Consider the following 144,179-nt stretch of genomic DNA (forward strand, 5'->3'; position numbering starts at 1 on the left):
GAAATACATGCTCCAGGCTTGGGCTCTTGACCATCTGAGCCTCAGAAGTACTGGGTTCAGTGTCAGAGATCCCTGTTTTGCAGCTCTCCTTATCAATGGCCCAGGAGGTGGAGATACTCTGAGATGATGATGGACAGCTGGTTGGCTCTGAAAGGCTCAGTTTGCAGCAAAAGGCGGTAAGATTGCCCAGTGTGGAGCGACTGGCACAGAAACTGCATCGGCCTCTGATGCTTACCTGTGTGACCCGGAACACATCCCCCATGCAGAGTGAAGCCCGTGAACAAGGCTCAGTAAAATGGGGAGGAAGCGAGGGTCCCAGAGTTGGCCCCAGGTGGGCATTACTCTTCCCATCCCGCTCCCTCAGCTCCACAAACCCAGGACAAAATTAGGGCCTACTGGCTCAGGTCATGAAGACCACCCTTCTTGAAGACCAGCCTGTGCCTCTCTCCTCCTCGGAGGTGAGTGGGTCTTGGAGAAGCCCAGCCCTGGGTCTGCCTGCCCGGGAAGAGGGCAAAGGAAATGGGCTGGGAGAAACTGGTGGCTGTGATGATGAAATCAGCTGAATTCACCATGTGCTAGCCACTGCGCTAAGGATCCTACACAAATGTTCTCATCGTCTCCTGATGGGCACCTGTGCATTTGCAGATGGATCAGCGGCAGCTCCTGAGAGGCCTGGATCACACTGCTGGGTTGAGTCATGGCTACAGATTTTTTTTCTTTAACATTTACATTTAGACTTTATTTGGATGATTTTTATAGAGTTTTTTCCTTCTTGTGTAACGTGATTAGGAGACAGATTTGTTCAAATCCCAGCCCTACCACGCTCCCTGTTTTTGTAATTAAAAAATTTTTTGTTTGTTTTCATTGTACATGTTTATATTTGAACCTAGATCATCTGACTCCAAAATTCTCCCTTGATGGCTCTGGTCCACATCTTCACCATTCCCTCTGCTGGTGGGCAGGGCCCTGGGAAAACAGCTCTCCTGTGTGGTTTTGAAAACCTCAGACCTCAGAGGTGAAGACTGAAAAATAAAAAGATCTTCATAGTGACAGCAGCCACAACCCCACCCCCAGAGCTGCTGCAAGGAGAGCCGAGGAGTCTTGGGGCTCCATCCTGCACACGTGGTGGAAGAAGGCCCTGGCTGCAAGGATTCCTCCACGTTGGAGCTCACCACAGGAGTGGCCAGGGGCTCTGGGGAAGACCAGCCTCTTTGCACCGAGGGGTGTTCTTTCCAAAAATACCTGATGCCCCTGCAGCTCACATCATGTCTTCCAGACACGGTTCCGGGGCATCCCCATTGTGAGAACAGACTTCCCTGTCTCCAACCCTCTTATGCTTGGATGACCTTCTGAAGGGGATGGAAAACAGACCATGCCCCGGCCTGCTGCTGTGTGGTCACCAGGAGGGGGATGTCATATTTTAAAAAGATGTTAACTGTTTTTGTCCCTTGGTGATTTCTGCCGTTGCCTCCCCTACACCACCATGATTATCCTGCATCCTACAGCAGCAACGAATCACATCAAACTAACAAAAGCCATGAGCAGCAAAGCCTGCCTGGGCCCCTGCCTGTGGGGTCCTGGGGAAGGGCGAAAACTCCAGGTAGATAGTGTGTTTATGAAGACATCGGTACTAGAGCCTGGAACCGGGTTAGACAACAACTGCCCCAACCCAAGACCAGAAGAGCACAGTCAACCACCTTCCAGCAAGGCATGGCAGTGGGGGAGCGCCAGCCTGCAGAGGTGACAGTTGACATCCAGAACCAGATGGTCTCCCTCCCGCATGCACCAGGACTGCACACATCCTGGGGATTAGGGGCAGTAACTGGGAGGGAAGGGAATTCTTAATTGACTGAGTTAGACTTTCCTGTGGCCCAGGGGAGTGATAGCCCAAAATAGAAATAACACTTCAGTTACAGAAGGATGAGGCAAGTTTTATTATTTGCACACTGAACTGGGGACTATGATTCGTGTCTATGACACGCGTTACAAGATTTAAAGGCCCTTTCTTCAGGCAGCAGAACTCTGGGCTTGTTCGCAGATTGGATATTGGAAAAGGGGGAGGGGTGAGTTAAGGAGTTGGGGGTACAGACTTGTACGGGGCCGGGGCAGAGTGGGGATGGGGAGAGGGCCCATGGTAGGAGGATTTTGTTTAGCTTTTTGTCCCAGGGAATGAGGGAGGAGGGGGAAGAGAGGGGCCAATGTCTCAGCATAAAGTGAATTTTCTGGAACTTGGCTTCTGTAGTGAATTTTCTTTTAGATGCCAGAGATGGCTCTGAGACTGGGCAGCCAGGCCGTCTCCCTGGGGTGAGGCTCAGCTCAGTGCTGTGTCTCCTCCTTCATGTTGCTTCTTTACTTTTACAATCATGCCCCTGAAAGTCACCTACCTTGGCACTTGCTGGGTCAGCCACTGACAAATAGCCCCTCAATGGAGAATTTTGATGCATGTGCTCTGGGACTGGGGAACCTGAAATAAATTGTGCTAAACCTCATGCTGGGTGTCAAAGTGAAGATTGAGAAGGAACAGAAATAAAAATAAAAATAAAAAAAGAACCTTAATGATTTCCCAGCAAAGAAAGTCCATAATCCATTGGTTAATGGACACAAAAAATGATTACATTTTGTAATGATGAATATGCTAATTATCCTGATTGGATCACCACATATTGTACACAGGTATTGATGGTCACCTCTGTACCCCACAAATATGTATAATTAATTATGTTTCAATTAAAAAAACCCAAACTAAACAAAATGTCCATTATAACCTGTATAATCAGTTTGTGATGAAGTCTACAGAAATTCCTGAAGCTAAGAGCAAAATCCCAGATAGATGGGTAAAGACACAGGGAGCTCAAACACATGTTTACTGAGGGCTTTCTAGGTGCCTGGTGGTGCTGGTGTTGCAGAATCCATAAGAAGACATATCACTTAAACCGGTGCTATCTAATATTATAGCCTTTAACCACATATGGCTAGAGCATTTGAAATGTGACTAGTGTAAAGTAAGATGCACTGTAGATGAAAAATACACAGCAAATTTCAACGACTTACTAGAAAAATACCTTCAACCATATCATTAATAAGTTTTATATTGATTTCATGTTGAAAATGTTCATATTTTGGATATACTAGGTAGAATCAATTGTTAAAATTTTTTAAAAAAGAAATCCACATTTTATTCTTTTGCTTAGAATGAATCTGGAAAGCTAAATAACATCTTTTTAAAATTTCCTCATACTTTTCACCCCATCTTGAAAGCAGCAGAAGGCATATAACAGGAGCAACAACTTCCATGACCTCCTTCAAATCAAGCAATAAACAATGCACGATTGCTGTGCACACACCACGTGGCCTGCTACAAGAGGAAGGCCACTCCTGACCGAAGGGTTCCAGTGATACTTTCTCTTGGAAATGATTCAGGCGTGGGTTCCCTTGAACACCTTCTGTGACCACCTAAGATGGCAGAGTTTATTTAATGCATGCAATTATGAAAATGGCTCTTGTTAACAATAAGCCTGGTAACTTTCCATAATTCTGCTTCCTAGCAAGAAGCCAAGGAATAAGTATCCATGACTCCAAGTATGCCAGGACCCTTACAGATGGAATGTTTGAAAAACAGGTCTAAAACAGTGGGTTTCCGACAGGGATGCTTGGATCCCTGAAATTCCTTAGACTCTTCAGGGTTTGTCCTTAGGGGGAAAAGAAAGCCATCAGCCCCCATTCTCTCTTCATATGGAGGGATTCTTTTTGCTATTTTTATCTGGGGAAAAAAAGGTTACTGAAATAGGTTTAAAAACTGTAGGATTAAGACAACCAAAAATGATCTATAAGAAGCACAAAGCCTTTACTCTATAGGTAAAGATGGGCAACGTGGGGTTTTTGGTGAATTTCAGCCTGTGTCACTGCTGTCTCGATCTGAGTCACATTGTAAGGTGTTGAGGAAGCCAATGTGAAGATCATCATTTTAGGCTCAGTCCTGGTCCAGGTGGGAATGATGCCATTGAGGGTCTGTGCAGGCTCCTGCCCTCCGCTTTGAATAAGTCATGACTGGAGAGTACTTGCTTTTCTTGTCAGCCTCATTTGGGCTCACTAGCACTTCAAACAATAGGCTGGGCTGTCCCATCCAGGGACACAGCAGCTCAGATGTGGGTTTGGGGGCAGGAACACAGGAGGGTGCATCCTGGTCTGCCACTTCCTAACTCTGGGACTGTGGTAGCTCACTCTTTGAACTGCAGCTTGTTCATGTGTAATGTGGGAAAGGCAGTCCTACCTCACAGAGGGATTATAAGAGTGAAATCAGATAGTTCATGTACAATGTTTAGTGGTATGCCTGGAACGGAGCAGGGTCTCACCACATCACATCATCACCATCATCATTGTCATTAACTGGGGAGTGGATAGGGTGTAGTTGGGTGACTGAACGTAGCTGGTGCTGCACGTGGGCCCTTTGTGACATTCCAGTGAAACGTGTGATGTAAAGACACAGTGTGATCATTCAAGGATGCACTCCAAGTGCTGTCTAGCTGCATTCGGGAAGGGCAAGTTCTCCTGGCTGCTGGGTCTGCTGACTACAAGTGGTCCTTGGAGATTTAATGGAAGGGCATGAACTGATCTCCCACTCACAAGATGACTACGTTAGGCAATTTTCAAAAGAGCATCTTTTTGAATTCTCCCTCCCACCCCGGACTTTGGGTATTGAAGCAGGATCAGCTGTGCCTAGTGTTGTGAAGCTCTTGAACTCTGACCCATTATAGAAGCCAAAATGCTCTGTGTATTTCTAGGGGGAATGGCTTAAAATAACTTAACAGAGAGTGACTTGAAAGAAGGAAAAAAGGCATTTTGTTCTTTCAAGGAGACTGCTGAATACTTATCCAAACACCCCCGTAACTAATTCATTACTTTACTCCAAGCAGACATCTTTTAAATTAGGCAGAATACAAATGAGTCTTGTTTTGTGCCATTAATTTCAATGGTTTCACACAATATTTGAATCACTGGCTTTTCTTTTCCTTTGGAGGTGGACCAAATCAGGCTGAATCTACTTGCATTAAAAGCCATTCATGGGACCCAGCCAGCTCCATCTTGCAGATGGAACACCATATGTTTTGGCTCGCCCCCCATATGGAACAGTAATATGTGATCCAGGAATAGAATACACTATTTCTTTACATCTGCACTTGCGGTCACCTCTAACCTGCAAGCACTTTCCATTCTAGAAAGAGGTAGGCAAGTTCATCAGAAAAAAATTCAGAAAGATACTGAGAGTCTGGAGGGATGGTTTTTGTTTTCTCTGGCCCCTTCTAGATGCAAGACCTTGTATGCAAGCAGTTCCAAGAGTTTAGTGCATCTATGATATGGTACTTGGAAGTATTCCATTGTCACTTTTCCAGGAATATGTTAGGCCTTTTCACTTGAAAGCATAACATTTGACTGTTTGCTAAGGTCAGGAGGCTCTAGAAATAGTGAGTTAAGTGGTCTGCTCTATGCAAAAGTATTTGAACTTAACTTGATGCTTCCTGGAAAGATCTCAGTGTGGAAGAGCAGAAGTATTGTGGCTCAGGAGAGACTCTGGTAAATATGGCATCTGCGCCACATCTACAACTAGAGTTAGGCTTCAGTTTTTGGAGAGACTTGATGGGAGGTTTGGACCAAAGGTAAATAAGAGGAAAGGGCTCCTCTTCGGTTTATCCAGGATGGAGTGGTTGAATGACCACTGAACTGGGAGTCTGGTCTCTGTTGTTGACTAGTTATGTGACCTTGAACAAATGACAGGATGATGCTCCCCACCTATAAAATAAGGGAATTAGGTAGAACTGCTGATGGCAAGAAGATTGTATCTCTCATGCCATCTTGCACTGATGGGTACTGCTGAGGCTGGGCTCGTGGGCAGGGTGACAAGATGAATCAGATGTTTGCCATGAAGATGGCATCTGAGAGTCACTTATTTGATTTGATTTAGACAATAATGTCTCCAAGCTTACCACTTATTTGATTCAGGCAATAATGTCTCCAATGTCCCTTCTAGCAACGACATTTTGTAAATATGATTCAGTTTGTTTAAGAATTAACGTTAAGAATGCTGGCACTATTTGAAAACCTCTTAATGATCGAAAAAAGATACTTTAGCTTCCACACCATTCTTTAACACCAGGAGAACCTTTGTATAAACTCCTATATCCATCTACCCATTGCTGTGAAGTTTTGCTTCCTGACTAGGGAACAGTTCTAGCAACAGGCCATTTGATGTCGTGGAAACACGGATGCTGCTAATCTGGAATTCTGATTTGAAGGCGATTGTAAACCAGAGACGAGAGGCAGATAATGGAATTTCATCTTGTCTCAGATCAGATGTGGCCCACATCTTTTTGCAGTTCTTTAAGTTTCAATCAGCCATAATCCTGGCCCTCAAGTTACCAAAAGTCTATTTTCTGAGACCTTGAAGGTTGATCTCTAAGAAATCTATGTCTCTGAGATTGCCTGACCCTTGTAGGATGAGCTTTCAAGCAAGCCGCCTGAACTGTTGTTACTCATAAGAGAGTATTAAAATGGGACTCTCTGCCTCTCTTTTAGCCAAGATGCCAAAGGCGAAGAATAAAACAACAGCAGCCAAGCACCCTCATATTCCAAACATCTATGCAGAACTTGCCAAAGGGAGTGACCTAAAACTAGTGTCCTGACCCTTAGCCCATCAGCTGTCTATGATATAGAATCATTGAAACTGGCAATTGGAAAGAGAGAATATTTGAGGAGAGAGTTGTTGGTATGCAATGTGATCTGTCCCATACACCCAAAAGAAGTGAGACAAGCCATCTGAAGGACCACCTGGAAAGCTAGAGAGTCTTCCCTGGAATTATGGGACACAGTGTACTGAGGCTGGACACATGTCTGAGGTTCTCAGGCTGAGGCACCAGGGCTGAGAGAACTGGGGCTACTGAGAGGCAAAGTTGTGAATGTCCCATGAGTCAAATGGACCTGAAGAGGCGATTTGGCCTGGAGATGCCTTGAAAGGGAGTTTTCCAAAGAGATACAATTGGAAAGATGATGACACTCTAACATAGAGAGTCTCTGAAAGGTGACTTTGGGGTTCCCAGGGTCTAACACTTGGAATTGTGAGTGGACGGGAAGAGGAGACACCTGCCATGGCTAGGGAGCTGGTGGGGAGAAGGTCGGGGAGGAGAGAGAAAAGTCGAGTCCACCCTTCCTTCTCCGCTCACTCACACTCAGGCTTAAAAGCAGTAGAGACTTGAAGGAAGAAAAAAAATCTATATTCATTCACCTATTAATAGTTTTCACTTTTTATTGTGGAGTAGTATTTCATTGTATTACTATCTCACAATTTGCTTATTCATTTTCCCATTGATCAAGATGTGGATTTTTTTCCAGTACTGGGCTATTAGGAATAAAGCTGCTGTGATTATTCATGTGCAAGTCATCGTGGGAACATATGTTTTCATTTTTCTTGATTAAATACCTAGGAAGAGAACTGATGGCTCATAGAGTAACTGTGTGTTTAACTGATTAGTACAAGGACCATGCTGGCTTTTTCTGTATTGTTCCATTTCAGGACATATGCTGACAAAGGAGCACTGCTCAGTTATTTTTGACTGTGTGCTGCTCACTTTCTGGAAAATTTAGTTATGGAAAATCTTTTTTGGACTAGGATGAAAGTATCTTCCTCTGGAGAATATTTATTTTGGCTTTGGCTGTGGGCCTAGGGGCACCTCCAGCCCTGGATCACTTTCAACTACATTCATGGCTTGAGCTTTATTTTGGACTATCCACGTGATGCACATCTGGGCTGGAAATCTACATAAAGTCCAGGTTTTGGTCATGACTGCTCAAAGATGGCTTTTAGATTTTTATCCCTTCTGCTCTGTTGAGTGCCGAAATACCTCCTTGCAGGCCCCTGGGTATGAGGGTAAGGTGAAATAGGTTTCCTTCTTGTTCCCCTTTATCCTAGTGGTATGATCTTTGTTGTCCCTTAAAAACCAAAGCACATTTTACTCGGTTTGGCAAATGTTTTCAGGGCAAAAGTGACCTTAGTGCTCAATTTACCTTCCAAGATTTCTGCTTTCACTTATGTTTTGGATGAGACATTCATTACTCTGTCATTAGTGTTTTATGTTTTTAAGATGTTTTTAATATTTTATCCAGCATTTTTACTTGTTTTCAGGAGGGTTGGTCCAAATAACTTCTTTTGCTATATTGCCAGATAGAAGGTATATGGATCTATTTTCATCCATTTTGCAGAACCCTTGGTGAGCTTGTTTCCTTCTTCTTCTTTCTTTCTTTTTTAGTTTAAAACTTTCTGTTCTAGAGAATTTTCTTGAGTTAGTTATTCGATAATTTTTCCCCCTTTAGTTTTATCCATTCTCTTTTGGAACTACAATTATCTGGATGATGAACCTCCTATAATGAGGCTCTTACTTTTAAATTTTGTCTCCCTTTTTCAAATCTTGGTCTTTTCCCCCTATTTTCTGGGAGAATTTCTCAATTTTCTTTTCAAATGTTTCTATTACATTTTAATTCTTTGCTCTATTTTTAACCCCAAGAGTTTTTTTTGTTTGTTTGTTTGTTTTTTTTTTTGGTTCTCTGAATGCAATTTTCCTCTTTATAGCATCTCTGGTCCTGTTTCAAATGATCTACCTTTTTTTACTTCATTGAGATATGCAGTGATAGCTTTCTTCTCTTGCTTAATCTTTATTCCTCCAAGCTACCATCTTCTATTTGTTGTAGCCTCCTTTTTTCATATTAGAATCTTTTTTCAGATGTCTGGTGTTCCTTTAGTGCTCATATTTTAGCATCATGCACCAAAATGGTGATGGTTTTGTGTTAGTCAGGAGAGACTAGACTTAAGTTTTGAAATAAACAATCACCAGTTCTCAGTGGCTTAACACAATAAAAGTTAATTTCTCACCCAACATATTCAGTGAGGGTTGTTATAGAACTCAGATCCACACTCAGTGACCCACATTTGTGGAGGCTTTATCATTTTGTAGTTGTTCCATCCAGATCATGTAGTCTCTTTGGGCACCTCACTATGGGATTAGACAGCCAAACAGTTGTGTGCTGGTTCTTATATGTTTTAGTCCAGAGCTTCCACACCACTTCTGCCTACAATCAATTGGCCAGGTCTAGTTACAATAGGTGCTACCTAGCTGCAGGTGGGTTGGGAAGTGTGGCATAGCAGATGGAATGCTTGTTGACTACTGCTGCCTTTGACACAGGCTTTTTAACTATGGACTTCAGTGTACAGTGATTTAGCTGGGCCCAGTGTCAGTATCTTTGTTTATTTATTTATTTATTTATTTAATCTTGAGCTGGTTCTATTCTCAAAAGAAGTCTTTTCTAATCTCTTACCTCGAGAGTGAGTCCTGGCACTAATGTTCTGGAAGCTGAGATAGCAAAAAAGGCCAGAGTTGGGGGCTTGTGTAGGGGTGGTGGCAGAGCTGTCTTAGCACTCAGTACATATACAGTCACTCGGTACCCCTGTTTTTGGGTGGTAGCCCTATCCTGTATCTACTCCTGGTGTCCACAGTTCTTTTGTTTTATCCTCTCCAGGGTTGGGTATGTGAGAAACCATCATCCAGTTTTCCAGATGGGAGAGTCAATCTGAGGGTCTAATTGCTTCTTTAAAGTCTTTTAACCAATTTTCCTATTTTTAGCTTCATCTTCATCCCCACATTCATGGGCACCTGGTGCCACCTTTCCTGCTGCCAGCTAACAACATAGCCAAGTCAGTTCCCATTTATCCGTCTGCTGTTCATCTTCCAAATGTCTCTTGTTGTTTTCTCTTCAATTCTTTATGTGCCAGTGGATTTGTATCCCTTTTTATCATTTTCATGGGGTTTCTGGAGGAAGTGGAGGTAAATGGGTGCTTTCCATTCCCATCTTTATACAGAGGACGGACCTATTCCCATAATTTTTAGGAAACTCCCTTTTTCATTGGATGACTCTGCCTGGATTCTTACATATATTTTATCATTCAAAGCTGTTTTCACTGAAATTTGGGATAGTTCTGTACCACTGCCATCAGGATGCAAAAAAGGCATTCTTACTTACCCTATATTCTTCTTCTTTGGCAAGAGCATTAAGTAGCTTTCTTAGCTTTGGATCATTTTTGTAGATGACAGACCATGGTTAACCTCAGGAAAATTGGTAGAGCAGGACAATTGAATGTGGAAAGGGAATTTTCTTTCTCACCATCTAGAACAAAAAATTATCCACTAATATTCCCTCAAGACCTGAAACTGCTGTGCTATGACTCCAGTACTATAAACCTTCAAGGTGTGAAAGTGTAATCTATTGTGGATTTATTGTGGACTTTCTCAACTCAGAAGAGTCATAGTGTCTCTTAATGTTTTAAAGGGTTTTTTAGGGTTTGTTTAAAGCTTGATGTGACCCCAGTTTGTCTTCTTTATAGGGAGTCAAAAAGACCTGAATTTCAGAAACACATAGTAACTTAGCTGTTATTTTGCTTGGAGAGTGTGGAAGCTGGAATAGGCTCTCATAGGCTTCATTTTGTCTCAAGCAGAAATGGGCCATTGTTTACACTCCCCAAAGGGAAGATAAACAAAATGCTTCGTGCTTGGTATTGGCTTCAGAACCCTGGTACAATGTTTAGAAGAAGATTATTGGGACTCAGGTAACCAATGGTGTTTTTAAGTCTACTTTGGGTATATATTAGGCATCTACTCCCTATATACACATCTATGTGCAAGTATTTAACATTATCCAATCCCCTGGTGTAGAGCTAAAGCTGTTTTCAGTTAAGCCCTGGTGGCAACTGCCTAGTATCATATACAGTAACCAATTATAGATCCAGAACAATCCTCTCCGTGCCATCTAGATCAGTTTTCTGCCTCTAGTACATCCAGGAGGAAATGTTTGGTTTGAGTCTAGCCTATGATTTAGTGTTTCCCTGGGAAACCTCATAGCAATTCCAGAATGAAAGTCACATTGTTCTCAACATTGTCTCTCAGGATTGTCAAGGAAAATTCCTGAGTCAAAAGCAGGCAGGGCTCCTCTTTGTGCCCCATCTCAAAGGCTAGACCCTCACATGATGCATTTTGTTTTTAAGTAGGCTGAGTTCAAAGTCAACATCTGGTATATACAGAAATGTAGCTAGTGTCTCCCAGGGGGAAATGAACCCAGGGATGAGCTCTGTTGTTGGGTGTGGGATTATAAGCACCAATAAAGCACCACTGCTTAATTATGTGTCATTATGTCTTAATTTTAGCTTGCTTCCTCTAACATCTTTCCATCAGTCAATTGTCATGCCAACTTATTATCTGAAATGTTTTTGAAAAGGCATTGCTTTGTAGCATGTGCTTCTCTGCTATCCTCTACCCCCATCTCCAAATATGATTCTGGGTTAATCCTCCTGTTAGTGTTTATCCCCTTTTCTTTTTGACTGAAGAAGCAAATTGTGAGGCGCCCCACTGTTTACCAGATTGCACTTTTTCCTGTCATTCCTCTCTTCCTCTGCTTATATCAGGGGGCTCTGACGCAGGGACTTGCTGCACATCATTCATGCCCTTGTTCAGGTAGGGAAACCAAGTTTCCTGGAGATCATAATAACTTTGGAGGGATCCTGACTGATGACATCATGAGGGATTGAGACCCTTCTCCACATGCTGAAGAAAGGTCTTTTTCTCCCTAGGCCAGAAGAAAAAATGCAGCGTCCTGCTGTCCCAGCTCAGTGATCTGTGGAGCTGCCACTGCTTTCCTCCTTACGTCCTCTTCTCTCTCTGGTTTGGCTCCCTTGAGATGGTGGCAAGAGAACTCCATAGGCCCTGAGAAAGACCAGGAGAAAGCTGGTCTGCACTTCAGTGGCCTATGCAGTTGACAATAATACTGAGAAACTCGGTAGTGTAGACTGGACTGGTGACTAGTAGACCCTCAGTCTCCATCCACTAACCTTCTGAACAGGCACTTGGCATATCAGAATAGAGTCTCGTCAGAACTCCTGTCCTGCGTTCCAGCTTGAAAATTAACAATGTCAAGTGAGAGTGGGCAAAAAAAAAAAAAAAAAAAAGTTCTCTCAGGGTGCTCCAGACAACTGGGGATCACTTGAAGCTGTTGGAGGAGACATGGGCTGCCAGCATTAGGACCATCTGGGGAAGAATACCCTAGGCAGGGGGAGACTCAGCTACACAGAAATGCTACAAAGGATGCCCAAACTGGCTGCCCCTGGATTGGGACAAACTTGTCCCTGGCAAATTTCTAGAGATGCACTGCAGGAAGAACATGATAGGTTATAAAAGTTTATGTCCTAAGCTATCGTAGGAAGCAGGAGAGTGTTGTGGGAAGAGCATGAGCTTGGAAACCAGATCAGTGATCACCGGTTGGTTGTATGTCCTTGGACAAATTACCTAATAAGCCTGAGCGCCATTTACTCATGTGGAAACTGGATAATATATAAAGCTGTTAACATAGTGCTTGAAGAATTGTGGATCCTCAGTGTGCTGGATTTAGGAAACTAACATTCACCCCCACTCCCTTTGAAGCTTTTTGTTATATTTGTGTGATTGGAATTCTGGGAACTATCTCTTGTCAGCAGGATTCTGATTTAGGGTCTACGAATAGGAGGCACTCCCACAGGATTTAGAAAGAAGAAGAAAAATAGAAGTCATCAGTGCTCTTGGCACATGGTAGACAGTCACGTGGGCTTTAGGAGACAGTAGACATGAGGTTTTGCCAGTGGCTTATGGGCCCTCCTGCTACAAGTTATTTCTTTGGGGCAATCAGAGACATAGGAGCAGTTTCACCAGGAGGTTTCTGTATTTTCTAATTTCCTGAAAGTTAGTGGTAGCTTTCTCTGACTTTTATTCTCTCAGTTCATCTAACAGTGCTGTAAGCCTCTAATTCCCTGCATTAAATTCCTTCCTATTTGAAATACCTAGAGTGGTTTCTGTTTTCCTGGCTGAATCTTATTATCATACCTGAGTTTTAAAAATACAGAAAAAAAATTGGTGAGAATGAATAGTCATATTTTCTTAGTAAAGAAGAGGAACATTTGAAAATCAGAAAGATAAACTCTGGGGGCTTCAGCTAGAACACTGGGGTTGATTTGAGTATTGGGAAAACTTGGCTCAGGCTTAGTCAGTAGAGCTTGAGGAAGAGAGGATGAGAAATCATAGGCATCTGTTTAAGAAGAAAAGTTTCAAAATTATTTATCTTTCCCTGCCACAGGACAGGGAATTCTTGACAGCAGAATGATCTCAAGCAGAATAAATTGAACAAAGAAAAATGAACCTGAACGGAAACATAATCTTCCTAATACTGATGAACATGAGCCTGTAGGTGGAGAAGAGATGATTGAAATAAAGAGATTTAATCCATACTAGACTGAGGTACACCCATATAACCTGTGGGGAGAAAAAGAAGCATATAATCTCAATGAAATAATAGCTCTTTTAATATTTTACTGGACAAACATCCTGACATCTTTTAAATGAATGTTATCTGTATGCATTCAAATAGGCTTTTTGGAGTTTGCAAAATTATGTAATTTGTCTTCCTCTTATCTTCAAGGAAGCATGAAGCCTCTTCTCCTGAGCAGACTACAAGGCATATCTAAGAGAGGGCCTCAAGTTGCACCTGGTATAACAGAAAGGCTGCTGAGCAGTGGGGGTGTGGTTGACAATTCACTTCTGCTCCTGAATGCTCCTTTTGCCTCCTACCGTGTAGGCTTTAGGTAAAAGACAAAGCCTTATTTCAAACTGTGAGTCTGTTATCTTATTTTCTGCAACAAATCAATTCAGATAAGGGAGCAAGTATGAAGAGAGACTTCATCAGGTAACAGGGAGGTGCCTCTTTCTTTATCTGTTGATGGTGACTCAGTTTTGGGTTGTGAGAAGCAATTTCAATGTTTTGAGATTATTCCTCCTGTCTGAGATTTTATCTTCCTCTGAAGCTTGAATGCAGTTCCCTGCTGTGCTAACACCAGTCAAGAGTAGAGTGACTGTGTGTTTTGGGGGTGGGGGTGGGGGTTGGCCAGGGAATTCCTGTCTTTGCCCACCTGGGCTGCCCAAGGAGAGAATTTTTTTTGGAGAAACCATCTGATGAGCCAGAGATCAGTCACTCGGGTACATTCATTGTGCTGGGTCAGGTGGAAGAGAGGAGAACATGGCAGGTTGAGCCCAAGAGGAGCAGGCAAATGGAGATACTATATCTGAAGATTGGGCTTAGTGAAGCCATGGCTGAGGAATCGAGAGGGAGAGGACTCAGAGCCCAGAAAGATGGGAGAGCCATCTTGGACATAGTCAGAGGATCTATGGTTGGCAGGTTGGGTCCTGACTTTTGTGTGTCTTTTATTTGTGACCTTGAGTTTCCATGCCAGACTATGTGTGGACATAATTCTGTCTGTTATGTTAGTAGAATTAAGTGTTAAGTAAATCAAGAGAATGGGTCCCTTTCAGTAAGGACTGGGAGAAAGTGATGAGATGAGGAGGAGGGAGACACAGAGCATGGCCACAGCTGAGGCAACCCAAGAGCACAGGTGTGTGTTGATCAAGTGGGGCAGAGGGTGTATCCAAGAACTCACTGAGTAGCCCCCCACCCTACCCCCAAGTTATATGGTTAGAGGGTCTTCTATAAGAAGTGCAGGGTCCTGCTCACCCAGCTCAGTGATCTATGAAACCACCACTACTTCTATCCTCAGCTCCTTCTTTCTGTCCGGTTTGACTCCCATTGGAGGCTGGCTAGAAACTCCCAGTCTTCCCAAGAACCACTAGGAGAAAGCTGATCTGCTCCTCAATGGCCTGTGCAGTTGACAGCAATCCTGGGAAACTGTAGCGTTTCCTCAAAGACTGGTTTGGTGACTGGTATAACAACGAGAAGAGCCATAAAAAACCAAGGAAACTATGATTAGAAGTGGAACACTGAGGTCTCACTAGCCACACCCTGACGGAAGGTGCAGAGGAAAGAGGGACAGACATGGACTGGAAGAAAAGGAGCTGAGACTGCAGGCCTCAGCACATACTGGGTGAGCACCTGCCTGTTTTCCGTCCCTGTGGCATGGCTGAGACCGTTATCCCCAAGTCAGGGGTCTCATGAATCCGGGTGGCCTCACCTGGGACAGCATTGAAACCTACAGGGAAGCTGGACAGTTCATGGCAGGGCTTATTCCTTTGGTGGCTTTTGTAAACTGGTGGAGGTTGGCAGCAGTGTGGTAGCCAGCTGCTTGAGCATTTCTCCTGTCTTTTGCTGCCACAGAGGAGGGTGGAGCCTTCCCAGAGGGGGTAGTTGAGAAGGTTAACATCCAATATAGAAATCCTGTGCTGTCTTCACGGCCCAGCTTATCTATCATGCTCTCTGTGAATCCTGCTTTGAATCCCCCCAGTGCTTGGACTGGCATTTCCCCTTTATTTCATTCTGCCATGGGTAGTGCACAATTGTTCCTGCCATTAAACTTGAGCTTCCAGAGGCAGGGACTGTGAGTCCCACAATGCCCAGGGCAAGACCTCATTCATTGCAGGCTCTCAGTGGTACACAAACCTGGAGTCCTCTCTTGTCCTGTTCTTGTGGGTGAGACCTATTCGGCGGCTCACTGGTGTAGGCTGTGTATCGTACACGTGGACTCTGTCCCATGGCCCCAGAGCTAGAGGGCTGCCAAGTTTTGGGGGTGGGGATATGGGGGTATTCCAGCCCTCACTCTTCCTTTGTGGTCCATTTGTAGAGAAAAAGAGAGCTGTATTCACAGGCACATGAACTCACCCCTAAGGCTTGTTTCGAAGTTCTGCTTCCTTGCAGTAGTAAAGAGTGTTTTAGAGAGAATGGACAAGTTGAGGAGGAAGGAAGGAGCTGACGAAGATGACTTGGAGAGCTGGCAGCAAGGGGAATACCCATCTGCTGTCACAATTCAAGTGCCTCTTCCTTTGTGAAGCTTCCCCCCAGGGTCCTCTCTAGTGTACCTTCCTGCAAGCAGAGCATGTACACGCATGCTCTCTCTCTCTCTCAACAGCAGTTTGCTCATTCCTCTATAGCAGCCCTTCCAGTTCTGAACCATATGTCTGCCCTCCATCCTTCACTTCCACCACTGGATTGTGAGTTCCATAGGAGTAAGGACAGGGTGCCCACATGCCATGACAAGTAAGAGGCACTCCCCGATGTTTCTTAAATGAATGGGATTGCTATGGACTGAATGTTTGTGTACCCCCCAAATTCATGTATTGAAATTCTAATGCCCAAAATGATGATATTAGGAGGTGGGGTCTTTGGGAGGTAATAGCGTGTGGTGGTAGAGCCCTGATGAATAGAATTAGTGTTTTTATAAGAATTGATGTGAGAGCTTACCCCTCTCTCTGCTCTCTGGCATGTGAGGATACAATGAGAAGGCACCATCTGCAAACCAGAAGCGGGCCCTCACCAGACACTGGATTTGCTGGCACTTTGATCTTGGACTTTCCAGCCTCTAAAACTGTGAAAAGTAAATGTTTGTTGTTTGAGCCACCCAATCTCTGGTATATTTGGTATGGCAGCCTGAACTAAGATGGAGATGAATGAATTAATAATGAATGGTCTTCAATTGCTGTGTAGATTAGGGAGGCTGAGATTTATAGAAGGATTTCTTAACCTGGGTTTGATCCCAGCTCTAGCCATGTGACAAGCCATGGGCCTGTCCCTCATCATAAAACAGGGATAATAATATCAGAGGACTGGTGTAGGAATGGTCTTGACAAAGGGCCCAGTGCAGAGGCTGGCACATGGTAGACACTCAGCAGATGGAAGGTGCTATGACCATTGTACTCAGTTAGGGTGTTGCAGGGACACAAAGCCCTTTGGAAACAAGTTCCTCTTCTGATATGCAATGGGGAGGGAATTTAAAGGTGCTGACATTAAATTAAAGGTGTATCTGTTACATTACTATGATCCTAACTGTAGCTCTCACGGAGACAGAGGCAGAGAAGTATACTATTTTATCCAAGCATAGAAACCAAGGCCTGGGGAGCCTACTTATTGAGTAGCCAGAGAAAAGTGATTTTAGGAAACTGGGAAGCATTCATTCATTTATTCATTCATCAGGCATTCATTCATTCATTGTTGGGCACCTACTGCATGCCAGGCCTTGTCCACTTGCTTCAACAACAGTGAAGGAGGAAGGCTGAGCCAGTTTGGGGCTGGGCAGAACTCACCACAGCGAGTCTTCACCATCTTGGCTTGAGAGAGTGGCCCAGAGAAGGAAGTGCAGCGCCGCGTGCCCAGCACCTTCACCAGGAGAAGCACTTAAGGCACCTCTGGTTTAATCACAAGAGCAACCAAGCCAGGCAGGCTTTCTTATTCCCAGTTTACTGATGAGGTAACAGAGATGGGATGAGTGGCTGGACCCTGCTGCTCAGGAAGGAAGCCGAGGAGGTGTTGGTGGGGCTTGGGCTGTCTGAGGCCTCCCTCCTGTTTCCCTGATGCTGCAAAGAAGGGTTGAGAACCACTTCTTCATCGTAACTTCCCCCCCACCCCCTGCAAATACCTGATGTTGAGGCAGGCTGTTGGAGTGGGGTTCTGATTACAACAGTGGTAATGTCTTGCAGTGCTCACAGGACAACCCCCTGCCCTTTCTCAGCCCATGTCTGTTGCATCCCTGCTCCTCATTCATTTGCTTTGTCCTCTGCTCTGTTGGTTTCGCTTCTCACTTCCAGGCTGGGCTCTGCCAGAGTGTGATAGCACATTTTTCCAGCAGCCCACAGTTTGGCCACCCCCATCTCATCCCCAGACACTGACCAAATGGCCCCACATGTGCAGAGGAGGATGTTCAGTCCCAGCTCCCTGCTGAGTTCAGAAGGCAGCAGCTGCAGCTGTGGGGCCCAGGGCTGTGCAGCCAGCCTGTTGCTGGTGCTGCACTAATGAGCATTTCCACTGGGTGGGCCTGGGGGGACAGTCGGGGTTGGGGAGGGGCTGGTGGCTGAGACTGGTGTGAGAACAGCAACTGTGGGAATAGGCTTGATCGCTCACAGCCAAGGCTGATGTAGTCCCCAGGACCTTGGAGACACACTGATCAGGGTGAAGCTTAGGGGCTTCCTGCACCACTCTGTGGAGCCGAGGGCTTGGGTTTAAATCCCAGCTCATCACTTCCTAGCTTTTTGACCTTGAGCAAGTTAATCAAACACTTTGTCTCCGTTTCCTCCTCTATGGAGCGGGAATAATAATAGCATCTACCTAGAAGGGGTAGCTGTGAGGATTGAATGAGTTAGTCCATGTAAGGCATCTAGTCAGTGCTCTTTTCTGGCCCTGCACCCTCCTTCTGTTTCCGATCACACTCCAACCCTTCTCTGTGTGCTTCACTGAGACTATTCAAGGCTACTGGTTGCCCATGACCAGTCCTTGCAGACTGTCACCAGATGCTTCTCTTTCTTGTGCCTCTTGATGCTTCCACAATTGAATTTACAACTTGTATCTACATGAGCTAAACAGAACATCTGCTTTGGGTCAAGGATATGCCCATGGAAAACAAGAAAGAGGAAAGCCAGTCACTTCTCCAGGCGTGGTTATCACGAAAACATCACTGAAATGAGGCTCTGGTGTTCTTGCCAGTGGTCCAAATGCCCAAACAGCTCTCTTGCCCCCTAGTTTCTTGCCTGGAGGATCTGGGAGCAGGCGTGATATGTGATGTATTTAACAACTCAGAGGGACCCTGACCAACCAGAATGGACCCTGGCCACTACACTGAAGCACAGGCACTTGGGGAGCTCAGAGCTCTTGACTGAACAGCGAGGAAGCATTTTAACAATTGACATTGCTGCGCAGGTGTGTTCTGGGCCTGCATCAGCTCACCAGTGGGAGGAGCCAAAGCAGAGCAGTAGCCTGTGAGGAGTCCAGGTGGTAGGAGGCTGAGTCCCGTCCTCTTCCTCCCGTGTGCAGGCTCACGCTGTGACCAGGTGGTTGAGGAAGGATAGAGTTAAGTGGTTTTCAGGGGCTTGCAGTGTGGGCTGGTGTTAACAGTGTTGGCTTTGGCATCAAACCATCTACTCACAAGCTTTGGCATCTTGAACAAATTTTGGCCTCCGAGAACATTGATTATCTAGTTGTGAACTGGGGCAACACAACACACAGGGCTGTTGTAAGGATGAGCATTAGAGAATCCAGAATGCATGACCCAGCTGAGAAAGTGGGAGCAATTCCTGCTCTTCTTGAGGAGACCCTGGTGACCTTCCCACTCTGGGGCTTGTGGGGGGCAAGTCTTCCTTTGAAGCACCCACACATCCATGCAGTCCTCACTTGTTCTTTCGTTCACACAACAAGAGTTTACTGCCTACTCTGTGCCAGGCATGCCAGACGAGGCCCCTGTCCTTGAGGAATGTGGAAGGGAGGTGGGCTATATGGTGGGTGGGCCTTTGCTCCTGCTGCGAGCACACAGCAATCCAACGTCCCAGACGTGACCAGCATGGCAGCAGCAACAACAAAATCCGCTGGACAAAATAGAGCTAAGCTTGAAATCAAGGATAGAAACCCGCAGAAGCCAGGAACAAAAGAAAGGCCTCAGGCCAGAGGCCTGAGAGGGGCTGCAGTGGAAGAGATCTCAGGGGGTTAGGAGCTGGGTCTGAGTCAGCGGTTCCCAGCTGGGGCTGCACCTCAGCGACACCTGGGGGATCTAGGAATGAGCCTTCCGTGAAAGGCAAAAGTCATGACATTCTTTGAGTGGGTCAAATGGAGACTGGAAAAATCTGGCCCATGAAATCAGCTATAGGGGTAAAAATACTGACCATCTATCTACCTGGGGCCATCGGGGACAAAGCATCACCTGTGAGAAATTCAAAGCCGGTCTGTGACTCTTGAGAGTGCCAAGGAACTGGTCATATTGCCAGCCTGTGGCCAGGACCCCAGGTAGAGACTTTAGCAATTACCTTGCAGGATGGCCACTTCCACCATCCAGTGCACAGGTGACCCCTATGGAAAGCAAGTCTCTCTTGAACATTCTAGAAGGACATCGTCCAGGCTGTGCACTAGGAGGATGTCCGTGATCAGCTGCCAGAGTTGTTAATTAAATTTGTCTTGTGTATGGCCTGAGCATTGGAATCTTTTATGAAGCTTCTTGGGGTTGAGAACTACAAAATAAATGAGATAATTCAGATAGCTTATGAAGACCTCCTAGCAGGGTAATGTGATATGTAATAGAAAGCAATTAGCTGAAGGAGACCGGGAACGGACTCCCCAGGAGGTGACATTCGATTTGCAGCTTGAAAGATGAGGAGGAGGCAGCCTGAGAGGAATTGGGGAAGCAGCTTTCCAGGCAGAAGGGACAGCAAGTGGGATGGCCCTGAGACTGGGATAATCCTAGAAAGTTCTAGAAAAAACAAAAGGTCTGTGTGGCTGGAATATAGTGAGCCTGAGGGCAGGAGGGTTCAAGACCTTGTAAGCCATGGTAAGATGCTTGGAATTCTCTTCCGAGGGTGAAGGAAAGCCACTGATGGGCAATGGTGTGAAGTGATGTTGGGTAAGCAGAAACCCGACAACTCACAGCTGCACGCCTGTCATTTGCCCTATAGCACTGAGACCACCCCTGCTCCCCACCCAATTTCTCTCTCTCACCATCCTTTATTTGCATTTCCACAATAACTTGGTAAAGGACGGGGGTAGGTGTCTTCTCCACTTGAAACATGAGAAAATACCAGAGCTGAGCGGCCTTGTTCGTGTCCCCTAGGCTCTTGAGTGGCAGGCTTCCAGAACATCTGGTGCCTGTCCCAGAGCTCTTGCCCAGAGATGGGGTGCTTGTAGGCACGAGATGCAGCCAAGCAACCTGTCCCACAGTTGGTATCACAGTGAGTTGTATACCTGCCAACCTGGGCCATTGCAGTGAGAAAGCACAATCCTGGCTTCACTTGGGCAAAACAGCTCACCCCAGTGTGGCCTTCCCTGCAACATCCAACCTCCGTTAGGCACCAGTGATTCTGAGGAGCCGGCCAGCCCTCTACTGGCTCTGTCCAGCAGCTCCACCATTACAATCTCATTTTAGAAATTGAAGGCACTTTGAACCAAATTGAAGGGGTGTTTGCCTGCACCAGCCTGGACTGCCTCATCTCATACGACATGTGAGAGTCTGTGAGCCTCCTCGTGGCCAGCTGGGCCGTCATGTGAGGGTCCTTGTGGCCATGGGCCAGCATTCCCACTTCGCTGTTAGGGCCTCGTTTCCTATTAATTCCCCAAGGACTGGCTGCTCAGTGCTGGTGCTGGGTCAGCTTTGGAGAAGCCTCTTTTAATATTTGCAGATGTCATAGCTAGAGCATTTTGGGGTCTGTCTTGACACGGTTCCTGGAACCCCTTGGGAGCCCCATTTCCCACTGCTGGTTCTAGGGGAAGTGGGATGGCTAGGAAGGGGTAAGGAAGGCTGAGAAAGGCCACAGGGGCCCTTTAGTGTCCTTGTTGGGTAGCTCTGTTGGGCTCTGGCTACAGACAGCTAGCGTGATTCTAGACCAGTTGTTTGACCTGGGGCTCAATGGCTCAACACCCTGTGTATGGAGATGGCCCCACCACCTGCACTGCTGAGGATGGAAATTAAACCACCCTCAGCGTAAAGCCCAAAGGCAACTAAAACGCTGCTTCTAGACAGTAACCATGGAAACCTCCCATTTTTGTGGATGGCCTGCCATCAGAACAGAAGCCAGTCCGTTTTTGCTTCCCGAGGGATGGCAAAGCATACTCTGCATCCCTCTTCCCTTCCTGCCATCTCACAGCAATGCTCCAGGTCAGGGCTCAGGTACCTCGGCTCTCTGGGCTCACCCTGTTCTTGTTGGGTGCCAAGGAGACAGCACCAGAGATGGGAAGCAAAAGAAGGGGGATGAAGATGGGAAGAGACAACACCCAGCAGTGCTGGGGAGAGACGGCAGGCTGGGCAGGCTGTCGGTGTCATTGGGGATGCTATTAAGGGCATTCACAAGGCAGCATGCATGTCTGGAGTCCCATCTGACCAGCATTAATAAATGTCCCTGTTCCATTCATTCTGAAAGAGGAGCCTTAATTAGGCATGAAGAGATTTATCAAACAGCAGCCCCTTGGAGCTGTTGGTCTCTGCCATCTGGACGGATGGTTTCCTACCCTGCAACAACAGCAGTGAGAATGATTGATGAGGTCCCACAGCTCCACCCCCTGGGCCTGGTAAAACTCAAATGGCTTTCACCCTCCCCAGAAAGCAGCGGATTGTGCCTGTGTTGATGCGCAAATGTGCTGAGGTTCATGCAGAAGTTTGCCAGGTCTCTGTGGAGGTGACCCCCAGACCCGTGGCAGGCAAGCCTGTACTTAGGGTTAGATTTCAGTTTACAGTGACCCAACCACAACGAATTAACAGAAAAAGCCCTGGATTGAGGATGAGAAGACCAAGGTGAAAATCCTCCCCATGAGCTATGAGCCTTCATGCAGGTTTTTGCCTCAGTTTTATGACCTATAGAATGGGGATAATGATTTCTGCTTTGGCCCAACCCACAGAACTTTTTGGAGGTTCTTTTGACATTATAGATGCAAAATGACTTATTAGTTATAAAGTCCTCTACAGGCGTTAAGAATTTAACCCAACAAACATTTATTGAGCGACTGCTGTGTGCTACGCACCACGCCTAGTGCTGCAATGGATGCAGATGGGTAAAACAGTCCCTGCCCTTGGCGAGCTTACAGTCTAAGAATGGTCATAGGACAGGTGCACAAGGAACTATAATACAAGGCAGAATATGGCACGTGCCATGAGAAAGGTACATATAAAGTGCTATGGTGGCTCAGTGGGGGGCGCTCCCAGGGGGTGGTAGACCAGGGAGGGCTTCATGAAAGACGTGGTTTCTGCACGGGCCCTGAAGGAAACAAAAGAGAGGATTCCAGGAAGGAGAACAGCAGACCAAAGGCACAGAGGCAGGGAAATGCGGGTGCCCCTCCCAAGGACAACACCTGCTCGGGGGTGACTTGGATAGTGTGTGAAGGAAGAACGGGACCTTACTGGGTGATCTGTAATGTCAGGGTAAAGACTTGTGCATTTGTTTGTGAGTGAGAGGAACTTTTACAGGTCTGTGAATGGCTGGAGAGAGAGTCTCCGAGCATGTTCAGGGTGGCCTGGAGAACATGTAAGTATGCGCAGAGGAGATCCGGGACAGGAGACTGCTGCTGAGAGGGTGCGAGTGACAAGCAGAGGCGAGGTCAGTACTAGTGGGAGGGAACAGTGAGCAGTATGTGGGAGAAGAGCCGAAGATGACGTTAGGGTCTCAGACTAGGCAGTTGAAAGGGTCACGGGTCTTCCAACAGAAATAGGAGGGGTGGTGGGGGAAGGGAGACAGGATTCTCTTGGCTTTAGCGTGTTGAGTTGATGGCACTGCTGCTGGAGCAGGCAGGGTGGGTGTCCAGCAAGTGGTGTGCAACCTGCACATGGAGCCTGGGAGGTGGGCTGCAGAGAGGAGGGAATGGCGCTCGTAGAGAGTGACGCTGGACCCAAAGGAGGGCAGGAGGCTGCGGATGGAGAGTACGGAAAGGGGTGCAGGTGACGATGCCCGTGTAAGGGACGTCTACTCTGGGGGGGCAAGGAGGAGAGAGGGAATTAATGGTCGGGTCAGTCTCGACACCTTTTCAGATCAAGGTAGGGGGTGTCAATAAATAAATCATAAATACATAAATAAATATATAAATAAGTGGCCAGAGGGGCTGGGAAGGGAGGAGAAAAACCACCAGAATGTGGCATCCTGGGTTCCAAGGGGCCAGGGCACGTCCAGAGGTGGTCACTGTAGAGCCAAGTGATGTAAAGAAGGGGCCTCTCGACTTGGGGACGTGGAGGGTGCTGAGAGGCTGGAGCCAGAGTGGGCTAGACATGGAAACTCATGGCAGCCAGGACAGGGGACAGCAGGAGGTCCGACACCCTGCCCAGGCCTGGTGGTGAAGGGAAGTGAGGGAAGAGGCTGCAGGAGCCAGGATGGGTGGGATGAGCGTGTTGGTGGACAGAAAGGACAGAGGTGGCAGGAGAGTGGCTGAGGGCACAGGAGAAAATGTCACTGGCAAGAGGAGGGATGTTGCTTCCTCAGAAATGGGAGGAAGGAGGAGGAAAGGAAGGGGAGTGATGAGATTCTGAGGGATCTCATTTCAGACGGCTCCATCTCTTCAGTGGAGGGGGAGAGGGACAGTGGGTCCGTTGGGGGCTTGAGGCAGATAGAGAAGGTCTGAAGGGCTGCAGGGTGGCTGGGGAATCTGACCGATGGTCAGCAGGTGACTGAAGGGGTCACCTATGAGCAGCAAAGGCCGGCTGAGGCTGGCTGACCCATCCTTATGATTCCTGTCACCACCAGAGTTACGAGGCAGCAGGTCAGGGTGATGGGGACAGGCTGTGACTTCCTGGGGCCACCCAAGGCTAACTGGGCAGGGAAGGACCACTGTGCCCAGACGGAGAAGGACAAGGACCGAGGGAGAGCCAAGGCCCTGGGCTGTTGCCATCACACAGCCTAAGCATCTTGGCAGTGCAGGACTCACTGAGTAGGGGAATGGTGCACATGCTGGTCGTCCTGGGGCCTCCAGCCTTTGTCTGGAGAGAACCCGAAGGCAGGCATAGTGCTCCTTCTGCTCTAACTCCCATCAGTTTAACAGTTTAAGGAACCAAGACTAAGACAGGACAGAAAGAGAGCAACAAAACCCTGCTCGCCAAAGATTCTGGCCCTGGCTCCCCTGCAGGGACGGGGTGCTGGCCTGGCGGACAGAGCTTGGGGACGACTCCAGGACCTGACATCTGGGCTCCCATCAAGATTCACCATGGAACATTCTCGAATCATCCACTGAGGCTCTACTGATCATTCTACCTGCTCCCCTGGGCACTGCAAGCTTTAGAAATTAAAAGTCTTCTAGGGCCTTTGAGATCCTCAAGATGAAAGGCTCTGGAGACGTGTAAAATATGATACTAATTATTTCCACTGCTCATGAGGGTCCAAACCACTCAGTTCCCACAGAGCCTGTTCAGGGCTGTTGCTTTTTTAAATATTCATTTTATAATGCAAATCTTACATCTCAGACCTCAAGCAACAACAAGCAGAGCCACAAGGGAAAAAGCGCAGAGATGTATTGTGGTAATCACGGTTTGGGGCTGGAGCGGCACTGGGGGTGGGTCATGGTTCTGGGTGTCCCTCCAGCCCCTCTGCTTGCTTCCTGCTAGCCGTTCATTTAGAGCAGATGTCCTGTTCTGAGCTGCCACTGATTAATTATGTCCAGTCTCATGTGCTTAGGAGCGTATCTCAACTAATTTTCTCAACTTAATCTTCACCTTCAAGATAATGTTTTTTTACTTATCTTTCAAATATGTTTTAAAACACTGTTATTTATCAGGCGAGGGAATACTTCTAACAGGTCAAGGCTAATGCTTCTCTATGTGTGACCTGTGGTTCCAGCCCCTAAGTTATTGGCATTGAGCCCAGATATCCCCGGGAGATTATGTCCAGTATTTGGAACTGCATTTGGCTTTGAGATTTTTTGTTTTGTTTTGTTTTTTTTTAAAGTCTGAAATATAAATCTTAATAGAGAAAAAAAGGATTTTGCAAAATTCTAAAGTCATTGCTTCTGTGGGAAGATGGAGGTAGGTGTGGGGTGGACGTTGGAATCTCTCCCTGCGGAATTGAAAACCTCAGCGTTGGAGCATGGTGTGGGCTAGTGTGACCATCAGGATAGGAAAGTGACAAGAAAGTGACATTGACACAGCAGTCTGGCTGCAGAACCCCACAGAATGCAGAATGCAGAAAGCAAACAGAGAGAGTGGCTGCAGAGACATGGAGCTAGACGCTTATTCTTTCAGGTCTCACACTCCAGGAATCTGTGAGGCAGCCCGAAAAGCAATCTTATATATGTAAGAAGGATGACATTTATCTTAAAAGTGCCTTTTCACACTTCCCTGGTGGCAGAAGGGGACAGTAGAGCCCCTCACATAACATTCTAACAGGGTGGAATGGAGACCAGCCCTGGGGGTGAAATCCCAGGGTCTCTTCCCCCTCAGGGGACTCAAGCTGCTTTAAAGATCACCTGGCACAGCCACCACATTTTGGACACTCTTCTGCCTTATTCTGGGGTGGAGTGGACTTTTAGCAGGAGGTCTGGATTCTTTGAAAACACGATTTGGAACACCCCACCTCTTCCGTGTCAACTGCCTGCTCCACCCGAAGCTCTCGGTGGTCTTGCTACACCGAAATGTGAACTGTCTGTGGTGACCCTCCAGCCTTCTCTCCATAGCTGTGGAGGCCTGTCTGGGACACATGGGTCAACTCTGGTTTGTCCCTCAGGCAGTCAAACTCCAAATTTGTAAAACAAGGCCCTTGGTTCTGCGGTGGCCTCTGCTGCTTGGTTTCCTGGTGCTTCTTTGCCCAGTTGGACTCTCCCACCTCCTTCTCCATGAATAGCACCGCTTTAGACGGGGTCACGCCATCCCTCTGGGTCTTGGCTCCCCCAGAATCCACACATCCCAGAGGCTCAGGGCAGCTGACAACAGGTGGCTCTTCATTCATCCATGAGCCCAAAGATCCCTCCAACCCAGGAGGCAGTTTGTCGTTCAAAGTCAGGGGACTGGCTTCTTTTCATGTCAAGTCCTTCTGCCCCCGAAAATAGACTGAGTCTCAGTCTGAATCAGGTGGGTTCCCCACACCTTCTTCCTGTGGCTTATCTGCCTAATGCTAGATGAACACCACACAGTTATAAATACTCAGGTCAATATATATATGCAGGTACAGATATATATATTCTGGTCACTGTTTTACACTTTAACAAAGAAAACCACTAGCCTGCTTGTTCTATTGTTTGTGCCACCCTGACTCCCATCTGCCTGTGGTGTAGCTGGCAGAAAATGTGAGCCTCTGAGTCCCCCAGGATGCCCCCCTTACGTGGCCCCATCACACTGGCCGACAGTCAGTTTCAAAGCCCCCTGCTCATGCAGGCTCTTGAGGGCCTTGAATTCCAGAGGCATGGTGTGGGGGCTGGCCTGGGAGGTGTAGCCATACTTGAGGCTGTCGTAATAGTGGTACTTGACCGGGTTCTGGTTCTGATCCAGCGGAAAGGGCCAGAAGCCATAGAGGTAGATCTGGTTGCAGAAGCGCGTGGCCAGGGTGTACATCAGGAGGCCAGTGGTGGGTCTTTTGATGTGGACTTTGTTGGTCAGCCAGTACCTGTAAAAAAAAAAAAAAAAGTGAGAAAAGAAACTAAAAACACCCCATATGAGTTTGTGAGTCATCCTTGCCAGGAAGAGGAAAATTTTGTCCTGCTCAGCAACCTGCTTCTTGCCACTCCAGGAGCCCTAGGGACCAATCAAGCCACTACCCTGGTTGCCTTCACAGAGGACTGACGGCCACTGCTGACTAGGCTCCTTAGGCCGGGTGCTTCCACATACATGGTTTCATGGAATTCTCACAACAAGCCTGTCTGCAGGTGCAGATGCAGAACTGGGCTCAGACATGAAAGGCGGCTTGCCCAAGGTCACCCAGGTAGAAAGGGGCAGCACCTTGATCTGAACTCAGGCCTGCCAACAGCTAAAGCAGGGGTTGGCAAATTTTTTTTCTGTAAAGGGCCAGATGACAAATATTTTTGGCTTTGCGGCCTCATGGTCCCAATTGCAACCACTCAACGGCACCATTGAGACGTCTCTATGGAGACAGCCCACCACTGAGATTTGCCCTCCTCCCGGTAGCCCTACAGGCAGTTCTCTCTGAAGCCTTTCCCTGCCCCAGATATGATCCAAGTTCCATAGTGCAAAACACAAGCTGCAAGACCTGGCCCCTGCCACTCCTCCAACTTCACCCTCGGCCACACTGTGCCCCCTCCCCGGAACGCCTGGCCCGCAGCTCCCCAGGCACCGCGCTATATCATAATGCCTCGTCCTATCAAGGCTCAGGTCAAGACCCCTCTGCACTCCTGACTGACTCATCTCTGGGGTGTACTAAGTGTGTCCCTCTGGGCACCTGTGGTCATCTGCCCACCAGTCTCTTTGCAGGCTGCAGCATGCACGTGCACCTTTCCCGCTGTGCTGCGGGCTCCTGGAGGGGCCTCTATCCATCCTGCTGTGTCTGTGCTCAGGGTCCTTGAGAGCCCTGAAGAAGTGAATGGTCATTTTGGAGTGGGAAGGGATGCTTCCCAGAAGAGGTACATATGTTTGGGTTTTTTCCCTCTTATATTTGTGACTTTACGGGGCCATGACCAATTTTCTATAGTTTATATAGGGGGCTGGGGTGGGGTGGTACTGTTCTCCAAGGAAAAGTTCTGGGAATGTGAGGGGCAGCCTGTGGGTGGCATGTTCTAGTGAGGCCCTGGCTGGGTTTGGGCCAGACTCCCTGGCACTCTGCCAATGTCCCTGGGGTCACCTCTCCTTGGCCACCTGGAGGCCCAGGGCTAGAAGGAGCCGAGAGGCAGTGCATCTGCCTTCTGTGTCTGCTCCTCTCTTCAGGTGCAGACAGGGTATGCGCCGATGTTCTCTTCCTGCCCCAGCCACTCCTCTCCCTCTGAGGAGGTTCCTCCTGGGCCTTCCAGTCCAGGGAGGGATGAGCCAGGCTGAATTCACACATGACCACAAACCCTGGTGCAGGTCCTCTGGCCATGTCTGGTGCTGGGTTGGTGGGGCAGCCAGCATCAGCTGTCCCAGCTTCAGACAAGGGAACTCTGCTGGGACCCTAACACTGGGGAGCCACTGGCCAGGTGGAGAACTTGTGCCCAAGAATTCCCGAGATGCTAAAAGCTATACTGTGATCAGGGTTATAGGAAACTGCCCCATATCTGAACTCTGCTCCAAGCTCTAGGTAAGGTCTAAATGTCTGGTTGGAAAGGCCCATTTTATGCCCCTTTTTCCTTCTCTAAACCTTCCTAACCTCACTACATGGCTACTCCCCTTCCTCCCCATCACCCAACTGCGATCTGGCCCCGACTTCAGTAGAGCACCTGATGGGGTGTGTCAACTCCGACCCACATCACAGACGGAGGCCACAGATGGGCATGAGGATTGAGAAAGTTATCCCAGCTGGGGAGAGGTAGAACTGGGAATCCCCTTCAGGCCTTCTAATTCCAAATCCATGTTCTTTCCCTTTTGTGATATAGCCCCAATAGATACATGGGCAGCTGGGAATGTGTCTGGTCCAGTGTGACTGTCCTGGGACCTCCCCACGTGGCCATCTGCTTAGTCTCCAGCTGTTATGTAGGAGGCATGGTGCTAGCTTGGGGATGCCCGATGCTAAGGTTGGGGATTGCTGGATAAGCAGCCCTTCCTTAAAACACCTTGGCCCTGTGTATGCTCAGCAGAGCTAAGCTGAGCTTGGGAGGCTGTGGGGGGCAACAGTAGGGGTAATGGAAAGAGGAGAAGAATCCCAGAAGAGTAGCAGCTGATGTTCAGATCCTACCACACATCCTTGCAAGTGCTCATCCACCTTGACTTAACCTCATCCAGTAACGGGGAGCTCACCCCCGCAAGCTAGTGCATTGCATTTGCAGCTCTAGTGCAGAGCTTCTCAACTGAGGCTGCCCACTGGAATTGCTTGGATCCCACTCTCAGATGCAACCCAGACACTGAGATTTTTACAGCTTCCCCCAGTAATTTAAATGTGCCACCAAGGCTAAGAACTCATGCTCTGACTAGTAGGTAGTTCTGCCAAAAGAACCCAGGAATAAGATATTTAGAGAAAAAAAGAAGAAAAGAGTAAGTGTCAGGAATAGCCATAGAGGTTTAAACACGATTGGGACTAGAGAACTCATCTAGCTTGGTGGCCTAGGGATGTAACTCAGTGAGGTGGGATTTGGGACACATGTAAGGAAAACTACACATGGCCTCAGTGGCTCAGGCAATAGGGAGTGGTGGGGATTGTGGCTTCTCAAGGGATAGCCAGTCTTATTGTTGTCTACTGTGGTGGTGCCAGATGTTCTGATTTTTTTCCAAGAGTATCAGAAATCTGGATTTTCATACAAGTTCTCCAATTTTTAAATGTTGGCTGATTAAAAAAAATTTAAAAACATAATGAGAGGCCCTATTGGGTGAGTCAAACAGACCATGTCTGTGTTAATCCATGGGGCTCCTGGATTGAATTTGTCCCCTTCTTTCAGTTTACAAAGGAAAATGTGGAAGTCCAAGGTGACTTGTCTGAGAAGAGGCCAGTTTCCCACACAGCTGGTTATATAGAGCTCAGATGAGATGTAGGCTTCCTGACTCCTGGTTTCTGGTTGTTTTTCATCCCATGGCAATCTGGGAGGGTCAGGGCTGGGAGTGTGTTGCAGCTGCAGCCAATGCTATCCAGGCACACTCAAGCCACCGGCAGTGTCCTCGCATGAGACACTCCCTGAGCAAATGCAAGCCTTAACACCGGCCAAATGCCACATCAACGATTTGTGGTTTATTTTTTGATAGTAATACCTTAGCAATGGAATACTTTCCTTTCAGGCCCTCAATACTATGCTCAGAAAGGGGGAGAGAATTTAATCAGTGATGAAATGTGCAAGTAGCTCCTAGGTGGGTCGTAGGTTACACAGACATGTGCTAGACCCTCCCCCTGGATGCCTTTCCCCACACGTCCATTGGGAGAACACTCTTTTCCCCCCAAACACTAAGTATATGCATCACATCTTCCTGTAAATATTCCATTTGTTTCACCCTTTTTTCCCCAGCTCAGGCTGTCAATCACCTCCACCTGATTATCACGAGCTTTCTTTCTACTTCTCTTATTGTGCTTAGCAACCCGGGCTGATAATTCATTACCATTATGGGTTGGTCTCCCTCATGAAATTGTACTGTGATTTCCCCAAGAGCAGGCACCATGCCTTACACTCCTTTGTAGGAGGTCTCTAAACGCATCGATCGGCTCAGTGCGTGCTGGACCCAAAGCACTGTGGCAGAGACAGTAGCACTCAACAAATACTCCACGCACTCTGCACTCCTCTACATCTCCCAGCATCCCTTGTAACTGGGCTGGGGTCATGAGACCACTTGTGGCTCCTAGGCAGCAACAAGAAATGTATCCTTTTTTGGCTGTCTTTCAAGAGCAGATTCTCCCTTTCTCTCTTCTCCTGCCTCAGAGAAGAGAATGTTAAAGCCTCCTGTTAAGATGTATCACCCTAAGATGGAAGAATCCTAGATCCCTGAATCACTGATTGGAAGAGAGCCCCTGCCAACTCACATCACGCTTTGCAAGAGTGAGAAATAAACTTCTGTTGTGCTAAACCACTGGAATCTCAGGGTGTGTTACTATAGCAAAGCCTGGAATCGATTATCCTGACTTCCATCATGCTCAGCAAACACATGAAACACATTTTTCAAACGGAATTGAAAAATGGGAAGATGTGAAAAAAAAAAAAGAAAGGAGGAAGCTAGCAAGGCATGCAGCCAGCTGGGATGGGAATAGAAACACCCTACTGCTCAGATCTGGTGCCAGGTTTTTCACCTAGAATCACTAATGGGAAAGGTGTTAACGGCAAACGAGGCTCCAGAATGAATTGAGAGCTCTGGGGTATGGGGGGGACTCACTTATTTCCTGTTCTGCCTCCACGGGTAAACAAGAACTTCTGAGTGATGTCTGACAGGGACACGGGAGTGCCGTTTAATGAACAGCTTGTAATGGAAGCTGACTGAGTTCTGCAAAAACAAACCACTCTCCATTTCCTTTATATCTCCTCAGTTGCTCTGGCCAAGTTAGAGATCATGTGCATGGCCGATTTGTAGATGATTTCTTTAGGATAACAGCTGGGTGTTAAAACACAAACTAATCAATTGTGCCTTCCCAAATGAGGTTAGCCGGGTGCATCCAGGACGTTGTATGACAATGCACCTTTAATATCCCAGTCTTGAGATTTTAATTAGGAGCCAAAGTAGTCTCAAAGAAGTCAGTAATTATTTTTCAAATTGGCTACCTCAATTGCTATGATGATTAAGCACTGTATTTTATGAGCACGGACAGCAATCAATGAGAATTGCCAAAACCATCTCTGAAGCACATTTGTCCTTCTCCCTGGATACCTGGGCTTGGTACGTGGACAGAGTAGTGGCTGCCATTGTTGAAAAAAGGGACCAAGAGGGCTTTCTCCAAGAAGCTGAAAACACTGTGGGATAGAACTCATAATATTCTTAAGGAGCAGGAATACCTCACAGGATTTGCCAAGGGACCTCAGTGGTTCTGTGTGGAAGATCAACCACGAAGCCAGGAGTCTTGTGTCAGCAGCCTGGGCCCTGATCTGGGGGACCAACAGCCCATTTCTGTGCTTTCCTTGTGAGCACTGCTTAGGGCTCTGGTGTGCTGCAGGATATCTCAGGACAAAGCTGCCCAGCTTTGTGGTGATAGAGAGCTGGGGCTTTTGTCTCAGAACTGGGGCTGTTGTGAAGAGTTGATCCAGCCATGAGGATGCTGAAGGCCAGTTCCTGGTCACCGACCTCCATGTTCACCCAAGCCACTGCCCTTGCTCAAGTAAGCCATGCTAACCTCAAATAGGACCACACCACCGAAAAATCTCCAATGACTCCTGGAGTCCACAAGATAAAATCCAATGGCCTCAGCCTGGCTTGTGAAGTCCTTGAGATCTGGGCCTGCAAACCTCTCCCACAACCTGGTGTGCACAGCCACACTGCCACGAGGAATGTCTCAGACACCTCCATGTGTTCCTGGCTGGCAGTTGCTTAAAGTCTCGCTTCAATGCTACTTCCTGCAGGAAGCCTCCCAGGCCTCCCTGCATGGTTTTGATCCATTTGTTATTCTACCCTATCATAGTGATTACTTGTTTGCCTCTTGCTCCCCTACAGTTTTAAATTCTGTAAGCAAGTGGACTGACTTCTTGCTTCTGTGTAAGCCCAGATCCTAGCAGAGCGCATGCATAAGGTGGGCACTCCACAAATCTTTATTTAATGAAGCAGTAAATGAAAACTAGCAAGCAGAGGCTAGTGGCTGTCTTTGTCAGGAGAGGTGAATGAGCCCAGCTTCATTCTAAAACACCAGGTCTGCACATGTGAAAAGCAGGCTAACACCATCCTAGAGAGAAAGTAGCCAAAAGAAAGGAGGAAAAACATGATCCTGGTTATTGGAGGGGTTCCTTCTGCTACAGGGTGGGCCCGTTGGGGAGTGGAGGGACTGCCGGGCATGCCCAGGTGTCACCTGTGTCCCTGGAGGCCCAGCAGAGACCCAGCAAGACCATTTTCTTGGGGGCTTTAACCTTCTCTCTGAATTCTGGAATTTAAATTGATGTCACCGCAAGCAAACAAAATTCTACTCGACCTCATTCATAATCAAAGGAATCCAATTTCAAACAACAATCAGGCACCATTTTTCACTGGATTGGCAAACATAACAAATGTTGATAACACACTTGTTGGTGAGGTTATGGGAAAACAGGCATTTTCAATCATTGTAGGCGAGAGTGTAAATTGGTACCTACCTCTAGGGAGGGCAATCTGGCAATAGCTGTAAAAATTAACAATGTGCCTGTCTCGCTTTTCTAAAGAGCAAGCCTATAAACGTACATATGTGTTTGCAGGTATCCGTACAAGGGTGATCAGTGTAGCATTGATTATACTAGCAAGAGGTTGCAAACACCCTCGATGCCCACCACTAGCTTCTGCTTACACAAACTATGGTCCAAACACACAGTGGACCACTAGGCAACTGTGAAGGAGAATGAGGCTGTGTGTGCTGATAGGAAATAATTTCCAGAATTTAGCAAGGTGCAGTGCTTAGAACATGTTCTCTTATGTATAAAAAGGAATATTTCTGGAAGAATACACACACAGCAAACCAATTTAACAGGTTGCCTCTGTGGAGGAGGAGAGGAGGGGTGTGGAGTGGAGCTTGCTTTTCACTTTAAATCTTTTTATACAATTTAGATTTTTCTTTTTACCATGGGCATTGCAATTTGAGAGAGAGAGAGAGAGAGAGAGAAAGAGAGAGAGAGAGAGAGAGAGAGAGAGAGAGAGAGAGAGAGAGAGAGAGAATCCATTAAAAATAAACAAATGCCAGTAGCCATCTGTGCCTTGATACCATAGGCCTCCCTCCTTTTCTCTTCTAGGGACACACTTCCAGAAAGGTGAATCTAGTTCGCCTCACTCGCTGTCCACTGGAGGAGGCTGGGACCTGCAACCTGTGCTGGTCTCTCCCTTTATTCTTTACACCTTGCTCCTCTCCGGCTGGGCCTGCTCCTAGCTCCAGGTTTCTGCTCCTCGCTGCCAGGCAGCAGGGCCTGTTCTGCCAATTTGCCTCCTCTGGCCCTGGCGGGAGGCAAGCTGAGTCAGTGCCATCCTCAGGCCCACGCTCAGCACTCTTGGTGCCAAATTAAGCACCAACTCACAGGCCTTGCCTGCACTGAGGCCAGTGGGCTGGGTGGCTGAATGGGCCAGCGGGCGCCCTCTCTGTGTGTCGCAGCCTCCCCTGCTGTTGTAATTGAATTAGAGCCATTCACTACCAGCTGCCGACCACAGCTTCCCACTTCCTGAGGCCATACTCAGTCGCCCTGGTGTCCTTCCCCTCTGCTGCTCACCTCCCTTGCCAACAGCCGGCCAGCGCGCTGTGCCACTCTGCAGGCCAGCAGAGCCAGGGACCCCCAGGGGAGCTGCTCGGGCTGGGGCAGAGCACCAGAGGCTGGGCCTTGCCAGCTGCTGGGTGAGGATGGAAGGGCAGGACTTCTGCTCAGACTTTCTACACAAGGCTCTCCATGCCCTGGCAATGCCAGGTCTGCAACTGCCTCAAGTGAGCAGGAATCTTGTAAGTACACTGTGGGTCAGAGACCCCCCCTGGCACAGATGTGTGGAATCAAGGAATCTCAGAGAAGAAAAGGAGGCCATCTATCCCAACTATTCTGGTTGAACTATGTGTGTCTCCCCAAGTTCATGTGTTGAAGTTCTAACCCCCGGTACCTTGAAATGTGACCTTATATAGAGATAGGGTCTTCACAGGGTAATCAAGTTAAAATTAGGTCATGGGGAGCACTTAATCCAGTACAAGGGGGCATCTTTTAAAAGCTCATGGAAAGATTTGTATTATTTTTTAATTCAAATTTCCACAATTTTTTTGAAGTATCCTCACATAACTGGTGTTCTTATAAATGGGAAATTTGGAGACACAGGAATACAGGGAGAACGCCATGTGAATATGAAGACAGCCACCTACCAGCCTAGGAGAGAGGTCTGGACAGATTCCTCTGTCACAGCCCTCAGAAGGGACCCAACCTCGACACCTTAATTTTGGACTTCCAGTCTCCAGAACTATGAGATAATATACTTCTGTTGTTTAAGCCAACCAGTCTGTGGGACTTTGTTACAGCAGCCCTACCAAACTAATCTGCAGCTCTGTCTGTGTGACATGGGTTTCCCTCTCCATGGCCCCAGTAAGAGGTGTTCGCTGCAGCCTGAACATCTCCAAGGAGGCTGAGTTCACCACCTCCTGAGAGGCAGCCAGGCTCATTTCAGGGGATCTTATCTGGTGGAATGTTGCTGCCAGTGTCCAGATGGGATCTGGCTTCCTGTAGATCCTCTCTCAACCCCAGTTCTACACCTGGAACCTCAGGCCGAGTCTATGAGCCCCTTAAGGGCAGAGACCTGGTTTTATTGATGTTTCTATTCCCCCAGCATAGTCCTGGAGACTTTAAGTGCCTGAGGAATATTTGCTGAATGAGCGAAGGCTGCTCTTGCATTCCTTGGAGCTTCCTCTCTCTCGAAACCTTTCAACTTTCCAAGCTTTCTGCCACTGCGGTCCCTTCTCCAGCTTGTGTCCAAAACTGAACATGATTCTCCAGGTGGGATCTGACCAGGCAGAGCAAAGCAAGGCAATCATCGACCTCCCAGGCTCTTAAATATGTTATACATCCACTGCAGCCACCTAAGATCACGTTATCCTTTTGAGCAGCCATATACCTGCTGATGGTCGGTACTGCTCATCCCTGCGCACTTGTATAATTGTTTAGAACCTACTTACTGAACCTTGCACTTGTCTATATGAAATTTCTTACCCTTAGATTGATTTGGATTTAACTTGAAGACGCTGAATATTGAGAAACCCTCCAAAGTCATATCACCAATGAATTTGCAAAGCAGACCACTGATACCCTCATTTAAGTCACTGGCAAAAATGGGGACAAAGACTGAACCTCGTGGCTGGTTCATAGAGGTCTCCATGAGGTCAATATTAATCTAATTAATTAGCATCCTTTAGGTGTCAGTGGTCAACAGATAGTGGTCAATTTACCTGTCAAGAATATGAGAAGCGAGGTGGCCGTGGGAAGAATAGAGACCTTTAAAGGCTATCCATGGGGATTCTAGTCCCAGCTCTTCATCCTCATCTGTGTGACCTTGGGCAATTTTATAACATTTCTGAGCCTGAGTTTCCTCATGTGTAAAAAGGGGATAAAAATAGTCTCTGTGTTATAAGGTTGTTCTGAGAAGAAAGTTAATATTTGTCCCCTTCTATTTCCTGAATTGTCAACCAGGTCACAGTTCTCCAAGTTGCCCACAAAATGTTTTGTCAAAGGAGGTGACTTAATTCCAGATACGAGATGACTGCTCTGATCCAGGCCCACCTCTCTGCTACCCTGCTCACGAAGGGACACGAGGACAGTGTGCCATGGTATTTCCCAGTGAGCTCACCCTGCTCCTGCTGTTTACCTCTCCATCTTTGAGTGTTCATGTGTCATTGAGCTGAGACCTTTTTAAAACTCTGGCTCGGAGTTTCAACATGGGGTGTCCATCATTTCCCCATGTTTAGAAAATTGGCCCAAAGATTGCCTGTCCCAGATTGCCCTTTTCCAATTTTGCACAATTTGGAGAAGATCCCGGCCAGCTGCTCAGTGATTTGACTGCAAGTTTTCTCCCGGGATGTTAAATGGTCTTGATTTTGTTGAGAACAGTGGTTCGCAAACTTATGCCATGTATCAGAGTCACCAGGAGGGCTATTACATGGCTTTCTGGGTCGCGCTCCTGAGTTTCTGATTCAGTAGGTCTGGGGTGGGGCTGAGAATCTGCACTTCTAACGTACTCAGGCGACGCTGCTGCTGCTGATGTGGGGGACCATGTTGAGACCCACTGGTTTATAGCAACAAAGTGGGACTGAAAAGTGACGATACTAAAGGCCTCGTCACCCTATCCAGGTAAAGACCTGGTTCCTTTGCTGAGAAAACATAGATGGAAGAGGAGTCAAGGAGTCCCTTTTACTTCTGTCCTTTGCAGCCTCACCTGTCTTTTTGTTCTTACTCGAAACATAAATATAAGTTTATATTTTTTTCTTAATATAAGTTTGTTCCATAAGCTCAAACCTATTCCAGCTTTGGCCTTCCTAATATTATTTTCCTAGGTCTATTTCCTGTTTATATGCAATAGAAGCAAATGGGTAGGGGCCAGGAGTCCTAGATCTATCCCTTACCAGCCAAGGGAACTTGTGCAAGTTACTCCCTGAGGCTCAGTTTTCTTATCTTTAAAATGGGGATGATGGAAGTAGTTCCCTCATTACCTGAGACAATGCTTAGTGTGGTATCTGGCACATAAGCATTAGGCAGGGTACCATATGCCCCATATCTATTTCCCTCTGTGTCCTGTTTCAAGCCATCCAGAGCAGCACTCAGAATGTGTGAGTGCACAGTTGCCACCAGGGACATCTGCTCTTCTGAAAGATGCCTTGGATGAGAAAAAGCAGCCAAGGCAATCTGGGATAGCAAAGCCAAAGGCATGTTCAAGGGACAAACGGCATGGGGGGCCTCAGCTGGGGTTTCAACAAGACAGTGTCACACCCCAGGTTCTGGCAGGCATCTGGTGAGACCCTGAGGTGTCTGACCTTTCAGCTTGTTCTCCTGGTGGGAAAGCTGCCCGTGCTCTGAGCACCTGCAGTGTGTAGGTGGAGTCTTGACGTGCTACTACGTGCTGTGTCTACTAACACCACTTCCCCGGTGTGGCATCTCCCAGCCCAGAGAGCCCATTGGGACCCCCCTCCAGCAGTGGATGGGTGCAGAGTTCTGCTGACATGGAGCATTGTGTTAGAGTCAGCTAACACGGTTTACTTCCTGGTTTGGCCACTTACTGGCTGGGTGACCTCGTACAAATCACCTAACTTGTCTGAGCGTTGAGTTTCTCATTTGCAAAATGAAGATACTAGGGTGCCTCAAAAGTTGATTCTCATTTGAAGTTCCCACCAGCAAAGCACAAGGATTCCGATTTCTCCACATCCTCATCATCATGATATTTTCTGATAGTAGACTTACTACTGGGTGTGAAGTGATATCTCATGGTGGTTTTGATTTGCATTTCCCTGATGATTAGTGATGTTGAGAATCTTGTCATGCACTTATCAGCCATTCATATATCTTCTTTGGAGAAATGTCTGTCCTTTGCCCATTTTTAAATTGGATTATTTGTGGGTTATTTTGCTGTTGAGTTGTAGGAGTTCTTTGCATATCCTGGATGTCAATCCCTTATCAGATATATTATTTGTAAATATTTTCTCCCATCCCACAAGTTGTCTTTTCACTCTCTTGATAATTGTCTTTTGATACATAAACGTTTTTAATTTTGATGTAGTCCAATTTGTCTTTTTTTTTCTTTTACAGCCTGTGCTTTTGGTGTCATACTTAAGAGAACATTGCCAAATCCAAGGTGATGAAGATTTTCCCTTATGTTTTCTCCTAAGAGTGAATTTATTCTGAGTGTAATGTACATTTAAATATGGTTAAGATGGTAAATTTTTTGTTATGTATATTTTATCATAATAAAAAAAGTTTATTCCCACCCTCCACACACCCCATAAATAGGGGATTTATTTGGGCAATAGATTTTTGAATAAGAAAATAAGGTTATTCTGCAAACTAGAGTTCATTATTGGGACTTCAAAGTGAAGAACTCATGACGGGCTTAGTTGACTTAGTCAATTCTCTGACTACTGAAGAGCCCTATATCAGATTCAGCCTAATTCTACTTTCCTTCTTGTGGCTCCCGCCTCTTGCTCTAGTTCTACCTTTTGAGTCCACAGGACAAGACCAATCCCTTTCCCACGTGGTACCTCTTCAGGTAGCTGGTGGCAGCTGCCATGATCGCAGCAGCCAGGACTGACTGATGGTACAGGACACACCTGCTGATGTAGGTAGGATTCCCCAGTGAAGGGACAAAGAAAGCAGGGCTCAGGGGGTGGGCAGAGGGCACCAGGTGGCCCAACCAAGCAAGTCACAGAGCTGGGACTTGAACCCTTTGGAGCTGTCCCCACCTCCAAAGCCCGTGGTTTTGATTCTAGGCCACATTGCCTCTTGTCCAGGTTCCTCTTCAGCCTTCTTCTCTACAATTTTTGGTCTTTTCTCACGTGGCTCCATTCTTCATCTCTCACCAGCCCATTCCCCTGTTTGCAGTGAGGTCCAGGTAAGGTACCACCAAGTCAGAGGCAAGCCCTTCCTCTCATTACACATGCTGCCAACCTTTCCACTGATGTACTATTGGACCCCACACCTTACAAGGTCCAGTGGCCTCATGGAGGGAAAGGACCACTGGCAGAAACCCATTCCAAGGCCCCTGAAGCCCCCTTCTCCCCACCTTCTTCCCTTGCTAAAAGCAGAGGCCATCCCTGCCCATCTCTCCTGCAGTATGTCCTCATTGGAGCTCCTGCAAAGAAAGATGTTGCAATCTCAGGATTTGCTTAGAGGGCTTATTACTGGTGCTTAACGCTATTTTGACGCATGAAAGTCAGTCAATTATAACTGGAAATAGCTCTGCCTGCAGACGTTTCCTCCAGGTGGTTGCCCATTCCCCATCCAAGGAACGTCTTCTTTCTTTACTGAAGGGTAGTCCTTCTCTTTCTCTTGTCTCCTTGAACTCCCAAACCTGAAAGAGTTTTCCACCTTCCAGGAAGAAACAATTCTTAAGGCAGGGAATCTAAATCCATGAGGTAAGGGTTGCTGCAGCAGACCCCCTCTGTGACAGGGATGAAGTGAAGGGTCCTCTGGCAGGTCAACCTCCAGGATGGCGGAGGTGGCCCCAGTGAGCCCTGTGTCCATGCAGGTATTACTCTGGCTCCATCAGCCACGCATGTGGCTACCCCTATTGAATGTCTTTCCAGGTCTTCCCTTGGGGCAATGGGTTTTCCTGTGTTGATACCCACTATAATGAGACCAGTGTTGGTCACAGGCTTGGGTACCTTGGGAGTCAACTTTTTGAGGATAAGAGTACTTTGTGGGTAGCTCAGAGGGCTCCCCAGGGTCACACCAAGCTTTGCGAAGTCCCCAGTGAAGAGCATTCCAATGGCCTTCAGTCATGGGGAGTCTGTACGCTGTGCTCATGTCCCTGGAGCAGGACTGTGACCTGCCATGTAGCTGGTTGGGCAACTGGGTGCAGGGCCTGTGACAGAGTATATATGTAACAGGCATCTCAAACTTAACATCCCCAAGAAAGAACAGTCTTTCTCCATACCCCCAAACAAGCGTGGGCTTCTCCAGGTTCTCCTATCACAGAAAATGTCACCACCATTCACCATTTTGCTCAGCTCTAATCCGAAGAGTCATCTTGGAACTTTTCTCTTTCTCCACCCTTTATGGTCCTTAAATAGAATCCACCAGAAAATCCTTCTGCTTCTACCTCCAAACTTTACAGCAAATCTGAGCAAACTGTTACATATCCCATGCCACCAACTTGGTCTAAGTCATAATTATTTCCTGCCTAAGCTATTGCAACAGCTTTCCAAGAAATATTCCAGCTTTCATTCTTGCCAGTGAGATCTTTTAAGGACATAAATCAGATCCTGTCCCTTACCTCCATGACGGCCCCTCAGATTTAGAGTCAAATCCAAACTCCTTACCACGGCCCACAAGGCTATGTGTGTTCCAGCCCCTGCCTCTCTTGCCAGCATCATCTCCTGGCCCTTTTCTCCTTGCTCACTCTGCTTCAACCATACTGTCTCTTTGCTTTTCCCTGAACACGTGCTCCCATCTTGGGGCCGGAGAACTTCAGGTTCTCTCTACTTGGAAGGTTCCTCCCCCAGATCTGAGCATTGCTGGGGCCTTCTCTTTCCTCTAGTCTTAAGCTCAAACAACTACTTTCCAGAGAAGTCTTTCCTGCTAGCACTATTTGAAAGTATCCTATTTATGTGTTTACCTGTAACATATCTTCCCCTACAAGAAAACTTAAGTGCTAATGAGATCAGGGACTTTATTTTATTCGCTACTGTATCACAGTGTCTAGAACAGGGCCTGGCACATAGTAAGAACTCAATAAATATTTGTCGAATGAATGTGTGTAGGTTTTTAAACATGTCCACAAATTGTTTGGTACTCTCCTATTGAGAGGTGGGGTCTATATCCACTCCCCTCGATTCTGGGCCACCTAAATGACTGTTTGGCCAGTAGATTATGATAGAAATGACACTATATGACCTTAAGAGGTGATCCAGTTTCTGCCTTGGTCTCTGGACCACATACGCTGGAGCCTGGGCCACCATGTATGCAGTCTGACCACTCTGAGGCTGACATGCTGTGAGGAAGCCCACTATAGCCTATGCAGAGAGACCACATGGAGAAGAGCTAAGATTACATGAAGGGAGAGATGCATGGTCAACCCCAGCTGCTCCAGCCCCTACTTTTCCACTTCCAGTCAACCTGACTGCAACTATGTGAGACAGCCTGACCTAGAACCACCCAGCTGAGCCCTTCTCAAATTCCTGACCAATGTAAATTGTGAAAAATATAAAAAGATTGTTGTTTTTTTAAGCTACTAAGTCTAGGGGTGATTTATTTCTCTACAGTAAATAACTGAAACAGAGTGAATAGATGCTTAATGTCCAGCTATGCTCTGGTAGCTGTTATGATGGGCACTAGTACTATCCCAAGCCAATTTACTGGTCCAAGTGCCTGGGAGGTCTATATTGGGCCACATGGATGGGGGGAAACAAACAGGAAGTTGGGAATGACTACTTGTTTGGTGTGGGCTGTCGAACAGCCTCACCTTGGTTGACATGGAATTCTTAGTAGGAACAGTTCAGAACCTCAACATTCCCTGCTCATCTTCCTTAGTTCTTGGAATCCATTTCCTGGAATTTAGAAATCCAGATCTAACCAGGAGAACTCCTACCTAATTGATGGCATCAATCCTGTTCAAAACTCTTTGCAAAGAGAGTGGATTCCATTTTTAACTCTTCATATCTCTTTCCTATTCCCTAGGTAAAGTTTCTTCTCCATCTCAGGGAGAGGACCTTGTGGACAAAATCATATCCCATTATACCCTCATTTGGAGATCTCTTAGTTCAATCAACAAGATGTGCTCTGAAGAATTAGAGAATATTACACTGGGAAATAGAAATGATGATGGTGATGATGATGATGAAAATGAGGACAATACTGACATTTTACTCATTTTACTAGGCATTTCTCATATATTATGTCATTTAGTCTTCACATTCCTCCACTGCTACCACCCCCATTCTTATTTTACTGATGAGGAAACTAAAGTTTAGAGAGATCACATTAACGTATTTGAAGCCAAGTGCATCTGATCCTGCTTTTCTTGGAAATCGCCCACCTGGGAAGGCAGATATGTGACAAGCCAGCGACCATCTCCTCTCTCATACTCATGGCATCAGTCCCCACTGATCTCCGCCCAGCCCAGGATCATTCTCAACATAGCTCTCCAGCAGGCACGACCAACTGGCCCGAATTGGCATTGCCAACCCCCTGCATTTCTCAAGGAATGGAGGCTCAGAAAAGCCAGGTGACTTGCCAAGGTCACCTAGCTGGGGGATGGTAGAGCTGGGGTGGACACACATCTGGGAAAGGAATATTGCCTCCCAAGATCTCCCACTGAGTGATGGTCCCCTGCCCTGGGGAGGCCGCTCACCCACGGACGGCATGCAGCAGGCGCAGTGAGGGGTATGCAGTCCGCACGTTGACGTGGTGCTTCAGGATGAGCTCGTTGACCCACTCCACGCGCTCCTTGCCGCCCCTGGCCATGAAGGCAGGAATCCACAGGATGCTGCCATTGAGGCCGTGCAGCCGCTGAAGCAGCTTCTCCCGCCATGTGGCGTTGACCAAGTCCTCAAAGGCCCGCTGGATGACCGAGGGGTTCATGGTCACCAGGTCTGTCTTGAGCCCTACATCCTGGGCATACTCCTGCACGGGGGCCAGGTTGCACCTGCCAGAGAAAGAGGCAACATGGTCCTTTTGGGAAAGCTGAGACATCGCTGCTTATATGAAGGTGCTTCAAAAAGTTGGTGGAAAAATGAAATTAAAAGATTATACAGATCTTCCAATGACCTTTTTGAAGACCCCTCATATTTAACTTTATACCCATCCTTCACCTCTCCTTCTTCCTCCTCATCCCCAAACAAAGACCCAGGGCATCTCTCCACCCTCAAGGTCCTCTCCTGTCATCACTCCTCCGTGTCCTGCCACAGATGTTGACTGAGCCCCTACCACATACCTAGCACTTTGCTAGGCCCTGGGGATGTAAAAGGCCTGCCTTCAGGAGTTCAGGATCTGGGAGAGGAGAAAAGAAGCAAGTAAGCTGGACCTCAGCTGTAATGATGATGCTGTTGGCCAGGCCCACTGGGGACAGAGTGAGGGTTCTGAAGGCAGACTCCCAGGTTCAAAACTCAGCTCTGACACTTTCTACATGTGTTGTTCTGGGCAACTTGCTCTGCCTCTCTGTGCTTCTGGAGAGCTTCCGTTACTTCTGCTATGATGGAGATCACAATAGCACCCTGGCACAAGGATCGAAGGAGTCACGCATGCCCAATACTTAGAACACTGCTGGACCAAAAGAAGAGCTCGATCACTATTAGCTACTGTCATCATTCTTATGGGAAGGAGGAGCATCAGGTGGTCTTCCTGGAGGCGGTGACCACCGAGGAAGTCTAGAGGGACTGATACGCAAAGGTCTGCTGGTGGACAAGGCACACAAGGAGAGCACTTCTCCAGTTTGCCAAATCAGAAGAATCACCTCAGGTGCTGGTTCAAAATAGAGAATCCCCAGATCCCTCATCTGGAGATCCAGACTCAGCAGGTGAACTGACACATAAAACCGATAAGCATTTTTTCTAAGCTCCTCCTCTTCCATAAGTTTTAGGAGACAGGAAATGTGAAACAGCATGGGTGTCAGGGAAAGCCAAGTGATCTGGTCTGACAGGGCACATGTGTGGAGGAGCTGGGCTGGACAGGCTGACAGAGTGGGATATCAAAGGGCTCACTGTGGCTTTGCCTTGCTTCAGCAGGAAGCAAACGCCAACCCCACATCCTTGGCCAGTCTGGATTGCCATCCACTGGAAGGTGCTGTGGGCTGTGTGAATGGGGACTGTGAACTCCCTGGGGGCTGGGCCCAGGCCTCACTCAACACAGGACCCAGCTCCTAGTAAAATTAACACTTCATGTGCCCCTGTCATGTGGGAGACACCATCCTGGTACATTCATATACTCTGTCTCATCTAATGCTTGCAACATCACTCTCCTTTACTCTTGGTGCAGGGCTCTGGACTGCAGCATATCTCCAAGTGGAGGGTATGGAATGAGCTCCCAGATGGTCAGAACCCAGAGGAGTGGACCCCGTGGGGTGGAGAAGCTAGTGCTGACACTGGGTGTTGTGTCCCAGGCATCACACATGAGGTCCGTACACAGTGGGGCCAGGTAATCTTGTCCAAAATACCCCTCAAGTCTACCCCAGAGAAACACAGAACTTTGAGAGCTGTGTGCATAGACCTAAGAGTCAAAGGACAGCCACATTTTTTGGAGCAGCTCTCTCCTTGGCTCTTTAGGTCTTTTCCAAGTATGTGTGGACAGGTGTGGACATGACTCTAAGAGTGACGCAGAGCATGCTACAGCCATGTCTCTCCAAGCATAGCCACACACCAGCAGCAGCATCCCCAGGATGCTTTTTAGAGATGCAGTCTCAGGCCCCAGCCCATACCTGATGGATCCACATTTTCATAAGCCCAGGCGACTCATCATTAAAGTTTGAGAAGTTCTGGGCTAGAGCACAGACAGTATTAATAATGGAAGGACCTCAAAGCTGGCCAGTCCAACCTGCCCATTTTATAGATGATAAACATGAGGCCCAGAAAGGAGTGACACACTCCAAGTCACGTGACAAATGGGTAGCAAAGCCAAGACTGGACTTCAGATGCCACACTGCTCACTTTGCTGTGTAAGTGTCCAAAAAGGAACCTGTTGGCCAATCTGCCGTTGCCTCTGGGAATTCCTGGGGCGGGGCCTGGTGGGGCAGAGAAAGCTCACTGTTGAAACTCGTTACTTGTGAGAAAGCAGGAGGCATGGCTCATGTGTGTGACACTAGGTCAGAAAGGCCTCCCTCAATGCTGCCCGGAGGCGAGCTGAGCCCTGGGAGGAGGCTTTTGCCCTGCCCAACCCTCGCTCCTCCTCTGGCTTCCAATCAGGCAAACCTGCTGCACTTGGTCTGCCCTCACCTCACCCTCCCTCAACCCATCTTTAGACCTGAGGGCTCTGAAAAATAGAGACTGAGCCGTTGGCTATGCAGACACAGACAGACCTGGCAAAGGATAACAAAACTGAACAACTTTGGCTGCTGGCTGTGGTAGCTCTTCCATCGCATGGATGCAGCAATAAACACACTGTTTCTTCCCACATCCTGAAGTTCAGGAGACTCTATGATAGGGCCGCTTCCCAAAGCCCCAGGACAAGGCTCTCTTTGCATCGGGACAGTCCCAGTAGAAACGTGAGACATGATATTCAGTTCTGCCAGGGCTGGGGAGCTGTGTGGAATGAAACTCGAGGCTCTGGGTGCCCTACTTTTGACCAGGGGACAGCGAGGCATTGTTTCCAAGTCTGTATGGGTTGGGGGTCAGGTGTCAGGGCCATGGGTATCTGTGTCCAAATGTACCAAGTGACTGAAAAATGAGAGCTGGTATTGTAGAGAAAATGAAGACCAAGTTCAAAATCCAAGTTTCTCTGTTGTTCCCTCGCTTCCCAGATTTTGACTACAGGATAATAAAGTTGTGGGTAGAGCACCACCTTCCAGGACACTTACAAGAGTTTTGCAAACTTGGACCAATAACTGTCCAGCCAGGAGGTTTTCTTACCAACTTTTTGTACCAGGTTGATCTAGGGGTTGGCAAACTTTTTTTGTAAAGGGCCAGATAATAAAAAATTTCAGCTTTGCAGGCTATATGCTCTCTCTGTTGCAACTCTTCAACCCTGCCCAGCTACTCAACTCTGCATTGCAGTAAGAATGCAGCTATTGGCAAAATGAAAATGGGTGGGCACATCTGTGTTCCAATAAAACTTTATTTACAAAAGCAGGCTGTAGGCCGTAGTCTGCCTACCTCTGCTCTGGATCAGTGATTCTCGACCTTGGCTGTGCATCACCTGGGCTCTCTGGGTTGCACACGCCCCTCCCCTCTCCCCTCCCCTATTGAGTTTATTGGTTTGAGGTACAGCCTGGACGTTAGGGGCAAAGTTCCCCAAGTGAATCTGATTAGCAGTCAAGGTTGAGAGCAGAGACTAAACCAACCCATGTGTCTTGTTTAAATCTCCTGGGACAACTGGCTGTGCTCAACTTAAACATGCCTGCTGCTTTGGGTCCAGAGCACATGCTGCGACTGGTTACCTTATGACAAAGCTGTGCATGTCAATCTCCTGCCCACAGCCACTGTTTAGCAAGACCCCTGAGTTGCCCACGATGGCGCAAGTCCGGAAATGCTTGTTCTTCAGTGGTGAGGTTCTGGGCAGGAGCTCGTAGAGGTTCTGGGACACGTTCATCGTGCTGTCTCGATCGAAGATGTAATGAATAATGTCCCCAGGCTTCAGGGTCCCCTTGAGGACGGAAATGTCCTTTTCAGCATCCAGGAACTTTAAAATTTGCTTCCTACAGAAACCAAACATGAATGAGGAAGGTCTCCATGTTGTCAGCTGCCCTTTGCCAATCCCACTTTGCCCGTCCTGTGTCACCTGCAGGGCTGCTGCATCCCAGACACGGGGCGTGCGGGGGGAGCATGCTGAGAGTTCAGATGCCCTTGAGAATGGGTTCCAGGCAGGGACTGCCAGCACCGGCCCACAGGAGACTATGGTGGTGGCCAATCTGGTGTTGTCTGCCGTGGTTACACCCTCTTCCTACGAGGTGAAAACTACCCTCGGAAGTCACTCCATTAGGACAGGACGTGGGCTTGTTGCAGAGTGCCCTAGAAGGAAGGGTGAGCCACCCTCCTGGTTTAAGCACTGGAAGTCCCACCTCCCAGAAAAACCTTCGGTCTTGGACAAACCCAGAAATTTGGTCACTGTACATCACATCCCCTCTCCTAGGGGGATTCAGGACAATCATCTGACAGGGAGTCCTGAACTAGGAACAGGAGGCCAGGATGACTTGGGTCCCCCTTCGTCATTGGCCAATTTTCTTCCATGGGAGCCTTTTCTGGGCAAAGGGGCCAGCCCAGGAGGCGTGGATGCCATGAGGTGTATGAACACGTCCACCTTGGAGACACTGAGACTGTGGCCTGCTGTCCTGACAGCTGGTCCATGGACGTGCCCCCCGTGCCCCAAGTTGCTGTCTAGTGTGAGGTTTGTAAATGTTGACACCTCCCTGGCCCACAGAGTGGGGCTCCTCTATGTTGTTTCATAACATAGGGGATCAAAGGACAGCTCTCTGGACTCTAGGGTAACCTCAGTTAAGGGCGAAAGCTCGTGGGTCATCTGGTAAAGCACACAGAAAGGATGGAGTGGGGTCAGAAAAGGGATGGGCATCCTGGACTCACTGGGGGTCTTTACCCAAACACATAGCCAGCCCCCAGGAGTCTGAAGATCCTAGCTGGGGCTTTACTTAGAGAGCTGTCTAAATTATCCAAAAGATCTTTAGAAATGACTCAAGTCATGAAGAGTAAGACATTCGATACCCATATCAACCAAAATTGACTTCATTTCCTGCAGTGAGCCTCTGTCTAGAACAGATAGGAGGATGCTGGTCTTTCCCAGAACCCCAGAGCCACTGAATCTCTGTACACTTTGCAAATGTGAGAATCTGCAGCATGGCAGCCCCATCATAGGGATGGTAACACTGATACCCGAGAGTCTGCTGGATTTGAGATGCTCACAACCTCGGGAATATTCCAGTAGGCTATACATCCAATCACTTGGGGAGCTATGAAGAATTTGGGAGCTCCAGGCTGACACCTCAGAAATCCTGATTCTGAGGGTGGCCCAGGTTGCAGCAGTATTCAAAAGTTCTCCAGGTGATTCTAAGGTGTGTCCAGGTTCAGGAGGCTCTGGGGTAGCCAGGAGCCCCTAGGACCCTTGGCAGGGCTCAACAATCTTCCTCAAATCTTCTTTCTTTATTAATGACCTGAATCACTTGCTATCATGCAGGGGAAACCACCCTGGCTGAATAATTCGTATTTCTTGATGGAAAACAGAGGCATTGTTTTTATTTACCATGCTTTTCTAAGGATTATACAACTCAACAAACTAATATAGTTTGGAAATTGCTAAAACCCTTGGAATTACTTACCCCAAAGTATTTAAAAGCAAAGAGAGCCCCCAGAATGCTCATAAATAAAAACCTCTGTGAATGAATTAATTTCTAACTATGTAATTATGAGAAATTACTATCAATTATTAAATATCATTCCAAATCACTTGTGGAATCTTTTATTATGAATAATTTTAGTGATTAATTGACTGAAGTGAAGGAAATTCTTTTTCCCTCTGGATGAAGGTGCATTGTTCCTGCTGAGGTGGCTGTGTGTTTGTGAGATATGAAGGCTGCGGTCTGGTCTTTCTCAAAAAGGGGGGTCCGTTTCTCTACCCAACAGTGGGAGAAAGGGCAAGTGGGGACTGTGTGGGGGAGTGTGTTGTCAGGAGGATTGCACTTACAGGTGGTGTCATGGAGTGAATTGTGGCCCCTAAAATATATGTCTACCTGCTAACACCTGGAACCCATGAATGTGACCTTATTTGTAAACTGCATTTGTGCAGATATAATTGAACTAAAGATCTTGAGATGAGATCATCTTGGGTTATCCAGGTGAGACCTAAATTTAATGACAAGTGTCTTTATAAGAGACAGAAGATGACACAGACACAGAGGAGAAGGCCATGTGACCCTGGAGGCACAGAGCAGAGCGATGCAGCCATAAGGAATACCAGAAGCCACCAGAAGTTGGAAGAGGCAAGGAGGACTGTCCCCAAGAGACCCTGGATGGGGAGCTCAGACTTCTGGCCTCCAGAACTGTAAGAATAAATTTCTGTTGTCTTAAGCCACCAAGACGGTGGCAATTCGTGATGGAAGCCCTAGGGAGCTAATGCAGGGGTGTCGCCGGCTCCACAGTGCCCCTGATCAAAGGGGACAGCAGAAGGCAGCCTGACAGGGGCAGAGGGACCACCCAGGAGGCCTCCAAAGAGGTGCTGGGTAAGGGGTGGAGGGTGACAGAATGGTGGAGCCCGGAGTCAGCTCCTTCGGATGGCTTCTCAGCTACCAAGTCCCCACATCTCAAGCTACTCCCCATACTCCCTCATCCCCAAACTAAGCCTCAAGAACTAGGGGTGGGGGCACTTTCACACCTGGAGGGGGCAACTTCCTGCTCTGTGTGACAATACTTCTGGTGGTTGTTCTCCTCTTCCTCCCCATGGTGATGGCCTGGGACAGTCAACCAGGCTCTCCCCATCTAGCTCTGGCGACCACCCCAGCCCCATCACCCCTATTCCCCACCTCCTTCTTCATGCTCCTGCAGCACTGCACAAACACCAGACTTCAGACTTCGTGCATGCAGGACAGCATAGCATGCCTGTAAACTCCTACTTATCCTTCAAAACCCATTGCTCCTGGCCAGCCCCATGAGTCCCCTTACAAAATGAATGACTCTCTTCTCGGCATGATCTTTTTATTTCCACCTGTTTGTAACATGCAGTACCCCCTAATGTATATGCCCTACTGTGCTGATGTCTTTGCTTATATGTGTGTTTCCCTGCCTAACATGTCTAATTCATGTCAGCACCCTGGGCCCCCAGCACACTGCCTGGAAATAAACATTTGGATTATGCTGACCAATATTTGCTCTGTCAATCATGGTTACATCAAAGCTCACTGTCCAAAATGCTGAAGTTGTAATTCCTTCTCTCATTCCCACCACCAGACAATGACTGCGTGCTCTGAAAACATCACTTGGCAATGGTCAGGACAAGAACGGCTCTCTGGCTAAACGAGAGACACGTGTCATGTCAGTTCCTGGGTCTCCCAAAGCCTAGTTACAGTTTTTCATTTTCATGATGTGGGAGAGGGGCAGGCTACTCAAGCCACTGTGGGAAGGGGCAGCTCTCTAAGGACAAATTGGAGGACTGTCACAGAAAGGGGACATAGATGCCAGGAAGGCTCAAACAAGAAATGACACCTTTGCCACCACCCAGTTTCTCTCTGCTTCTGTCCTGAACCTCACTCATCTGAGCCCAGGACTTCAGCCAAGTGTTGCTGCCACCTCCCCGGCCTGAGTCGCTGCATCCATATGTTGGGCTCTTGAGCTTGCCTGGGGGTTTTATTTCCAATTGATCGCTTACAGATGAAACCTGCCTCAGCGGGAGGTAAACATTTTATTTCTATCCTGACTTCTTTAGATGATGGAGAGTGGCAATTTGCGGGCTTGTGCTGAAGAAGGCCAGGTCTGCCTCGTGTCCTAAAGGTAATTACCAGTACCTGATCCTCAGAGACAGCGTCTGGTTGTGTCTCCACCTGGACACAGCTGGCCGGATGTTGTGCTTAATGCTTTCATGGCTCCTGTCAACAAGAGCTGGCGATGAGGAGCCATTTATTACCACTTCAGCTCTAGAAGGAGAAAATAAAAAAAAAAAAAAAAGGAAGAGGGTAGACATGATCTGTTAGCATGCCAATGACAAGTTCAATCGTTTTGTTTTTGCACAGGCTTAAATGTAAACTTCTTCAGGAGAGCAAAATTGCAGTTATTACCTGAGAAGGGAAGGAAGTCTATTTATCGTCTAGAACGCACAAACTCTCTCTTCAGGTATAACCTACATACATTCTTGGAGACAGGAAGAGAAGTGATAAAACTACCTTTCTCCCCTCTCCCCCTCAATGTTTCCTCCCGGTGAAGCCAGGCAGTCACTGTCACAATAGTAATATTTCTTGTTCAAGCTATGGATAAGAAGCTCCACAAGGAGCAGTTCTATTAGCAGCAAAGTATCATATGATGGCTTACAGACTTAATAAAGAGAAAACAAAAACTCATCCCAGGACAATGTAATTGTAGCCTGCGGCTGGTCCCTCCTGCCCCATATCCCCATCACTCTCTTGTTGGTGACTCCAAGAAGCCACTTGAAACATCAGCCTTGTCCATGCTGTGTCTCTCCCCTACTAGGCTGTAAGCAGGGGACCTCCCTCACTAATTTCTATATTTGTCTAACATAGCAGGTACTCAATAAATAAATGTTTGTTGAATTTGAATTTGAAATTGATCCTAGGGGAGACTGGAGTGGCTGGCTTTGTATGCCCGGGACAGATTATGACTCTGGTTCCACGCCATCTTTCCCCCCGACTTAGGAACACCAGGCATTAGAGGACCCACTTGAATTCAGAAGCTTGAAATCTATGCTAGTAGGTTTCTAAGAAATTAGGTTACAATTTTGTCTTTAAAGGCAGTGTAAAAGCCAGGCTGCCTCCGCCGGATGCACACAGATGTTTGTGGGTCACATCCCAAGTTCCTTTTGTCTGTGCTGACAGCAGATTCTCCCGGCTAGAATGATAAGTGGATTTGTGATGCCAAATTCTGCAGCTTTAAAGAGTTCAAACCTAACAGCTATGTCCTCTGCATTTATCTTGGAACAGCCAAGTTAAAAAAGATGAAATCCTGTTAGCAAGACCTAAACCCACTGGTCTATTTGCTTTTTGCAGGAGAAGAAATTCATTTAGGGGTGCACATCATCTTGCAACCCCTCCTCCCCTGCTTTATTCCTCAATATTCCTGACTCCTCCGGCTGCTATCATTTACCTTGGATTCGAATATATTGAAACTGTACAGAGGATAGAAAATTAAAGAGTTTTGAGTAAGACAGATGGCCTCCACCTAACATGCATGCTTAAGGAAGCCTGTAACAGGAAACCGAAGACCTGACCCTTTGGAACTTTTACTGTTTTCATGAAAGGAAGCAGAAGGTATGATGGAAAGATTTCATAAGCTGTGCAACTGTGGGCAAATCATATTACCTCTCTGAGCCACAGTTTCCTCATTTATAGAAAGAGGGTATAGAAGAGGAAGATATCCAACTCTGAAGTTCTAGAATTCTAAAAGGACCACCAATGTTTCCTGCACGTACTGCTGGCTGCCATCTCAGCGGAGCTCTTGTAGGAGCTGGTATGGCTGTTTCCCTTTGGTACCACCTAATTCTGTGTGGCCATAGGCTGGAGCAGTGAGCTCAGGACCACAGACTTAGTTGTTGCACCCCAAGACCCCAAGCTTCACTGCAGCTTACGTCAGTAGGCATATGAGAGAAGAATGCTCCAATATTTGTGATGAGGAGCTGTCTTCCTCAGACGCTAGCTGATGCTCTCGTCAGTAGTCAGCAACTGGGCACTGGCATCTCATGGCTTAGGATGGATTCAGTTTAGAGTGACACTCCCCAGAAACTGAGGCATATTGGATGACACCAGGCTCTCTCAGGAAAGAAGATATCTGCAGAGGTACTCTATCATGGATGCTTGCAGAGGGGACATGCTGAGAAACCTCCTGAGGGGGTTTCCAGGCTTCTCTTGGACACAGGTGGTGGAGGTAGAAAAGGGAAAGAGATAAATGCTGGCACAGACAGTGATAAAATTCCATTTCTGTCCCCACTTCCTAGCAAAACCTTGAATGGGATCCTGCACAGCCAGCTGTGGTCTTACTGAATGTTAACCCTGGCTCTGTCACTATCTAGCTGGAGGACTTAGGAAAGTCACTTTAGGTCTCTGGCTCTGCCTTCTTCTCTGTAAAATAAAAGGGATGTATTAGATAAGCCCAGAGACCACCTCCACTCACAGGTTTTACATGTTCTGTGTTGCACAAACACGGCTGGATTGCTGAGTTGAGAGATTTCTCTTCAGTGAGTGTATTTTCCTGTCCTCAGTCCCCCTCCCCCATCTCCCAAATGACACTAGAGATACATGTTAGGCATAAGTTGCTTCACCTCCCAACTCCTGAATGTCACCCTCAGTGACCGTCTTCTGATGCCATGGATACTTCCACAAGGACAGTAACTAGCATCAATTGAGCGCCTTTAATATACCAGGCACTAGGCTAGACAGACCATTATATTTAGTAGTTTCAACCCTGAAACCCCTCTCGAGGAAGGCCTTGCATTATTATTCTAGTTGAATGAGGAAGCTGAGGCTCAGAGGGGTAAAATCACTCACCCAAGGCCCCAGCTAGCAAACGCCAGGGCTGAATCTAGGGCTGCCTGGCTCCCAAGACGGTTCTTCCAGCTTCTCATACTCCATTCCTATGAGACTGAGCCTCCCAAGTTACCATGGGGACTTGGAATCAAGAGGCAGGATCTTCTTTCTCCAGAAGGGGGCATCTTTTCATAGCAGAATAGAGAGGAACTTAGGACCACATGGCTTTTTCCTTTATTTCTGCCGTATTTGCGTTTCACCGGGTGTAACATAAGCTTCATTTGTAGCTCCAAGGAGGCTAAGAGGTCCTTAGAAATCTTGAAGCAATGATGTTAGGGGCAGAGGGTACAGTTTCTTGAGTCAGTCATAAAGAGTCAAAGACGAACATACTTGACAGGTCTTATATGGTCAAGAGACATAAAAAAATAAGGAAGGGCAAATAATAGACTGTCTTCCAAATAATATAGACTTCTCATTCCTAGGCTGCAGGATACTTAGAAAGCAAAACAAGGCCTTCATTTTGAGTAGCGAACCTGGTTTATGTCAAATAACCTGGCTCTTCCTTCCACTTGTCCTTTAGCTCAGGCTTATAAGACTATAGGCCACTATGGGGCAATTGTCATTAATGGAGAATGGGAACTGAGAAACACAGTGCCACTACAGCCAGTGGCAAGCCCAGGGCTGTGGGCTTGTAAAGCATTTCCATGCTCTCCTGCCCTGAGTTGTCCCTTGGGTAAGGACTGTCCCCAAACCTGACAGTCTACCACTGTCTCATTAAGTAATAACACTCTTTCAGAATTTGGAATGCATATTCAATAATTGGGGTTAATATTAATCTGTTGACTCCTAAATATTTTAAGAGGTCTCAGGAAAGTTTCTGACTGCTTTATTTTCCATTTTAACCTCCTACACAAGCCATTTATCACAATGAAATTCGGTGAAACCAGGACTTCCATTTTGCTCAGCAAAAATGCAAATTACCAGTAAGCTCATTGGTGGCTCAGGCATTACAAAGCAGGTGGGCTCTTTTCCAGAAAGTAACTCTTACCCATCTGCATTTTCCATCTCTGCAGCCTCTAGACCTTGGGCCATTTCATGTGATCTTCCATTGACAGCTCCCCCCAAGAGTGATTAGGGAGATGCAAAACCAAAGTGAGATAAAACAGATCTATTTCCTAAGTAAGAAGGGCACCATCCAGCAAAGAGGAGAAGCAGATTAATAGCTGCCTTACAGCAAAAACAAATGAACACAAAATCTAATTTACAAACCTATTAGATTTGCTATGTAAGCTGTTCACAGCTGATCTGATTGTACCTCTGCCTCCAGAATTCCTGCAAGACAAAGAAAATGCATTATTTATAAACCCAGCTCTTCATTGCAAAGCCCTCTTCAATGGCCAGGAAATCCCACAGCCCACCTGGAGAACTAGAGAGAGAGAATGAGATCTCATTCTGAACTCTCCAAAATGGACAAAGTCCTGGCCCCAGCAAAAGCCCACACACTTTAAAGGGAAGTGGGACTCCTGGATTCTCTCCTGCCTCCCACTTGAACTTGTTTCAATTAGCACCAAAGTTCCCACTTAAGACTCCCATTTAAGAGTGGAAATATATCCTCTTGGGATTAGTCTCCCCTAGTAAATCCCACAGGACAGTGTGAAGCAGCATGACTCAGCATCTGTTCTAACATGACTCAGCATTTGTTCTAGCATGCCGCAGCATCCACTTTAGCACAACTCAGCATTTGGTTTAGTATGACTCAACATCTACTTTAGCATGACCCAGCATCTGCTTGTTGTCTTCTCTTGATGTCATTCATACAGAGAGAGATGATGTCCATCACATTCTCTCCAACTTTGAGACACTGAAGTTCAAGTCAAGAGCAAGCAAGATGAACTCAACAGTGCCTTTAGCTAAATGTAATAATGATTTTTTATTTGGTGTCAGGAGAAATAATATTAAGCGGTATCACTTTATGGGGGCAGGGTGGGTGGGTAACAGGGCAGGAGAAATAATATTAATCGGTATCACTTTATGGGGGCAGGGTGGGTGGGTAACAGGGTCCTTTGCTCCTTCCTCTGCAGAATAGGCTTTTGGAGTAAAGGTGTTCTAAGGCCTTTTCCAGCCCCACTGTCTATTCAGTTCTGACAAATTCCATTCTGTTTGGCCACACAGTTTCGTATTGCTTTACTATCACACTAGGCTGGAGGATGGATGAACACATGTGACCCTGATGGATGAATACATGTGCCCCTGAATACTTTGTGCCCTACATATGTCTTAGAGAAGTTGTATGTGAGACTAATTATTTTCATTAATAAAAAAAATTTTCCCCACTGATTTTTAGGGTCTGTGGTTTGGGAGGGACTTCATATTTTTCTAACTTTTAAAATTTCTATTTAGCCTTTCAGACAAGGTGTTTGTACACTCCAAAGAAACCATTAAATCACTGGGGAAGCTGCGTATTTTGAAGTAACGTTGCGATTAAATGAGAACTCTTTAGTGGAAGTAAATGCGTATTCCCACACTGGTTTTATGTCTAGATTTTTCTATGCGTTTTTCTTACAATTAGCATAAGTCTGTATATAACATTGTGTATGTAGTTTTATATACATGTCTTTTCCTGATAGATTGAACTGCCTTTTCAACATTATCTGGCAATAGGTAATATTCTCTTATTTCACAGCCAGATGACTGGATGACACAGGAAGGATGTCATGACTCTCCTAGTGTCTCATCCCAGGTCTCCCTTCAGATCTCAAATTTCATCACTCCAAGTCTAGTTCTTAATTACACAGACTATCACTGTTTTTTCTCATTTTAATTTAATGCCTAATACTTATTTTTTTTTGTCTCTCCCAATTTCCCCTTGGGATGGCAGAGCTCTCATACTTGCAACTTAGGGTCAGTGACACTCCGGCGGGCTCCAGTCCTGTAACCCTAGTCCCCTTGGGTCAGGCCCTGAAGGCTTAGCTGGAAATACCTCTGCCCACATCACTGTCCTTTCACTTCCCCCCACCCTGATCCCAGCCCTCAAAATCAGCCCTCCTTGTGGGGAGGGAAGACCTGCTGGGCCGGGTATTCAGTTAAGCACAGTAATTAAAAGCACAGTAATAGCTCAAGACTAATGAAAGATTAATGGAACAAAAGAGATTGTCCAGAAATGTTTCATATAATAATTGATGCATGATTTTTAAAAATCATTATCAAAATGAAATTCAGCAAATGGTTTGGGGTAGTTGGTTAACAATCTAGGGAGTGAGTGGGAGGAAATCAGCTGAGGGTTTCCCTACTCTAAACAGTAAAGTAAATTCCAAATGGATGTAACCAGTGTTTTTTGAACTTTAGTAATTCTCATATCCCTATCATCAGTTTGCCATATTTATCCCCCCACACTATTATCTACTTAAATTTTAAATTTTTAAATGGACTCATCTTTAAAAACTTATCCTTATCTCTAAGTAATACCATCTCTGAAATACAGGTTTGAGATCATGATTACATCTCATTCTTTAAAAAACCAACAAAACTATTAACACAAAAATATTTATCAATGGAATTTCTAAAATCATCCTACGTTATCATGAGGAGTATTGGCAGCACTTGTACCACACTCTGGGAAAGACTGAATTAAACAGTTAAATACTTAAAGAAGACAAACCATAAGGAACTGGTAAGAAAATAGAAGAGAATATTTACCAAATCTTTGATGAGAGCTGAGGAGGGTATGTGAAGGACTTTTTAAATTCAGAGATAAGAGAAATGAATCATAAGATAAAATGTAGACAGATTTGACTTCATTAAAATCTAAAGCTCTGCCCAACAAGCTCAGTTTCTTTCATGAAGTATAAGTAAGATCTGAGTGAGAACAGCACTGCATCTAATTTAGTTGTTTTTCTCATTCATTCAACAAAAAGTTTTTTAGTAATATTATATTGTAGGTTCTGGCAAAGCTAGACATACATAGTCCCTGCACTTATGGAGTACAGCTTAGGGGATAGTACAGCATTAATCATTTTTGTTTTGAGTCCCCAATCCCCCACCAGCTTTATTAAGGTAAAATTGGCAAATAGAAATTGTATATATTTACAATGTACAATATGATGCATTGATGTACATATGCACTGCCAAATGATTAAATCTAGATTATCACCATATCCATAACCTCACATACTTAAATTTTTTTGTGGTGAGAACATTTAAGATCTACTCTCCTAGCAATTTTCAAGTATACAATATAGTATTATTAACTATAGTCCCCATGCTGTATAATAGATCTTTAAACCTTATTCATCGTATCTGAAACTCTGTACCCTTTGACCAACATCTCTCCCACCCCACCCCTGCCCCTGACAGCCAGGCTTAGAGGGGACCAAATGCCCTGCACCAACTGGCTCCCACTATCTTTCTCTCTTCCTGCCTCTGGAAACATTGAGACCAGGTCCTGGACAACATTGCATCCTGCTGACTTGGGGTACCACAAATCCATGCACTTTTTCACACCAGTCCTTCCTCTAACTCGGGGTTTCCCACCCTTGGCACTGTTGACATTTTGGGTAGGATATTTCTCTGTTGGCAGGGTTGGGGGTGGGGGCTGACCTGTGCACTGTAGGATGTATAGCAGCACCCCTGATGTCTACCCACTGGATGCCAGTAGCAGCCTCCCAAGTTGTGACAACCGTCTCTACACATCACGAAATGTCCCCTGGGGCAGGGGGGCAAAATTGCTTCCAGTTGAGAACCTCTGCTGTAACTTTTGTTTTCTGCCTGGTGCCTCTCAGACGATCGTCCCCCCACTCCTCACCTCCCCTGCCCCGCCACCAGCCAGCCCACGGTATCCCCTTTCCATGCTAACCCCTGACCCAACAACTGTTCCTCCTTTCAGAACCATCCCAGTTTTCAATTCTCTGCCACCTTTTCCCTTCTTCTCCCAGATCTTTTGATTCAGTTACAGCATTTGTCACCTTCCTCTCATATTTAATTATCTCATGGAATCACAGATGGGAGGCTTTAAAGGAAACTTGTCATGTACCCAGTCTGAACGCCTCCTCTTCTAGTTGAAAAGACCAGGGTCTGGGGGCTTGTGTTCCAGGTTCAGCTTCCTTGGCTGCTCACCACACTAAGGCGTAAACCCTTGAGGGTGTGCATTAACCACGACTTTTATTTTTTTTATTCCGATGCTTTGAAATCTGGGGATGCTGACTCTGGATGGACTGCCCCTCCCAGGGCTAGCCAATCCCTAGAGATAGTCAGCAACTTACCCGGGAGTGTGCCCTTCAAATATAAACCAACCAATCCAGAGCCCACCCCTACCACTTCCTTTTTTGGGCTCTGCTATGGGTTGAGTGTCTCCTCCAAAGCTCATGTTGGAACTTAACTCCCAACATGGTATTTGAAAGTTGGGCCTTTAAGAGGTGATTGGATCATGCCTTCATGACTGGATTGATCCATTTATGGGCTAATAAGTTAATGGGCTATGGAGAGTAGACTGGGGGCTTTATAGGGAGAACAAGTGAGCACATAAACGTGCTCTTGTCCTTCTCAGCCCCTGCTAGGTGATACCCTGCATTGCCATGTATATACGAGGCTTCTTCAAAAAATACATGGAAAACTCGAATGAAAAGATAATACAAATCCTTCCATGAACTTTCTGAGATTCCTCATATTTATGGGGGACGGTGTGATGTTTGGATTGTGTATCCCAAGCCCAGTTGTTTATAGGTAACGTTCCGTGTGTTGGAGTCTCCCACATTTGCGGTTTCTCACTGGAGAGTCAGGCTCAGAAAAAAAACTTCCAGGAGCCGACAGATTTAATTTAATTAAGTGTCTGGACCCAACTTAAACAATTGATTAGTCTTAAGAACAGAAGATTAAACTAAAACACAATTCATGAATCTGCAGATGGTTCTTTCTTCACATTTTTGGGAGGATGCTGAATGCTTTTTTTCATGTGCACATTAAAACCCCTCGGGTTCCTGCCGGCTGACACTCCAGGGACACAGTGTAAATGTATGACCCCACAGACACAATGGCAGGGAGAAAAGGGAAGAAAAGGATGATTTGGGTAGAGTCACATGAACAGAGTTAGAGTCTCTAACAGTGGTCAAGGGTATTGTTGGGTTTTTTTGTTTTAAGAGTTTCTTTCCCACAGTTTTCTTTTTAATTGTGATAAAATACACAAAACATAAAATTTACCATCTGCTGTGGTTTAAGTGTTTTTCCCCCTCCAAAATTCATGTATTGGAAACTTAATCCCCAATGAAACATTATTGGGAGGTAGGGCCTAATGGAGATGTTTAGGTCATGAAGTCTCTGCTCTCATGAATGGCTACTACCGCTATAAAAAGTGGTGGGAGAGTAGGATCATTCTCTTCTGCTCTTCTGCCATGTGAGGACATAGGGTTCCTCCCCTCCAGAGGATGCAATGTTCAAGGCACCATCTTGAAAGTGGAGAGACTGGGCCCCAACCTCCCAGTGCCAGAATTATGAGAAATAAATTTCTGTTCTTTATAAATTACCCAGCCTGTGATATTGTTATAGCAACACAAAATAAGCTAAGACAGCATCTTAATCATTTTTTGACTTTATCATAGTCATGTTGTGCAACCATCATCACCGTCTACCTCCAGAACTTTTTCATCACCCAAACAAAAACTCAGCACCCATTAAGCAAAAACTCCCTCTCTTCACATCTTGTCCCTGTAACCTCTATTCTACTTTCTGTCTCTACGAATTTGCCTATTCTTGTTATTTTAAGCAAGTGGAATCACACCATGTTCTTCCTTTTGTGCCTGGCTTCTTTCATTTTGTATAGTGTTTTCAAGGTTCATCTGTGTAGTAGTATGTATTAGAAGTCTGAAATTTGGTGTGGTGGCCCTAAGGAAGCAGAAAAGACAGGGGAAGGAAAGGCCCCTCTAAAGTGTTAGAGTCTGGAGCCTTGAGCACCTGTGAATAGAACAGGAGCAGAGGTCCCACCAGCTGGTCAGCACTTGAAGGGCTCAGGCATTTGCCTGCCCAGAGCTTACTTGGCTAGGAGCTTTCTGAATTTGTTGCTGGCAAATTGAGCTTTGCTTCCTTCCCATCTTCTCCTACATATGAGGAGCCAGCTGTGCTTGGTCAAGTGCCCAAATGGGCAAGGGACCCCCACCTTGGTTGATCCAGTGCAGATCCTCACCATGAGGTTGGCAATGAAAATATCTTCAGTTGCTCATCATAGGGGAGAACATGGTGCCCCATTCTTTGGATTTGGCAAATTTGTACTTCTGAAGAGGCTCCGTCATGGGGTCTCTCTGGAGGCAGTTGCATGGGTCCTCATCTATAGTCCTGGTAATTAATTTCAGATTGGTCACGCCACGATGAGCCCCTACCACCTGGATATGACCCGCAGTAGTGGGGAGCTTCTTCCCAGGTTCCCAATCATCCTGCTCTAAGGCATCTTCAGTAGACACCATTGGGTGGTCCTTGATGAAGAGCTTGTACCCATCCACCAGCTGGTCTATGGCAATGTAACTGCTGGGGTCATCAAGAGACCTGAACTCCAAAGTCATCCTTCCCTAACTCTAAACTACAAGGTCATTCTTCCCAAACTCTAAGAATAAGAGGCTTTTGCACCCATGCCATCCACTACCTTATAAGTGTAGCTGGTGTTTCTAATCATATACCATAGCAACTCCAAGGTTCTGTATTCTCTAGGATATGAGAGTGCAAATGTTTTCTTTAAAGGGCCAGAGAGTATTTTAGGCTTTCTGGACCAGGAAGAAAAAGGGAAGATATTCTGCAGGTACTTAAGTAACAAGAGAAAACAAATTTTCACAAGGTTTTCATTGATGAAAGTAAAAATATAATAACAATACTGGAGTAAAACATTTTTGCACTCCAAAAATTTCATTAGTTCTACTAAGAAGAAGAATTTATTTTTGGGAGGATAAGATTTAGCTTAATTTGGGTTCAGTTAGTGCTGTTGTCATCACGATGGCATGGGGGCCTCATTCTTTTATAAAGGCTTCCCTTGTGCCTTTGATTGAGTGTCCCCCCAAAACTTGATTCCTACTGTGACAGTGTTAAGAGGATGGGAAATCCTATTACGGTAATTGAAAGGTGGGCCCATAAAGAGGTGATTAGATTGTAGGGCCATGACATAGTGAATGGATCAATAATGGTGGTCAGGGGCGTGGTTTTGAGGGCTTTATTTATTTATTCTTTTATTTTAATTTTATTTTTGGCCACAAAACAAGTCTTAATACATTTTAAATGACTAAGATCATAGCAAATATATTCCCTGGCCACAAAAACAGAAAGAAATTTAGAAAATTCACAAATGTGTGGAAATTAAATGGCACTCTCCTAAATAACAATGGATAAAAAGAAAAATCACGGAGAAATTAGAGAGTACTTTGAGATAAAAATCAAAGCACAACATATCAAAATTTATAGAATGAAGGCTCATGCAGTGCTAAGAGGAAAATTTATACTTGTAAACACCTATATTAAAAATAAGAAAAATTTCAAATCAGTAATGTAAACTTCTATCTCAAGAAAATAGAAAAAGAGCAATCTAAACTGAAAGCAAATGTAAGTAGGAAAAAGATTACAGGAGAAATAAATGAAATAGGGAAGTAAAAAACAATAGAGAAAATCAACAAAACCAAAAGTTGATTCCTTAAAAAGATCAACAAATTTGCTAACCTTTATCTAGGCTGACCAAGAAAAAAAGAGAGAAGACTGAAATTATTAAAATCGGAAATAAAGCAGGGGCATTATTACATTGTCATTATGGTTTTTTTGTGGTGGTAAGATTTAGTTTCTTTCTCTTTTCATTTGCATTTTTGTTCTACCAGTGGGTTTTGTTCTTTCTTGTGTATTCGTGGTAGTGTTATTGTTTTTTGGATTCCAGATGCAGGACTTCCTTGAGGATTTCTTGTAGGGCTGGTCGTGTGGTGGTGAATTCCTGCAGTTTTTTGTTTGTTTGGAAAATACACTATTTTCCCCTTACTTCTGAAGGAGGGCCTTGCCAGGTATAGTATTCTTGGCTGGCAGTTTTTTTCTTTTATTATTTTGAATATATCATCCCATTTTCTTCTGGCTGTAGAGTTTCTGTTGAGAAGTCTGCTGTTAGTCTGATAGGGGCTCTTTTATAGAGGACGTGATGCTTTTCTCTTGCTTCCTTTAAGATTCTGTCTTTGTCTTTGAGCCTTGACAGTTTGACTATAATGTGTCTTGGAGAGGATCTTTTTGGGTTGAATCTGTTTGGGGATCTTTGAGCCTCCTGGATCTGAAGGTCTGTGTCTCTCCCTGTACCTGAGTTTTCTGTTATTATTTTGTTGAATAGGTTTTCCATGCCTTTTCCTCTCTTCTTCCCTTCTGGAACACTTATGATTCGAATGTTTGTGTGTTTAAAGTTGTCTGCTAGCATTCTTAGATTTTCTTCATTTTTTTAAAGTTCTTTTTTCCCTTTTTTGTCTGCCTGGGTTATTTCAAAAGGCTATCTTTGATAGAAATCCTTTCTTCTACTTGTTTTAGCCTGCTGCTTCAACTACTGGTTGTGATTTTTAATTTTGTTGAGTGAATTTTTCTGCTACATTCTTTTACATTGTTTTTTTAAGGTACTAATCCCTTTGTAAATTTCCTCCTTCATATCCTGATTTTTTTTTCTTGTTTCATTATGTTTTCTAACTGAGTCTTCTAATATCTCAGTGAGTTTCCTTAAGATTGTTGCTTGGAATTCCTTTTCAGTAATTTCAAGGGTTTCCTGCTCTATAGGGTACTGTATTCTTTTGGTGGTACTGCATTTTTTTACTGTATTCTTTCAGTGGTGTCATATTTTCTTGGGTTTTCATATTTATAGTATCCCTATGTTGATGTCTGGTCATCTGGTAGAGGAGTTGCTTCTTCTATTACTTTGGAGTGGGCTTTCAGGAGAGAGACTTCCTCTTCTTTTTCTGGTCTCTACTGGTGACTCTCCTTGTGTCAATGCAGTTGAGTGTCTGGTAGGCGGCCTGCACAGTGGCTGTGGCTACTGTGGTGTTGAGCCACTTTTGCAGCAGCCATGGCTGTAGCAGTGGCTGTGGTGGGCCACCTGCACAGAAGTGGTATTTTCGGCATGCTCTCTTGCCTGCTTCCAGGTGGAGATGGCTGCCCTCAGCTCCTGCCTAGGACCCCAGGAGGTTCTCTCTTGCCTGCTTCCTGAGAGCTTTAAAAGGGGAGGATGAAGAGTCTGTCCTTCTCTCTGATCTGCCATTTAGCAATGTGATACCCTGTCATCACTGTTGCTACCCCAAAGCCTCTGCCAATTGTGTTCCCTGGACTTTGGACTTCCCAGCCTCTGAAACTGTAAGCAACAAATTTTGTTTTCTTCTTATAAATTACCCAGTTCCAGGTATTTTGTTATAAGCAACAGAAATGGACTAATATACCTTGCTTCTCTGAGATGCTGTTATCTTCCCTCCGGAACATACCAGAATGTGTTACCTGAATCTCTCTTTTGGAACTTACACTCTGTGCCTTTAGAGTTGGGGAACTTTTCACACAGGGAAGCAGGTTAAGAGAGCAAGCTCTGAGATAAGACTCCCTTGGTTGGAATTCTAGCTGAGCTAATAATAATAGCTGTGTCATCTTTGACTATTACTTTACCTAGAAGTTTCCATAAGTTTCCTCATCTACAGAACAAGTATCTACTTCATGGGGATTGTAAAGATTACATGAGCTAATGAATGCAAAGACTTAGAACAGTGCATGACCTATTGTAAGTCACTCGACATTAATGTTATTCTTCTTTTGATTTTTTCCCATTGTTGGCTTGAGGGCCACACGATAACAAGGAGCTGGCTGGATTTGACCTGTGAGCCCTAGTTTGAGGACCTCTGTTCTAGGATGTAAGGAGCAAAATGCCCCTTGTCCTTCACATAGGAGGCCTCTTGACCATATTTCTCCTTGATGATATCCTTCTGGTTGAGCACAGCTTTCCTGAAGTCACAGCTCCAATAGGGAGGACCATGACGTCCTTCATGGCCAGCACCTTACCAGTGTGAGAACTACCATGGATCACACTGAAAGCTGGAGCTGGTAGGTAATTTCTGGATTGCCAGCTGGGACCCAGTATGACAGCACAGGGGAACCCCTGCAGTGGCTTCAGCTTCACTGGCAGCAAGTGACACTTCTAGTATGGTGCTCGCAACAAATTTAGGTTTATTCTCAGTGCCACTCTTGCTTATAGCCAGTTTGCTACTCTCCTCCAGTCCCACACACGCAGCTTCTTATGCATCAGATCAGGCCTAATAGCTTTACTGCTGTGCTAAACAGCCTTTGAGACATCTTTGCCTCTACAGCAAGTCTTATCCTTGTACCAAAGCTCTTGAAGCTCGTAGATTCTGAGATACCGCTGGGCACAGCAGCCCTGGAAACCCACGTAAGTTTCAACCTTGAGAGTGGTGTTTCCATGACAGTTGAGAACTCTAGCATTGGGCTTCCAGGGATGCTGTAGGGGCTGATGGGGAATGTTAACTCAGCAAGCTTATGGGCATCTCTCTTTTTATGTCCCTGAGCTTTCCTCCTTGAAGCAAGCTCATGGGCATCTCTCTTTTTATGTCCCTGAGCTTTCCTCTCTGATTGCTCGGCTCTTTTCTTGCTATTCCTTATTCCTTCACTTTAAATATTAGCTTGATTTGATTTATCCATTTGCTTTGATTTCAGCAAACTTCTGCTTATTAATCAGCTTTCATTGGTGTGCAAAAAGGTACCAACTTACTCTTGGCTCTCCCTTTTGCTCAACTTCTTAAAACATCCCTGAGAACTTAGAGCTTTCATTATGTTCCAGCCAATTTCCCTAGTCTTTATATAAAAGTACTTAAAGGCATCTGCACATCAAAATGTAAGAAAACAAGTCACTCAGATGCCAAGCACTTCCCACCACACTTATTCCTGATCCTTCCTCCTTTTCATCATGAAACTCTGGGTCACCCATGACCAAGGTGGGTGGGAAATATAATTTATCATCCAAACCAAAACACTTTCAGAGAAAACAGCGGAATGGACTGGAGAGGATAGATACCCCAGGACTACCAATTCATGCAGGACTTGTCCTCCAGTACACATGCAACTTATAGAGGAAGCAGACTTTAAAATACAGACTTCTAAGATAATGCTGCATTCCAAAATCCCTACCACTAAAAAATCCAGGAACCAAAGCACTTAAAACTCAGAGGTGAAGCATATTTATGCTATTGGTTGAGCTGGAGCTGGTCAAAAGCTGTGGATAAGGAAGATTTCTTCTGTAAAGTGTTCATGGCCATAGAGCCTTTTCTGAGCACCTGAGCACCCCACCCCCCTGTCCCCCCGCCATTCTGAAGCTCCCTACTATACAAGGATCCAGGGCTTCTTGTCCTGCTTCGGTGTCCTGGTCATACTTGCTGCAGGATGTTCCCTACGCTCACCTACCACTGCCTCCATGCATTCGGCTTCACCACCAACCCCCCAGACCGTGGCCAAGCATAAGTCTGGGGTCCTGCTCGTCTCTTTGTTGCCACAGGAGGCATAGTTCCTGCACACCCAATGTGCTCCAGAGAGGACTACTTGAAGGGAAAGGTGAGTTGAAAAAGCTGAAAGTTCCTGTTCTCTGCAGAGAAGAGGATTCAGCCTCCAGAAGACTGGCTCAAGGAGAAAGGAGGGAAACACCAGCCTTTACTCCCACTCCACTGCCCACCTCCCCACAGCCACTGGCGTGCTCCAGATGCAGGGTCTTTGTGCTGGCTGCTCCCTTTCCCTGGAATATTTGTCCCACAGATATCACCATGGCTCACTTCCCTTGCTTCAAGTTATGCAAATGTCAGCTTTGTAGAGGGGCCTTCCCTGACCATCTGTTTGTCTCCCCACACCCAACCCTCAGGACCCTCATCTCCTTTCATCCTATTATCACTGGGTTCATTTATTAAATGCATCGTCTGACTCCCCCACTAGAACATAAGCTCTATGGTGGGAGCATGGGTCCATCTTGGCTGCTGCATCCCAGTGCTGGGCACAGTGCCTGGATGTCATGGGGGTCAATAAATATGTGTAAATAGAGTGACTCAGCCTTCTCCCTTCCTCATATTACAACAGAGGAGCCAGCTGTCCTCTATCCAGCCCGGGGCCTAGTCCTGTATTGTGAACTGCATCCCTTCCTGCCTTTAGAGGCTTTTCCATCAACAGTGTTTTCTCTCTTCCACATACCCAACAGCTTCCTTCAACTGTGCAATAGTTCTGATATTTATCTCGGACCTAGTGTACGTTGGACTCTCTTCCACAAATTTTATATTAATTCAATTAAGCCTCACAATACCCTCCGAGGCAGGAATGAGTATCCATTTTTACATGAGGAGAAACTGAGGTACAGATAATGTAAAAAACTTGCCTGGGCCAACTAACAGGGACACCAGGATTTGAACCTAGTAGGCTGGCTTAGGAGCCCAGTTCCTAATTACTATGCCATGCCACTGGCTCATATCCAGTGGCTTTTAAGTATACATTTGCTTTTCTCATCTTATATACATAGCCCTACCTTAATATTCCACATTCCTCTCAGCTATTTCTCTCTCTCTCTCCAGCACTTTGCAAAGTATTTCAAGACTTGTCTATACTAGCTATATCTGTGTCCTCACTCCATCCTCTGCTCGTTTCACTCCAATCTGGATTTTGTCCCCATCAATCTAACAGAAGAGCTCTTGTATGACCACCTTGCACTGGAATTTCCCAGTTCCTGTCCTAGTTGAACCCCGTCGACATCTGACAATGGCAGCTACTTCCTCCTTCCTGGATAGGTGAATCTGGGGCTTCCAGAGTCTGGTCCCAGTTTCTGCCTGACTCACTGGGTGGCCCTGGATGGGAGTGGGGAGGCAAATGTCCCCAGTGGGCGCCCTCTGGAGAAAACATGCTGTTGGGAAGAGACGTGATGAATGACTCTAAGTGAAGGGTTGGGTTAGAGTCCTCAGAGCACCTTAAGATTCCTTCTGGCTCAGAAAACCTATTATTTAAAATCATTTCCTCTCAACAGTTTAAAGTTCCATTTACAGTGACAGAAAATTCCTCCTTGACTCTTACTGTTCCCCTGGCAGAGGGGGCTCCAATTAAAAATCTTGGTTTTTCTTTATATTCAACACCAACAAGATTTTGTTCAGCATTATTTTCTACAGTTTTCCTTACAAAATGATAGTTTTATAAAATTTCCGAATGCTGAATATTGTTGAATATATGTTTTAAACTAAGCTTCCCGCTCCCCACCAAAACTTATTCCCTAAGAGTGATACCTCTACTATCCCTGGTAACAGTTCTTGTCTCACACAGGCATGCTAACAAAAGCTTCCCTAGAAGGGGATGCAGATTCCAAGAGACCGATTAAAAATACTAATAACTCCATTCACTCGAGACCCACCATGTGCCAGACACTGTATCAGAGGCATATTAACTCATATTTCTTACTTGGTTTTAGAAACAGGACACCTAGGCTCAAAAATGTTAAGCAATTTGCCCAGAGTCACTTGGTGAGTAAACCAGCAGAGCAGGGATTCAGACTGGGGTCTGCATGTAGCCAAATCTGCCAGCAGAAGGCTGCTCCCCTCACCCTGCCCTTCACCTGCCGCATGTAAGGATTTAATCTACAGTCGAGGAGGCACCAGAGAATCAAGAGGAAGCAAAGGTTCCTCAACAAATAGTTGTGAGACGACTGGTTAGCTAATTAGGAAAATACTCAAGTTAGACTCTCCGCTCACATCACACTGATCAGGATAAAATGTGACCCTGCCATTAAAGGCTATGCTTAGGAACAGTTTTGCATCAAAATGCATTCAGCCCTCCATTATTCAGTGTCGATTACGGACAGTCACTGAGACCTGTGGTACGACACAGTGTTAATTAACCTCAGCTGTCATTTTCATGTTTTTGAATTGTAGAAGAAATATACTTCGGCAAAACCTTAACCAAAATGTTGGCAGCTCTGAAACTTCTCATTTCATTGATTTTGCTCAGTATGGACAAACCCGTGCTCTTTAAAGAGGAGCAGAACACCCGTCTGATGTGCCACACTTTGCTCTTAAGCCTGCCTCAAGGGGACTTGAAAGGCCTCTGCCTTCAGCCTGGCTTTCTCCCCTCCCTTTTGTTCGCCTCTTGATGGACCCACATTGGACGCAGCATCTCTAAAGGTAGCTGCAGCCTTTTCATGACAAAATTCCTGGAGGGTTCCAGGACATTGAAGCTGCTTTTCTTCTGGATGTTTGATGTTTTCCCTGCCCCACCCTCCCTGGTCCCGTGGAAGACTCCCTCTGCTCCAGCAGCTGATATCTTCATCATTCAGGAAGCCTCAGTATCAGAGGGAAGGAGGATGGTGCAGCCATCAGTGAGGGGACTGCAGTTTGGTTCCTGATGGGCCCTGGTTTTGCAGCGTCTCCAGGTCCTGGTGTCCTCTGTACATCAGGGTCCAGGTGTAGGATTAAAATGAGAAGCAGTGGATGGGTGTGAATGTTAGTTGCAGTATTGTTGAAAGTGAGGGCTACTGCCCTTAGGAACAGAACATACCAGTTGCTGCTTGTGGCATCTGTCAAGTCCCTTTGGAACAGCTGTCCTTGGGGAAGTTGCTTTTCACCAGTGCGGTCCACTGGGGAGAAATAAGCAGCATTGGAAGCATGTGCAAATATGCTTCCCGTCCAGAGAGGAGGTCTGCCAGAGCTCAAACATGTGCATTTTCTTCTCTTAAGCACAAGAGGCACATCTGAAAGTCACGTGGCTGAGAACTGGGTGAGGCACGCCCAGAGTCCACGGGGCTGCACAGAACTGCACCCTGACGGGCCCGTTGTGTGGAGACCCCTGCAGTGTGGCCTAGTCACTCCCTGAGTGGGTCCAACCACGTGTTGGGCTCAGGCCGAGTCTTTTCTATTTGCTCTGCCAATGAACTGAGTGAGATCTGAAAGTATCCCTTCATCCACAGACTCCCTTCTTTGTCCTCCTGTGGCAACACTTTCTTCAGGTTTTATTTCAACTCTTCCAGATTCCCTCCCAGACCTTCTCCTGGATGTCGGCATTGCTCAGAGCACACTCTCAGCACGGGCCCCTTGACCCCAACTCCCATTATCCATCTCCATGCCAGTGACTCCCTGACATGCCTCTGGCATGCCTCACTCTGGGCTCCAGAGTCATAGCACATCCTGGGTATCTGTGCACACACCTCCCACCTCACCTCTGTGCCCCTCCGTGTTCTCCCACCTAGATCATTCAGACAGGGTGGTGTCTGTACTACCCACTCCAAGGGTCTCCCAACCTTCAGATTTTAGCTCCCCCACCTGAGGCGAGCAGTGCTGGGGCCCTCATCCCTCTGCCCCAGATCACTGATGTGGCCTCTGTCTTATGGCCCTGTGTGCAGAGACAGCTTCTCTGCCAACTCCTCCCCACAAGGGATCCAGCTTTATGAAATATAGAGCACGCATATCTCTCCCTCTTTTAAACTCTTCAGGGTTTCTTCATAGGTGTCCCAGCTTTCAAAACCAAGTTTGGATTCCTTCGCCCAGCACAGAAGACCCTTTCTGAGCTGGCCCTCTGTCTTCATCTTCTACTTTTCCACATCCTACTTCTTACTCCACTGAGCAAGGGAAAGTATCTGGAATGTGTGAGTCACTCCACAAGGTTGTACCTTTGAATATCTTGCTCTCTCTCAGGAATCTCTTATTCTATTTTTCATTTACTGAATTCAGAGTTTATCGACTCATATCTGGCCTAAATATGTATTTGGGGGCTTGAATAATGTTAAACCTTTTTGAAATCAGAGGCCAATATTCAAAACTCAAAAGGCTAATTATAAAATATCCTAATTTCTGGCTTCTTTTGAACAGTCAGAAAATCTGACAACACTGAAACACAGTAATTGCTAGAGTTGAGAACTGTTTGTGTCCTCTGGCTGCAGGTATATGCTACATTTTTCCACAGTCTACACCAATCCCTATTCTTTGACAGAGAGCTGCTTCATTTATGTATGTAATCTGCCTGGGCCCTGAAGTCATTTGAGTTTGAGATCCCTAGATTCACTTCTATCAAGCAGCAAAACTCAGCTAATGTCATCTTCTCCACAAATTTCCCTGACTCAGAAGCCCCTCTTACGCAGGTACAGCAGTTCTGCAAGACCTGAGTTTGTGGCAGGGGGTGCTAGTTTCTTGCTCCTTCTCAGTGACAGCTGACAAGATGCCTATTGGTGAAATCAGATATAAGCAGAAGGAGGAAAACCCAGGGCACCATCCTTTTCTCCATAACATTCAGAAAACAAAAGTGCTGGAAAAGGAAATTTGCTTCCTAAGACACTGTGAGAGGCTGCTTTTTGGGGCTTGCTGTAGGAGGAAGCCAGCCCAGCCTCAGTCTTCAGGTTTCAGTTGTGGCCTCCATCCCACCCCTTCTATTCCATGTTCTATAGGAGCCCCAGGCTTGGGGAAGGAACTGGGGTTGGGAAGGAGTTCTGCTCTTGGGTCTTCCTGGTTGTCTTGGGGGAAAGTCCAGAGATGGGGAGGAGGTGGAGCAAGATGGTGGACTAGAGGTACCCACCACACAATCCTCCCACAGAAAGGGATGAGGGCAAGGAAAGAACAGCTAAGTACCAGGGAGAGCATTGGTGGGAGAGCATGGGAGGGCATTGGGAGCCTGGTGAGGACCTTGTGGAGCATGAAAACCAAGCAGAGTGATGAAGAGGAGAAAGAAGCACACGGCTTCAGGCACCACCACATCTCCCAAACCAGGAGGGATTCTTCCTTGCAGTGGAAAGAATCTGCTCAGCCGTGAGCACTTCCCAGTGGTAGTCCTCCTCCTGCTCCTGCCCTAGCCTGCCCCACCACTGCCAAGGTTGCCTGTGCCATTGCCTAGTTCCAGAGACATAGCTCTTCTGCCCACACAAGAGTTTATCCTGAGCAGTGCACCCTACTGTATGACCCACATTGCTCACATGGTGCCAGGTGACTGCACAGCTCCAGCTTTTCAGTGGCTTGAGCAGCCCCAGCAGCACATGTGATACCACCCACCTGCCTGGGCTCAGCCATCCAGCAATCCATGCAGCTCCACCTGCCCGCATGACCCCAACTACCCAGCCACCCATGCAGCCCCATATGCCTGCATGGGCCCAACTATCAAGCTGCCTGCACAGTTCCACCCACTCCAGCTGCCCATACAGCCCTAGACATCCAGCCACCTGCATAGCCCTAGTCACCCCAGCCTCCCACAAGGCTGCCATCCACCTATGCAGGCCCAGCCACATGTGTAGCCCCAGCCACAGACATAGCTGCCAGCATACCAGAAATAGTGAGTCTACCTGGAACTATTGAAACTACTGAGTCTACCCAGAACCAAAGCTAAAACATGCAACACAACGAGCAATATATGACAAATCAACAAAAGGGAGTCTCTCTCTTCAAAAGCCACTCCAGAGTAATGGAAAAAGCAACTACCAGATGACTAGGCATGAACACAGGGATACTAGAAACATGAAAAAACAAGAAAATATTACACCACCAAAGGAACAATATAATTTTCAAATACCAAACCCCATACAACAGGAAACCTTTGATATGTCTGAAAGAGAATTCTGAGTAACAATCTTAAAGAACTCAGTAAGATACAAGAAGATTCAGTTAGACAACACAATGAAATGAGAAAATCAATCCAGGACATGAAGGAGTAAATTTACAAAGAGACAAATACCATAAAAAAGAATGTAGCAGAACTCTTTGAACTGAAAGACTCATCCAACTAAATAAAAACTACAATTGAGAGCATAAGCAGCAGGCTAGAGCAAGTAGAAGAAAGAATTTCTGATCTTGAAGATAGTCTTTTTGAAATAACCCAAGCAGACAAAAAAAAAATTTTTTTTAATGAAGAAAATCTAAGAGAGTTAACAGACCTCCTTAAGTGCAAACATCCAAATCATGGGTGTTCCAGAAGAGGAGGAGAAAGGAAAAGGCATTGAAAACATATTCAATGATATTGTAGTGGAAAAATTCCCAGGTATTGGCAGAAATATGTACTTCCAGATCCAAGAGGTTCAAAGATCCCCAAACAGAGTCAATCCAAAAAGGTCCTCTCTGAAACCAGTAAGTTAAAGACAAAGAGAATCCTGAATACAGCAAGAGAGAAGTGTCAAGTCACATATAAGAGAGTTCCCAACAGACTTCTCAGCAGAAACCCTATAGGCCAGAAGAGAATGGGATAATATATTCAAAATATTGAAAGAAAAAAACTACCAGCCAAGAATGCTATACCCAGCAAGGCTACCCTTCAGAAATGAAGGGGAAATAGTGTATTTTCCAGACAAACAAAAGCTGTGGGAATTCACCACCACACGACCAGTTCTACAAGAAATCCTTAATGGAGTCCTGCACATGGAATCCAAAAAGATGATCACCACTATGAATACATAAGAAAGAACAAACACCACTGGTAGAGCATATATGCAAACAAGAAAGAAAAAGAAACTATACCATATGGCCTCAAAAAAACTAAGAAACACCAAAGACAAACAATAAAAGGGAGAGAAAGGATCAAAAGATACTTAAATAAACCATAAGGAAAGCAATTAAACGTCAGGAGTAAGACACTACCTTTTAATAATAACCCTCAATGTAAATGGATTAAATTCCCCACTCAAAAGATATAGACTGACTGATTGGATTAAAAAACTAGACCCAACTATATGCTGTGTACAAGAGACTCACTTCATCTGTAAAGATGCACACAGACTAAAAATGAAGGTATGGAAAAAGATATACCATGCAAATCAAAACCAAAAATGAGCAGGAGTAGCTATTCTAATATCAGATGAAATATACTTTAAACCAAAAACTATCAAAAGAGACAAAGACCATTATATAATGATAAAGGGATCTGCTTTAGTCAGTTTTGTGTTGCTATAACAGAATTACCTGAGACTGGGTAATCAATAAAGAAGAGAGGTTTATTTGGCTTATGATTCTGAGACAACAAAAGGCCATTTTGTTTGTCTGTGGCATGGGCCTTAGGCTGCTTCTACTCATGGCGGAAAGTGGCAGGCAGCTAGTGGGTATAAGCAGATCACATGGCGACAACAAGGAAGAGAGAGAGAGAAGGTGCCAGGGTGTTTTTAAGCAACGAGTTCTTGTGGGAACTAATAGAGCAAGAACTCATTCATTAATCCCCCCTCCCCTGGGAGAGCATTAATCTATTCATGAGGGATCTGCCCCCATGACTCAATCAGTTTCCAACACTGCCACATTGGAGATCAAATTTCCACATGAGTTTTGGAGGGGACAACACATTCAAACTCCATCAGGATCTATCCAGCAAGAAGATATAACAATCATAAATATATATGCACCCAACACTAGAGCACATTCAGATATATAAAGAAGACACTATTAGACCTAAAGAAAGAGATAGATCCCAATATGATAATAGTTGGGGACTGGAATGTACCTCTGTCAGCATTGGACAGATCATCTAGGCAACAAATCAACAGGGAAACACAAGACTTAAGCTACACTTTAGACCAACTGGACTCGACAGATACCTACAGAACTTTCCATCCAACAACTACAGAATATACACTCTTCTCATGAGCACATAGAATATTCTCCATGATAGACCACATGTTAGGTCACAAATCATCTCTCAACAAATTTTTAAAAATTGAAATCATTTCAAGTAACTTCTCAGACCACAATAGATTAAAGCTAGAAATCAACAAGTGAAACTCTGGAAAGTATACAAATAAATGGACACGAAACATGCTCCTGAATGATCTGTGGGTCAAAGAAGAAAATAAACAGGAAATCAAAAAATTTCTTGAAACTAAAGAAAATAAAGACACATCATACCCAAACCTGTGGGATTAGCAAAAGCAGCACTAAGAGGGAAGTTTATTGCAATAAATGCTTACATCAAAAGAATAGAAAGATTTCAGATAAACAACCTAACACTACACCTCAAAGAACTAGAAAAACAAGAGCAATCTGATCCCCACATTAGTAGATGGAAAGAAATAATTGAGATAAAGCAGAACTAAATAAAAATAGAGACCCCCAAAATAATACAAAAGATCAACAAAACAAAAAATTGTTTTTTTGAGAAGATAAATGAAATAGACAAACCATTAGCTAGGCTAACTAACTAAAAAAAAAAAAAAAAGAAGAGAGAAGACCCAAATTACAAAAATCAGAAATGAAGAAACGAAAGAGACATTACAACTGATACCACAGAAATACAAAGAATCATTAGAGACTATTATAAACAACTATATGCCATCAAATTTGAAAACCTGGAGGAAATGGATAAATTTCTCGACACATACAAACTACCAAGACTGAATCAAGAAGACACAGAACCTGAACAGACCAATAACAAGCAATGAGATTGGAGCAGTAATCAGCAGTCTCTGAACAAAGAAAAGCCCAGGACTGGATGGCTTTACTACTGAATTCTACCAAATCCTTGAAGAGGAATTAATACCAATCCTCTTTAAAGTATTCCAAAAAATTGAAGAAAGGCCATTCTCCCAAACTCATTCTATGATGCCAGCATCACCCTGGTACCAAAATTAGAAAAAGATTCAACAACAACAAAAAGAAAACTGCAGGCCAGTATGAATATAGATGCAAAAATCCTCCATGAAATACTAGCGAACAGAATACAGCAACATATCAAAACAAAATATACATCACAATCAAATGGGATTCATCCCAGGGATGCAAGGATGGTTCAACATATGTAAGTCAATAAATGTGATATACACATCAACCAAATCAAGGACAGAAACCATATGATTATCTCAATAGATGCAGAAAAAGCACTTAACAAAATTTAACATCACTTCATGGTAACAACTCTCAGCAAATTGGGTATAGAAGGAAAATATTCCAACACAACAAAAGCCATATATGACAAACCCACCACCAATATCGTCCTGAATGGGGAAAAGCTGAAAGCCTTTCCCTTAAAACAGGAGCAAGACAAGGATGCCCATTCTTATCACTCCTATTCAATGTAGTACTGGAATTATTATTCAGTGCAGTCAGGCAAGAGAAAGAAATAAAGGGCATCCAGATTGGAAAAGATGAAGTCAAACTGTCCCTGTTTGCAGTTGACATGATCCTATTTATAGAAAAACCTAAAGACTCTACAAAAAAACTCTTAGAGCTGATAAATGATTCCAGTAAAGATGCAGGATACAAAGTCAACATGCAAAAATCAGTAGCAATTTTATACTCTAACAAAGAACTAGCAGAAAAAGAAATCAAGAAAGCAAACCCATTTACAACAGTCCCCCCCCACCAAAAAACAAAACAAAACAAAACAAGCAAACAAAAAAACCACACACACACAAAATACATTTAAGTAGGAATAAATTTAACTAAGGAAGTGAAAGATCTTTACAACAAAAACTACAAATTGCTGCTGAAGGAAATTAAAGAGGACATAAAAAGATGGAAAGACATTCATGCTCTTGGATTGGAAGAACCAACATTGTGAAAATGTCCATACTACCCAAAGCAATCTACAGATTTGATGCAATCCCCTGTAAAATGCCAATGACATTCTTCACAGAAATATAAAAAAAGTCCTAATATTCAAATAGACCAAGAAAAGACCATGAATAACCAAAGAAATCCTAAGCAAATAAAATAAAATAAAACCAGAGGCATTATACTACCAGACCTCAAATTATATTACAAAGCTATAGTAACCAAAAAAGCATGGTACTGGCATAAAAACAGACCCTTGGACCAATGGAACAGAATAGAGCACTCAGATATCAACCCACACACTCTCAACCACCTGATCTTTGACAAAGGCATCAAGAACATACATTGGGGAAAAGACTGCCTATTCAATAAACGGTGCTGGGAAAACTGGACATCTATAATTAGAAGAATGAAACTAGACCCATACCACTCTCCACATACCAAAATCAGCACAAAATGGATTAAAGACTTATATGACCTGAAACTAAAAAACTACTCAAAGAAAACATAGGAGAAACACTTCAGGAAATAGAACTGGGTAAACACTTTATGAATAAGACCCCAAAAGCACAGGCAACAAAAGAAAAAATAAACAAATGGAATTACATCAAACTAAGAAGCTTCTGCACAGCAAAAGAAACAATTATCAGAGTGAAAAGACAATCTGCAGAAGGGGAGAAAGTATTTGCAAACTATGCATCCGACAGGGATTAATATCCAGAATATTCAAGGAATTCAAACAATTTAACAGTAAAAAAAAATGTACCCCAATTAAAAAAATGGGTAGGAGCTGAATAGGCATTTCTCAAAGGAAGACATATAGATGGCCAACAGACACATGAAAAGATGCTCAACATGACTCAGCATCAGGGAAATGCAAATCAAAACCACACTGTGATACCATCTCACCCTAGTTAGACTGGCCATTATTAAAAAGACAGGGAATAACAAATGCTGGTGAGGATGCAGAGAAAGAGGAACGCTCCTACACTGTTGGTTGGACTGTAAGTTAGTCCAGCCTTTATGGAAAACACTATGGATGTTCCTCAAACAACTACAGATAGATCTACCATACGATCCAGCAATCCTACTACTGGGCATATACCCAAAGGAATGGAAATCATCATGTTGAAGGGACACCCGCACTAGCATGCTTATCACAGCTCCATTTACAGTAGTCAAGAATTGAAACCAACCTAAATGTCCCTCGATGGATGACTGGATAAGGAAAATGTTGTATATATACTCAATGGAATACTACTCTGCCATAAAAAAGAACGAAATTTTGTCATTTGCAGCAACCTGGATGAACTTAGAAAAAATGATAAGTGAAATAAGCCAGGCACAGAAAGAAAAATACCAACAAATAAAAAAAAACAACAAATAAAATTTTTAAAAACTTATAAAGAAAGAAAGACACAATAATCACAATAATATATTGAACTTTCAAAAGGAGAGAACAGAACTGAGGCCATCAGAGGTGAGAAAGGGGGAGGAGGAGAAGGATTTAGCAAGAAATTGGTAAAGGGCCACAAAATATGATTACATTGTATAATGTTACATATACTAATGATTCTGATTTGAGCACCACATATTGCACACCGTTATGGATATTCAGTGCGGTGCCCCACAGACATGTACAATTGATTATGTTTCAATTAAAAAAAGAACACCAGAGATGGTGCTCAGGGTGGAAAAAACAAACTCCAGCCATGCTGACTTAGGGTATGGAAAATGACTTCAGCCAACACATGTCACAATAGCTTGTAGCAGGTGGAGGTGGGGTGGTGATGGGCACAGAGAGGATAGCAGCCCCAAGGCTGTGGCCAGGTTGATGCTAGAATCACGTGTCTGAATGGGGACTTGAGAACTTGAATGAGCAGAGCTGAGAAGAGTAACCATCTCAGAGCTAATGCTGCCTGGGACCTCACCACATGGCAGCCCTTGCTGTGGTCCTGCTCCCTTCATCCCCATCACAACCCTATGAGATGGGCATCTTTTATTACTCGCATTTCAATTAGCGTCTTATCCAAGGTTTTATAGCAAGAAGGGGGCTGGAGGCAAGATTTGAACCGAGGTCCGTCTTACAGATTGTCTCCAAATTGGGAACTAGATGCCAAGGTGAGGGTGGGGAGGGGGTGGTCAGAAAGGGAGCTGAGTCAAAACTGGGACTTTGGGTACCAGGCACAAACTGAGAAGAGAAGCCAGAGGGCAGGGCCAGGTGATCGAAATACCTGGGTCACACTACTGCTGACTCCAGACAGATGCCAGAAGACTCCAGGCAGACCCAGCCCAAGCTAAGCAGAGGGGGCATAAAGCCAAGTCAGTCTTGGGGAGCGTGTGCAGGGACCTGGGGTTGTCTCTCTGACTTTATCCCCGTGCCTTCCCTGTTGGAGGTTCTGGCCCTCTGCTTTGAATGTTTCCAGCATACTGTGACAGGGGTTCAGGCTGTGCAGAAGGCTGGGAGGCTGGGTGCTGTTCTAAACACCCACAAGTGGGAGGTGCAATGATGGAAGGGACAGGTGCCCCCTCCCCCCCGTGCTGTTCCTCATGCCCTGAGTAGCACTGCAGACCCCCAGAGCGGACTGGGGCCTGGAGGGGGCATCAGAGTCACAGGCCTATTAGCCCCCAGTGTCCTGGCTGATGGCTTTAGACAGTGCCCTGGGGACAATCCCTCAAAGTGTCATTGAGGCTTCACACCCAGAGGCTGCCTCAAAGCCTCACCCTCTCCCTACACCTCCTGCCACCAATTTCCTATAGAAAATTTCAGGAAAAAAGGCTGGGGTGATGGGGGGACAGTCTGTTGCTCTTTGGGATTTCGAATAATCCAGAGGCAAGGAGAATTCTGCCAACTTCTCCATGCGACTGCAGTGGACTGACAAGTGCACAGGGGGGTTAACCCTTCTTTCCTAGACAGGTCACATGGTCTTATAGAACACCGTGGCACAGGAGGGGCTTCCGGTGGGCACACTTGGAATGGGGCAATGCTTTGGGCAGGACTGGGGGAAGATGCCCAGAAAGCACCCACCTCTTGGCAAGGAGGATGGGAGAAATGGGATCTGGCCTCTCTGTTTTCTTAATAGAGATGCCTCTTTGATACAATACTGTAAAAAAAAAAAAAAATGAGGTAGCAAAAAAGAACACCAGCTTTGGTGTGATCCTTAGCTCCCAGCTCCCCTTAACTAGCAGAGGATTCAAAACTATTTCCTCACTCCTTAAAATGAGTAAACTGTGAAGAGTAAAAGAGATAACGAATACTTATAAACAGCCTGGCAGATGCTGTTTTAGTTTTCATTTTATTATTATTATTCTTATTAAAACTTTTCTGTGAAGAGAATAGGTCATGGCTGAGTTCCTCTGTCCTCCCTTCTTTCTGCTCTAATTAACATGCATTTGTTGAGCACCTACTATGTGACAGGTACTGAGCTGGGCTCTGGAGTCACAGTGGGGATGGAGACAGATGGTCTCCAGTTTGAAGGTGCGCCGGGCTCTGGAGTCACAGTGGGGATGGAGACAGATGGTCTCCAGTTTGAAGGTGCTTAAAATCTGAATATGGGGACATCACACACACACACACACACACACACACACACACACACACATGCCTGAATATGGGGACATCACACACACACACACACACACACACACACACACACACACACGCCTGAATATGGGGACATCACACACACACACACACACACACACACACACACACACACACACACACACACACACACACACACACACGCCCCAGCACAGGAACAGAGCTGCAGGTTTAAATACTTGCCCATGCACGGGGTGGTGCTGAGAAGAAAACAGGTGAGAACCAGTGATAGAAGATTGCAGACTGGGGGTCTACTGAGGAGGGCTGTTTCAGGAGGTGGCATTTGTCAGAACCCTGACGGATGAGGGGGAGCCAGCCTAGCAAAGGGCTGTGGGAAGAATATCCAGCAGAGGGGTCTGCATGGACCATGACCCGGAAGGCAAGGAAGAGCCTGGTGGGCTAGTGGATCCCAATCTCTCCTCCTTTAGAATTCATGTCTCCAGACCCCAGCATCAGAAGGTGGTCTCTAAATCTTCATCCCTCCTCTTCAGCTCCCCACCCTGTTGATTGTGCCACATCACAGAATCTCTCCCCCTTTCCTTTCCTCCCCTCATCGTTTCTTTACTTATTTTTACAAATACACTTTTTCCTTGTCAGATGTTCTTCCCCCGCCTGTCTCTACCTGACCTGCTTCTCCTTCCTTTTCAAACCCCTGCAAGGCCAGTCTGTCCTCCCTGCCCCCCTTTGCCACGGCCTCTCTTTGGCATCTCTCTTCACCCCACCATTCTAAGGAAAGAGGTCTCTCAGATGTCACCAGGGACTCGCTGATGACCCAGCCCCGTCCTTGAGCATCCTCATCCTTAAGAGCCCCCCTGCTGGGCGCGCCTGCGGCTCCTGCTCCTGCTTCGGTGTCCTGATTCTCCTCCCGCCTCTCTGACTGCCCTTCTCCAGGCCTTTTCTACCGTGATTTCTGTTTCTAGCTCTCTAAGTGAGGGCAGAGACCCAGGCTTGATCCTGGGGCCTTTGCTGCTTTAGGGATCTCGTCAACATTAATGGCTTCAGCTACTACCATTTCCTTCTCAATGCCTTTGACTTCTCTCCTACACGTTACTCATTTGTGAATTGGTCCCTGATTGTGCACCATCTGGGTGACCATAGACAAGTCACTTCCCATCTCAGGGACTTAGCTGTCATACCTATAAAATAAAAGAGGAATGGGCAGGCTGGCCTCTAATGCCCCTACTTACTTCAATAATTGGTGACTCAGTCAGTGATTTTAAATGTCTTCATTTTCATATAGATGAACTCATCCTCTTAAAATCATCACGTTTAAAATCCAATTCACCACAGGACCATAAAACGCAGCTTCCCCTCTGGAGTCCTGCACCTGCGGTGGGCTCAGTCCTTCTCCCAGGCATGACTGACAGTCCCCAGTGTGCTGGAGCAGTGACATTTCTTCTCTGTAACCACAACACCCTAACTCTGTCTGCCTTTCCATTTATACTACCCCAGCCCAGACCCTCAACACTGCTCCCTGGGTGGTCTGGGTGGTCTTCCCAGTTCCTGCTCCCTCTGAGCAACTTACACATTGTCTGACAGACTTTGTTCAAAGCCCTTCAAGAGTTCCAATTGTCCATGTAAGCTCCTCTTAAGCTTTTGTGGATCCTTTTGAGAATCCTTTGAGATGGATGGATCCTCTGCCCAGAAAAATGCCTACAATTTCAAGGGGTTCACAGATTTCCTGAAACCCATCACAGACTCTTTAGAGGTCTTTGGACACCAAGTTAAACCAAAGAATCTTCCAAAGAATCATGTCTGAGTTCCTTAGCCCTTGATGGCCTGGCTCTGAGCCCTCTGTCCTACCTTATTTTTCTCTACCTTGAGGTACTGCCAAAGCCTCTGCCCCAGTCAAGCTACACACGTAAGCTCAGATCCTGTTGTATGCTGGCACCATCTTCAGTTTGGTCCATTCTCCCCATCTGGATTGCCCACTTCATCCTTTTTCCATCTAAGTCCTTGGACCGCTCCTTCAAGTCCCAGCCTGACCTCGCCTTCTCCAGAACTGTCTCTGGAGTCCCCAGTCCTCTGTGGAGAACTTCCTCTTTGGAGCTGCTCTAGTACGAATCATCAGTACCATGAGCACGATATTGCCATTTTTGTTTTTAGTGCTTGGGGCGGGGGGGGATCACCACAGAGGACAGAGACTGCAACTAGGCTGATAACAAACAAAAGTTTGTTGGTGGTGATGAATTTTCTTGATAGCTAAATGAAGAAGGCTTCCCAAATCACCAAATAGCTATTCTTAATAATAGTTTTTCCATATGCTCATGAGCCTTTCTAAAACACGGTATGTTAAAAATAATTTATCCAGAAGCCAATCCTGTTGCAATATAATAATTTTCCAAGTGGTTGCAACTGTATCAAAAGGTGTCAATGCGATGTGAAACGTCAAATGAGATGGCTGGCATTGAGCAGATGCTCAGTATATTGCTTGTCTTCCTCATCCCTTCTGGTGGCCTTTTGTTCTTTTTAATGTAGAACAGGTGGTAGGTGAAAATAGAACAGCACCTATTTATTGCCCTGATCTAAAATTACAGGGCAAGGAATTTGGAGGCACAGCAAAAAGACTAGCTATTTTCAGTGCATCTAAACTCCACTCAACAGGGAAACTCATTGAGATAGTCACCCGGTTCTGACACCTTAGAGCTAGAGAAGACCTGTGGGTCGTCTAACTGGTATTTTATAGATGGGAAAACCGAAGCCCAGAGAGGTTAAGGCCTGCCTTGAGATAATGGCCTGCTGGTGGCAATTCCACACCCAAAGCGCAGACCTCTGACCTCTCACCTCCAGACACATTTCTCTTCATTATGCAGGAACTCTCCCCCAGCAGACCACAAACTCCTTGAACATCTCATCTGTGCTGTATTTACGTGGCATGTCCCTGGTATCTAGCACAGGGCTTGTGAGCACCTGTGTGGACTGAGTTGGGTGCATTTCACTCACACAGCTTTGTGATATCTGCACAAAGCTCATGGTAACTGTCAAAGGAACCAGGGACCAGGGAGCCTAATGCTTTTTTCCAGGGACACTGTGAGTGGCTTATAAGGCTGCTGTTTTTGCACCTAATTGGAAACAGATTGGCTTTTTCAGCAAGCTGCCTACGGGCACATAGTCAGTGATGGTTATGCTGAAATGCTACACTTGAGAAATAGTTATTGGGTATTTATCAGGTGCCATGCCTTGGGTATGCAGACATGAACAGGACAAAAATCGGTACTTCCCTCATGTAGAATCATCTAGTGGAAGATGGAAAAAAAATAAGAACAAAAGTAAATATGCTATCACCTAGTCCAGACAGAACAAGCCTCTCCAGTGACTAATCTCTGTCTATTTCCAAGACAGAAAATAAAAACAGCACTACACAATGGGACTCTGATGAAGACTGAAAATCCAAAAGTCAACACGTTTCACTTTATTTTATCTCAATTGATCTCAACTCCCAAATGTTTGAGCTACAAAAGGCAAGATTAGGTACCATTAAGCCAGCCAGACCAGCGTTGATTCAAAAACCCTCCTCAATGCTGCAGGACTGAGGAGGTTGCAGACCCTTATTAATCTCCTTGTTATCAGCTTGATCTCAGCCTGCCAGGAGCCAGCTCGCCTGATTCCCAATGCCAGCCACATCCCTCCAGTCCTCTGGCTTCTGAGTACAAGGCCCTGGAGCCTGTAGACGAAGGTACTTCAAAAAGTTCATAGAAAAATAAAATTAAAAGATAATATGAATCTTTCCATGAACTGTGATTTAGCCTGCTAGGCTGCTAGGAATACCTACTTAAACTGTGGGCTGGTCTTCACGGAATGGGGGAGCGTGTAAAGAAAATGGGCTTCCTCTATAAATAAGATGGAGCTCGATGGATTTCAAGTCAGACAGTTATGCAGGGAGCTAATATAATCCCCCACATTTTCTCTCCTTTGGCCATGAAGAGAAATATGTAAATGATCCCAGAATAGAAGTGACAAGGGCCTTTCTGAGCCTCTCTCAAATAACTGACTCCCTCCTCTTCCTGCCCTGCCTCCTTTCTTTCCTTCATTCTCCAAAGGAGCACCTACTCTCTGCCCAGGCATCATACAAGGAGCTGAAAGTACAACACGGTACAGATCTGAAATGGTCCTAGACCTCAAGGAGCTACAATCTAGCAGGCAGGAAGACACCACACAGCAAATATGAAGTGTATGGAGAGGAGCTGCCTCGGTCTGCTTTATGTTGCTATAACAGAATACCACAGACTAGGTAATCTATAATGAACATAAATGTGTTTGGCTCTAAGAGCACGGCGCTGGCGTCTGGTAAGGGCCTTCGTGCTGTGTCAGCCCACGCAGAATACAGAAGGGCAAGAGAAGGATGAACTTGCTTTTATAACAAGCCAACTCTCGCTGTGGCTAACCCATTCCTGAGATAACATTAATCCGTTCATGAGGACAGAGCCCTTATGAGCTAATCACCACTTATTAGGCCCCACCTCCTAACAGTGTTGAATTGGGGATTAAATTTCCAACACATGAACTTTGGGAGACACATTCGAACCATAGCAAGTACCAAAGAGAAGCAGAGAGCTCCAAAGACTGCAAGATGGGAGTCTGACCTAGTGGTATTGCAGGGAGCAGAGGGTCTTCTCGGGCCTAAAGCATCCTTTCCTCCCGGAATGTTGGTGCACACTTTTTAAATCATCCATAAGATTGTTTCATTGGAAGATTCCTTTTGTTGTGTGCTGGGCAATTTCCCAAATATAGTGACAAATCATTTCCGTAACTAGGCACCTTTCGGAGGATTAACTCACCCATTCTCTATAGAAGTTTTGCAAGGAGTTTTCATGACTTTGCTACCATCTAGGGTAGATGATGGCCATGGGGAAGAAGTAAGGCTGGCATGTCACTGCATGAACTTAGTCATTTTCCAGGTCTACCTTCATGTGTTTCACTAACTCAACTTTATTGACTTTATACTTTTTCCTAAATTGACTCACTTAAAAACTTAAATGAATTTATCACAAAAGGAATCTTTATATCACTACCATAAATAGAATAGCAATATCCCTTGCCCTAAATAGAAGATGGTAATGGCAAAAATAAATACAATTAAATTCTTGGCTTCCAGCCTGCCCAGAGGCTGTATTTATCTGGAAGAGCAGATTGGTTTTAAAAGGCTCCCCTGTACTTGCCTTCCATCACCCCTAGAGGCCTCCCTTCACAATTCCTCTGCTTTTTACAACTGAGAGTATTGTTCAGAATTAGATTGCAGACTGGGCAGGCCCCCAGATCCACTCAGGAACCCCCAGGACTCTAGGAAGCCGTGTCTGCGTGCGCCAACTGTGAATGGGGCCGTTTGCCATCGCATCCTAGTTGAGCTCATGAGGGGGCTTAATGGCACAGCCAAGGAGAGCCTTGCCATCTAGCTTCTCTAGAAATTTCCATCAGGTGCTCCAGACCTGGGTCAAGGCTGTTTCTGGACATATGCAGCCTCCTTAGACTCATTCAATAAATCAATGCGACCCTTGGCTAAGATTTCTCCTTGCCTCACCTCATGCCTTGGGCCTGATTTGGGAGGACAAAAGGAGAGAGGTAGGCTAATCTACATGGCTAAATCCCTGGCACCCAGGGAAATGGCCAGCTAGACCTTGATACAATGCAGGTCCTTTTTCAGTGCTTATTAAACAGTTACTCTACCTAAGTTTCAGTTTACACGTCTATAAAGAGGCTTTTGCAGGGGTTTTATAATAAATGTATGAAATAATGTATGAAAAGCTCCTGTTGCACACATAGGCATTGAACAGGTGGCTGTAATATAAATAATTGTTCATTTTTCTGACATCCCTTTGAGGGTCCCTGTAGGCCTACTCTGTGCTGGGCATTGGAGATACATGGACACGTTCCCCTGGTGTGATGGGCTAGGGTCACTGGCAGGGGCAGGGGCTCTGCAGAGGGCAGGGAATTATTCCCATCAGCAGAGTGTGCATACGTATTGCCTGGGGTCTTGTTACAGTGCAGATTCAGATTCAGCAGGTCTGGGTCTGGGATGAGGCTGAGATTTGGCATTTCTACCAAACCTCCAGATGACAACCATGTTGCTGGTATGAGGACCACACTTTGAGTGACAAGACTATAGCCCAGTGGTTCTTAAAGTGTGGTCCTCAGAAAGGCCAGCAGTATCAGCATCACCTGGAACTTGCCAGAGATGCAAACTCTCAGGCCCCAGGAACCGCAGGGTGGGACCCAGCACTGTGATTTGAACAAGCCCTTCGAGAACCAGCTTTGGCACTTCTTGCCTCCAGGAATCCACAGCACTTGCACATTCCTACTGTCTTGTGGGAATTGGTGGCTTGAGCCTGAAAGGGAAGAGATTGCTGTAGCCCAGCTCTTGTCAGCCCAGCAGGAGCCAAATCTTGGGGTCAACATTTTGGGAGTCTGTTTTCTTTTCAGGTTCACCCCTGTGCAGGTGATCAAGGAAGGAGCAGCTGGGAATCTGGACCTGGGAGAGAGGAGCAGCTGGACGGTCTTGGCCTTGGCCTCCCAGCCCCACTCCACCACGACTCTGTGCCCTTCCATGCAGTTTAGGCTTTTATGAGAACTTATGGGCCCTGCCACTGAACTTAGACAGGCAGGCAGGCCAATAAGCATTTACAGAGCAGCCACAAAAAGTATGTGTTTGCACTTATCACAATCCCGAATCCCAGGTGTTGGGAATTTGGGCCACCTCCAGCAAGTGTATCCAAACATACAACAAAGTAATGGCTTGTATTTTTCTAATTCTGTGTCTGTATTCCTTCCTTTTTCCTCCCTCCATTCCCTCCCTACCATGCTTTTTGGCATTATATTATTTTTTTAACTTAAAATAACACTCACATTGATATTGCTTTGTTAAAACCACAACTGCTGTTAAAATAAATCAACATGTCTTGAGCACTCTTCTGGCTGCTTTCAAGTGTGTGAGTGTGTGTTTTAAAAAAGTGTGGTAAAATACATATAACAGAAAATTTACCAGCTTAACTATTTTAAGTGTACATTAAGTACATAAACTATATTAAGTCAGCAGTATTAAGTACACTCACATTACTATGCAACCCTCACCACCATCCATCTCCAGACCTCTTTCTCATCCTACAAAACTGAAACTTTGTACCCATTAAACAACAATACCCCATTCTCCCCTCCCCCAGCCCCTGGCAACCACCATTCTACTTCCTGTCTCTACAAATGTGACTACTCTTGATACCTCACATGAGTGAAATCAAACAGTATTTGTCCTTTGTCTCTGGCTTATTTCACTTAGCATGATGTCTTCAAGGTTCATCCACGTTGTAGCATTTGTCAGAGTTTCCTTCCTTCTTTGGCCAAATTAATATTCCATTGTATGGATATACCACATGTTGCTTATCTATTCAGCCACTAATGGACACTCAGGTTGCTTCCACCTTTTGGCTATTGTGAATAGTGCCACTATGAATATGGGTGTACACATGAGACTCTTCTTTTGGATATACACCCAGAAGTGGAATTGCTGGATCATATGGCAATTCTATGTTACATTTTTTAAGGAACCACCATACTGTTTTGCACACTTTACGTTCCCATCAGTTGTGTTTTATTTAATCCCCAGAGCGCTGTGAGTTGGATATTATTAACTTCATTTTTCCCCTTAGGAAATCGAGGCTCAGAGAGGTGAGGTCACTTGCCTGAGGTCACACAGAAGACTAGAGCCTCAGTCTTCCAATAGCAGCTCCCAGCTGCTCCAAAGGTGTGGCCCAATGTCCTGAATTATGAGCAGTGAGTCCAGCTCTAGGGAGACCTTGTCAGTCCTCATAGATAGGAGAAAAGTAAGGCCCCGGTTGGCAGCTGGGAGAGATGTATGATAAAGACCTAAATGAATCACTGTGACACTCTGCTGGGGGTTAGAGCTCTGGTGGGCAGCCCTGGCAGGCTGGGGAAGGGGTGTGGAGCCTTGGCTGGCTCCACTGCCCAGGCTGGGCCATCACGGGTCTTTCTTTGGGAGGCCATCTGTCAGCATGCTGCTGCTGTCCAGCGTGTCCAGCCCAGGCAGCCGGGACAGAACTCCACCGGGAGCTTCTCTCTTGCCTTTCTCTGCTGTTTGGACATCATGTAGAGACCACTTAAAGTCAAGTCTCAAATTTCAGGAACCTCCGAGGTACAGTAGGAAGGCCTTCTCTGCTTACAGGAAAATAGCAAACAAAAGTCCCCTGCCCTATCAATTTACGAACTAATTTTCTCCAGACATCTTATGCCCCGTGCCTTCATTATTTAAGCTATGCTGGCATTTACCAAGGAAGAAGGTGTGAAGCCACCCTGCGTATTGCTCCTCTGAACACAGCCAATGTTCTCCTTCTTGAAATTAGAGCTGGGGAAACCTAATACAAGCACCCACACCTCAGCGGGCAGAGTCCAGGGGTGCCTCCTTTCCTCAGCGTCTGCTGAAATGTCGCGCCCAGTGGTCACGGCCACGACTGTGTTGGGAGGATATCTGACATTGTTAAGTTTTTTTCTGTAGTCTCAAAATTCCCAGCATTCCATTACTAACTCTGTGTTGTACAGGAAAGGGGATAGAGTGTAGGAGGCCCAAGGCAAGAGGCAGGAGGCAGGAGGAATGGGAAGGCAGCCAGGTCACTTCAGTACAAAAATGTAGCTAAGAGCAGGTGGGCCACAGAGTCAGGCAAACCTGGTTGGAATCCCAGCTCCTCCTTTACTAGCTGTGTGACTTTAGCAAGTCCTGGAACCTCTCTGAGCCTCCATTTCCTCCTCTCCAAATGGGCAAACAGGGAGGTTGGGAGGAGATGGCCAGTGTAAGCTCTCAGCAGAATGGCATCAGTCCAAAGGAAATGGGGCTCCTGGGATGTCCCATCTCCCTGCGTGAAACCCCCCTACAGGGCTTCCTTCCCTCTTTCTTCAGCTGGCTCCACCCAGCTGGAAGAAGCTGAGAGCACAGCTCTTCCATCTTTCTCCAGAAGAAAATTCCTCCAGGCCTTAATCATCTGGGTTGTTTGTCTCTTCTCTCGGTGTGTGTGTGTGTCTGTCTCTCTGGGAATGGGATCGTTAAACAAAGGCCATGCTCCAGAGCCATCCTGATGAGGCTCGGTGGAGGAGAGGGAAAGCGGGGAAGCAGAGCAGTGTCACCCCTCCCTGTCCCCCCATTCTGCATTGAGGTGTTTCAGAGCTGGCAACCCTAAGTTGTATCGATCTTCTTGGCTGCCACATCCCATTATGGCCTGGGCTCTAATCTGCTGTCTCCTAAGGTCTCCTTCAGCATGGATGCATCCCAGGCTTCTCTCTCCCACAGATCTTTGTGTTTCCAAGATTTTTCCCTTGCAAATAGAGCATGTGTATTTTTTTCCATGGTATGTTATTCAGCACATCATTTTTAGATAGTTTTCCTTGTTTCCTGGAGCCAGGGTTCAAATCCCAGCCCTGCACCCTACTAGCTGTGTGACTTTGTCCAAGTCACTTAACTGCTCTGCACCTCAGTTTCCTTATCTGTAGAATGGGGATAATATAACAGACCTCATTGGACGGTTGGGAAGATTACAGGTGTGATATGCTAATGTGTTTATTATATGATTTGGCACACAGCAGATATGCAAAAAATGACTGTTGTTCTTCTGTACTGGCATCAGCCTCCATGGGGGGAAAAATGTGAGGAGTGAGGCTATGTTTCCTGAATTAATCCTGTCGTGGTACCTTGAGAACCCAGACCCCAGATTATTAGATTTCAAGGACCAGCTACATTTCCAAAAAATTGGGGTTGGGGAGTCACAGGGTTACCAACCTCTTTGGTCAAGGAAGAGCATTACAGCTCCCATCCAGCACCACCCTCTTTCATAAAAGAAAGGACATCTTAGTCACCCAAAGAAAAAAGAACATCTCAGAATATAGAAGCACTCTTCTCAAACAATGACAGCCGGCAACTTGAAACTAACTTAATTGTCATGGCTACAATGTGCTTTTCCTTTTTCTGTTCTTTTTCTTTAAGGATCAGCAGATCAGCCTTCGGGAACTACTGACTAGGGGTCATCCCAACCTCTAGCCATTGACTAAGAGGCCGGAGCAGGAGGAGGAATTGTAGCCCTGAACCTCAAGAAGGGACCAGGGAGAAGGGCTAAGTCCCTCTGTGCTCCTCCAACAGCAACAGCACTGGGCAAACCCTTTGAAGGAGCGAGGGCTTCACTCTCACGGAGCAGTGTTGGAACTCACACACCCACAGCAAGGCGGACGCTGGATTTGCATGGGGAGCGAGTCAGGATCCCAAGTGCTTGGGAGCATCGGGAGCACGGCTGCCAACGTATAACACAGACACATGTCGAGTAGGGGCCACTGCTCTCTCCCTGGCTGGAGCCATTCCCTCTGTGCCACCGAGAAGTCAGTGACAGCTGAAGCTGAGAAAACTCTGGGACAAACAGGTCCCGTCAGGACACCGGGCAGCTTCCTAGCAGGGTGACGAATTGCAGGCGACTGGGGAGAATTTAAAACCAGCCCAGCTGCCACCCAGGAGAGTGACTAATCTCAACACTTAAGGAAAAGCTCAGCACTGGAGAGACAGCAAGCAAGCCCCAGACAGCCATCAGTCAGACACAGGGGACGGTGCCTCACCCTAGGGCGCCTCTCCAGAGATGGGCCTGTCCTTATCTCCTGGCAGGAGAGAGCCACCTGACTCACTCAGCTGGTGGCATTCGTGTTCCTGGCCCTCCCTCAGTTCTTTTCCCTGTATCGTTCCATCTGCCTCTCTAACTCATTGTTGCTTGAGGCAGCTGAGAGAGACGAGGTCCTGAGCTTGTCTTGGGTCCATGCACCTGCTCCAAGTTCTTACCCATCATCACAACTCCCTGGTTTGCCCCGAGTTTTAAAATAAAAACACCATTTTAAAGTCCTTAATAAAGAAAATCTTTGAGATGACACACTCGGACCTGATCTCACATTTCTTACTCTCTCAATGCCTCACTCAATGTCCAGCATCCTTTCGGGGGACCAGCCCTTGGAAGGAAACAGCTGTCCCCAAGTTCCTAGTTTGCTCTGAATGCTGGTATGGAAGCTCTTACAGCAATACAGAAAGAGCTGCACAGTCTCTCCAGGCAGGAGGTGGCAGCCTCAGTGGCACTAAGAGCAGGGACAGGGCTGGAAAGAGCTCTCTGGAGAATAAAGAGCTGGGCAAGGGCTGGGAGTCTGGGCTCCACCTCTTTGCTTTTTATCTGAACTGCCAGTAGGCAAACACACCACTGGATCCTCCTCTTTTACAAACTAGCAAGGGGTTCATTTCCATTGGCCTGTCCCCAACCTTTTGAAACAGTGAATAATGTCACAGAGAGACTATGTCCATCACTGAGCTGTGCCCTCTTTGTTGAATATGTGGGAAAAGCAGTAGTCTTTCTGCTCAAGCTGAGGGTGTTTAATTGTCATTACAATAGTATACACCTTTTGGCGCAGAGATGTTGAATGCTTATTTTTGCCATATCTTAGGCTCAAGTTTGTTCATTCAAAAAATATTCTATGGGCTTCATTTACTAAGCCATGTACTTATCACCAGGGGCTGGGGATAAGGGATAAATAAAACATAATAGTGGAACTATATGTGGACAAACTGAGGTGTGGAGCAGTGAAGTAACTTGCACAGGAATCCACAGCTGATGAGTCATAGATCTAGGATTTGAACGGGTACTTGTCACCATAGGATGCTGGCCTGACAGGATAAAGGTGCATACAGGAGGGGAAACTAACCCAGACTGTCTGAGGAGGGGCTAGAGTCTGGGAATGCTTTGCAAAGAAGGTGATACCAGACCTCAGCCTTGAAGGCGGAGACAGAGCAGTCAGGGGAAGGAAGGACCTAGGAAAAGGTGGGGGGTACGGAGCAGCAGGAAGGACCTAGGAAAAGCAGGAAGGATAGTGTGTGCAGGGAGGGTGTTCCAGAAAGGAGGAACAGCATGTGCAGAGGTACAGAGGTATGAGACCATGGTGCATTCTGGGGAACTGCGAGCAACAGAGGATGGCTGGAGCCCAGGGAGGCTGAAGAGGGAGGCAAGTGCAGATTATGCGTTGCATTGCATGCCCTGCTAAAAGCAATGGGAGCCTTTCTGGAATTCTACTCTCTCTAAGAAGTATTTATAATTTGCAATTTACAACACTCCCCATTTGTAAAACCTAAAACAATTTTAAAACCTAGCAACCCTGCTTTACAAGGGGAAAGAGGCCCTGAGTGGTGAATTGGTTTCTAAGATGGATATCTATTTACAATTTAAATTTGATGCTAGGAACAGTTGGCAGCAAGGACTTGGAGAAAGTGAGTTAAAACCAGACCTTCTTTCTTTCCTGTTTTATCCTCTAATCATGTTTATACGTGACTAAAGTACACAAGGACTGGGGAGAAGAATGGGATTTTTCCAAAAAAAAAAAAAAAAATTGCATTGCCTTGAGCAAAAATGTTTGCTCCTTACAGGGTACCTGGACTGTAGCTACTCAAGGTCATTTCCTTTCACACCTACCTGGCCTCCTCCACTGAATGGTGCACCTCACCTTACTCTTTGCTGATGCCAGTAGTCACTGCACTGCCCGTTCACAGATCTAGTCATCCTGATGATCAGCCTTAGCCTCTCCTGTCTACTGCTTTCCCAGACAGAACCCATGTTTGGATGGGTTGCACTAGGGCCCCTGGCCATGGTGTACTGGATGACCTGACTGGTCACATGTCCATTCTAACAGGTCAGTGCTGGGGAGGGACCAGTTGTTAAATGTCTTTACTATCATCCCTACTCCAGACTCCTGGATGCTTAATCACAGAAGCGGGGAAGGCCCATTCAATAGACGTCAGAAACAGGTCTGCAATGGGATGGGAGTTTTTCCTCCTCCAGAAGCTTTAGCCCATGGCTGTGCCTGAGAGTCTTGCATGCTAGTCTCCATGGCAGGTGACCTTGTATGGAAGGCTGGAGTTAATGCCATTCTGTCATCTAGCATCACAGTGAACTTAGCTGGACCAGAGGGACATTTTGGAGAGATGAGCCCTGAGTCCTTCTCCAGTCCTAATGTACCTTCTCTCTTTCTAAGTTACTGAGGGGGAATCTATTAAGGCCAGACCAGGCTCTTAGGAAAACTCTGGGCCTTTGAAAGAACCCCAGGGAATGAATTAAAAAGACAAGTCCTGAGACCTATTTCCTAATATTAGCATAGGGAAAAAATAATTCAGAGGACAGGGCAGTCTAGAGTGATGGTCAAGAGCATGGGCTTTGGCCTCCCATAGAGCCAGGGTCAAGGACTTGCTTTATCACTAACAAGTTATACAACCTCTCTGAGCCTCAGTTTCCTTATCAGAAAATCTGGGGATAGCAACAGTACCTAGCTTGGAGGAGTCTGGTGAAGATTCATTGAACTAGTGCTTCAAAGCAGTTAGCACATTGTCTGGCACACAAAGCTCGCAAATAGTAACTCTTGGTGCCACCGGTAGGTGGCCATTGGGTTGCCATGAGGATGAAATGTGTTAATGTCTATAAAGCACTTGGAATGGCTCTTGGCTTACAGTGAGCCCTCAATAAATGCTAACTACCATCATTATCTTTATCATTGTCATGATTGCTATTGTTATTAGTGCTAGTTACCTACTTCCTCTCTAACCAGAGTTCTGTAACTCTTTTACGATTACAGGAGCTCATCTGGGGACTAGGCACTGAGTTACAACAGAGGGGACCCCTGCAAACCTGCCCTGCCCTTAACTAGCTGGCATGTGATTTAGATAAGTGATATTACTTCTCAGGGTCAAATTTACCCTAATTGATACAAAGAGAAGAGGTTTCTTTGGGGGGAGCCCTCTGCTTCCTTCTTGTCCTAAGGCTCAATCTTGCCCAAAGATGTGTGTGTAACTACTGTGCCAGACTCAAGAAGGAGGGAAGGATATTCATCCAATAGACATTTATTGAATGCCTTCTGTGTGCCTGGTTCTGGGGACTCTGCAGGGGGCAGGACAGCCATGTCCCGCACCCCTCTCATAGAGGTTATACTCAATACTAAAGCCCAGGGAACAACCAGAAGACTTTAGCTTAGAACTCGGTCCTACTGACTCTAAAACTGAGGAAGCTGCATGAGTTGGTAAGGAGCTATTTTCTCAAAACCCCACCCAATCTCTGACTTAGAATCTGAATTTGCTCCTCAGCTAACAGGCAGGACTCTCTGGGATCTTTGCAGAGAACTTATCTTCCTACATTTCCTTTTCTTGTTCCACCTCTGCTGAATGAGAACAAGAGAGTTAGAAATGGAACTTTGGGGCCGAGCCGTGGCGCACTCGGGAGAGTGCGGCGCTGGGAGCGCAGCGACGCTCCCGCCGCGGGTTCGGATCCTATATAGGAATGGCCGGTGCACTCAATGGCTGAGTGCCGGTCACGAAAAAGACAAAAAAAAAAAAAAAGAAAAAAAAAGAAAGAAATGGAACTTTGAAAATGATCACTTAGGTGAAGAGACCTGTCTCCCAGAAAAAGCTCCTCGGGCAGGATAAGACCTTCGAGACCACCACATTAAAAGCCTGATTTTGTAAGAAAGGCAATCAAGAGCTTCATAAAAAAAAGTGAATTTCAGTTTTATTTCTCCAGACAATACATATGTAATTCACTGTCTTCCTTCACTTTTCATTCCTTAATCCTTGAAAAATTTACCCTCAAAGAAGTTCCCTTCCATCTTTCTTTCCTTCCTAACAGATCACAGGGTCCCACTGTTCATTCCGGAAACAGCGATCCTTTTACAGAACCATTGTTTTCTTCCAGGGACTGACAAGGGCATGTCACCTGTGATCCTCTCCGGCACAGGTGGAGAACAAGTTGGGGAAGAGTGGACAGGGCTGGAGCAACAGCACCATGGTCTTTGGTATGATTCAGGGTCCCCCAGGAGGGCATGTCGTCAGGAAGACAGGGTCCTCTTGACTTCCCTCAATGGCCACTGTGCCAAGGCACTTACTGGCACTGAGCCCAGCTACTCAAAGTTGGGGTAGTTCCAGGGATTAACTAAGTGACTGTGTGTTAAACCCTTGTAAACAGATGGAAGGGGCTGCTGGAATTCCAGTCCTTTGCCCCACGTCTACCCTCCCCCACCCATGGTGAACCTAGATATGCCTGCATTCCTCTGGAATAAACACATGTGTGGCCGACCATGGGTGGGACTGGAGCGTTGGTCCCAATCACATGGCATATAGAGTGTTGGCCCAAGGGACAGGGGGAGGGGGGTGCCTCAGGCCTGGGTTGTGACTGGTTTAGCCAGGGACTAGCCTTAGGACAAGAGGCAACAGAGAGAAAGAAGATGACCCATGTGACCTGTTTGACAATTTTTCTCTAGGATCAGCCCAGAAAGAGGCAGGATAGAAAGAAGGGACCCCCAAGTGAACACCCATAGCAGAAGACACACACACACACGCACGCACGCACGCACGCACGCACGCACGCACGCACGCACGCACGCACGCACGCACGCACGCACGTAAATGCCCTTCTTAGCTCAGGCCTTGGAGTTTATTGCTCAATACCCAGCAGGAAAAACCTGATGTGTAAAGTGGACGCTTCAAAATGCACTTGGCAGGAAAGTGCAACATTATGTGCAAAGTGATCTCCTGATTGTATTTTAAAAATTAAAAGCCCCTGGCATGCAGCAGGTATTTGATAAAAGTTCAGTGAATGGATAAGTGAGGGATGCCTGCATGAGCAAGGCACTTATGTTTTCATAGCAGAACAATGGGCAGCTGCTGATCCCTTCCTCTCACATCCTCAAAGGTCAGCAAGTGATCTGGGCCAGGCAGAGCACACATCTGGGAGGGGGAAACCAGGAGCCCAGAGGAAGGTCCTCCTCACTGCATCTTCCATCACCCCAAGACTTGACTTGCCCGATTTCCTTTCTGATCCACGTTTTTGAGGCGAACAGCTATAGAAAGCAGCGTGTTTATCTCCTGGTGGGAGCTGGTGGCACATCGTGTATTAACCGAACAGCATTTTTGAAAGTTTTCGGAGCTCTTGGGGAAGACAAGAACGGAGAGGAGAAAGAAGCAGAGAAGCGCGGTGGAGTTCACAGAAGGGAATTCCCGGGAAGAGGCGGGGAGAAGAGAGAGCAAGAAGTGGCACCTGCCCAGGTTTTGGTCCTTAGGGCCTCGGCATCCTGGGCCCAGGACTGGCATCTTCTTTTTGAGGGACCTGACAGTTAAGCGGGCCCTCAACTCGCTCTGCTAATGAATGAAATAAATGGGACAAAGGAGGGGCGCACGAGGCACGGGACTTGTGTGGGGCTCCTGGCTCGGCACTCATCCCACAGAGCAAGGGACCCTCTGCCCTGAGACCTCATTTTCTCCCTGCCCAAGGCCAGGAAGCTCTCCTCTGGCCCACTCAGAAGCCGACTGCCTCCCCACCTGTCCCCGCCCTTTGGAGGCTCTGGAGAGGGGCCGAGCCCAGCGTGCAGGAGACTTGGCGGGAGTGGGGGAGCTAGTCTCAGCCTCCTGGACACACCACCGGTGCATCCCGCGCCGCAAGTGCACGCTCTGGGAAGTCCCGAGCTAGGGACTCGCGGTCCCGCCCCACCTCTGGAGAGATCGGGAGAAAAGCCAGAACAAGATCGCGCGCCTCGGGGTCCAGAAGCCCACCGGGCGGCGTTACAGTGTTTGCCAAAACGTCTAGGTCTCCGCGGTACGAGCGCACAGGAACCCGGGGTCGCAGGGGGCGCCCCGGGGTTGGCTGAGCGTCCAAAGCCAGGCGAGGGCGCGGGTCTCAGGCCAGCCCCACGCGCCCGCCTCGAGTGCTGCCAAGCCCCACGCCGGGCACCAAAGCGGGAGGGAGGTGCGTGTGCGTGTCTGCGTGTGCCGGGGACATTCTCCTTCCCGGGAGCCGGTGCCGAGCCTCCGCCCTCCGCACCGGCCCGGGGATCCCCTCCCCCAGCTCAGAGATCCCCGAGCGCCCCCCTGCCCACTTTGCCAAGGCGAGAAAGCGGCCGAGCCGGAGACAAAGAAACTCCTGCCTCCCTCCACTCTCAGCCCCTCCGCCCGCCCAAGACACTCCCCGGCGCCCTCCCTAGACCCCGGCGACACTGCGCGCGGACACGCCGGGGGGAAGGGGGGCAGGGCGGGCGAGTCCGCTTCCCAAGCGGGCCAGCTGGGGGCTGCCCGTGCACCCCACGCGGGGACACCCAACGCCAGCCGCGCCCCCACCCTACACTCCCCAAAGCGTCCCGGGCCCCAGGCACCGCTACCCTCTGCCCAAATCGTCCCCCACCTCTTCAGCGGAGCGACAGGGGGGCGCGGCGCACACAAAGCGGGTGTGTGTGTGGAAGGAGAGAGCACGGGGGGGAGGGAGAGATTCCGCTAGGGCTTGTGGCACGGGCCCGGGCGCAGCGATTTACCCGATTTCTTCTTCGATCTCCGAGATGTCTGCGAAGATGAGGAAGACCACGAGCAGCGTGAGCGCGGCCAGCATCCAGCTCCGGAACTGCAGCTGCATGGTGGGTTCGCGCCCGCCGGGACCCGCGGGGGCCGGCGCGAGGAGCAGGGGGCCGGAGGGCGCAGCGGCGGGCGCCGGAGCCTCTGCGCGCCGCTTGCAGCGGGGCAGACCTCCTGCGCTCCGGGCGAGTCCGGGCCGGCGGCAGCGGCAGCGGCAGCGACAGACAGGGGTTGCTCAGGCGCGGCGAGCCCGCTCGCTCCCTCTCGGCTCCTGCCGCCCCTCCCCTCCCCTGCCCTCCCCTCCTTTCCCCTCCCTTCTCCCGCCCCGCGCCCGGCTCCGCGCGCAGTTTGACAGCTTTGCTCCGCGTCTCTGCTCGCCTCCTCCCACCAACTCCACGTCCAGCCGCCCGCCTTTGCTTCTCCCGTCTGGTTTCTTTCAGCTCGCGAGGGCGTGGGGATGCGGCTGTAGCCTGCCACTCCCTGCCTAGGGGGCCTGGGCTCGGGGCACCGCTAGAGACCAGGTACCGAGCTGAGCCCGGGGCAGAGCGCGCACCGCCCTGCGCACCCCGCCGGCTGGCAAACGCCCTCCCTCGCCCGCTCTTTGTCCAGCGCCCTCGCTTCCTCTCAAAGTTTTCCCAACACAAAGACCAACACCTGGGGACAGCCCCCAGCGCGCGGCGAGGAGGCGGTTTCAGCCAGGCAGATGTTTCAGCAGTTGACGAATTAGGAGGAGAGGTGGGGGAAGGGGAGGGGAGAAGAAACATCCAAGACAGACCAACTTCGTGTGAGATACCGATTGCAATTTGTAAGCGAGGTGCTCAGCCCTCGAGAAACCATCCCCTCCAGGAGATCATCGGGTCTCGGTTTATAGACCCGAGATGGTCGGGAGAGCTCCCCGAGTTGCCCGAGGTCACGCAGTGGTGGCTAGAACCCTCGGCTCCTGCTGGAGTGGCCGCTCCACCTACAAGGGCCGACTCAGCGCTCGCCCTTGCAGCGCTGACTCCAGCTGGGTTTCATCTCCCCAGCTCTTGTCCTGTCCTAACAAAATCAATCCCCCCTACCCCCACCTCACCCCCGCCTCCAGCCCCCAGTCCTATCTTGATCAAAAGGCCTTCTAGAAAAACATGGCTCCCACAAGGGGTAATAACCGCTCCCCCATATCCTCCCTGAATATTTTATGCTTCCCCAGCCTTAGACAGTTTAATTCAAATTACACTTTGCAACAACCATTAGCCTGGGGTGGGAAGGGCCCCATTAAATTTTACTGGAATTAGATAATTACCTTTTCTTAAGTATTTTTCTTGTACTAATTGTAACAATTCCTGAAATCAGGAAATGTAACTTTCTAGAAATGATCATCTGGTTTATGAAAGGGTCTTTGGGATTTGAGTATGGAGAGAACAGTCCTGTTAGAGAAACCGAATGGAATGTCCTACCTGCCTGGAAAGGACACATGAATGAATGAGTATGTTGACTGTGCCCCCAGGGCCACTTAGAGGGGTTTGGGAAGGGGCTGGGCATCAGCCAAATCCCTTCAGGGCAAGCATGGAGAGGTAAGAGGTCCTTTTTTAGATTTCCCCACCAAAGCCTGTGCCCAGAGTCCTTCTACCTCTTCCTGTGTAATAAAGAGCAGCAGTGCCCGAGTCCTTCTACCTCTTCCTGTGTAATAAAGAGCAGCAGTGCCCGAGTCCTTCTACCTCTTCCTGCGTAATAAAGAGCAGCAGGAGGGAGCTTCCAGCCTGAGGGGTTGCTGAACTTTGTCGACGCTGGGAGGTAGGATACGCTCTTCCCTACAGGAAGAGTTCCCATCACCTTGCCTGGAAAGCAGGATATGGAAGCAGCACAGAGAAGTGGGGGAAAGCTCTGTATCACTTCCTCTGAGTACTGGGAGTAGAGTGAGCGGATGTCTTTTCCTCAGAGGAGGTGTGTACTAATTCCCAGCATAATGCTTTCAGTTCTTTTCCAGCCCCTTGCAAAGTCTGTGTATCTCTGCTCCTTTTACAGTGAGTTCCTCAAGAATACCATATGTATTTCTTGGGATGAGACTTTCTGATGTTGAGCAAAATGTTGGATGTCACTCTCTCTGTCCATTAGAGGCAGGGACAAGACATCAAAAGTTTTCCCATCATGTGATTGAAACGTCTTGTATCCAAGTTTTCTACGTGCTTAGATCTTTGCCTCTGTCTTGCTTGATAGGTGGTTTAGGAGGTGTGTATTTGTTTTTGTGATTATTTTGACTTGCTTTTTCTGAGATGAATGGTTAGGGTATCTGAATATGGAGGGGTAAGAACAGGGTGTACTTAGTGTGCCACTCAATATTTCAGTCACTCTTCCATTCACATTCCATTGCTCAGCAATATTTATTGAGCACCTATCTTGTGCCAAGCTCTGTGCTAGGAGCTAGGGATACCTCAAGGAGAAAGGCACATTTCCTGCCCCCTAGTGGCTTACAGTTCAGGAGGAAGACAGACATGTAAGTGCCTAATTATGGTATGGGATGTGAGCTACAATAGAGCTAGGGTCTCCTGACTAGTTTATAATTGAATAATAAGATTACCCAAAAGAGCAAGAAAAAACTGGCTGGCTTCTCTCCCCTCTGCTCTCTGCTTTACTACCAACCACACTGTTACTATGCAGAATGTCATGGAGGTACTGCCATGATCTTAAATTCACCAGGTAAGGTGAACTTCATTGCTACAAGCACTGTTACAGCAGAATCTATTTCCATTTCCTATTGGAGACTCATTTTCTCATTCCAGCCTCAGAATTTTCCTCCTTTGTACCTACCAGAGAGGAGTCACTATGCATGGTAGAAACTTTTATTGAGCAGTTCCATCTCTTGCAGAGAGATCTTTGGAACCAGACCTATAGAGTACATCTCCCTCAAGTACATCTGCTAGGAAATAGAGCTAGCTTTGTAATGTAGAGGCTACCCTTGCAATCAGAGTCAGAGATGGGATTTTTGTTGGTGGTGAAGGGGAACCCTTGTGATTGCTGACCATGGAATACTGTCTATAAGCACTTAGGTTTGAATCTTTTTGGCCCAGATACTTTAGCAGTGGTTTGTGTACATCCACCACCCTTTGCTGTCTCTGAAAAATAAGTTTGTTCCTGGGATCTGGGAAGAATGATCAGTGTGGCAGCAAGTGTCAGGCAGACCCCTCCCCTCCTTCTAACCCCTCTGTTTTTTCCTGCCTTGGATTTTCCAAGAAACTGGGAGGTTCCACATAATCACTTCTTTAGGCTGTCATTGAATGTTTGGGTTAAAATGCAGATATGGGAGTGGCAGCAAATTAGAAGTCATTACCACTCATTAACATTCTAACTCAAATTAATAGAGTATATTAGCTATTCAGGCAACTAATAAGGCCCTGGGAAGTTTGTATTAATTAGGAACAGAGGAGCCAGAGGCTCAGCAGAGGGCTGAAGGAGCTCACTAGGGTCACACACTGCAAGCAGACAGCCCTTCCTTGCCTCTGACACTGGCTGAGGGCCCCCTTCCAGGTGTCAACCTCAAGAGTGGGGACCTGGACAGAGCCTGAATTCATGGAAACTCATAAACTGTACCTACCATTTGCATAGCTAACTAAACTCTCCCCTGACCTGGCTATGCAGAATTTTCACCTGAAATACTTCTTCGGAGTAACAAGGTCCATACTGATAATAACTTGCCCAAGTTCCTGGCTAGGGAGAAAAGGCAAGTGAGATGTGGGAGGTTATGGTGGAGGGGAGCTCACATGTATGTGCACATGCAAGTGCAAGGTGCCGATCTGGGCCATTTCTCTTATTCAATCCTCCTGGCGATCCTTTCTTATAAATATCATCATCTCCACTTTACATTGGAGGAAACTGAGGCAGAGAGGGAATTTTAATTCAGTCTTCCCCTGGCCTCAGCAACTTCTGGGATCATGGGATTTCCGAGGTCCCCGCTGGCACTTTGGGCTGTTCTAAATGGATTTGTAAATAGGCACCTCCTTTGACTCTCACTGTGTCCCCTTAGTTCTGGTACGTCAGAATTCAGGGAACAAATCTGTCTTCACTCACTGCACACCCTTCATCATTTATGAGACCGTAATCATAAATCTCCATTTTCATCTTTCCGTTTGGAAAAGATTAGTCCTTTCAATCAATTTCAGCCTTTTTATAAAAAACTCAAGAATAAATAATAATTATCTCATTCACAATTCTGACCTAGTACCTAACACCCTATAACTCGCTCAGAGAGCAATTTAGAATGTTAAATAACTACAAGGTAGTAATGGTCTTGCTTTTCATCATCTCTGCAGGAGGAGCTATATGTGTGTTGGGGGGGGTGTTGCGGAGAGGTTAGGATGGGAGACTGATGGAAAGAGGTAGAACATCATAGGCAGGATAGGTTAATCAGCTAATGTGTTTCTATACCTCCGCTAACTGAGAGAACCCTGCCTTCTCTTTTGAAATTTATACTAAATTTGAATATTCTCACAAAAATAATGTTTTTTTCCTTCAAAATCAGAATCAGAGTGGTAACAACATGCAGAAGTAAATGGGCACATTAGCATTCCATTTCTAACTTTTGAAAATGGCAAAATTGTAGTTTAGCCAAAGAAAGAAAAGAAGTATACTCAGGCAATCGCTGTAAATGTTTCCGGCATTATCAGTGAGAGATTTTGGGAGGGATGTGGGAATGAGCTCCACAGTGAGTTGGAGGTGAGAGAGCAGGGTGGGGATGGTTCAATTTTCTTGCTGGGATTTTTACAGATTCTTCAGTCAGGATTAAGGGCAGTTTTGAACCAAAGCATGAAGTCAGGTACCAGATAGCAGAGAAGAATGAAAAGGAATGTTCTCACACGATTCTTTCCAAGGCTTCAGCAAAATGATCACTGTGATCCCCCAATCAGATTTCTTGGCTTGCCCAGTGTCTGGCATGACCCCATCCTTGTGAGACATAGGAGGAAGCTGGCCTGAGGCAACCACCCCTGGCTCCCGGTCTTGTGTCACTTCTCTTAGGCTGCACATTCTCAGAGCTGGAAGGTTGATGAAAATGGGGCTTTCCACTCATTCATTCGCGTGAATGAATGGTATGAGTCTGGAGTTCTGCTAGAGAGCTGGGATGTAGTGGCCAATGAGGTAGGCACAGCAACCCTGCTAGTGGGATTGGACTGCAGTGGGATTTTCCAGATGACAAGTCCTGTAACCAAGAGACCAAGAGATTTGCCCACAGTCCCACTGCTGGTTTGGGAGCTGAGAACAGATTCTAGCTCTCCTGCCTCCTAATTGAGTTCAGTGCTAGCTCTCCTACCCATATACAATTTTATTTTCTTTTTTCATGGCATTTCAATGAAATTGGAAACTCCCAAGGAATAAGGACCTTTATTCCTTTTTTGGCTCCACATTATCCAGCAGGGTAGAAACCCAATCAATACCTGTTCCCACTGTGGCCAATTTCAAGCCATCACTGTCAGATTGCTGAAGGCAGGTGAAGAGTTGGGAAGAGATGTGAACGGCAAACCATGATACAGTATTTCCACCGTATATGTACAAGAAACAAAATAATGTCAGGAGCATAGATAAGAGTAAAGGGTAGAAAATAAAATTAGGAAGTGCTAAGTTCTAAGTATTTATTGCCTTTGTTTTTTACATAATTTATTGAATTGTAAGTTTATATATTTTAATTTTTAATAATGATTGTGTTGAACAACTGGCATGAGCCATGTCAGCACAACACTGGTGACCAGGGGCAACAGGAGGTCACTACAGTCACCATACCTTGACAAGCATGCTTGGTGAAATACCATTTCTAAAATAATGGTATTTTATTTGGTTAGTATCCAAAGGCATGGCAGCATTCACCAGGATGTCAGTCTTCTAGGATGTTAGCACAAAACACTGGACAAAGGGGGGAGTCCCTTGGCTCTAAGCTGGTTTCTTGTAAAATATCCATTTGGGAATTCTCTTCCACTGCTTCAGATGAGGTCTGCATGGTTGTGCATTCTCCCTTCCTAGTTCCCTGGTCAGGTTTGACAAAGCAGACTGGGGAAAACTGCAGAAAGATCAGTGAGTTTGGCTGCATGAGTATGCTACTGAAATCCCCCCTTGTCCAAAGTTTCACTTTCCATGCTTTCAGTTACCCGTGGTCAACCACAGCCAAAAATATTAAATAGAAAATTTCAGAAATAAGCAACTCATAAATTTTAAATTGCATGCCATTCTGAGTAGCATGCTAAAATATCTCACTGTCCTGCCCGGGACATGAATCATCCCTTTGTCCAGTGTACACACACTGTATACACTATCTACCTGATGGTCACTAGCCACCTCTCTTATCAGACTGACTGACATTTATATAGGTTTCAGTACTATCTATGGTTTCAGGCATCCACTGGGGGTCTTGGAACATATCCCCTGCAGATAAGAGGGGACTACTGTAGTTTGGATTAGGATTGGCTGCAAGAGACAGTAAACCCCAAATGCCAGTGGTTTATTCAAAACAGATATTCATTTTTCTCTCATGTGCAAGTCCCCAAACAGACAGCCAGCATTGGATTGGCCATAGTTCTTCTCCAAAACCCTTAGAGATTTGAATCCTTCCAGCTTTTCTCTCACCCATTCTTAAGGTGAAGCCCTTTCTTCGTGGCCCATCACATCTAGTTTCCGAGCAATAGAATGGAGGAAATAATAAAGAAGAAAGGGGAAATTTCCTGAAACCTGCATCTGATGCTTCTGCTTACACCTCTTTGTCCAGACACTGTCATGTGGCACACCTAGCTGCAAGGGAGGCAGGGAACAAATTTTTATTTTGGGCTTCTCTGTGCTCAGATGAGAATCTGTTATGGAGAAAGGGAAGGACAGATGTGGGGGACAGGTGGTAGGGTCTGCCACAATGGGAATGGAAAGACAGTCATAGGATTTTTTTCTCTCCCATCTCAAGCTCTGCACATAAGTTCTCATTGGCCATGCCTTATGACTGTGTGGAGCAGTGTCTTGCCAAAAGTCACTGACCCTATATGACCAAGTTGTGAGCAATAAAGCTGTTTCTGGAGTGGAGCTTCATACCATTGCATCTTCCTATTTCTTACCACCCTACTTTGCTACATTTATGTCATCATTTCACCCTAGGGAGTCCACATAGTGGTTTAGAGCAATGCCTCTCATGCTATTTGTTGTAAAGGATCAGAGGTTTTTTTTTTTTTTTTTTAAATTTCCGGTTGATTGCAGACCAATACATGTCCTACTGTATGACTGGCATTCAGATCACACCATGTACCCCTCTTCATGCAAGTTGGACACCTCCAAGCCCTTTTTATCAAGAGGAGTCATTGATTATGCGTGTAACAATGTGAAATCACTACAAAAGTTTCTAAATGCTTGTCCTCAGTTTCTGTACTTATCTCAGCACAGATCAGTAATATACAGTTCACAGACCAGTGCTGGTCCATGGACCACACTTTGAGCAGTTCTGGTTTGGAGATGATTTTGAGGTCACACACATTAGTGTTCAGAACTTAGCTCTACTTCTTGCTATTGGTCTGGTCAGTTTCCTTGACAGTAAGTGGAGATGATAATAATACTTAACTCATGGGTTTTGGTAAGAATGAATAAGGTACTATATCTAAATATATAGTTAGTGGAATGCTAACATAAGGTAAGTGCTCATTACATACAGACCTTTATTTATTATTTAGGATAATGCAAAAATAGAAAGGATATACTGTATATAAAATGCTAACAGTGGTTATTTCTGGGTGGTAAAACTTGGGTTGATCCTGATTTTTCTTGATATTTTTCTCTGTTCTATAAGTTTTCCACAATGATCATAAATTACTCTGTAATCAGGAAAACAGTCATTAAAATTTGTTATGCTGTACCTATTTTCTCTGCATGAAATTTTTTTAGGCCAGAGTTTAATATTCTTTCTCAATAACCCTATCTATGCACACATATTTAATAAAATTGGTTTTGCAAACAATTTCCAATCTTTCTTTGATGTTTTGTAAGCATCTACCTAATATTCATATATTGCAATTTCCAACAGAGGAAAACACAATCTACAAAACTTGCCCCTGCTGGTACTGGAAGCTCTGGGGATGCGTCAGGGCTTTCCTCTTACGCCCTCCTCACCTGACGCGGCCTCAGCAACCTGGACTTTTCTGTTGATAGCTGTGAATCACAGGGAAGCTCAGCTTTCAGAGCAGGAAGAGCAGGAAGTGGCTTCACACCCACAGGGCACCCCAATCCTACCCGCAGACACAGACAGGGGGTGCTGTGTCCCCTTGAGGCTCCGCATTGCTCAGACTCCACCACTGGTGGTTTCGTGCAGGCAGCAATACAGAGGATACATTAAAATAGGGATGGGAGAGGCTGGGAAATAAATATGAGGATCATAATCAAGAGATCCTTCCTTTTCAAATCTTCACAAATAAAGTCCTTGCTGAGGCCTTCAAGTCAACCCACGTTGCATAGCTCTCTGAGTAAACCTCACCTTGAATGCAGTTCAGAGACCACTACATATTTTGAAGTACCTTTTTTTTTTTTCTCCCTAGGAGGAAATGTATTGAGATGAAAAAGAAGAGAGAAATTTAAGTTTCCCCCGACAGCATTTTAGAGATTTATAAAATCCTAATTGTCTCAAATTCTTCCAAACTCTAAGAGGGCATTATTACCACTTAACATTTATTATTGTTGACATTTGTTTGGAAAGACTATCTTTATGACCTAGTAGTGTTGCATGCTTTTGTGTTAAAAATATTCTGTAGGGTACATTGAAATCCTGTGTATAACCAAAGCTTAGAGTAAATATTTACCAACAGAGAGATAATTTTGACAATTCTAAATGATTATAGAGATTTGTAGCTATGTATCTGCCTCTATGTCAACATGTTATTGGTAATAGCTATGATTTGTTCACTTCCAAGTCCTTGGTCAATAAAAGAACCCCCAGTTATAGCCTTAATCCAATGGAAAAAATGCAGTCCATTTTGCAGGTTTCTGGAAATTTGCTGAGATGACAATAGAGTGCTGAGTCACTTGTGTAGTCTGAAAGTAGTTTAGTAGATTTCCCTGAGTGGCTCTCAGAGAAGCTGTGCCCTACAGCCATCTGACATTACTGGGAGGTAGACTGGGTACATCCCAGCAACCCCTGTGAGCATCTAAGTTACTCGCATGCTGAGTCAGAGAAGGGAGTAGGGTTATCCCAATACAGCAGAGCGAGGGTCTGGGAGACATGAGGACGGCTGGCTCCAGCTTTTAGTTTTCTTCCAAAGGCAAGAGGCTGGGGTCTCAGAGATGGGAAAGCTCCATAGAAGGTTATTATACTGCTCTAAATCCCCATAAAATCTTTGGTCAAACTCTCTAAGTTTTACAAGAGGGACCCACTGGCTCAAGTCCACTGGTTCAGCTCCTAGTTTGGACTGAGGCTGCAAGTCGTGTGGGGGGAGATCAGAAGGGATGAGGACAGAAGGAAGCTGGAGAACTTGGAAGACTTTCTTGACCAATGTCTGTCCCTTTCCCTTTTCCTCTGAATAACCCCCATTTGGATCACTGAGGACAAGTTTGGTAATATTTATTTTGCAGTTCTTAAGGTAGAAGGGACTTCAGCTGGCACTTTACCTCCTGTGTTTCTACGGTTGTCATTCTCTCTTTCCAACTGGCTGGGTAACTTCTTGGCTCTCATGTGTTTTACAAAGCTTGTACTTTCTGTAGTGGAGCTCGTTTCTTTTGCTTTTTCTTTTTATATGAAGTTTTATTCTCAAAAAAAAAAAAAAAAAAAAAAACCACCAGGAAACTAAGATGTTATTTGACAGCACTCGCTTGCCTCAGTCTTTATGAAGAACAAATTCCAAACTAATGAACAACTTCCTTCCTACACTCTGAGTCACTCAAAGGAGGCAAGGAGGCAACCTCCATTGTCAAAATGAGGAGCTCCATCAGCTGATTGTGACTCCAGACGGCAGGGCAGTAGTTTTTCTTGGGAGAGCCTGGTACTGCTAGAAGAGCTTTGCTTACACAGCAAAAGACATGCACATGGGTCTCTTCCCTTAAGATGCACTGGCCTCACATGTTTGGGGACAGCTGCGCAGGGACACCTGGTATGGCTGGCAAGGCTGGGTATACATGGCCCCCAATGCAGGCAGCTCATTTCAAAGGAAGATATTTACCTGTGGTTCAAGGCCTAGCAAAGTGGAACACACTCTCCCCTCCCCTTCTTTCCCTCTTGCTTGCCAGCTTCTGTGGTCCAGGGGACAGACCCCTCCCTGCAGGATGAATGCTGGTGGCTCAGACCACATCTGGCCTCTGGCAGGTGTGCCAGTGAAGGAAGAACTTAAAGCAAAGCTGCATTCATTTCAAGCTCCATTAGGGGCATGCACCGGGTGAGGAAATCAATGGGAGAGATGAAGCTGGCAAGAACAGAACTTCCTTTTCTCCGTTTCTAGAATGGAATTGACCACAAATAATAATAGGGCGGAAATCACCAAACAGTCCCCATTTTAAAAACAAAGAAATTTAAAAAATCACATCCCCAAAACATTTTTTTTTTTTCACGAAGCATAGCTAAAAAAGATAACTGCCGCTTTATCCCTTTTTTCTTCACATTGACAAAACAGCAGCCAGGACTCAGGATCACGGTATGCCATTGTGAGAGTGCGATGCTTTGTATGAAGCAGAATTATCGTTTTGAGGTCACTGCAGCCATTTGAAAGGATAAACTCTTGAGTATCAATCATATTGACGATTCATCATAATTTGCTAGATAATAGAAAACCATTTTACAGTTTTGCTTTCAGAAGTCTGTAAAGAGAGGGTTTCCATAGGAAGTGGTTAACCACTCACAAGTCATCCTTGTCCCTTGACAAAATACAATAGAAAAGGTATTTTGAGAGAAGAGTTAGACAGCAGTATAGTTTTGATGTTTGTAAATAAGCTTGGTTAATCAATTCTTACTCTTTTTCATACAATTTGTGGGTTTATAGGCAGTTCCACAAAAGGAATAGTTTTTTCCCTCTGACTCTCTATCAGTCATTTGATTTCTTTTATACAGTTAATCTCGGCTGTCTCATTTTCACTCATTTGAAGGCTTTTCTCTGCTTTTGTTGTCTGGCTGTAATGGCTGCGGTAGCCAGCAGGTGGCACTGTGCTAGCCGAGGGGCCCCTGATGGAGGCGGACTTGCTGGGCTAAGCCCGTGCCAGGCGAATCCCGGCCAGGGAGCGGGCAGAGGCGAAGGTGAGAGCATGACAAAAGGAATCGCGGGGGCAAGAATCTTGCATTTCGCTTACCAGCTGACCTGTGTTGAACTCACAGAAGCTAGTTTCGATCACCACGTAACTGGAATTGAGATGAAAAGTGGACATAACGCAGTAGGAAGGCAAACAAATTGAGGGGAGATGCACATGGATCACCCAAAATTGGCTGGAGAATCCAGGTAATCTCTGCTTCATTAACGCTCCTTCTAGCCTTGTTGAAGAAATTAAATTTGAGCAGTTCCTCGAATCATCAGTAAAGAAAATCAGTAACAGATTGATTGATACCTTGCACTATCAATGAAAATTAATCTATCCCTGATTTAGGTACAGCCAGAGTAGATGTGGATTTCTGGCTGTCTTTTTTTTTTGCTTTTTTGTGACCGGTAAGGGGACTGCAACCCTTGGCTTGGTGTCGTCCGCACCGCGCTCAGCCAGTGAGTGCACCGGCCATTCCTATATGGGATCCGAACCCGCGGGGCGCTGCGCTCCCAGCGCCCGCACTCTCCCGAGTGAGCCACGGGGTCGGCCCCTGGTTGTCTTAATTTAAAAGTTAAACAATGTAAATTCTCCACTTTGCCCCGTTATCATCGTGTATAATTAGGCAGAGAGTCTTTTTCCTAATGCCCCTCCCCCACCCCAAAGAAAGGCATATAGAACAGAAAACCCATTTCTTGGAGGGAGGGGAGGGAGGGTGACATTAACACAGCATTTTTATCCTCTAGCTCATACACCAACCATCAGGTAGGTATTAAATATCTTCCCCTTATGTGCCCAGCACTGTGCCCTGCACTCTGGTAGTTGAGAAGTAGAAGCCATAGTGTTCCCCCGGAGTCTTTGCAGAAGATCCCTGATTCAATTACCGGGTGATGCTTGTCACATGTTGCACAGATATAGCTGCACCCAACCCCTTATTAATTTAATGGATTCCTGTAGTCAGTTCTCCAGGGACGTAGAGTTGAAGCTACTGAGATTCAGGGGAAGTATGGGAAGTGTGGGTGTATTTATAAATGCATCTCCCATTACTCCCAGGTGCTGAAAGCAAGAAAGGGTGCTCCCATAGCAGATAAGGACAGAGTGAACACTGCACCAAGAAGCCGTCATCATTTTCCCAATCACTTACGCTTTTTATGACACCTAGGAGAGAAAACTTATTCATTTTTGTGTTCTTTGTCCATCCTGGAGTTCCTACTGGCCCATTTTGTATGACTTTTGTTGTTGTTGTTGTTGTTGTAAAGACTGACTGCTTTCAAGTCACCTATATGAAGCAGTTGCTTTGCTTAGGGAATGATTTTTTACCCCCCATGTTCAGAGGCAATAACTATTTTTCACCAACTGTCTCTCAAATATAAATCATGTATCATAAACTCATAGCCCAAATTCAATCTCAGCCACAAAAATACTGTCTTGGGTCAACAAAGTGTTGAAAACGTTTTTAAATCTGAAGGCCTTGAAAGAGCCACAACCCTTTCCGTTTTCAGTAGAGGCCACTAATCCCTGTTGTTTTACATCTAGTCTGGTTCACATACTTGTGATCTTTGCCTGGCTCCGGGGCCTGAAATCCACACCTGTGTACTGCATTGAAGGCCAGCACCTTCTCATAAAACAAATTTAAAATAAATAGGGAGAAATCCCATACACTGTTCACAGGAAGGTAAATTGGAAAAACTTCTCTAGAGGCCTACTTGGCAATATAATGGAAGCCTTATTATATGCGGGACCTGTTCTGTGTGAGAACTGGATTGTGCAGACCCCAGAAGGAGGCCTGCTTGCCCTACATGTTGAGTATGCCCTGGGAGCAGAAGTATGTTTGACTACTGTGAGGAATGGCAGGCTCTGGTTAGTCTAACAAATCTGTTCAATGGAGATCAGTTAAAAATATTTCATCAAATAACAAAAATCCTTAAAAAGAGCATACCCTTCAACCCAACAATTACATTTATCTGTAGGAATTTTATCCTAAGGAAATCTATAAATGAGCGTGGAAATGTTTAGCTACAAGGATGTTCATGACAGCATTGTTCATAGAAGTTATAATTGAAAACAACCTAACGTCCAGCAATAGGGCTTTCTGAATAAATCATGTGACAGCTCATCAGTGGAATACTATGCAGCCATTAACAATGATATGTAGGTGACTTACAGATATAGAAGTCTATTTGCATTTTAGTAAGTTGATTACAAAACAGCATGATCCCACGTTTGCAAACATAAATATGCACATACTTGGTGTGGTAGGCAGCCTCTAAGATGATGTCCAATGATGACTGCCTCCTGGTGTTCACAGCCCGTGTCATCCTCTACCCTGGCTTACTTTGTTTCTAACCAGCAGAACACAGCAACACTGAGGGATATCAGCTCCATGACTAGTTTACACATTTTGTGACTTCCGTCTTTCTATCAGACTCTCTCTGTTGACTTCTTGCCTTCTTCCCTGTTGGAAAGGCCCACATGGTGAGGGACTGAGGGTGGTCTCTAGTGAACAGCCATCAGGAAACTGAGGCTCTCAGTCCAGCAGCCCATAGGGAACTGAATCCTGCCAACAACCACTGAGTGAGCTTGGAGGTGGATCCTTTCCCAGCTGAACATTTAGATGAGACCCCAGCCCTGGCCAGCACCTTGACTGCATGCTGTGAGAGACCTTAAATAAGAGAATCCAACTTAGCTGTGCCCAGATTCCTGACCCACAGAAACTGTGAGATAACAAATGTGTGTTGTTTTAAGCTGCTAAGTTTATGGTAATTTGTTGTGTAGTAAGAGATAACTAATACCCAGGGCAAGAGGTCTGTAGGTAAATACAACAAAGTATTAGATGTCATTATGTCTGGATGACATAAATGGTAGCATTCTTAAAATATTTGAGGGCAACAAATCACTTTGATGCGGTACTGGCAAGCTTTTATATTTTATTCTGATGAAAAATTGATATCTGACACTGTCATTGAATAAACAGAAGGGTGACTTAACAGTTTGCAATTTGTTTGGTTGCTCTTATACACTTTTGACAGAGCTGTCTTGTCTTTAAGACATACTCTATATTTATGGGGAGAGGGTGTTGTGATTTGAGGTGGCTTTAATTCACATATTTTTCTTTTTCTTTGTCACAGGTTGGGTTCCCTGGAAGCAGACACTGGGTGGTGTTTGGGTGACAAGGTGTTTATTAGGGATCCACACCCATGAAAGAGGGCAGGAAGCAGGACGGTGCAGAAGGGGAAGCTGAGCTGTAGTGCAGGCTCCGCACAGCCTCGTCCAACCCAGGGTCTTAAATGGGACTGCAATGTCTGGGTCTGTAGCCCTGCCTCATGGCGGCACAGGGTGCAGGCTGCCCCCAGGAAGGGAGTGACCTCTGGCTTGATAACTCTCTGCCCTGACACAGGCCTGGAAGGAGCTGACCGCTGGAGGGTGTCTGTAGTCTGCACCTCCTGCACGGGGTGGCACGTCCTTCCTTGAATGTGGTTGTGGGCAGCTCATTTCTGCAGAGACCACAGTGGAAGGGAGGGGAGGAAACTATTAACAATAACAAAAGCTACCAAAAGCTTGGCCAACCACACAGGGAACTCTAGCATATTTGGCCCATCAGAGTTTTCCCCCATTGGGTGCAAAAGGCCAGATTTTTATACCCCTGCAGTGGTCACTGGATGTGGACTGACCCAGGAGGGGCAGCCTCAGGTGAGGCCAAGCTCTGCGGCTGAGGCAAGCCCTGGAGGAACGAACGGCTGGAGGTGGCCTACTGACGGCGCTCGCCTCAGCTGCAGCACCGGTCCTGCTTCCCGTGGGATCTGGGTGGACGTCTCCATGTCCACGGTCCACTATTCGGACCACTCAGATCCACTGCTTCATATACATTCTGGGAGCAGTTTCTCCAAGATCCCAGGGAGCTGCCTCCCTTCCCTCCCTGGGGAACTTAGGAAAGGAAGGTTAGCAAGAGCTCCAGCCACTGCAGCTGGTCTTGGGGGCCTCACCTGGGGCTCTTCATTCTCTCTTCCACCCTCCACTGCCCCTGTGCTGACCTCAGGGGCTTACCTGCTAAAGTGAGCCAGCCAGGGTCTGAGCTCCCGGTCACCACACCTTCCTCAGGCCAGGGTTGCGGTGTCCCGCGCTACCGTCTCGCCAGCAAGAACGACGCGGCACACAAAGGATCCTTCTGCAGATCAGCTTTAATGCATCTTGAGAGGGAGAGCATAAGCTTGCCAAAAATGGAGACCCCGAGCGAGGGAACCCGCGCCCTTTATATAGAGACTGCTCCTCGCCTAGGACGTGCTCCTACCTTATTGGTGGCTGCCTAATCGGCCCAGGCGTGTTACCGAGCAGCCCTGCCCTCCACCGGAAATCAGCGCCATCTTGTAATGGCGATTTCGGGCAGCTCCTCACATCTCCCCCTTTTTTATCATTTAAAGCGGCTGGTACAAGCTCGGCGGTCGCGGACAAATTAGCCAGCGTTCCTGTCCTAGGTCGTCCCTCCACAGACTTTGACCTTACCCGTCATAGGTTGACCCTATCGCCACCGGGCACCATGTCTTAGGTTGGTTCAAGTCTGGGGGAAGTTGCCCGTCTCTGGACACACTGGAGCCTGTTGTTACACATAGACCTGTTTGAGCAAGGGCGAACTCCTCTGAACAAGCTTCAGGGAGGCCAGCCAACAGGAAGGGGGAAGGGGAGTCAGAGCAGGCTAATCCTTAAGCATGGACAGCCAAACGTCAGGGTTGGCCCCCTGTTCCAGGGCTAGAAATGCCTGGGCGATGACTACCCTGTCTCTCTGGGTCTGCCTGAAGAGGTAGCATTATACTGGGTACCCATATAAGGCGAAAAGGTAAAGTAATTTTTTAGTGCCCACCCCGCCTTTTTAGACTGGCAGCCCGTCCAGGGCGGGGTATCTCCCTCCCTTCTGGGGCTCAGGCAATACGGGGCCCATTTTGCCTGAGAGGGAATACTGGTATTGTTCTTTGGATCAAAAGCAGGCCACACTCCAGACAGCCAAGAAGCATTGGCCGACCCTGGATGTTCTGGCCTATCAAACCACGCCGCGGTTTGATTATAAAGCTTTATGCATGGAATCTCAGACCAGGACCGATTAGAAACCATCCAAAAACATAGACTGCCTGTTAAAGAAAAATTTCGACTTTTTCCAATACCCGCTATCTCCGTGTCTTCAGGTAGATAAGGTAGATCCAAAGTCTTATTAGAACTGAAAAACCGAGGAAACAACCTAGTATCATGATGAACTGGCATCGGGAGGGGGAAGGTCGACAGTATCCCCCAGCGCGGCTCGCCCAAGGCCGTTGGGGTCTTGATCATCACCATCAGAATAGGGAGGAACAGCCAGATCTTCCAGCTCAGATGGGGTCTTGGCGCCATCCTTCCGTTCTGGGACCGTCCTGGTAAGCCTCTCAGGGACCCAGAAAGGGTTATCTTCATTCTGTGGGAAAACACACACAGCTCCCCTGGATCTTATAAGAATAGGATCCGGTCCTTTCCATTCGTTAGACAACGCATCTTTCCATTTTACCATTTCTTTTGGCCTGTCTGGCTCTGAGCAATGACGCTCGGCCGCTGTTTGTCCATGCTCATCTAAATTCAGGTAATTTAAAGTAAATAATGCCAGGGAAATCACTGTCCTTGGTACTGGAGGAAGTTCCTTCATAATTCCCCCTTTTTGTTTTTGTAAGTATGATTTTAATGTGCGATGGGCACGTTCTACGATACCTTGTCCTTGGGGGTTATAGGGTAGGCCAGTCAAATGGGTTACTTCCATATAATGGCAGAACTGTCTGAATTTTTGGGAAGTGTAGGCAGGTCCATTATCTGTTTTAAGGACCCTGGGCTTACCCCAGGCACTCCAGGCCTCGAGACAATGTTGGATTACATGGGAAGCCTTCTCTCCCGATAGGGGAGAAGCATGTAAAATACCAGAACAAGTGTCAATGGACACATGTAAATACTGGAGTTTTCCAAAAGAGGCAACATGGGTAACATCCATTTGCCAAACCTGCAGCGGTCTTACGCCTCTTGGGTTGACCCCCACATGAGATATAGGCAAAAATTGGCAACAGTTTTGACATTGGGTCACTATTTCTCTAGCTTCTTTTCTAGTTAAGGAAAACTGACGGCGCAAGGTTTCGGCCGTTACATGAAACCGTTCATGGAAGCTTTTAGCAGCTTCCAGATTGGAAGACATGGCAACAGCAATCAGCTTTGTAGCTTTGTCGGCCAGGTCATTTCCTAGTGCCATAGGGCCAGGGAGACCTGAATGTGCCCGTATATGAGTTATATAAAATGGGTGTCGCCGAGCTAACAAGCAATTTTGAATTTGTTGAAAGACGCAAGCCACCCTACTGGATGGCTTGATGATACCAGCAAGCTCAAGATGATTAACTGCATTTACTACATAATTAGAATCAGAGACAACATTTACAGGGCCAGAAAAGGTCTGTAAAACCTCTAGGACTACCAAACATTCAACAACCTGGGGGGAGGTTTCAATATACCTTTTGGAGACAACCTGACCGTCAATCACATAGGCTCCAATCCCCGTCTTGGAGCCATCAGTATAGACTACCAAGCCATCTATTAAGGGCACAGAGGATGTTACCCGGGGAAAAACCACCGCTTGGGACAAGGCAAAATGCAAAAGAGGGTGTTGGGGATAATGATTGTCTATCTGCCCTGGAAACGAGGCGACCAATATGGCCCATTCATTGGAGGCAGCCGTCAGGGCTTGAACCTGAGGCAAAGTATAGGGAACTATCATCTTTTCTGGATATTTGCCAAAGTGAGTGAGAGAGGCCTTAAGTCCACGTAAGGCAAGCCGTGCCAGAGCATCGGGATACCAATCAATGATTTTTGCTGGTGAAGCATTGGGATGGATCCACAAAAGGGGGCCGTTTTGCCAAAGCACAGCAGTAGGCAGTCCCTTCGTTTTACAAAGGCACAAGGAAAAGGGCAATGTATTAACAAGACGTGTCAATTGAGCTCCCTGTATGGCCTGTTCTACCAACCGCAAGGCCTGTTCTGCTGGCGGAGTGAGGGACCTGGGAGAAGTCAGATGGCTATCACCCTCAAGAATGTCAAACAGCGGCTTCAGGGCCGCAGAGGGGATTTTTAGAAAGGGTCTGAGCCAGTTGATGTCTCCCAACAATTTTTGAAAATCATTTAGAGTTTGTAAGTGGTCCCTTCTTATCTCCACCTTTTGTGGGACGATCTTATCAGGGAAGATAATAGACCCCCAAAAATGTCCAGTATTTGCAATCTGAACTTTATCAGCAGCAATTTGTAGGCCCCAGTGTAACAAGATGGACTGTAAGCAAGGATATGCCTTTTGTAAAACTGTCAAATCTTTGTGGCATAACAGGACATCATCCATATAATGAATCAGGATTAGGGAAGGAAACTGGCGCCTCAAAGGCCTCAAAGCTTCTTGAACATATAGTTGACACATGGTAGGGCTATTTGTCATGCCTTGAGGCAAAACCTTCCATTGGAACCTTTTATCAGGTTCCATATGATTAAGTGAAGGGAGAGTAAATGCAAAGCGGGGCTTATCTAGGGGACATAAGGGGATGGAAAAAAAGCAATCCTTAATATCTATAATAACTAAAGGCCAACCTTTAGGTAAGGCGGAGAGAAGCGGAAGACCCCTTTGTACGGGGCCAAAAGAGTTCATCTGTTTATTAATGGCTCTCAGGTCGTGGAGCAATCTCCATTTTCCCGACCTTTTTTTGATTACAAATATCGGGGTATTCCAGGGAGAGGTGGACGGTTCAAGATGTCCAAGCCTTAGCTGCTCCTGTACTATCTGTGTTGCTGCCCTCAATTTCTCGGAGGACAATGGCCATTGAGGAACCCACACCGGATCCTCCGTTTTCCACGGAATGGGTCGTGCTGCCTCAATGGCGCCTAGGAAAAACCCAGACCCTGTCTACCTGGGTTGCCTTCAGGGAGAATGGGTTCAACCCGGCCCTGTTCCCTGGCTCCTAAGCCCCTTCCCTGTTTATGACCCATCTTGGCCATTATCTCCTTAGCTTGAGAGGAGTATTCATTAGACAACTTAACTCCCATCTTTTGTAAAATATCACGCCCCCAGAGGTTAACGGGGAGCGGAAGCACGTAGGGAGTAAAATGTCCCTCTTGTCCCTCTGTCGTTTTCCAGGACAAGGTAGCGGAACTAATAGTAGGACTGGCCTGATAACCGAGGCCTTGTAGAGAATGTGAGGACTTAATGACAGGCCAAGACTTTGGCCACCAATGGGTGGAAATAATACTCTTATCTGCACCAGTATCCATAATGCCTTCAAACAATTTTCCCTCAACCCACAACTTTAGCTTAGGTCTCTCATTTAGGGAGACCATCAGGTAGGCGGAATCCATGCCCGAGGAGCCCATTTTTTCTCGTCCAGGCTCTGAAGGTTTGGCAACCTCTGGAAGGAGCAATAACTGAGCTATCCTGTCTCCTTTGGTGATAGAAAAGACTCCTTCTGGGCATGAGCACAGGACTTGGATCTCGGGGCTATGTTGACAGTCAACTACCCCAGGGTAGACAATAAGACCGTTTAAAGTTAACGATCCTCTGCCAATTATAAGGCCCACGGTTCCAGGCAGTAGGGGTCGAATAGGCTGCACAGGAACCGGCTGGACGCCCATTTGTGGCATTAATAAGAAGTCGGAGGAGGCGTGCAGGTCCAATCCTGTGTGTCTTCCGACAGGCTCTCCTCCCTTTCTCCTCGACTCTGGTTGGCCTTGTCCCCATACTTGTGGGGGCCCTGGGAACGGGGGCCCATCTTCACGTTTTTTTGAACCACTTGGTGTTGTTCTGTGAGCGGCGGAAGGAGTCGCCCTTTGATATCTCTAATGGAACGGCAGAGAGCAGCCTTATGATATCCCTTGGAACAGCGGGAACAGAGGGAGTCTGTACTCTGGGGGCCCTTATCCCTGTCCGGGGCTTGGCAGTCCTTTTTTAAATGTCCCGGTTGACCGCATTTAAAACAAACTCTCTGGTTCCGCCCCTGTCTTGGCTGTCCCTGTCTAGGCAGTCTCTGCGACTGGAGGATGGCAGCTGCCAGCCCTGCATTGGTCAGGGGTCCCCCGAGTTCTCGACAAACTCTGAGCCAATCCTGTACACCTTTACCTTTTCTGGGCGCTATGGCCGCGCGGCATTCCTGGGTCGCCTGCTCAAAAATCAGTTGTTCAACAAGAGGGGCACCCTGATCAGGGTCCCCAAAGATGCGCCCCGCTGCTTCTGTCATTCGAGCCACAAAATCTGAGAATGGTTCCTGAGGTCCCCGAATGATCTTAGTAAGTTGTCCAGAAGCTTCCCCTTTTTTGGGGAGTGCCTTCCAAGCCTTAATGGCAGTGCTAGAAACTTGAACATAAGCACCCCATGGGAAAGCCGTCTGATCAGCGGCAAATGGGCCCTGGCCTGTTAACATATCAAAGGTCCAATCTCGCTGCTCGGGGGTCAGTGCAGCAGCGTTTGCCCTGGCTTGAGCTTGTGCAGCCTCATGCCATAGCGCCTTCCATTCCATGTATTGACCCATGGTAGGGAGCGCTGCCTTAGCCAACATTTGCCAGTCAGCGGGTGTCATAGCCACACCAGCAAACCTTTCTAGCATTACTACAGTAAAATTGGCATTTACACCATATTTTCTAACCGCCTCTGCTAGATCCTTAATTTGGGTGTACTCGACGGGGGCATGAACTCTCCCTCCGCCCTCAACCTCAAAAACTGGGAAGGCAGCTTGAACCTTTTTCCTCACTTTATCAGAGAGGAATGAGAAGGGATTAGAAGACTGCACGTAAGGAGGAGGCGCCGAAGGCGCAGGCCGTGCGGGGGCCACTGGGGGCGGCCGGCATTTCCACTCCCCGAGTGGTCTCCGCCGCCTGTCGGGATGATATCTCTCCTCCTCGTACCTGGCAGCTTCCTCCTCCAAATCGGATTCCTCACTAGGGCTGAGGGGATCGGAGTCGGACTCATCCAGATTTAAATCTTCTAATTCTTGTTTTAAGGCCCCCAGCTCTTGCATAGGGTAGAGGCCTCCTTCTTTCCCTTCCAACTTTTGTCTGGGTTTTGAAATCCCTCCTTTACCGGCAGATATGCCGGGAGTGTCACTTTGTTGTTTTAGAATCTCTCCCTCGTCCGTAGACTTACCGGGAGGGCCCTTTTTCTTATGGGAGACGTCTCTCCTCCTGCGGGTACCCATCCTCTCACTCCGTTCAGTTTCTGACATGCTGTCTTGGACCTCCTCTAATGTATTTTGCCCTACTATCACTACCGGTTTACAGCCCTCATCTTCTAAGCAATTTTTAATAAACTTCCAAATGGTCTTGGTGCCCTGACGGAGGTCTCCCTCCGCGTACTTGCGGTCAAGGTCTCTGCCTAGTTTGTTCCAAGAGCTCAAAGTCAAGGAGCCGGAACAAGCAAACCACGGCGCTACACGATCTACCTCTTTTACAAAATTTTTGAGCACACGGCCCCCTACCTTTATATCACGTTGTCTCAGCACGGCCTCTAACGCGGTAACCATGGACTGAGTGGAACCCATAACGCGCCCCACTCCGTGGGAGGCGCTGTGAGACGCGCCGTTCCCTTACGTACTAGAGGCTCACACAGGTCTCTGGTGCAGCTGCTTATCTACGTCAGTCTGACCACACCAACGGGCGATTTCAAAACCTTTTAAACCAACCAGATTAACCCCAGACCAAGAACAGGCATACCTCTCCGAACTTACCCTCCTGCAGTTCTGAATCCTCCCTGTCTCCAGGGGGTCTCCGAAGGTGCTGACGATGACACAAGTTCCCGGGTTTCGGCACCAGATGTCCCGCGCTACCGTCTCGCCAGCAAGAACGACGCGGCACACAAAGGATCCTTCTGCAGATCAGCTTTAATGCATCTTGAGAGGGAGAGCATAAGCTTGCCAAAAATGGAGACCCCGAGCGAGGGAACCCGCGCCCTTTATATAGAGACTGCTCCTCGCCTAGGACGTGCTCCTACCTTATTGGTGGCTGCCTAATCGGCCCAGGCGTGTTACCGAGCAGCCCTGCCCTCCACCGGAAATCAGCGCCATCTTGTAATGGCGATTTCGGGCAGCTCCTCACATTGCGGCCCTTGTCTGTTTACCATCACAACTGGGCTAGAGAGGACCGGGAGGCACCCAGGGGATCACCTGGGCATGGCACATATTCCCGTGTGTAACAGCAGCTCTGCCTCCTCCTCATATTCAGGCACAATGACCCCTGTCAGGATGCTGAGTCCTTGTTTTGCCTATCCATCCCTGGACCCAAGGAGTTTGAAGTGTCCAGGTGGCAGCCATCACTTATGCTTCAATGGGGCTCTCATTCTGCCCCTGGCGAAAGTGCACCTCCACTGGGAATAGCACTTCCAGCTCTGAAGAAGCCAGGATTGCAGGGACGGGAGGCACAGTGTCCTCCAGAGGGCCATTGGCAGGGATGTGTGTGCTGCACACATCAGCCCAGAAACACCGAGCTTAGGAAACTCCTGATCTTACCGGGTACTGCTGGCCAACATACCCCTCCTCTCCTCCAGAGAGAGATCGTTGCCCTGGAAGGTAAGAAAAAAATCTTCTCCTGGGAGATTTTTATTATCCTGGAATGTCTCTGAGGGTCTCTATCTTTGGGAAGACACTCTTGCCAGCTTCCAAGCTGTCTATTATACAAACCTGCTTGCCAGACCCCTGGTTCAGGAGATAAGCAGAGATGCCAGAATTATGGAGAATTATCTCCAAATGAGGGGACAGTTTCAGAGCCTTCCACTTGGCGTTTTCCACTGTGACAGCTGTCCTCTCACAGGCAAGACACCAATATGGGGTTGCACCAACCACCAGGTATGTTAATCTCACACGTACATTTGGGGCTCCTGGAAGTGACCACGAGGTGGGCCCTACAGAGCCACTGTAAGCCAGAACTTGGCCAGGACTCCACTTGTTACCTGGTCCCTGTGTGCTCCCCACCCTGACAGAGGAGAGGAGGATAAGGACGCTTTAGGTTTCTGAGTATCAATGTTAACCCAGACTAGTGTCCCACAGTCCTCCAGATGTGTGAGTATTCCCCTTTCTCCAGTGTGGTTACCCAAGCGAATGGCTGTAGATCCCTTTGAGGAAGGACTGTGGGAATCTTTACTGTGTGTACTTGGCATGGTGTTGTAGGGTCTGTTTTCCTGGGACTCAGCCACTGCTTCAGTTCTCTGAGTCTGAGAACTGGCTCAGATCCAGAATATGGCTAAGGGAGTGTGGTGTTTTATTGGGGAGACTGCCCTCAGACTTCTCATCATCCGTCTTTGATATTTTCTGATGGTACAAGCTTATAAGTACCTTGATGGCTGCCCATCTATTTTATCCCTAGTGACACCTTGTTCTATTAACTGTCCCTATAACTCTCTGAATTTGCTGTGGGTCAAGCCCCTTTGGGTGCCTCCTTACGGTGATTGTGTCCACCTGGTTTCCAGTGATTAATCACTGCTCCCTGGCCTTTACTATGCCAGGTCCTATCATTCTATGCCCCTCAGTGAGCCCCGTTCTGGAACGGCCCCTCCTACCATCAGCTCTGGCTTACGGAGGAGAGCCAACACTGAACATCTCAGTGATGCTGACACCCCTAACCACTGGCCTTAGAAAACGGTATCTTCTTCACGTCTTCCTTAGAACATCTGAACACCTGTTGAACACTGGGACATCTGTTGAATCTTCTGGCTTTACATGGTATATCCACTCCAGCATGGCTACTTCTCAGAGCCTACTTTTTAATCCCTTCCTCTGGCATCTGCCATGGTAGTTCTAGCATTTCAACTTCATGTAGCATGTTCCATACCTCTAGGTTCCATACTAGTAGCAAGCTGCATCATCTCCTGGGGTCCGCAATGGGCACTTCTTGGGAGAGAGCTCCCAAATCAGTAACCTCTGCCTGATTTCGTCTTATATTCTAGCCCCTTTGATCAACACCCATGAATATTCCCCTGACTCCTGCTAGTGCATGCTGGGTAGAGCTTACAGGCTCTTCAGGGTATAGTCCTTTCCTTTATCCAGGTCCACAGCTGGGTTATGTTGTAACTACCCTACTAATAGACCAGGGGCTGGGAGGTGGTGGGGGGAGATCCTGACTCGGGTATGTGTAGTCTTGTGCAGAGCCAGCAGCTCCTGCATTGGATCTTAGGCCTTAATAGGAGGGTTAAGACTCTTCTGCAGCTCAGAGGGTTCAGAGGAATCTGGGAATTCAAAATTCTAGAGGCATCTGCCTAGAAATTCTCATTGCAAATATCTGGGTCCCATTTTTCCCCATCCAGGATCTTAGCCTTGACATAACAGAGCTGCCTTGGTTGGGGGTTGAACTTCTCTGGAGCATGTCTGCTCTTACTATGAAGTCTTGAATCTGGCCTCAGCCTTCTCTGTTCTCCCACTGTGGGAGGTGAAAGCTTCTTTGTCAGATACAGGAAAGTTCTCTGGCTTTCACACTTCCCTTCAATTGTCAGTTTTTCATGAACTTCTTCTGGAGAATCAATGGTGCTTAACAACAGCCATTCAATCCATTGTCCCCACCCCCACTCTCAGTCACCCTGTTGATAGACTGCACCAGCAATTGCATTCCTTTCTACCAGTATGCCACCCCAGCTCCTCAAAGGAGAGGGTTTTAACAACTAGACTGCTACCTCATGTCAGAGGCTGTCCGTGCCCACCTACGACCAGTGATAGGGTCCTCATTGCCAGACAGGAACCGGTGATCCTGCTCCAAAACTCTATGCTATTGCCTGCTTTCTTGGACCACCTCTGGTACCAGTGATTCCAGGTTGAGTTTTCTGGAAGCAGACACCAAAATGAGAGTTTTTATGGGGACTAACACCTGTGAGACGGAGGAATGGGCAGCAGGACTGGGTGAAGGATGGAGTAAAACTAGGATACAGGCTTGACAAAGTCCCGGCCCATTCCCCCGGGGAGCTCTGGAGCATGTTTGACCCATCCGCGCTGCCCCCTATTGGGGCCAAATAGACAGGCATCAGCAGCGAAGGGCTGGACGTGGCTCCCCGGGAAGGGCTGCGCTCGCTGGAGCAGCTCTCATGGGGTGCACCCACCGTGGCCAGGGCACCCCATCTCCCTGAGTGGGGTGTGTACTACCTGCTGCAGTACACTTGCTCACTGCTTTCTACAGAGTCCGCTAGTGCTTTTCTAGCTAAATTATCAAATAAAGAAAATAAGACAATGCTTATTTTTTATTTCTCGATGAAATTCAAATTAGATCCCCTTTCCTAGTGTATTTACTTCATGAGAATACTGGTTTGGTTCTAATTTCTAGCATGTAAGGTGGTGTGTGTGATCAGGTTCCAAGCATCAGGTTACAAAGGGGTAAATGCAGTCAAACCAGTTTATCAGTAGGTCATTTTTACACCTTTATGGGACCTGTTGCTGCCTCTCAGCCTCTCTCTCTCTTTTTTAAAAAATTGTACATATCTGTGGGGTACTGCATTGAACATCAATACTTATGTGCAATACGTGATGCTCAAATCAGGATAGTTAGTACAATGTAATCATTTTTGGTGACCCTTTACCAATTTCTCCATAACCCTCCCTCCCACTCCATCTTTCCCACCTCTGGTGGTGTCAGTTCTGTTCTCTTCTTTTGAAAGTTCAATGTATTATTGTGATTGTTGTGTCTTTCTTTCTTTTTTTATTTAAGTTTTTTTTTTTAGCTCTCACTTATGAGTGAGAACATGCAGTATTTCTCTTTCTGTGCCTGGCTTATTTCACTTAACATAATTTTCTCTAAGTTCACCATGTTGCTGTGAATGTCAGAATTTCATTCTTTTTTATGGCAGAGTAGTATTCTCTTGTGTATATGTATCACATTTTCCTTATCCAGTCATCCATCGATGGACATTAGGTTGGTTCCCACACTTGGCTACTGTAAATGGAGCTGCAGCCTCTCTTGGGTTGACAGAATCAAGTGCATCTCATATTCACCTGGGATGAATTCAGATGTCATGGCCAATCTGATGGTCCTGGCCCTTGTGGGTAGTGCCATCACATGCCTTTAGTAAAGACTGAGTGACAGGCAGCTCATGACCCCCTCTCGGTGTGGTGTTGACTTGCCCATGCTGTGCTTATTTTTGGAGTTCTCTTTTTTGGCTGGCTCAGATTTGTGGAGCCATTGGAGTCGATCCATTTACGTAAACACTGGCTTATTAACCTGAAACAATCGAAGGGAAGGGGTGTTAATCTTTCTTTTTCCTGTTATCTCTTTGAAAGTTTTCCCTCTGTGAAAGTGCTTATGGGAGGGAATTAGGAGAAGGCTTTTGCTTTTGAAGATACAAAGACCAGCCTGGGGCCTCACCTCTGCTTCTGTCTAATAACATCTCTTTTCAAATAGGAAACATCATCTCCAGACAAGGGCTTTGAGAAGTAACTAGGGAATTTAGTTTCTTTCCAAAAACTATGGGGGAAAAAAAAAACCCAGAGAAAAGAACAACTTGAAAAATTGTGGAGGGTCTGTCTAGGGTGAGGGGAGTAAAGGGGTTTAAAAGCCCCTTCTAGTACGAGATCTTGGTCAAGCTACATAAACTCTCTAAAATTCAGTTTCTTCCTCTAAATAATGAAGATCCCAGCAGTGGCCCATTTCTCAGTCCCATTTTGTAGCAGATGTCTTCGCGTGGGCTGTCAATTCTCTGTCTCCTCTTCCTCCTCCTCCTTTATGCTCATTCATTCCTCAACAGTTCCAGAGTTGCACCCCCTCCATTCCTCTGACGCGGATCCTGTTGGCCTCACCAGTGGCCACCAGCTTGCCAACCGAAGGGTCCCTCTTCAGTCTCCGTCCTCCCAGCCCTCCCAGCAGCATCTGGCTCGGTCGGGCCCGTCTTCCTCTTCAGACACTCCCTCCTCTGGACTTGCAGCCAGTGCGCCCTCTTGGGCAGCCCTTCTCCGGGTCCTTGACTATCTGTCCCTCCTCTGACCAACCAGGGCCCAGTGCTGAGTCTCTTAATATCTTCTCTAGCTACACATTCTCTCCGATGATGTTATCTTGGAGCTCCAAGGCTTTAAATACCATCTACATGCTGAGATTTAGATCTCTAGCCCTGAGCTCACCCCTGAATTTCAGTCTCAGATGTCAACTGCCTGCCTTTCACCTCCACCTGGACGTGTCATCTGCATCTCAAACATTGCTCTTGACTTTTCCTGACTGTGCTAGGTGGTCTGTTGGCAACCCAACACCATTCTTCCCTCTCATGCTCTGCCCTTACCACAGGGGCTGGGACTCTGCCAATTATATTTCCCCAGAACCCCTGCCTATTCGTTTGCAGTTCAGATCCCACCAATAAAAAGCATTTGTATGAGATTTGGAGGGAAGAAGAGAAACAGAAACCAAATGATTGCTTCTCCTAGAGTCTATAAAATGAGAAATTTTGCAGTGGCCTCCAGCATTTTTCTGTGAATTATCTACCTCTGAAACTGAAATTACGGCAAGAATTTCCCTGAACTTCCTGCAACTGCCTTCTCTGAAAGCTGGCAGTAAACCAGGCTAGCAAAGGCACCCCCCTCCCCCCGCATGACCTGTGTCCCTTTTCCCTTTCAAGGGTTTTGTAAGCAGCTACTACCTTAAATCCTTTCCTGCCTAAAATATCTGAAATTTTTTCACTTCTGATACATCCTCTAAATCATTGGTCCTCAAGCGTTACCATGCATCAGAAATGGAAGGCTTGTTAAAACAGATTGCTGGATACCCCCAAGTCTCTGATGCTCCTGCTGGCCTAGGGGCCACACTTTGAGAACCACTGGTCTAAACCTTTGCCATATCAGTTAATCGTACCACCATATTCTGTTCAGTTTACGTAAAGAAACGTAGGAGTCCTTCATGATTCTTCTTTTTTCTTTATGGCCATGGTCAGGATCTTGGTTATTTAGATGAAAAAACTGATTTTCAGAGAGTTTATATGACTTGGCCAAGGTCGCAAACTAACAGGTGGCATTTAAACTCACTTACCCCTGAGACTACTGTTGCTGAACCCTGTGCTCTCTTCCCTTCCCTGTTCACAACATTTATTTGGGAAAATGAGTTTCACATCTGCATCTCCTTCTCCATGAAACCTGAGGAGGGGTCTCCAGTTGAAAGAAGTTAGAGGTTTGAGACATGAGAGGCTGGTATGACAAGGTCATTGAGGAAAACAGAAAGTCTTTAGTGATAGAATAACTGAGCAGTGCTGGGGGTGCCTGTTTGAGATGTGAAGCTACAATTTCAAGTGAATCAGTCTGCAGGATGTGAGGTTTTTCTCCAGCAACACTGACATGGGCCACTGTAGTGCTGGGTTAAAGTCCCAAGGGTGGAATTGCTGAATTAGGGGTGATACACATTTTGCATTTTGGTAGCCATCACCAAAGAGCTATGCCAATGTATCTCCCATCAAAATGTTTGTGCACACTTGCTAATACAGTGTAGTATCAAACTTATTGATCTTTGCCATCTGCTTGGTGGAAAAATATATTTTTTGTTTTAAATGCACATCATCTCATTATGTGTGAGGGTGAACATCTTTTCCTATGTTTTTTCTGTGAGCTGCCTATTCATGATGGGGACTCCTTATGCATTTTAGGATAGTCAGATTAAAAGGAAAATACATTTTGTCCAAGCTACTAAGCAAAAATACAAAATATTAAGGGAGGTCTTCATACTCTGGGTTAGAGGTTAGAGTTTAAACACTGGCATCAGAGATGTAACTTTATGGTAAGTCCTGACTAGAAACATTTCGACTGCGCCATCACCTTCCTCAGAAACAGCCCTATTCCAGCCAAGGTGGTAGGTAGCATCCAACTGGAGACTATACCCAGATTCCCAGTTCCCACCACTATAATCCCATATCTAACCACAAGTGAAATTCTGCCCATGACATGATATTAGGGAAACACTGAAAAGAAAGGAAATGCAATGAATAAAAATGAAATGATAAAATAAATACTCTCGTTTATAGGTTCAGAGGGAACTGTGCATCAGAATATGCATTTGGCAGCATAGAAATGATACTAATGAATGCAAAACGTATGAATCATATACTTTCAACCCACTGTGCCACTCCACAAGAGGAAATAAGACTCCTAAATCTAGTGAATTTGTCTAAACTGAGATCTATGGTGTGAGCACCTGAGCATGCACACGTACACGTACACACACACACTGTACTGTTCCAAATTTTTAAACTTGAGAGTAAAAGAAGTAAATCTTTTGGAGTTTTTGAGGGGGTGTTGTTTATACACAGGTTCTGCTGAAAGGAAACTTGGGAATCACTCTAAGGTTATGTGTGGTGAAGCGGACATTGATGAGAGGACATAGGGCATTGGGAGAAGATGTTGATGCAGATGCAAAGAGAATTGTTCTGAGAATGTGGATGTGGCTGAGGAGTCCAGTCATGCCTGGGATACAACAGTGTCTTCACCTGCGACTGGATGTATGCTCTATATTATGGACTCCTGGAAGTGAGAGCAGTAGCACCACCCAGCAGGGCAGTGGACTTGTCCAGATGGATGGTGTTTAGATGGTGTTCTGTGAAGTCCTGGCTCCCAGTGTGTGATTCCAGAGGTAAGTGTGATCTAAGTGGAAGGGCTATCTTAACAGAGTAGTTCTGCTCTTATTACCTGTCTATGAAAAAAGTGGTCTGCTCCCCAAAACATATTTGGGACAGTTCTAAGGCACTTCCTTTGTATACTATGTTGAAGTTTTCATATACTTTAGCTCATTTAACTTTGACAGCTGCCCAATAAGTCTCCCAGTTTTGCAGGAGACTCAGAAGGGTGAGGTGGCCTCCCCAAGGCCCCAGCTAGTCAGTGGCAAGGCTAAGTGTTATGACTGAATGTTTGTGCCCCCCAACCTCCAAATTCATATGTTGAAGTCCCAACCTTCAATGTGATGGTATTAAAAGGTGAGGGCCTTTGGGAGGTGATGAGCTTTCGATGGGTTTAGGAGAGTGGAACCCCTGTGATGCGATTAGTGCCGTTCTGAGAAGAGACACCATAGAGGTTGCTTCCTCTCTTTCTGCTATGTGAGGACACATCAAGAAGGTGGCCATCTGCAAGCCAGGAAGAGAGCCCTCACCAGAACCTGACCATGCTGGCTCTCTGATCTCAGAATTCCAGACTCCAGAACTGAGAGAAATAAATTCCTGTCATGTAAGCCCCCTGTCTATGAATACCATACAGCACTGTATGGCAGCCTGAGCTGGCTAAGACTCTTGGTTTCAACCCACATCTATTTGAATGTACTCCCATGTTCACTCCAGAATACCATGAAGCTTCTCCAGGAGGAGCTATGATTCCATTCTGCTGTTCTATTAAAATATCACACAATAATGGTAAAGTAACTCATGATGAAGTCCATGCAATTTCCCTGAGAAATCTGCAATGTTTTGGGGGAGTTCTTAGTGTTTTAACTTGTCATAGAAATGGTGTTCAAAGGGAGACATTTAATTCCTTCCTTTGAAAGAATGGAGCCCATAGTCAACAAATCCATCATCCCCAGAAGTTCCCTATCATACTATGGCCCTGGGTCCTACAAAACACTGTTTCAGAGAAATGATTGAAAAGTTCTAAACATCAGGAATTTTCTCTTACAAAGTCCTCTTTCACTATTCACCAATTTTTGCCTTCGAAAAATACTTGGTTGAAAGTGCACACAAGTCTTATTCTGGGTTGATTATATGCTTGTCAAAACATCTAAAGGCTAAGCCATATTAAGAGCTTCTCAGGGAGCACATCACATCCAAAACACCTGTAAAAAAAGAAAATTGCTTCTGATTTTTCCCCTTGTATGTGAAAGAGGACTGAGCACCAAGTTCATTCTCTCTTCCTTCTGGGATGATCTTGGTTTGAGGACCTTGCCTGCTGATGGTCCCATCCTTGGGCACTAGTCAGGGTGGTCTGACCACAGGAGTCTTTGGCTCTTGACAGTGAAACCTCACCTTAGTTTTGATGCTAGCTACAACATTGCCCAAACCCCTCAACCTTCTCTGCTCTCCAACTTCTTGCTTGAAAGGCTGATTCTGTTCTCTTTCCCTACTCTATGCCTCCAGCCATTAAAGAGTCAAGTGAAGTTAAGGATCTGAGATCTCAGGGGCTCTCCTCCTGGTGTTGGCAACTTTCCCTTTGAACAAACATACTGATTATTTAAAAAGCATATGTATTAATTCATTTCTGTTGCTTATAACAGAATACCTAAAACTGGGTATTTATAAAGAAATGCAATTTATTTTTTACAGTTTTGGAGACTGGGAAGTCCAAAGTCCAGGGGACATGTTTGGTGAGGGCTTTCTTCTGGGGACTGGATGGTGACTCCACAGTAACTCAGAGTATCATATGGCAAGAGAATGGGCTGAACAAGAAAGCTAACTTTCTCACTCACTCTCCTTATAAAGCCATCAGATCCACACCCATGATAACCCATTACTTCATAAATAGATGGATCCATTCACCAGGGCACAGTCCTCATGATCCAATCACCTCTCAAAGGCCCCACCTTTCAAATACTATGATTGGATTTTCCACTCTCTTAACACTATTACAATGGAGATCAAGTTTTTAATACATGAACTTTTGGGGCACACATTTGACCAATAGAAGTATGAAAGTCCCAAACATTAGGAAATTATTTTTTAAGTTACTTAAGAATCTGTTACTCAGTGCAACACTATGCCATTTTGGTTTAGATTAATGCTTTTTCTTATGTAAAATTTTTAAAATGTAAATATTAATAAAGTATACGTATATGTTTGTACCCTATTTTTTAATGAAACATTACAATGTGGCATTTTGCATGTTATTATAAAAATAAACTATATTTTAAAATTACTGCACAGCTAGTGAAAAGAGAAAGCAATTTGGTATCAAGGGGAATCAGATTTGTCTTCAAATATCTGCAGTCACTACGCAGTTAATATGCTTTACTTGCTCTCTCTGTGCCTCAGTTTCCTCATTTCCAAAGTGAAGCAATATCTACCTTTTATAGATGTTGAATTAAGTGAGAAATTAAATTGGCACTCTATACTGGTTGCTGTTTTCATTACGATTTAAAGGGTGGATGTATGATATGGAGCTATTTTCTAGTTCTTGGGTATACATATCACATTCATGTGAAGCAGACCTCATGTTTCTACATGAAACTTTGCTGCAGGTTAAAGAGCTAATGGGATTCTGTTTGCTGCCTTGGCCACTGCCTCTCTGGGTAGTTTGTGCTGTTGTTAAACAGGTAATGATGAGAGCCAAGTTCCACGTTCTTGGGACTCGAGGACCAGTTGGCCTCCTAAAATGTTCGAGGACAGTGTGATGTTGAAACCAAAGGCTCTGGACTCTAGTCTGTGATGGGAGAACAGAAGACACCAGTTCAGTTTGCCTAAAATCGGTCCAACAGCAGAAAACACAGAATGCCTTTATGGGCCAGACTTTGCTTGTGACAGAGAATAAGACTAGGTCCCTGACCTCGATACAGAGGGAGGAGACAGACGATAGATACACTTCACCCATGTTCAGAATTCAGTAACTGATGAAAAGTGAAAAGAAATTGGGGTGGGTGTTTTATAAAGGTGGTCAGAGGAGGCCTCTCCAAGGACATACCATGGAGCATAGACTGGAGCAAATGACAGCCATGTGAACACTGAGGACTGTGGGGCGACCAACTCTGCCATTTGCTCAAGATTGAAGGGTTTCCTGGGAAGTGGGACTTTCAATGCTAAAACTAGGACAGTTTCAGGCAAACCAAGGGAGTTTCAGGCAGAGGAAATAGCAAGTGCAACGAACTTGTATTTTGGGGATGTCTAGGGGCCAATGTGTTGGCGGACAGGAAAGCAGGAGAGAAGGAAAGAGGAGCCTGGAGAGGGAGGCAGAGCCAGGAACACAGGGCCTTGCTGGGTAGGGTAAGGGCCATGGATGAACCATCTCCACGTGGAACCCCAGTGTTCAGCTGCAGGGAGAATGATGAAGAAAGGGAGCAATGACAGGTACTCACAAAAGCAGGGCTCTGCTGCCACAAGGAGCAAGGCCCACAAGCTCTCCTGATGCTGTGGCCAGCAGCAACTCCATCCTAGATGATCCCAGAGGGCTGGCTGTGTTCACGCTCTTCCTCACCCACCTCTGTGACTAGGAGGATGTGGTTGGTGGATTGTTCCATTAAGAGCAACAAAGCAATTAATTGTTCTAGAGCTGCACGGGCTTTTGCCTGAGCATGTCACCAACTTGCTATCAGGAACTAATTCCATGTAAGTGTCGGGGCTTCCCCGTGCCCCCTGACTATAATAGTGCTTCTCAGAGGACCACTTTCATGCCTAAATAACCCCATACTCGCCAAGGTCAGCGCTGGAAGGGTGTGACCAGCTGTAGATGCCTCTTTTTCCAGGTGAGGAAACTGGGACCCAGAGAGGAGGAAGTGACTCATCCAAGGAAGCTCGGAGAGTCAGAGACTGAGCTGGGGGTAGACCCCAAAGGGAGGGCAAGTTGCTCTGGACACAGCCAGAGTGGTTGCACCTGACCTGGATGGGCAGGTGCTGCCCTTTCCCTGGTGGTTTCGCTTGGGCTGTGTGAACCTGAATCTGGTCTCAAGGACAAGGGGAGAGGCTGTCTGATTTTATTCCTCTCAAGTCAAGGCCACAGCTGGGGGACATTCTGGGGGATCCCAGATCCGAGGGGTGAGCATCAAGATGTGTAGAGTGTGTTCAGAAGAGAGTGAGGCCAGACGGTAGAGAGGATTGAAAGCAAGTCCTTGGACAACAATTGGAGGAACTGAAAGTGTGAGGGTCAGAAAAGGAGTTGGGGTCAGCGGCACAGAATGTGATGACTGAGTCCAAGTATTTAAAGGCTGACATGTACAAATAAGGTACTTTGCTTTATTTTTATTATTTTTCATATCATTTAATGAATTGTCCTATTGCCACAGTGTTCCTTCTCATGTTTTATTCCCAGTGTATAGTCCTGTAATTCCTTCACGCAGGGTGAACTGCATATTTTGGGGTTGGGCTAGGACTGAATTATGCTTTAGAGGGATGAATCCCAACTCTCACTGCACTTTATAGGGGGCTTTTTCATTACTCATATCCCACCCCAGAAATTTTGATTGAATTGGTCTTGGTGGAGGCTGTGATAATTTGAATCATCAAGTGGAGTACTTTTTCCTATCGTGTTGACTTTGGGCTTGGCCTCATGAGCTGCTTCAGCCAGTAGGTGTTTGTAGGTAAAATATAGGATAATGGTCATGGCCCCTCAGATGTTCAGAATCTTGCCAAACATTTGATGTAAACATCCACATGTGCCCAGGTGTTCCTTGGTTATTATCTAACGTAATTGCCTCTGGGCACCCAGGTGTCCTGGGTTAGGGACTTAAGTATAAAGGACCAACGGCTCTGATACAGGATGCCCCTTGGGATGCTAGGGCGCTGCTCCTAGCTCCGAATAAAGCCTATTAATTTTTTACCCATGGCTCCCAAGATTTTTTCCTATTATCTAGCTTGTGGACCTGCATGTGAGGGTTTTGTGACCCAGTCTGTACAACAGGCTTGAAGGGTCTGTGAACCCTAAGCCCTAGCTTGACAGTATTACCAGACATGACATGAGGAGAAACATGAGACGTGCTTCATTTCACTCCTTTCTCACACTCCAGGGATCCAACATGAGAAGAACATATCCTCTGTGGCCACTGGTCCAAGGAGAATGAAACATACATGAAACTGACCTGAATATAACCTACAGCCTGGAGCAAAACCACCCAGTTAAGCCAGCTTAGGACAGCCAAACTCTAGCCCATCCACAGACCACTGAGTGAGAAATAAATGCTTGTTGTTTTAAGCCACTGAGCTTTGAGATGCTTGTCACACAGCATTGTTATAGCAATGTCTAACTAATAAAAGGCTCAGCCCTAAGAGATTCTGATTCAGTTGCTTTAAGTGGAGGCCCAGTGCTATGGTCTGTGTTTGTGTCCCCACAAAATCTCACGTATCGGAACCTAATTACCAAAGTGATGCCAAGGTAGGGCCTTTGGGAGTGATTAGGTCATGAGAATGATTGCTCATGAATGGGATTCATGCCTCTATAAAAGGAACCCAAGAGAGCTGCCCTGCTCCTTTCACTATGTGAGGACAGAGTGAGAAGGCATCGTCTATGAACCAGGAAATGGGCCCTCACCAGACACCAAATCTGCTTGTGTCTTGATCTTGGACTTTCCAGCCTCCAGAACTGTGGATAATAAATTTCTGTTGTATCTAAGCCACCCAATCTATGCTATTTTGTTAAAGCAGCTCAAACATACTAAGGCACTCAGGCATCACTATTTTTAAAAAGTGCTTTCCAGATGATTCTAATGTGTAGCCTGGGTTGATGACAATTTTTAGCCAGTTTGGAATATTGATTTTCTGCCCAGAAGTCAAGCCAAGTTCACAAACAGGCAATGATTATATCACTGCTTGAACCAGTATTTCTTAAAACCTGGCTCCGGAGCCACCTATATGAGATCCCTGAGGCAATAGGCATCTCACATGTTACAGATATGGACTCCTGTGCCCCACCTCAGACCTACTGAATCAGACTCTCTGGAGTGGACCAAGCAATTTGCATTTTAAAACCCCCTGGGTAGTTTTCAAGCATATTAACATTTGGGAAAGGCTGGTTCAGGCATTATATCATGTTTCCCACCACCCTGCAATAAGACAATTGATAATTGAGACTTTCTTATTAAAATTTCAAACCACTTCTGCTTGCCTCTATGAACATCTGACTTGAGTGTCTTAGTCTTTAAAGTAAAGATCTGGGGGAGGAGAAACACAACCTCATCGGATTTTGATGTAACAACAAAAGTTGGACTAAATTATTTCTTCCAGCTCTGATACTCTATAATTTATACCATTACATTTGTCATTATAATCTGTGTAGCACTGCTATGAAATGATTCAACCCTTAGCTACCGCAGGCAGAAGCGTGTCTAAGAGCCTCATCAGGAAGTCACAGACCCCTGTGGGTCCTGCTTCAGGCATTAAGACAAGCTGGACGATGGGACTCCAGATAACTTTGGCCTTTAAGACTGAGCTATGGACTCTTGCAGCAGCCACTCTGGATCCTGGTGGCTCTTGTCTGATTTTTTTTTTTTTTAAAACACTGTGCTCATTTCTGCCCCACTTTGAACTCTTGGCATCAAGTCTGGTCTTCAATCTTGTTGCTGATCCTTTGGACTTGAGGTTGATACTTGTTCTCCCCTGAATGTGAATCTCAGCTTTTTCTTATGGTCTGAGATGGGCTCAACACCTCTAGCCCAGTGGTTCTCAATCTCACTTGGGGAACTTGAAATAACCCTGATTCAGGCTGCCTCCTAGACAGTTCAATCAGAATCTTTGGGGCAGAAGAGAGGGGTCAGAATTTTCAAATGCTCCCCAGAGGATTCCAATGGGCAGCGAGGGTTGAGACCCATTCACTGGCAGAAACCACACCTCCCTGCAGCCCCCATCAGGGTTACACCTTCCCAAAGCCACTGACAGGATTTTAGCACAGCACCCACACTTCCATGCAGTAGAAGAGTTCTTTTAATGTCAGTCCCGAACTGGTAGTTAGTTACTTCCCTACCCTCAAGAAGAAGAGTTTGAAATATGCCACCAATCATCAGGATGCAGGCTGAGAAGAGAGGCAGCTGGCCAAAGAAAACAGAGTGCTCACACGAGAGAGGCACAGACAGAAAGCTGCGGGGCCATGCAAAATAGGGAGAGAAAGCCATTCCCCGTAATGAGTAACCTGCGGCAGGCGCTTTGCAGAGCAATACAGTTGATGAATACTCTGTACTTAAAGTGAACTTTGAACAAATGCATAAGCAGAGATTGAGTGTTTTCTACAAATAGAAGCAAGCAAGGGATTGATACAAAGAAGCTGTGTCCCAGCATAGACTGAGGAGGAACAAGAATGGGGTTGGAGACTCCATGGAAGTAAACTAGCAGAACCTCGGGAGTGAGATAAATTCCTCCAAATCCAGATGAATCAGATGGCAGGCAAGCTTCCAGTGATACTGAGGAGGGAGGTTGCACTAGTTTTGTAGTGAGAAGAAATTGTAAATTGATATCAGAATCTCACTGTGTGTTATTTATAGTTTGCTACATGCAGTATAGCTTTAAATGACTGTCTAATAAGTAGTTAATCATTTTCACCGCAGAGGCGTAGGCTCCTCATTTTCAATTAATTCTTTTTTCTTTTTTTTGTCTCCACAAAGGCCAGAGCTAAGGAATCCCATCAGGTTATTTTACAGACACTGGACTGAGAGGTTGGGGGGCAGAGCAGGGAAGAAACTCCCTTAGGAAAGGAGGCTCCAGCATCCTCATTTCTCTCTAGAAATGTTACAAACTATGCCAGCTCCATCAGCCCCTACAATAGGGAATGAGCATCGACTGTGAGGAGGGAAGAATGGAAAGCCCTGGGAATGACAATGTAGTTGGGATGTTCTTCAGCGAAGTAGAGAGTCAGAAAGATCTGGGAAGAGCACTAGTTGTCAAACTGGAAAGGTTGGGGAAGTCAAGTGGAGATTTCAAAGCAACGATGCCTGCTTTTCATTAAGATGAAAAACCAGATACGTCCTTTCCTCGTGCGGTGCCAGCCGATTTCAACAAGGCCGCCAAACTCACTGGTCCATCAGTTCCAGAGGCGATGTGTGGGTGAGAATGGGATCTGACTCCCTCCAGCTGCCAGGACAGGATATGGATTTGAGTTTCTGAAGGGAATAAATAGAATTTGCTTTTCTCAGTGATTTACATAGACATACTTTAGAAAGAACCATCGGGGCTGAAAGTCCAGCGCTGCGAATGGACTTGTCCCTTCCATCCTCCCTTCTTTCCCTGTCTCTCCTCCTCTGCTAGGGAGAGAGTGCTCAGCTCGTCCAACCCTGGTTAGTCTCTTTGGAAGAGCTTGTGGGAACTCAGCAGAGGAAGGGGGTAAACGACATTGCCACTGAAAACAGATTAATAGCAAATGATTACTTGGGAGCTGAGCTGAAACTGAGCCCTGCCCTGGCAATATGCTCCTGATAACAGTGTGCAGTTAAGTGGAAGGTCTCCTTGGATTTTCACAGGAAAGGGCAGATTAAAAGCAAACACAGGGATAAAAAGTCCAAACCTTAAAGAGCTGGAGCGAAGCCTGGTGGTAGGGACAGCCCGGGCCAGGTTATGTCTCTGGAGGCCTTTCAGCCAAATCCCATTTCACACCAGATTTAATGGGGAATTCTTCTGAAAGTCAAAATCTGTTCTCTGCCTTTGAACATCTTCCTTTAAAATGCTGTTAATGAGCTTGACTTCTCCAGGGCTACAGAGCCCCATTGCTCCCCTGTGGGGGGTGGTGTCTTCCCCCTTGCATGCTACCTGAATTCTCTTGTTTTGAGATCCAGTTTCATCACTGATGGTTTTTTTTTAAATTCCTTTATCTGAGAAAAAAGGAATATTTAGGCATTTAATTGGCATATAACGAGATAACTCTAACAAGTTAATTAGTTGTCAATTAAGTTGTATTTACCATACTTCCTGAATGTGTGCTCAGCAATTAGGGGCATCTAATGAACTTGCAGTAGCTGCTTGGCTTCCCACAGTAAGCAGGAAGTTGAGAACATCTCTCTTTGAGTCTGACGCAGCATGCCATTGTTTTCCTGAAAGCCAGAGTCAGGGTATGCATTCAGCCTGTCTTGGGATCAATGGACTGTAACAGCAGGTCAATTCAGTGAGACAATAAGCTGAAACCTTCACATGACGTGGAAACAGACAGTCATGCTATTGGTATAATGTAAAGAGCATACCATCGGCTTTGGAAACCAGTGGGTGTGAGTTCAAGTGCTGACTACTCCTTTCTGGTTATGTGACTTTGGGCAAGTCTCCCCAGATCCCCAAGCCTCAGTTCCCCATTTCTATGCTAGGCATAACAATACAGGCCTCATTAAGGTTGCTGGGTAGATTGACAGTGGAGGGTAAAGCCCTATGGTTTTGCTGTGTCATAGACACTGTTACCAGTTTGTAGATGTTTCTCTGTGGCCTGGTCATTTTGAAGGATTTGTCAAAAAGTTTACCTAGCTAAGTCCTTCGGGAGTTAATTGTTATTTTAAGTCATTTCGGGAGCCTCCTAGTCAAATTTCACGGCCCTGTGTTAGTGGACGAATATCCATGAAAGCATTATTAGAGTATTTCAGGATTGCCAGGGAATGTAGGTGGATAAGGTTAATTATTCATTTTATCCTGGTGTTTCCCTTAAGATCACATTGTTCAGTGAGAATGAGATCAGAAAAATGATTGAGCTTATCGGTCAAGCACAGAGGAGCAGTGAGAATGAAAGCTGTCACCTCTGGGGAGATAATGGAGTTGTGGACGGGTAAGGAACGGTTAAGACTCTTGAGAAGCATTTGGCCGGCGGCAGTAAGAGGGCTCAGTTCTCTTTCCCTCTCTACTGCTTTCTATCCACAGGTTCACCTTTCCTTCAGCGCCAACTATGATTAAAAAGCCACGTTGAGGAATCATCAGAAGGTAGAAAAAAATTTACAGACTAATTTGCATTTTAATGAATTTTTAATTGAACCAAAATCTGTTGTTTCTGTTTAAAGATGCAGTGCTGACTTTGTGGTCTCAGCTGCTGAGGGCCAAGTGGGAACTTAATGTGATAAAAACAATGATAATGCTAAGCTTAATTAGGTTTGAAAACTTGTCTGGAAAGGCTGCAAGGAGTCTGGGAATGGTGAGCATTTGCTAGCAGCAGGCTAAGAAGCTGGATTGGATTGGTGGCTGCTTTCCCCCTAACACCAAGAACACAGCCCAAATCAGCCAGGCACTTACGGTGGGCTAGGTTATTGGTGTCTTGACTGTGGTGCTTTTGGGTTTTTAGGCATGGGTGCTGGACAAGCTCAGCCAATGGTAGGTGGACAATGGATTTCTACAGTGTCCTTTTTTTTCTTAGTCACCAAAAGCTCCTTCTTTTCTTTATGTTATTTAGCAGGGTCTTAGTAGAGGTCACACATGACTAAGGCACACATATGTGGTAAAGATGATCAATGTGCACTTTTGGAGATAGCATGGAGAGGCCACCATTGAAAAGAACTGTCTGTGGTCTGAAATTTTACCCTACTTGGTAAAATGGTCTGAGTTGCTGTCCTACTATGCTACCCAGGTCAGAGACCCTGGACTTTATCACTCATAGCAAAATCTGTGGCCCAAGCTTCGTGTTCAGATTGATTCCTGGGACCTGCAGTTCCGTAGGGGTGGGGGAAGTGACGTGCCTGGGCCTATGTGGACACCTGCACAGTAGGTTGTGTCCCAGGAGAGGAACACTGAGCTTGGAGGAGTCATTGCTTTTACAGGGAGGGGAACAAAGCCTATTCTTTGGGAGAGAGATGCTACTGAGGAGTGGCCCATGTGAGGAGCAGTCAGCCTGGCCTTCCTGGCACCCCCTGCAAGGACATGCAGGGGTGCTCAGGGTCCCCGGCAGACTCCTCTCCCAATGACCAGGGCCACTGTCAAAGTCAAAGACAATGTCTCAGCTGATTCGAATGCAGTGTGCGCAGCAGGTATGTTGGGAAGAAGCTGGTTTCTGTACTGGAAAGGAGGAAGGTACTTGTTGGAATTATTGTTGCTAGTCCCCTGTTTTGGAATATTTGTGTGATGGGGGAAAATTCTGGAATAATAAAAATTCTAAAAATAAAAATAAGAAGAATTTGGAATAATAACTGCTGAGCAGTCCCTTGCCCCGACATCTCTCCATTTGCTCTCCAAGGCCTGTCTGCCCTCCCACCTCCCCTGCCCACCCTTCACCCTCTGCCCCAGCAGTCAGAGGGGTTCCCATTTCCTTCCTGCCAAGGCAGTGACCACCGCAGAGCCAGAGGAAAAGAGACATCACAAATTTGGTTTTAGAGATTAAAAAGCCACTGCCAGGGAGTATGGTCAAAAAATTTCGGAAGATTGTTTGCCAAGCAGATCTTCTGCAAACACAGACTAGATAAAAATTCCACAGGCCAAGGGGAGGAGAGAATAGTCAGAGAGGAAGTAAGACGTATAGGCCCTTGTGAGCTTTCCTCTCAGGCTGGGTTGGGGATACCTACTTGATGGAACCCCTAGATAAATTTGGGAATGAGCCACAACAGGAGAAAAATGGTGGCCTGAAAATGTGGTGGAGAGAACCGGAGAAACCCACCAAACGTCTTACGGTGTGTGCTGTGCAAGAACAGCCGGATTTCCTCATGCCCCCAGGCTGGCTTCTGCAGGACGCCCCTCATCAGATTGACACAGATTCCAGCTCATCCTGTGGGGTGCACTTGTCCCTGCTCTCTCTCTTATTACATCCATCTTTTCTTCCCATCTGCCTGCTCTGAAGATTTCAAGTCCAACATCAGACGTGAAGACAGCAGTGTTACAAGGACTGTTTATAGCTGTGTGAGGTCAAATCCCCAGAACCAACCTGTCTACCTGTCAATCTGCCTGCTTATCTATCTATCTATCTGTCTGTCTATCTGTCTATCTATCTATCTATCTATCTATCTATCTATCTATCTATCTATCTATCTATCTATCTATCTATCAATCATCTATGATTTAATGTAGCTATTCTAATTTATTTGTCTGTCTCTATCTATGATTTAATGTGGCTAATCTATTTATCTATTTGTCTATACCTTTCTAACATCTATCTATGTATCTGTCATCTGTTTCTATATATCCTCTATCATCTATCTGTCTATCCATCTATCCATCCATCCTAGTGGTTTTGCTCCTCTGTGGCTTAGGAAGGTCACTAATGGAGAAGGAAGCATCTGGAATGTGGTGGGCTGTGGGTGGAATGTGGTGGGCTGTGGGCGTGGAGAGGAGAAAAGGCATTCAAGAGAAGCTTCTTCTTTATGCTCCCTTCAATCACTGACCTCTTTCTTTCCCAAATCCTTTGGATTATTAATTATTCTTACCCATAGAAGCTAAGAGAGAAGAGGGGAGAAAGGCCATTTTCATGTTGCCCAAACCAGGCAGCAGGGCCATGTCGGGGGTGGGGACTTGCAGGGACTTGCTTCAGGCAGGGGGCGCTGCTCAGCCCCTCTGACTTGGAGCCTCTTCAAATCTCTTACAACAGTAAATCTAATCAAAGAATATGACCACTCAAACATACCTAATTATTTTTAGTATCTCTTTTTTTTAAGGTGAAAGAAAAAAATTTTGTAATGGCCTTTTCCAGTGACCTACTGGGAATTTTCAAAGATAGGTGTAGAAAATATCCTGAACATTTTATTTTATTTTCTAAATTAAGATGCAGTCTAGGGAAGGCAAAAAGAAGAGTTATCTGGAAAATAATAGTTGGTTACCTATTTATGAAAGTGTAAAGAAACTTAGCTCTTTTCACAAGTGATAGAACTTTTTAAAAAAAATAATCAAGGACATCATAAAATTAACAGAAAACACAGAAACTTATCCAGATAACACACAGAATCTTTGCTCTCTAGCAAGATTATGCAGAAGGTAAAGAACATTCTTTCACATTGTAGATAAAGACATTGGTCAGTAAAGCAAGGAAGCTAAGCCCTTCAAAACTGAGAGAACTTTGCCAAAATGTTAACGTGCTTCATGTTTTCTCTTCAGATTCAAGTATTACAGATGAAGGAAAATAAAATTCTCTTTCTGTGTTTTGTCCCTCATGTATCCTCTTTCATATTCTGGAACAGACTGTTTGAAAAAACAAAAGCACTTAAGCTCTTGTATTTCTCTGGGCTCCTAGTATAGTTTTGACGATCCATATTAATTATGACTTTTAACTAAAGCATTAACTTCTATTTCACAGAGAATGTTGGGGAGTAGATAATTGATAACTGTCATATGCAAGCATTTTAGCAGACTAACAAAGCTTGTGATACATATAACACAATTTTCTTCAGCTACAGACATCACTTTTATAATTCAAAATAAACATGTTCATTAACATGACCAAAGATATAGCTGTATAGTATACAAAAAGTAAGAAGCAAAAATACACAAACATTATGCTTAGTAATCAATGTTTCAGTATTCTATCTTACTTAGAAAATATCTAGCTATCTAAAATCCATTAATTAACTCTCTTTAATATTTGTCCAAGGTTTTAATTCACCTAAAGATGTTGGAAATTATTTCTGAGCTGGTTCAATATAAAATATAATTACTGTTGATATGAAAAGTTTGTCAGAATAATGACTCACCTTAGTTGAATACAAATATATTTTCATAATCTTAAACATCATGTAGGAGTAATGAGAGCTTATTTGATTAGTAAACCTAAACACATTTAAGAGATTCAGATTATTTTGTTCTTGAGAAAACAAACTCAAGTAAAATAAAATGTACTGTTGTCTTGTACATAACACTCATAAATCAGAAAAAAGACATAGCTAATTTTTCTTAAACTAGTGTGATTTGCCAAGATTTACCTTAATTACGTGAACTTGGATACTTGAAATGTTTCTGAACTAACAGTTTGTTCAAAAAGGATTTTGTAAAGTCTAGCACATTTAAGTCAACGTTTTTATTTTCTGGGAATTTTAGGAATATTCCATTTATGTGAGTGTTTATCTTTATAAACTAGTCAGAGCTCTTTTAATTTAAGAAATGTTATATTCTAATTTATTAATACCCTCCAATGGTAGGAAAATGTTTCATACTCTTGCAATGAGAAGTCAATGCCTTTTTTAAATGGTGGACAGTTATCTAGAGAGTTTGTAGCTTTCCTTCTATGACTTAAGCCAGAAGTCGAAAGTATACACAGAAACACAAAAATCTACTGGTCCAGATTTCAAAGAACTGATCTTCTTCCCTGTGGGCATGAAATTCTTAATTGACTTGAGCTCAATATAGACAAATAGACCCACAAACAGGAAAGACTAACAAACCAGATAATCTGTCATCTCTCACCCAATACAGACTAGATCTATATTATTTCTCTTCAGAGGTCATCAAATGGTTAGATCATCAAACCAAATTCCTAATCATTACTGCCACTGTGGGGGATTAATTTATTGGCTCCATGTGAACCAGAAACAAAACAAAGATACCAAATCAGTAGAGAGGAAACAACTTCTCCTTTAGCCCTTCCTCTTGACTGGCCCTCTTGTTAAGAGAAAGCTTCCTGCTGCTGTGGCCTGAGTCACACAGGCAGCCCTGGGCTGAGCAGATGGCCCAGCATGGCCCTTCGCTGATGGATGGCAACAGGACTGGTCTGATGCTCTTAGTGGTATACTGTTATTGTAACACAGCAAACACCAAACTGGAAGCTAATTCACACATGTCTGAGACTTCAGGCAATGGTGAAAGAGCACCACTGTTTTACACAGATGTAGTTGGAAGGGAGTTTAGCCATCTTTGCATCTAATGACCTCACTTGCCAAAGGGGAAACTGAGTCCCTGTGAGCCCACCAAGTCACAAGAAGAGCCAGGACCAGAAATTCCAGATCTTTTGTCTTCCAGTTTTCACAATCAGTGATATTTATATTAAGTTCTGTCTTGTAGCTGAGCTGTTTTTCTGGTGCTGAAAACCTCTAATAGCCTTCATATGTATTTAGCATCCTGATCAGTTATCTCACTGCCTTTGTCATGGTCAGGGGACTCTGAGTCTGTCACTGCAGAAGTTCCAAAGGAAATCCAGATACTGTGTGCTCTGAAATTGGCTCTCTCTTTTTTTTTTTTTTGGAACAAGGCAAGGTAAATTAGAGACGTGGTAAATAGATATGTTCATAAATGTTGATTTAAAAGATACTATTGATTTCTTAAGCCCACTTGACCAGTCAGTGCAATATTCCTTGAGCCCCTGAGAAGTTCTGGTTTATGTGCATAGTTGTGTGGTAGTAGTAAGGGGGCTGTTGAAGGAGGAAAACACAAATCAGCTCTAATGCTGGATGCTTCACGAGTGAGCTCCTTACAACCTCGTAGCAATTCTATCAGAACCCTCATTCCAATTTGTAGATGAGGGAGCAGTTCATCCAATGTCACAGAGCCAAGCCTTTCAGAGAGGTGTCCAAACCTGTCTGGCCACAGAGCTTAAGGCCATTGTACCAGACCATAAGGCTTCCTAAGCCCATCTGGTAGGGGACAGAGGCATGGATGAAGAGCCATGCTGGGAGGGGACTAAGGGCACAGTAGATACAGAAACTAGGTGTGGAAGGGAAGCTGAATACTGTGGCTGCCATTTGCCTATGTGCAGAAGAAGGGCAGGAGTTCAGATGCACAGAAATGGAAAAGAGGGCATGCCACGTGCAAAGTGCTGAGAAATTTGGATTGTAGGTCTAAAGGGAAAAGAAAAAAGAAATATAATATCAGGCATTTTTCATGTATTAACCCATTTAATTCTCACAGCAATGCTCTAAATTAGGTAGTATTATCTCTAGTTTACAAATGAGGAAATGGAGGCCACCAGAGTTAAATAACTTGCCAAAGGCTTTCCAGCTAGTGAGAGGCCCAGGGTTTGAATCTAGAAGAACTGGACCCCAAGACTCTTGCTCTCTCTTACCCTGTATTGTTCCCCTGGGTCAAAAGACTTGGGTACCCACCCAGGTCTGTCATTTTCTCATCTCTCTAGGCAGTTTCTTCATTGATTAAAAAAGCAGAAAAAAAAAAAGATGTGGGTTGGGAGTGGGTGGAGGTTTGAATACAAATCTTTTTCCATCTGCTGTAGTTTGAGTGCTCGTGTCCCTCAAAAATTCGTGTTGAAACTTAATCCCCCATGCAACAGTGTTAAGAGGTAGAACTTTTAGGAAGGGATTAGGCCATGTGGGTTCCACCTGCATGGATGGGATTAGTGCCTTATAAAAGGGTTTGAGGGGGTGAGTTGGGCTCTTTTATCTCTTCTTCCTCATGAGGACACAGAGTTTGTCCCCTGTGGAGGATGCAGCAACAAGGCACCCTCTATGAAGCAAAGAGCAGCCCTCATCAGACACTGAACCTGCTGGTGCCCTGGTCTTGAACTTCCCAGCCTCCAGAACTATTTCTGGAGGAAACAGAATCAAATTTCTATTGTCTCTAAATTACCAAGCCTGTGGGATTTTGTTACGGCAGCAGATTGGTTTGAGGCTCAACGAAGGCCATCCTGTGCATGAGAGAGCACTTGGAAAACCATGAACAGCTGTACGTGAATGAAGATTTAGCCAAGGCTAGACACTAGAGACACATGTGAGTGTACAGACAGACCACAGGCTGCAGTTCCTCCTGTGTCTGCACACCCAGCCCACCGCCTTTGTTTTGTGTGGATGCCTGCTGACATTCATCTGCCTCATGGCTTATGCCAAGGCCACACTGGCTCACCCACCCAATGCTCCACCATATTGGAAGCACTGGAGGCAGTGAGAAGCCTTGGTTGTCACTGGACTCATTGACCAACCAATACCTTCATTTCTTGTTTCCCTTGGCAGGTGTAGGTGTGTGTGTGTGTCTTGTTTTGTTCTTTGCATCTCTCTTTTCCTCATCACAGACCTTGCCGGCCCCTCTGGTTGTAGGTGGGATCTATTAAAAACTTGTTTAATTTTGAATATGTGAGAACTTTGCCTATAGCTTTTGTGATTCCCTTGAAGAGGCTCTGTTAAGACTAACCAAAGTAGCATATCAGAGGAACATCTGGGTAAGCTGTCCTCCACCCCTACCACAGTGCAGAAATGGCACGGTGGAGGGGACAGACTAATGGCCTTGAACCAGGTAGGATGGATGGGATTCCTGACTCCATGTCTTGTTGTCTGTGTGACCTTGAATAAGTTGCCAGCTCTCCCTAAACTCCAGTCTCCAAACATCAAAAATGGGAATGCTGTCATTCTTTCTATACTACATATGAGGATTCAAAAAGGATAAAGTGCTCAGTAAATGTTAGTGCCCAATATCTGCCCACAGGGAGGACTTGGTGGTAAGTGCGGTTGGCTTCTGCTGCTGGCACACATCTCTTTCCCATCTCACTTTGCTTTTGCCTATCAGTGCCCATTCAGATCTAGTGGTCTGATGGTCAGGCAATTGCCTTTGCTAACTCACCCAGATGCTCCAATTTTAGCCATATCTGATTCATATCTCCACTTTGGGGATTTAAATGAAAATTTCTCTGCTGTTTCCTCCTGAAAGAGTATGTGTCTGTTCTGTCAACTCTGGGAATTGCTGGGCTTCAAACTGTCCCTCAAGGAAGACTTTTAGCAACATGGCTCAGATTATAATGCAGCTAATGTTTAGTGAACACCTGTTGTGTGCTAGGCATTATGCTCTGTCCTTTCATGCATGTTGTCTAACTAATGCTATTTTTATTTTATGGTACCATCAATGTGATTATTATTTTATGGTACAATCAATAGCTCTAGGGAGCACTTATATGTATA

General features: G+C 46.0%; 1 protein-coding gene and 1 non-coding gene across 2 annotated transcripts; both read right to left on the minus strand.

Moving 5' to 3' along the window:
* Window positions 1-26,713: 26,713 nt before the first annotated feature.
* ST8SIA2 (ST8 alpha-N-acetyl-neuraminide alpha-2,8-sialyltransferase 2) lies at window positions 26,714-96,726 on the minus strand. Its single transcript, XM_063091338.1, has 6 exons — window positions 96,629-96,726; window positions 54,470-54,532; window positions 50,516-50,644; window positions 46,448-46,705; window positions 42,713-43,006; window positions 26,714-27,089 (listed from the first exon to the last, which is right to left on the minus strand). Exons 1-6 carry the CDS (start codon window positions 96,724-96,726, stop codon window positions 26,804-26,806), a joined length of 1,128 nt encoding a protein of 375 aa, XP_062947408.1. The 3' UTR covers window positions 26,714-26,803.
* Window positions 68,108-68,245, minus strand: LOC134374474 (small nucleolar RNA U109). Its single transcript, XR_010023316.1, has one exon. It is a non-coding gene; the product is annotated as a small nucleolar RNA U109 (small nucleolar RNA).
* Window positions 96,727-144,179: the final 47,453 nt, after the last annotated feature.

Source organism: Cynocephalus volans, chromosome 3 (genome assembly GCF_027409185.1).
Source record: "Cynocephalus volans isolate mCynVol1 chromosome 3, mCynVol1.pri, whole genome shotgun sequence".
Taxonomy (NCBI): Eukaryota; Metazoa; Chordata; class Mammalia; order Dermoptera; family Cynocephalidae; genus Cynocephalus; species Cynocephalus volans.

Coding starts and splice junctions, on each gene's coding strand:
- ST8SIA2 (XM_063091338.1), bottom strand. CDS start 96,726: ATGCAGCTGCAGTTCCGGAGCTGGATGCTGGCCGCGCTCACGCTGCTC. Junction 54,533..96,628: donor GAGATCGAAGAAGAAATCGG/GTAAATCGCTGC, acceptor TTTGTCTTGCAG/GAATTCTGGAGGCAGAGGTA. Junction 27,090..42,712: donor CTGCTGCATGCCGTCCGTGG/GTGAGCGGCCTC, acceptor TTTTTTTTACAG/GTACTGGCTGACCAACAAAG.